The sequence below is a fragment of the Erithacus rubecula genome (genome assembly GCF_903797595.1).
Source record: "Erithacus rubecula genome assembly, chromosome: 14".
NCBI classification, from domain to species: Eukaryota; Metazoa; Chordata; class Aves; order Passeriformes; family Muscicapidae; genus Erithacus; species Erithacus rubecula.
Window position 1 is genome coordinate 17,564,259 of NC_136666.1, and position 141,989 is coordinate 17,706,247.

General features: G+C 41.7%; 5 protein-coding genes and 1 long non-coding RNA gene across 24 annotated transcripts; 4 read left to right on the forward strand and 2 right to left on the reverse strand.

Moving 5' to 3' along the window:
- The first annotated feature begins 13,082 nt into the window (after positions 1-13,082).
- On the forward strand, positions 13,083-31,783 carry TPM1 (tropomyosin 1). Of its 17 annotated transcripts, none has more exons than XM_079318261.1 (10): positions 13,083-13,358; positions 14,270-14,395; positions 20,265-20,398; positions 21,597-21,714; positions 22,169-22,239; positions 22,502-22,577; positions 23,681-23,743; positions 24,003-24,072; positions 25,296-25,374; positions 26,683-26,888. In XM_079318261.1, the coding sequence occupies exons 1-10, from the start codon at positions 13,245-13,247 to the stop codon at positions 26,684-26,686; spliced, it is 855 nt and encodes a 284-aa protein (XP_079174387.1). In that variant the 5' UTR covers positions 13,083-13,244; the 3' UTR covers positions 26,687-26,888. The 17 variants fall into 17 exon arrangements, with proteins under 17 accessions (XP_079174387.1, XP_079174375.1, XP_079174388.1 ...); XM_079318249.1 differs by lacking the exon at positions 22,502-22,577 and adding an exon at positions 23,070-23,145; XM_079318253.1 differs by lacking the exons at positions 22,502-22,577; positions 25,296-25,374; positions 26,683-26,888 and adding exons at positions 13,969-14,094; positions 23,070-23,145; positions 31,027-31,552 and having other exon boundaries at positions 13,224-13,358.
- Positions 31,784-37,872: 6,089 nt separating this feature from the next.
- Positions 37,873-48,704, forward strand: LACTB (lactamase beta). 2 transcript variants are annotated; one of them, XM_079317905.1, is made up of 7 exons: positions 37,873-38,275; positions 38,969-39,030; positions 41,586-41,652; positions 42,939-43,129; positions 43,473-43,812; positions 44,536-44,701; positions 46,740-48,704. In XM_079317905.1, the coding sequence occupies exons 1-7, from the start codon at positions 38,212-38,214 to the stop codon at positions 47,275-47,277; spliced, it is 1,428 nt and encodes a 475-aa protein (XP_079174031.1). In that variant the 5' UTR covers positions 37,873-38,211; the 3' UTR covers positions 47,278-48,704. The 2 variants fall into 2 exon arrangements, with proteins under 2 accessions (XP_079174031.1, XP_079174030.1); XM_079317904.1 differs by lacking the exons at positions 37,873-38,275; positions 38,969-39,030 and adding an exon at positions 40,439-40,773.
- A 785-nt stretch (positions 48,705-49,489) lies between these two features.
- Positions 49,490-55,342, reverse strand: RPL4 (ribosomal protein L4). Its single transcript, XM_079318182.1, has 10 exons — positions 55,218-55,342; positions 53,849-54,020; positions 52,211-52,317; positions 51,755-51,893; positions 51,304-51,428; positions 50,853-50,982; positions 50,298-50,454; positions 50,087-50,170; positions 49,797-49,917; positions 49,490-49,715 (listed from the first exon to the last, which is right to left on the reverse strand). Exons 1-10 carry the CDS (start codon positions 55,218-55,220, stop codon positions 49,569-49,571), a joined length of 1,185 nt encoding a protein of 394 aa, XP_079174308.1. The 5' UTR covers positions 55,221-55,342; the 3' UTR covers positions 49,490-49,568.
- Positions 55,343-55,351: 9 nt separating this feature from the next.
- Positions 55,352-64,882, forward strand: ZWILCH (zwilch kinetochore protein). Of its 2 annotated transcripts, XM_079318181.1 has the most exons (19): positions 55,571-55,661; positions 55,871-55,922; positions 56,334-56,429; positions 56,538-56,656; positions 57,172-57,359; positions 57,828-57,907; positions 58,151-58,306; positions 58,510-58,581; positions 58,879-58,972; positions 59,345-59,400; positions 60,175-60,277; positions 60,693-60,772; positions 60,961-61,117; positions 61,654-61,682; positions 62,020-62,156; positions 62,416-62,511; positions 62,600-62,718; positions 63,169-63,289; positions 63,523-64,882. In XM_079318181.1, exons 1-18 carry the CDS (start codon positions 55,606-55,608, stop codon positions 63,258-63,260), a joined length of 1,782 nt encoding a protein of 593 aa, XP_079174307.1. In that variant the 5' UTR covers positions 55,571-55,605; the 3' UTR covers positions 63,261-63,289; positions 63,523-64,882. The 2 variants fall into 2 exon arrangements, with proteins under 2 accessions (XP_079174306.1, XP_079174307.1); XM_079318180.1 differs by having other exon boundaries at positions 55,352-55,661; positions 63,169-63,534.
- Positions 64,817-70,060, reverse strand: LCTL (lactase like; the record flags this gene model as incomplete). The annotated part of the gene is made up of 9 exons (XM_079318059.1): positions 64,817-65,080; positions 66,136-66,199; positions 66,701-66,900; positions 67,252-67,378; positions 67,683-67,957; positions 68,493-68,654; positions 68,728-68,782; positions 69,446-69,541; positions 69,971-70,060. 9 exons carry the CDS (start codon positions 70,058-70,060, stop codon positions 64,923-64,925), a joined length of 1,227 nt encoding a protein of 408 aa, XP_079174185.1. The 3' UTR covers positions 64,817-64,922.
- Positions 70,061-117,477: 47,417 nt separating this feature from the next.
- LOC306807815 lies at positions 117,478-122,616 on the forward strand. Its single transcript, XR_013775822.1, has 3 exons — positions 117,478-117,602; positions 118,572-118,703; positions 122,393-122,616. It is a non-coding gene; the product is annotated as an uncharacterized lncRNA (long non-coding RNA).
- Positions 122,617-141,989: the final 19,373 nt, after the last annotated feature.

The following is a 141,989-nucleotide window of genomic DNA, read 5'->3' on the forward strand; positions in this document are numbered from 1 at the left end:
TGTTGTTGCCAGCTATGTGTTATGTAGGGCAGAACAATCTTGTGAAGGTGGAATTCAGGCCTCAATTAGAGCCTGTGTGAGTCAGTGGGTGATGTGAAATGTTCTTTACTGTGCACATCCATCAGTGTGGATGGAGGAGCTTGGCACAAGAAGGGGACAGGCTGGAGAGAGTCCTGCAAGCTGCCAGCTGTTCACATTTACCTGTGGGAAATTCTTTAATACTCCTTCTATTTTACATTATTGTGGCTATAGTCAGGCTTAAAATGCCAAAGGCTGATTGTCCAAAATTTCTACCAATAACGTCACAATAACCAAAAAACATAAAAAGCAGAACAAATTGCTGCTCTTCTGGTGCCTCTCACTGTGAGTCTCTGAGTTGTGTCCAAGGTGTAGGTGCCTTTTTCTGAGAATTGAAGGGCCAATTTTAGGATCATCACTGTGTCCAGGATTCCAGCAATATCTGGATGTGCAGGAGTGAATGGCAGAACTAACTAAACACTTGCTAATGCTGCCCATGGACTGTTATGCCCTGCAGGTCTGCACTACACAGTGACAAAGAGCTTCTCCCATCATCTTTTAGCAGTCAGAAATCTTCAGCCACATAGGTTTTATAACTCTTCAAAACCAGACTCAGCAATAGCAAGATGGTCCTCGTGGTTCTTTATCAAGTGGGCACAGAATTAAAGGAATCCTGTGTCTGCAGAGCTCTGTAGAGCCTTTGCTGTCATAGTCATAGTTCTTAATTTCCTGAAGTTGCCTGCTTTCAGCTAAGAATTCTTGTGAAAATATATCAGTTCTGAAGCCATATTTGCAGGCAAAGCATCGTGTGTGTCAAGAAATGTAATTTTTTTTAAATATATGAATGTTGGAATCTGTGACTTCTGCATCAGCTATGACAAAATTCAGGCTGATATATAATTATGTTTGCTTTTCAATCTACAACTTTCTCAGTCTCAGTCTTGATCTCAGAAATCTCCCAGCTCCTAATTACAAATACTCAAGGAGAGGTTCATGTTATTTTGCTGTCAGTAAATAATGACAGGCCAAAGTCATGTTTGTTATCCTCCTGCACCATGAGTCTGACCCACAGTCAAGCAGTTTTCTTTCTCAGTATAAAAAGAAGACACTTCAGTGCCATGTTCCCCCTGCTCACTTAAAGCTGTCAAATTTATCCTACCCTGTCATCTTTCCAATGTGTGACTGCATAGCTTAAAAGTGTCAAAGGTTGTAGCTTTTTTTAAGAGTATCTGTTTTCATCTCTCAAGAGGTTATTAAAAAAACTGATAATAACCTTGAGATTAGATAGAAAGGGAGCACCTGTACAAAAGTAATAGCAAAAATAATAGCAAAACACACCAACATTTGTGTGATCCAGGATAGGGTGGGAGAGGAAGTGAAAAGATGCAAATTCTCCCTCTTCAGTAATTTTTTTCCTATCTTTTTCTAAGTGAGAAATTTCTGTATCTGCAGCCATGGCCCCAAAGGGAAAAAATGGATTAGAGTGAGATATCACATTGCAGAAAATCAGTGTTGCAGTTGTCTCTGTCCACAGACAACCTTGGGCCTGAGTCATGCCAAGCCTGGCTCCTCAGCAGTGGGTTGTATATCCCTGCACATGTCCATGCCAGTCTTTAATGACTTGGCAGTGAAATCCAGGGACTGGATTCTCACACATTACCAAGAAGCTTAAACCCATGTCATTCATGGCTGCAAATACATTTAGGAAATTTTCTCCAGTCAGGAATACTTGAGGAGAATATTTCTCTGGTTTGCTGTTGGTCTTTACAATGATTCTCCTGTTATTGGCTTCAAGCAGTGAACTGAAAGCACACCCTATATTGAATAAAACTTAGATGGAAAATTTTCTTTTGTTCTTACATGGCTTTGCTGTCATCTCCTGAAATTTTATTCATTTCCTTTTGGAAATGTCTACAACAATAAAAGCTTGATATGGTTGCCAGCCATTTGGTTTAAATAAACAGCTGTATTGATTTACAGAGATGCTGGGCCTGATGGAAACTCTTTCTTTGCATTACTGGAGAGTCTGAAAGATCCCTGACACAATGTGCCCTTGGCTAAACTCTCTCTTGTCTGCTACATCCTACTGTGTTCAGTTCCCTTCTACATGTAAAAGAGGACTGGACATTGAGAATGTAACAATTGATGGTGTGGAAACTGGAAGTAGCCAGCTGGATTTTGGCTTGGTTCTTCTCATCCCAAACTCACATGTTTCTCAGCCCCTCTTGGAATCCCAGCATTTCCTTTTAAGCTGCTTTGAATATGATTATTCTTCTCCATCTCTGCTTTTTGTATTTTAGAAAGAAAATCCCTGGAAAATGGCTTTATTGGAGATATTTCCTTTCAGAGACTGCACTAGAACAAAAAATATATTTAGAGTGGAAGGCACTGACTAAAAATTTAATACATTTGTCCTTTAACAATCTATTTTAACACTTGGAGTAGTACAACTAAGACAAAATAGACTGTAAAATCCATTTTAAAAGCTGGCTAAATATCTAAGCTGTGGTTTTTGAGTTAACCTTGTACCACCATGGGAACATGCTACCAAGATGTGTTTGTGGGAATGAGAGAGTCTTCCCAGAGTCTTCCTCTCTGCCAGGGCAGTGTCCTTCCTGTGCATCCTGGGGAACAGCCTGATAATCTCTGAGACCCTGTTATAAATTATTCACCATAATCAGGTAGGTTAATCAATGAGGCAATTTATTAGTTGGTTGATAAAGGACAGGCAGAGCATAAATACATAAAAACAAAGAAAATACTAACAATTTACAACAAAGTGATTTAAACAATTATAATGAAATTAGATTTTTTTGTGTCTCATGTCTATGCTTTACTTTGGATTCAGTATTTTTGATTGTATTGATTATAATGACACGAATCACTGTGTAACAGTAAAAAACCCAAAACAACTTTCACCCCACCCATCTTTGTTTTAAAATGCATGCATTTAAATCAGCACACTGCTCTTGGATATGGAAGAGAGAGAGAATTCTATTCCCAAAGCCTGTTTTTAATCATCAGATGATTGTTGAGTAAACCTCTGAACATTCAGCACTTTGGTAATTTTTTTTTTTTTTTTTTTTTTTTTTTTTGGTCAGAGTGGTTTTTGCAGACATTCCATAAACACAGGAAGCTTTGACTGTGTCTCTAACAGATAGGGAAACAGAAAAGTAACATGCACACAATATAAATGCAAAAACTTGCCATGACAGCTCAAATTATTGTAGTTCAGAGCTCTGATGTTATAGCCAGAGACAGATTTTCACACAGAATATCCCAAATATATAAAGTACAATTCTGACATAACCTTGCTTTTTAATTTTTGATTTTCCTTCCTGAAGTGTGGCACTGTATTCTCTTTGAGTCTCTGGCTTGATTTTATTTCTTTGGAGGGGTAAATGTGGCAGCATAAAGGGCTAAAAAACTGCTGTGAAGAAGTCCCATGATGTTCAGCTTCCTGATCATCTCATAACTGGTTTTAATTTTTACCTGACAAAATATTAGCCTCAATTTTATCTGCTGCAGGAAGTTTTATGGAGTCATTTTTAATTTTGTTTTTCATGTTCCTTACTGTTTCATTTTTCTCCTAAAAGCAATTCCTGATTATCTTTTCCTGCACCGTTTGTTATTTTTATATATTATATATATAATTATATATATTTTATATATTTGTTATAAGGACTGAAGGACCATTATGAATAACTGTTGCAGTTGTCAACATTTCTATGCTGTTTTGAGGGGATTAATATGCAACCACAAAAATTTGTTTCAGGCAGACACTTGGCATTAAAAGATATACTCCAGGATTTTTTTTTTTTTCCTTATGTTTGAATTTAATCCATCAGGCCATTTTTGAGTAGGAAAAAGATTTTGTTTTTGAAAGTTGAGATTCCTGACATAGTTCTGGTTTCAGGGGGAATATTTAGGGAATGAACAAGGGCCACAGGGCTCCTATTTTGCCCCCATTCTCTTCATCAAAACTGTTTAAAAAGATACCTTTAAATTAGAGACAGATCAGGAAAAAGAGAATTAGAACATTTCCTTACTTATAAATTAAGAACCCCTGAATGAAGGATTCTCTCAAAATTTTCTGAGCTGCAAAATGCTCAGTTGGCAGGGAAAATCACTCAGTGACTTGTTCATTTTTCTTTTCATCTTGAGTGTCTAGTTTTGCTTTAAAAATAAGCAATGTGGGTTCTATGTTGAATTCCAGTGCTGAGTAACATAAACTGTGAGGGTTTTTTTGTAAGTTCAAATAAAAAATGTGCCATGAGGTAACAAAGAATTCCCTATTCTGGATCTGAGTTTTGCTTCATACATTGTCTGTGAATTTAAGATTATTATTTGTTACACCACTGTCTGGGGTGTTAAATGGGCTTCTGCAGCCCTAAGATCTGAGAAAAATTTGGTGTGATTCCATATGATTTCTAGTTCCAGTGGTTTTAAGGATACTCCATGTAATTATTTTTAAAGTTTTAGTAAAATTTTCACCCACTTCCCTTGGTCCTGATGCTATGGGCTGCAGAGGTGCCTAGAAATCAGTAGGATATATCCTTATTGACAGCAATATTCTTAGTTGGGTACAGTTCTCACAGTGCTTCACAAATGGCAGTTTTTTCAACCTGTTTTAATTTTTTTCACAGACTCAGAACCAGAGGCACACAGCAGGTAAGTTACATGGCCATGGCAATAATTGGGAATCAGTGATAAACCCTCATTTAGAGGAGGGTTACTTCCTTTTATTTCATTTAATGTTACATGAGCTTTCATAAAACTTCTGTTTTAATTTAAAAAATCATGTAATGCTTTTAGAAATCAAATTAATTGAAATAATTTTGCTTGTCCTTTGCTTATTATATTTAAATTTAAAGGACTTGTTTCAAAGCTGTTATGAAGTTTGGCACTACCATTTATTGAAAAAATTATTTATTTGGGGAGAAGAAACCAAAAACATTGTCCCCCAACTATTTTTTTAGAATTCTTGAGAGCTTAAGGTCTCAAGTAGTTGTTAAACAAAATAAACTTATTTATGCAGGAAATAGTAAAATTTCATGTCATACAAAGTACAAAAAGAATAAAAAGAAACTTAAAGAGTTTATTCTCAACACCAAGCTCCTGGATTAATTTTGAGAATTGATTCACCTCAGGTAGGAGCTGGAAGAATCCCATTATGTGATACATACATGCCCAAAGGATCTGCAAAATGAACTGGGTAATAAGTGATGCTCCCATACAGGGAGCTCTGAATACATCATTGTCTTAAGTATAGGAAATGCAATTATACCCTGGAGTGTTGTAGAAACAGGCACCTGTATCTTGCTTCACATCACAGGCATGTGGCAGTATTTAGAGGGAACAAGAAGGGCTCAGGTCAAGTCCTCTTTTTTTTCAAGGAAAATAACATGTAAAACAATCCTGTTGTGGGCAACAGCTCTGACAAAAACATGGTGTATTGCTTTTCTAATCCAAGTTAAGGTTATACTATCAGCATGTAACCCATCTTCTGACTCAGGATTTATTTCAGCAAACCAACAGATCTTAAAATGTGATTTACCTGTTAAACTCTCAAATTGAAATACATTACACAATGTTTTAAAATTCACACTTTTTTCCTTATCATTCACTTATCATCAGGGTGTATCTGTTACCTATTTGCTGACTGTTACTGGATTTGTTAATCAAAGCAGGAGTAATAAGCAAACACTGCCAGATCTTGCCTTAAAAATCCTTCAGGCTGTTGTGGTAATAGCCAAAACCTAAAAGCTGCACATGGAGAAATTGAGCTGGCAACCTGTCAAGGATCCAAAAACTGCGTGTGTTTTACACTGTTAGTAGTTGTCAGTTTTAACAAGGTCTAACAAGAAGGAATAGCTGTTGGCATATGGAACCCTCCTTCCATTGGTGGTAAAATGAGTCAGAATGTGCCACTCATGAGTCCTGCTCATCTCTGGAGCTTAGATGAATGAGTCCAAAATATCTAAATCTCCCTAACTCCCAGCAGTTGTATGTTTTGAAGTCTTGGCTCTAGAGCTGTGTACTACAGAAGAAAGGTTGTGAACAGCCTTCATTTTCATTAGGATTTATGTTTGATGTGCTGGTGTTACCATTTTCATTAGGATTTATGTTTGATATGCTGGTGTTATCATTTTCATTAGGATTTGTTTGATGTGCTGGTGTTAGAACGTGCAGCCTTTGTGAAATCATCATCTTTCCTCATAAACTGCTGAACTGAAATTGCAATCAGCAAAGTAAAACTTCTGCAAAAAGGCCACTGTGGCTCCAGTTAAGCTCACTGCAGCCTGCACTGGGAAGGTGTGTGGGTGATTCTTTGTGAAATGTTAACTCCCTCCTCGAGCTGCCAAGAGCTGTCTGGCAGAGGGCTCTGGTAACAGTCCAGTTGTTTGTTAAGCTTGTTGTTCCTGTAGACAAATGAATGTTAAAATAGCTCTTAATGAAACTTTAGCTCCTGGCTGGCTCCTAGGCTATTATCCAATTGTGGCAGCTATGCCATTTGAGTGCCAGTTTTCAATTTGAATAACAATTCCTGCAGACCACAGGATGGTTGAGATGGATGTTAAACACTGTGACAGGCAGAGGATTACCACTTCCAGGTTTATTGTTGACATTTGCAATCTGCTGCTTTGCCACCCACTGTCACAGTGCCACTGAGGAGCTGGGAGAGCTGTGACACCAGGCTCTAGACACATTTCAAATTAATGTGTCCCTCAGTAAAGCTGATTGAAAATTTGAAATAAAGAGGCCATAAAGGAGCTGTGAGGTCCAATTATCTGCAATGATCTTAATGCTTGAAACTGGCACCTGGATGCTGAAAAATGCATGCTGTGTACACTGCATCCATTACTATGGGACCTTTGTGATGGATGTGCAGAGAATGTTCTCTCTGCTGCTGCTCAAGGGTTGCAAGCCCATGGCAGTGAGTAGCTCTCCCACACAATGGAAAGCCATTAATTTTGGCATCATGGTATGTGAGATAATTTTCACTAACTCAAAGATAGTATTTCTCTGAAGAAAAATAGTATTCTTCACTGAATTTGTCAGCTTGCTTTTTCAGATACTCCCTTTGCATCTGCTAATTTGGATCTTATGCTGAAACATAAAAAAATTTGTCTTCTGTGGTTTGATGAATTTACAGTCAATTCAGGATTTGTTCCAATAAAATGACCTGGGAATTTAATTTTTCTGTTTCATTGGAGCAGGGAGCAGTATGTAAAAGTAAATTGTACAGATCCACGAGTTCTGCCCAAATAACTTTTCCTAGCAAAAATAATATGAAGATTAATGAGAACATCATGTAATGTCTTTAACAATAAAAAACACGAACTGCCAAATGATTAGTTAAATGTTCCAGAGAAAGAAAAAGGAGCTAATGAGAGAACAGATTAGTATGTATTTGTTATTCCTGTGGATTGGATTTCTTGTGTTTACTACTGCTGAGTCTCATCTGTCATGCTAATAACATATCAAGTTGCAAAGATCTCAGGGATACAAAATGCATGTGCATTTGCTGCCAGGGACAATAGGGAAGAGCAAGATAAAGTTGTGGGACACATGAAGATGTCAGGAGAGGGTTTGTAGCTGGGCTGGACTCTCATTTCCTGAACTGGGACTGAACATTTTCAGAGCTCTTGCTGTGGCAGCAGGTCTCAGCTGTACAAATACAAGGTCTGAAGTGAAGGGGATAAAGTATTTCATGTCTGGGTACATGATGAATGATTGGTTATAAGATAAGGCTGCATGCATCTTTCAACCCTTTCTTTCCTCTCAGAAAAAAGACCTAATTCAGAGAAATAAATCTTCTCTGGGTTTCCATACACAATTTTTTCTTTTATTTTTAAAATGTTTGTTTGTGGGTTTTCTTGTTCCCCAGTTTACTTTTGATGGCAAATAAGACCTTGCATAAGGCACAGTCAGTTTGGTTCTCAGGATCTTCCCACCAGAAAGGTGAATATTCAGATCAAATAAAAAGTTTCTTGTCTTCCAGAAACAATCTCTTTGCCAACTAGGTTTATATAATGAATTTTCACAGCTTAATTAATTATTTTCTTGAGCTACACACACAGTTTGATTGAAACAGAATAATTCTTGAAGGTTAAGTGTAATATTAATTTTTCTGCTATTAGAAAACTTGTTTTTTCCAGAGCCAAAGCCACGCAGTAGAAACTTCCCACAGCCCAACAACTTCTGCTCATTCACTTATTGCAGCAGTTTTTCTTTTTTCTTTCTGTACTGAAGGAGTTGCTGCTGCTGTAGGAACTGCTGTGTACTTGATGCATCATTTCAAGGCATCCCTAAAATATTTGAACTTTTCCCAGCTGCAGCCAAGAGAAGGGAAATAGCTGCCCTGATATTTCTCTACTGTTATATCAAGAATAGAAATATCATCATGTTTCTTGTTTCCTATTTTTCATTCCTGCTCTGTTCTTGCCATACCAATAAAATTAGGAACACAAATCTGTTGGAGGTATGCAGTGGTAACTGCTCTTTGTTCTGCCAAGGAAAAAAACCCCAACAAAACTGCAAAAGTTAAATTTCAGGACACCTTGTAGTCCTGTAAATGTGGCAGCAGATGTTACAATGATAGTGTATTTATCTATATATAGCTCAAAGCACTGGCAAGGGAACTGCCTCACCAGGATGGAACTCTGCCTTTGAAGGTATTGGACTTTTTGGTCAATTGTTTTTCTCAATTGGATGCAGAAAAACTGGGTCTGATATCATTTGGCATAGTGTAAATCAGAGGAGATCACAAAATTTAATGCAGTTGCTTCTTTTTGGATTTTTTAATTTACAGCTCTTTTCAGTTTGGTGTTTGGGTACAGTCAGTTTTAGTATTTCTTTTTTTCCCTCATTGCATATTAATTGCCCTTTTCTGTTTCTTGGCCTCTCCACTGCTCTTCTTTTCTATTGCACAGTACCATACTCTAAATCAAAATGGACTGGGTATTCTTATTCAAGAGTACTTTTAAACATTTCTTTTAAAAAAATTGAAGATTACTTAAGTCAGATTCAAGTAAGTGACTTGAGACATTACTGAGTGGGACATAAATCCAACAATATATAAATACAGGCAAACTGTTTTAAATTATCTATTAATTTTTTTTTTTTTTTTTTTTTTTTTTTGTCTGAAATACTCTGAAGTTATAAAGAAAAAGATGTAAGATATCTTACCAAGAGTGAACTTTGGGTTTTGCCTTTCTGTTACTTGTTTTTTGTAGATTTTTTCAGAGAATGATATTAGCAATTCCCAACTACCAGCTAAATCAAATCTGATTTTTAAAAGAAGCACAATACAAAAATTTGGGAGATGTTTGCTCAGATCTAAAGAATAACAGCAGTGTGCAATTAGAGTGAAAGGAGACTCAAGGAAAAAATAAAAAAAGACCTTCTCAGAGCTATTTTAAGGTCTTAGGTCATGAGTTAGGTCATGAGCTTCTTGGCATTTGGTGTGGTATCTGAGCAGACCCTTGGAGTATAGATGAGGGCAGGTGCAGAAGACTATGCTATAAATACTTTCATACTTAAGGAGTTCACTATTTTCTTAAATGACAAACCAAACAGAAACATTAGTGCTGAAGAGGAAAATAATCAAAATAATTTAAAGCTTATTTTCCCAACAAATCATCCCATAGTTTTTAATCACAGAAGCTAAACTGCTCTCCACCATTCCATAGGAAATGTTACCAAAACCTTTCACAGGGTTACAGCATGTATTGAGCATGAGTGGCATGCTCTGGAGTATTTCTGTACTCATTTGCTGCCTACTGAGCTCTGCAGAGAGTTAGCAATCTGGATTTCTACCTTCTATTTTAGGACCTTCTCTTGCCTTATGGCGGAAGCATAGATGACCAATTTCCCCAGGGAAAATTTGCTACTTTTATGCTTCTTTTAGAAATATTGTCCTTCAGTTTCTGTAGTTCAGAGCACTTGGAGGTCCTCACAGGATAAAATAAACTGACTGTACTAGTAAAACTTGCCTCATTTCATCAGCATTATTTTACTTGTGTCTCTTGGTGAATACAGATGTTTTCAATTTTCTGTTTTTTCATTATATCCTATATTCATGTTGCTCATTCCCTTTATCCAAAAGGAACATTCCTGCTTTACAAGGGCAGCAGAGAGCTTTGAGAAATTGGTTTATATTTCATTAATATTTGCCTTCATGTGAGGGAATGCTCCACTTTTCAAATGGCACATACAGGCCTGTGAGTTCACTGTGAGTGACCTAACTTGAATCCTTAACAGTCTTTTAGAGTCATGTTTTATAGAACTGGCAGAACTGGTTCTTAGGTGTCATTTCCTGTATATTCCTAAAAAAAAACCCCAAAACCAAAACCAAAAACCCCACAACCCAAACAGAAAAGAGACCTAGGAGAAGAAGAAGAAGTAGGTAAAGCAACTCCAAAGGAATGTTTAATTTTTTTCCTAGTGATTATGCCCACCTAACCTTTTCTCTGTCATCAGAATCAACCCCTTATGACCAACCCAATCTATGCTAAAGAGCAGATCCTCCTCAAGGCAACTTTCTATCTTTGTCAAGGGATAGGTGACATGACAGAAACATCATTATATAAACAGGTCCCAGCTTTACTCTGTGCTCTCTTGTCAGGAAGTCTGAAGTGTGGCATCACCTGCTCACAGGAGTTGTGAATTTCAAAACCTTTCCTGGTGCTTTATTTTCTAAAGAGCCCAATTAAATTAACAGAATTCAAAATGAGTTCAGTAGGTACTCCCCAGAAGAAAGTGAAACTACTGCTAGGGAGTCCCTGCACCATTTGTCAATGAGATGAGATTGAGATTGAGATGAGATATGAGCCAAGCCATTATGGTGAAAAACAAGAGGTGACAAGTGACATTGGAGAATTGGTATTATGTCATAATAACACATGTGCTGCCCTCTTTTTTCAATAAGTAAAAATAATTGGTATACAATCTGTCTTCACATATCAATTAAAGAGGGAGAGACTATGCAATGATTTCATTTCTAAGCCTCTCTTTCTTGGCCAGCTGGAACAGAAGTTTCCAAGTAATTGAAATTTTTAATGAAAGGTATAGCAAGCATGTTAACACATGTCTGTACTTTTCATATTCTCTCCAGGAGGAAAAGAAAAATTAAATCACCATCAGTCCATTCAGCCCCATTCTTGCTATAACAAAGCTTATTAACTGGACATTTTCATGTAAGTAGAATTTCAAGATTTTTTTTTTTTTTTTCCTGTGGAGGTGATTCCATTCTTCAGATTTTTTTTTTTTTTTTTTTATTTAGAGTTCCTTTCCTAGTGCCTGTATTTCACACTTTCTCCTGTACCCTGGAGGCTCCCATGTCATGGCTAATATTCTTTTAGAAAACAGGAGCTGCACAGGCATTCTTTAAGAACCTATCAGCACCACTCCCAAATTAGCCAGACAGTTGTTTGTTTAATTTTGCAAGATGTTTTCTTTGCTCAAAGTGAGAAGAGCTACCTCAGTGAATTCCCAGCCATGATACTCTGTGTTTTTCAAAGGCACTTTTTGTGGCAGAGGAATATATTCTCCTAAACTAGGGTCAAAATATACTGATACATTTAACAAAGCAGTCAGGTTGTTGAACAATATGTAACTAGGTATCTTTTAAATATTCACTATACTTAGCTCAGAAAAGCCCTAATCTGTTCCAATTGACTATAGTGTAAAATTAGGATAAGTGCAAAGAGGAAAACTACACTTCAGAGTTGATTGCAACTAAATCTGTAGACTTTTTCAATTCTCTCTTGTGTTTGAAAACATTCTGTTGAAATGCACCGTTTTGCTCGATAATTTTACTGTTACTGTTGTACTACTTTGTTTATTAAACCAATGCTGTGAGAAAGGACTGCAGTGAGAAATCATCTTTTCTTTAAGGCATAAGGAAAGCTTCTATTTTGACAGTGGACTTCTGTTGCCTAGGAGCAGCACACATGAATCCCCATGAGTAATCGTGAGCCTCTGAACTTTGTATAGTTCCTGGGTTAATTCAGATTGTGGCCTTTTGGAGGATCTGGGGATGGTAGCTGTTGGTCTGAACCCTCCCCAGGGAGTTTTGCTGCCTTGTAGAGCTGAAACTTTGTGCTGCAGATTGTTTAAGCTCTCCAGGAGCTGCTTTGCAAATCCAGCCCTTAACATCCCTGGCAGGTACCCTGGGCCTGAAGGTGTAGAACATTCCCTCCTCCTGCAAAGTAACATCAGTCCAACTGATCCAGTGACAGCACCAGGGAGGAATTTTCTGCTACAACTATCGAATGTAGACAAAGAGGCTGCCTAATTTTCTCTTTGTGCAACCCACATCCTGTGGGACTCATGCACATCCCTGTACTTTCTACCCTGCACAAGGCAGCGTGTGTCCTGAGGACAACGTGCTGTGTCTTGCTCACTCTGCTGATGAGACTGAGAGACATGCCAGAAGCGAATTAAACAGATTTCCACTTAATTATATGTAATTTTGTTAATTGTCTATCTGCTGCTGTCCCTCGCTGGCATGACGGAAGGGTGCGAGTGGCCTCTGGAGCTGGGTTCCCTGTCCTCGCCCCCTCCTCCTGTCCCCCTGCCGGGGAATTTCTCCGAGCGGTCATTCCGTGCGCTTAACCCCTTCCTGCCCGTCCGCCGCCTGATGCCATCGCCTCTGCACCTCCTGCTGTACAACAGATTGATTTCCAGGGCTGGGGACGGCTCCAGCACGGCTCTGGTGTCACCCAGAAGCCCTGCCCCGTCTCCTTCGCTCCCCGCTCTCCGGCTTGCTGCTTTGCTATTTTTTTTTTTTTTTCCTCCCAGGAGCAGCAGCGAAATGTCCTGTTCTGCCTATTTGGAAATGGGAACAAATTGCTCCCCCGCCTTACCTCGCTCATCGCATCCCATATATAGTCATATCTGCGGTCAAATGGCAGGCGGCAGCGAATGGGAAGGCTGTGCCTCCCAAAAAAACCCGGGGGGGGGGCAGTGAGAGAGGGAAAGGGGTAGGGACGACAAGAGGAGGGGAGGGGAAAAAGAAAAAAGCCCTTTCCAAAAAAGTATTGGATGTCTTGAGGAATGCAGTCAGCCCCTTGGGAAAGTACATATCAGTGAGGCGCTCCCTGCCCGCCGCTCGCACTCGGCCGGCGCCGCGTCCCGCTCCGCTCCCCGGGGATCCCGCACCCGCACCCGTCCCGCCACTCCCCAGATCCTTTCGGAAGCTGCCCTAGCCCACCGCCACCATGGATGCCATCAAGAAGAAGATGCAGATGCTGAAGCTGGACAAGGAGAACGCCTTGGACAGAGCTGAGCAAGCCGAAGCGGACAAGAAGGCAGCGGAGGAGAGAAGCAAGCAGGTCTGCACCGAGGGCCCGGGCGCAGCCAGCGCCGGGGCGCAAATCTTTCCAGACTATACTTTTGGTTTTTTCCCCTCCTCCCCTCTTCTTCCCCCTCTCACCATGCTTTGTTAAATCCCACCCCCGCGCCCCTGCAGAACTGGTTGAACTTTCCCAAAGGCAGAGCATCAGCCGGCTGGAGGTTCCCGGGATTTCAGGGGGGAGCAGGGCCCTGGGACAGCTGCATGACCTCTGTGCCTTTGTCACAGGGGGACGGAGAGCTTAGGGTGGCTGCCCAGAGCACCTGGTTAGCGCTGGACAGATGTGCAGCCATTTGGCAAAGGACAGTTCAAGCTGTGTTCGCCCACTCCAGCATCTCTCGGATGTGCCCGATTCCAGCTGCCCTCCCGCCCTAATCCGGACGTCTGCCCCACATTTTTGTCCTTCTCCAACCCCCCTCATTTACACCTTGGGCGTTATTCGATTCAGGGAGGGGACACATTGTTTGCACGTTTCTGGAAGATCCTGAAGGAGGAGGGAGAAAGGGAGAGTGATTTATAAATGAATTTCACAGTTTTCTAAGCCAAGGCAGAAACATATTTGTGCGTTATATTTCCTCTTGTGCACCTAGTTAGAGGATGACATTGTGCAATTGGAAAAACAATTGCGTGGGACGGAGGATACAAGGGACCAAGTGCTGGAAGAGCTACACAAGTCTGAGGACAGCCTCCTCTCCGCAGAGGAGAATGCTGCCAAGGTATTGTGCCCTTGCTGCAAGCAAAGAGGATCTAACTGTCTCTCCTTCTTTCTCTCTCTGTCTGCCCTTTTCTGTCTCTTCTGCACTCGCACCTCTCCGTTTGCACGATCACGCTGCCTGCTGCACCTTTTCCTGCCCGCCCTCCCCTCTCCACCACTTTCCACCCACATCACAGCTGGAGGATGAGCTGGTGGCTCTACAAAAGAAGCTGAAGGCCACCGAGGATGAGCTGGACAAATACTCCGAGTCCCTTAAAGATGCACAAGAAAAGTTGGAACTGGCTGACAAAAAGGCCACGGATGTAAGTTACCCCATCCCTTTCACCACAAGCCTGACAGAGAAAACACACACTCCCTCTGCTCAGGACAGCCTGAATCCCACTCAGCAGCACTGCAAAGCTTTGCTGAAGGCAGGGTCCAGGCACCTCCTGGGCAGGGAGGTGGGAACACAGCTCTGCCTCCCTGCATGGGGTTTGCACTCTCTCAGAGGCATCTGACTGGGTTTCTGCTCACTTGACATGTGCTTTTCACGTGTACTTGCCAATCTAGATATGAAAGCAAAGAAATGGTGATTTATCTATTCAGGTGATGGGTAAAATGGCTCAGGCTGGAATAACACTGTCTTGGTAGTGGAACTGAAGCAGAGAGTTAATAGTGAGTAGGTACAGGTGAGGGAGATCCAGAAGAGCAAGGGCTGCTAGTTCTGTTTTCAAGGAAGCTTTTCCTAGGCATGCATGTGTCAGATCTGCTGGTAGATACTGGTTTAGTTCACTGATCTCTGAGATAAAAGGTCCTCTCCTGTTTTTTTGGGTTTTTGTTTTTTTTTTTTTTAAATCCGGAAGATGATACTTGCTAGTTTTGCAAGTTCATAGGACAGGGATCCTGGGAGCAAGCTGAGAGATATATATAGCTCAGCACTTTATATGGTAATAAGTCAAGAGCTTGTGCCTCTCCCAGGCCCTCATCCCACCCACCTGTCTGTCCCAGACATGCATTTAAAGGATCACATGCAAGGAACCATAAGAGTACAGTTAAGGTCCTGGTCTCTATTGCTGCTGTTGGACAATTCAATTCTCCTTGAGTAAATCTCAGGTCTAAATTACAGGAGTGATGAAACTACAGTATTTCCAAAGCAATGACCCTCCTTTTCCTATAGCTCTGCTTTAAAAGTCAGCCTCAAAGCCACAATGAAAAGGACTTGCCACAAAGAAAGAAAGAAAACATAGTATTTCAGGGGGAGGAAGGATACTTCCAGAAACGAAAATGTTACAAACAACAACTTTGCGTGAAAGTTATTATATTTATTTTACTTCTAAAAGGAGTAAAGGATTTAAAAAAAAGTTTAGTTTCAGTATGGCAATTAAGTTACATAGCTTCGAAAGAGAACCCAGGAACTTAACAAAGTGTTGAAAGAACAGGAGAGAGGACCCGTGTGTAATGTGGATCAGATGTCTGCTCTGTGCGTGGCTGCCAGAGGAGAGGCAGCTTCCTAGCAGGACATTTGTGCAGCTTGTTCAAAAGAACCACATATAGATTCAGGGGAGATATTCCTTATATGGAAAAGTATGCAGAGTATTTGGAAATAGCTTGCCTAAGATGAAGGCAGGAGAAATGCTACTAGATGCCTGTTCTGAAACTAAAGATCTTCCTAACTGATCCCAGTGCCACCTTCCCCTGCTGGAAAACAGTGTTTGGAAACTAGATGAGGGCAATTTTATTTGCAGTCTTCCCTCAGGTGGAGGGAGAGTGTCTGGCTTGTTTTCATCGAGGTAAACGCCTTATTTATTTGTATGCATGGAATATGTCTGAAAGTTTAGGGAAGTATTTAATTTTTCGGCAGTGCAGAGTGTATTTTGGGGCATTGCAGTCGACCCAGTATTTTCCTTATTAGTTTGAATAGTTCCAAGCCTTGGGAAAAGGGCAGAGGCAGGGAGGGAGTGTCGGCTCGTTGGGATGGACACGCCTTTCACTGGGACGAGAAAATCTTACCTGTCCGGTATGACTCATCTCCCAAAAACCAGGCACATCATCCCCACCCGAGAGGGGGCAGCTGCGGCCCCCTCTCACCTCCCCGTGCCCCAGGAGCCGCATCTGGCGGGTTGCTCGGTGTTATTTTATGATGTTTGCGGGGGGAAAGGCGGCAATGGACCCGGCTGCGGTCCGGTCCGGTCCGGGAATGGCGGGCTGTGCCGCGAGGCGGCGCTGCTGGCCCGGCACATCCACCGGGCACGGCGGACAAGGAGCGGGCAAGGAGCGGGCAAGGAGCGGGCAAGGAGCGGGCAAGGAGCGGCCCAGCCCCGGTAGAAGCGGCACATCCACCGGGCACGGCGGGCAAGGAGCGGCCACAGCCCCGGCCACGATCTGCCCAGCCCTGGCCACAGCCCCGGCCACGATCGGCCCAGCCCCGCCGGGAGCTGCCCATCGTGGGCCGGACTGACCCATCCCCGGTCGAACCGCACCAGGACCGGCCCATTCACTGCCACGACCGGCCCATGCCGGTTGAGGACCGGCCCCTCCTGAGGCCCATCCCCGCCCTGCTCCGCTGGCCGCCCGGTGCCGCAGCCCCGCCCCGCAGCGCTGAGGCGCGGGGGGAGTTCCGGGGCCGCGGCGGGCGGAGGGAGCGGCGCGGGCTGGGCGAGCAGCGGGCATGGCGGCGATGAGCTCGCTGGAGGCCGTGCGCAGGAAGATCCGCAGCCTGCAGGAGCAGGCGGACGCCGCCGAGGAGCGGGCGGGACGGCTGCAGCGGGAGGTGGACCAGGAGCGGGCGCTGCGGGAGGAGGTAGGGCTGCCCTCGGGCCCGGGGCTCGGGGGCGCGGCTGCCCCGCGCGTTCCCCCGGTTTCCTTGTGTCCCGCACGATGGGTGTTACCTGCGGGCGATCGGTGCCTTCCCGGCTCCGTAACCCGAGCGCTGTGCTGGCCGACAGCAAAACGCCGAGCTTGCATCAGGCTAAACTTAGATATTTGAGATTACTTGCTTTGTAACACGCTGTGAGCAAGGTTTTGTGGGGGTTATTCCGCCCACAAGGCCTAGTTCTGTCTGTGCAGTCAGCATGGCGACTCGGGAAGCGCGTAGGGCTGAACCTGAGCTGGAACCTGGCGCCGTGAGCCTGCAGCGGGCTGCACATCTGCTCTTCACCAAACCTTGAGAGGCCAAAGGAACATCGGCTTGGTTTTAGGCAGAGGCAACATCGAGTGTGAGCAGCATAGGTTTGCATAGATGTCATTATGGGTGGCAATCACAATAAAAAAAAAAAAACCGTGATAGGGCTTTTATTTATCTTATCACTGGCCTTTGGGAGTTCTAGCAGCTGTAGCTTAATGTTTCTTGCTGTAAAAAAGACAGTTTCGGTGTCTTCATTGGTTACAGAAAAACAAGGATCTTGTGTAGTTTATTACAATAGAAAACGTGGTGGTTATTTGATTCCCGTATACTATGGGCCTTTCTGCAGATTTTGGGAAGTGAGTTCAAAGGAAGAGCCTCCTGCTTACTTGCAGGTGAACTCCCTTATGGAGCAAAATATGGCTGCTTGTGCTTGTTTAACTATTGCATTCCTGCAGATCACTTGCATACATGGGTTTTTTTCAGTGAAGAGACGTAGGTTATTTTTAAAAAAACCTTGTACTTGTTTTCTAAGCTTTGTAGGCTAAAGGACACAAATATTCCTACTTTCAGTAATATGTATTATTCTGAATAATATATTAAGGATAATATATTAAGGAATTTCTATAGAAAAGGGGAGGTTTGCTGTTAACTTTTGTGGCAGAAGGAGTAATGCTGGAGGAGTGATTACAGCCTTCTGCTGAAGTCTTCCCTTAAGAGTTCACTACATTGCAATAAGGTTTAGGACCCTCAAGGTTAGTGTTTGTCTCTTCCCTGTGGTTGGTTTATGTGCTTGGTGTGGAATTCTGCAGAGTACATTGAGATGGTATTGAAATTTTTGTGTGGAAGGGGTCGTTGCTGGGGTGAATAAAGGCTGAAAACTGAACTCCCAGGCACATGTAGATATGGTACAGGTGAGGGGTTTTTATTGTTGCAGCTGTATTTCTGCATGCTTGGGGAGGGAGGCTTTGAGAGCTCTGCAGTAAGTGAGCTGAGGTGTGAATCTGCCCCTTCCCCCAGTGCAATGTGTGTGTGTCACCAGCTGGGTTGTGACATGAGGGTTTTTTCTTCCTGTGCAAGGTACAGATATGCAAACAACAAAAACCTACAGCTGTGGCCAAAACGTAGCACAGCCTCCAGCTTTTGATTGTTAAACCAGATTGTTAAAGAACTTCAAGGCTGTGATTAAGAGCCATTCCCTTAAAAGAGAATCTTCTGTTTTGAGTACATACATCTCAAAGGACTGTTGGTCATTACTTTTTTCAAAATACCTGTTTTTTTCCTCCTTCTGGAAAACACAATCTCCCTTATAACAGTGATAATTAACACCCAGTGGTAACTTATCCATGTCATCACTCATTGTGGAAATATGTGGTGTGTAAGTGCCAGAACAGAAAGCAGGTTATGTTTGCATGGTAGCAGTGGGAGTGCCCCAGTGTCAGTGGGGTTTTTTCCTTCCTTGCCATATAAGGAGAGAAGCCCTGCTCTGTAGAAGAATAACTGGGGCCATATAAGGCTGGTTGGTAAATCCTTAGTGAGTTACTGGAGCAGGAAGTGAAAACTTGAACTTTAGTCACCCTGTGCTTTTAAAGCACATTTTATGCACTTATCATGACGAGGAGTCTTGACATGATAATCATTAACTGGTAATGTAACAAATTTCCCTAGGGTAGCTTTTATGACAGGTCATTTTCTTTCCTAAATGTGAAAGTTCAAATTCTTACTGTTTTAAAGCCAGAAGTCCAAAATCATAGGTTTTGAATACTACTGCATGATTACATAGCTACATGTTTTATATTTGGATTAATGTGTATCTCTCTTCTCCTCCTGGATCTATGTGTTCACTATCAATGCATATTAATGCTCAAAGATATAATTGCTTCCCTGTTTATGTGTTAATTTCAGTCATTGTAGCTGGACATCTTTTATGTCAAGGGTTGTTTTACTTGTCTGGCCTATAAGTTATTCTTTCTTGTGTTGTGTACAGCAAAATCTTTGCTGTGGACAACTGTATCCAGCTACCTCTAGTTAGAGGAGATACCAAACTGATACTTTTGGTATCTACTTTTACCAGAGGGTTGGTTCTCCCCTCAACTAGACATCATAGGAAATTCAGATGTGTACTTGCTCACATATAGCAAATATATATTAGGTATGCTAGTTTTCAGTACTAATTTAGTGTTACTCTCTGAAGTAATTAACTTTTTAGAATAGTTACCCTTTTATATATACACATTGTGTTTAATATAGTTTTGAAAGGAAAGATTTCTGCAAGAAGACTGGTTTGGAACTTACTGTGCAACTTAAACAAGTGTAGATTTGAGGCTGTAACATGTAATAGCTTGTAATGATAAGAGGCAGATGAGTTGTGAGTGTTGTACAAAAGGTGAAGTGAACAGGTAATTCAAGAAAGGCAAATTTAGGGGAAGATTGAGGATGGAATATGGGAGGAAAAATATATTTTAAGGGATTGCTGCCTGTATCAGAGCCCTTGCTGGTGCCTTTTTTGTCAACTCTTGCACAGCTTGCCTGTAAACAAAACTTCTGTGTATTTGGGCAATTCTTAAATGTTCTCATATTCTCTCTGTGTCATCTGTCTCATTCCAAATGCTGATCCATGTTTACATGTTTACACTGAACCCTTCTTATGGAACTCAAGGAAATACCAGGACAGTTCTTAAAAATATGGTGAAAGGTCATAAATAAAGGAATTGGGGTAACTAAAGAATTGAGTAATTAGTTTGTGTTGATTCGATTTTAAAAAGGGAAGGTCTGTAATTAATGTCTGCAAATACAATAACTGAAAATATTTGGATAATGATGCATTATTCTTACTAGTACCTGCTGTACAGTCCTTGATGTACTTCATTGAAAACAAGCATTAATCACTTTTTTTTTTTTTTTTTAAATCACTCTGTTAAGCAATGACTTCACAATTCAAGCACGTACATCTCTGTATGAAGTCAGAAATGTCAGAAGTGCTGTTAGATGGCACTAGCAGGTAATGGGGTAACCTTTCACAAGGGAATGTGTGCCTTGTGATGAATTAATTTCTGTTGCTCCTGTGCTAGGCTGAGAGTGAAGTGGCTTCTCTGAACAGACGCATCCAGCTGGTTGAGGAGGAGCTGGATCGTGCTCAGGAGCGCTTGGCCACTGCCCTGCAGAAGCTGGAGGAGGCTGAGAAGGCTGCAGATGAGAGTGAAAGGTGGGTGAAACCACACCTGAGTGATTTGTTACCCTTATGACAAAGATCATAATTGACAGGGTGTGGGTTATGGAAATAAATTAAACCACTCCCAGTGGAACATTATCTGCTCTTCCTTTCTGTGCGTGGACTTCAGTTGCAGCTTGTCTGTAGAAATGTCCAAAATGTCTGGGCTTGGATTCTTTTTCTGTTGTGAAGATGAGATTTAAGTGTGGTAGGTCTTTTGATGCCACATCCTGGGGAAACTGTTTGTCCCCACACATACTTCTCTTATTAGATGACAATTGTGCTAGTGCATGATTCCTGTTTTCCTTGTGGGTAGAAAATCTTACCTGTAGAATAGCAAAGTTCTGGAAGAGGCTTTGGTTCTCCTGTTGGCAAGATTGGTAAGTGAAGGTGAGCAAAGGAAAGGGACTGACAATTCCTGCAGATTTCCAGAAGTCCATAATGTAAGTTAGGAAGTCAAGATTTGTGACTTTGGGAGATATTCTCTCTTCTTCCAATTGTATTTTATACAGTTATAATGTACAATTATATGTGTACAATATTTTTGTGATAGAACCTTTTATTATGGAAGAAACCCACACATTCTGAATGTGTATTTCTATGTTACTAAGGATGCAGTCTGTTGAAAAGAAATGTGCCAGCAACACACAGTGTGTTTTGAAACATTTAAGGTAATTTTGGATCAGACATGTGCAACAAGCAGTTTTTCTTGTTATGGAGGATTTAAATTTTGCTTTTAGAGAGCACAGAGAGATTCTAGGGCTCTGACATGGCAAAACTCAGGGGAGTGTGGCCCATAGACATGGTTCTTGTCAGTCCTGCAAGGGTCACAACATGCTGTTGATGAGTGTAAAAGCAGAGATGTTTTCAGTCTTATTAGGTCTTTAGAAGCAACCCTCTTTACCTTTCTATAAGGTGAATTTTTCCTGCCATTTAAAATGAGAAAGAATTCTACAGGTGAACTACAGTAAAAGCTAAATAAATCACACTTTTTATTCCTTCCTAAGACATGCTTTGTTCCTTAAACTTCTGAAATGTAAGTTCAGGGGACTAAATCTATGGTGTGAAGACTCAGCTGCGTGACGTGCTTCATTCACCTGAATAAACTGAAAGTCATACACCACAAGTAGCAGAGCTGGAGATCAACTGGCAAGCCCTGAATGTTGCATTTCCTGTTTTTCACGTTTTTCAGAGGAATGAAGGTCATTGAAAACAGAGCCCAGAAGGATGAAGAGAAGATGGAAATCCAGGAGATCCAGCTGAAAGAGGCCAAGCACATTGCTGAAGAGGCTGACCGCAAGTATGAAGAGGTCAGTTCTTGAGTGCAGGGCATCTCTTTCTAAAGCCCATTAGGCTGTGCCTGTAATTTTTGGTTTTCTCTTTTACCTTTTAAGTTCAAAAGATCATAAACACCACTCTTCAAAGCTGTGAGAGGAAAATTAGACACTCAGATACCTCAAGGGATGAGATGACAGGAGATTTGTGCTTAGATCTTTCATTAAAATGTTTGAGAGTATTGCCTAAGCTCTTAGGGATGGAAGTATTTTTCAGTTGCCTTTTGGTGAGTGAAAGGAAGGTCTGGAAAAATGTCAGATAACTAAGTCTCAGATGAATAATGAAGATACCACATAATCAAAATTCATGTGTTGACCAAAGAATGAAGAGAGCCCCCTGCTTTGTAGGTTCTAGAAACAGACAACTAACACATCCCTGTGTTACATAATAACATCCCTGTTACAATAACATTGTCCCTTGTCCTTGTAGGTGGCTCGTAAGCTGGTGATCATTGAGAGTGACCTGGAGCGTGCTGAGGAGCGTGCTGAGCTCTCAGAAAGGTAAGTGTGGAGCTGCCCTGGGATGTGTGAGGTGCTGGAGGAGAGCTGTAACTGCATGAAAACCTTGGCAGCACGTTGTGTGTTCAGCTCAAAGCTGTGTTTTGCTCGTTAACTGAAATTGTTGAAATAAATGGTCAGTGCCAAAGTAAATGTGTTCTTGTGTGTGTGTGTGTGTGTGTGTGTGTGTGTTTTGTCACTGCATGCTGTACCTGCACACTGATTTTGTGAATGGCTTTTGTGCATTTCATGTGTTCACTAACAGCCAAGTCCGACAGCTGGAAGAACAGTTAAGAATAATGGATCAAAACTTGAAAGCATTAATGGCTGCAGAGGATAAGGTACTGATACTAATGAACAGTTTTTAGATTTAACTGCAACCCAAGTGTTTCAGCTTTTGTAGCCAGTTAGCTCACTCAGTAGTAACAAGTCCTTGCTATGCTCTTCACTCCCTTGGCATCTTGCTTTGGTGGTTTTCTTTGGTCTCTTTTTTTTTTTGTTTATTCATTGATTTTTGTCTTCAAAACTGATCTCCTGTGCAGCCAAAAGAAGCTGAACTGTCTCACGTGTGAAAGCTATGTAACTGTTTCTGTGTAAGCCAAGAGCTGTAGATAAATTTCTGTCTGGTCATTGTCTTAATGTGCACTTGAACTGGTATTCAACATCACAAAGAGTTGCTTTCAATCTGTGATGGATCAGCTGCTTTTGAGGCTGTTCTTTTGCCCTGTAATTGTTTTCATTATTCTCTATCTTTTCCCCCTATTTTCTCCTATTTCTTTTGCTTGACTGAATCTTCCATCCTCCTCTTTCCTGCCTTCCCTCCAAAATAACAGCAAATGTGCTGAGCTTGAAGAGGAATTGAAAACTGTGACCAACAACCTGAAGTCGCTGGAGGCTCAGGCTGAGAAGGTAGGCTAGAGACTTGGGAGAGAATGTGCCCCTTACACTGTCATCTGGCCAATGGGATTTTCTTTGGATGCTGCTCACTTGGCAGCATTTCTTCAGGGCTGCTGTCAATAGAGGCATTTGGATTTACTACCCAGTTCATATTTGGCTCCTTTTGGAGCACAGCATATCTTGTAGTTCCAAATATATCAGTATTATTTGGCCACATGTTCTGTTGAGTACTCTGACAGGATTAAAGGTTCATTATAGAGTGTCCCTCAAAATGGCATTGTGTACTAACATGAAATTTCTCCAAAAGACATTCCTCTTTAAAACTAGTACTAATTTCTTCTCAGAATTCCCACCATATTGCACTGGAATTTAACTCAAGGGAAGTTTGACTCTTGTAATAAACCACGTTACCACAGGAATTAATTATGTTTTGCCTATAACAATTTCTTGTGTATAGCTAATCTATTTACAAGACTTTTGAATGTGAGGGTTTTTTGGTATATTCAGAATACCCATCTAATACCACTGATCCTCTTTCTAATTACAGTACTCACAGAAAGAAGATAAGTATGAAGAGGAGATTAAAGTTCTGACTGACAAACTGAAGGAGGTAAAATTAGAGCTGTTCTTTGCAATATATCTTCCAATGCACCTTGTAGTATAAACACTACTTTGATGCTGTAAGGACAAATGTACCATTTTGGAAGCAGTTTAATGTTAAATATCTCCACTAGAAATTAGTTTATATTAGCCTTATTATTTGCTTCCACTCAGTCTACTCTTTTCCTCATTTGAGTTATTTCTCCTCTATTCCTAAGAACTATTTGTGCATGTTTCCTAAAGTAAGTCTGTGTTTGTCCTGACTTCAGGCTGAGACCCGTGCTGAGTTTGCTGAGAGGTCAGTAACCAAGCTGGAGAAGAGTATTGATGACCTAGAAGGTATGAGTTGTTTTTCTACTTACTGTGGAAATGCATATCTCTTATTCTTCACTTGTCTGGGGGTTTTTGTTGTTTTTTTTATACCAGATTTTATTGGGCTGACTCGTCACACTTATATAAATGGGTCTGCTTAAAGAATAGACAAAATATTTTCCAAATGAAATGTATTGACAACTTAAATGCTTCAGGTGAACAGTGTTTTGCTCTTGCCTGTTACTTTTTCTCTTATGCTCTTAAGTCTCCTTCCATTTTTTTGCTTTATACTCTTCTACTTAGAAATACAGAAGTGTTACAGGGTAAATGATCAGATGACAAGCTGATGAAGAGTTGCATTATGTTTGCAGTAGTTAGGAATGTAGCTAACCTAATTTATTACTGTGATAAGTGTGATTTGGGACAGGCATTTTGTGGCACAGACCACTTATTGGGTTTGGTAAAGCTAGTAGATTGTATACATAATCAGGACAGCTTATTTAACTTAAAGGTGTTTGTTTGTAAGGTGCAGCAGAGTAGTAGAATGTGCTTCCTGCCTCTGGAGGAAATAATTCAGTAGGACTTTGTAATTTGTAGTTATATGGAGTTTGCTATTTAGATGCATTACACTAAGTGTAGGATTTGAAGAAGCTAAATTGCACAGCTTGGTAAGCTGGATTCTGCATGAAGGTGATGAAATGCCTAAGTAGCTGCTGAAAAATTATGATCCCTGACTCAGGAAGGAAGCAGAGAAGAAAGATAAGTGTTTAGAAGGAATAAAAATTGCTGTATGCTGAGTTTGACATCATGCAAACCAGAGTGGTTTTAAAAAAAAAAAAAAGTGGTAGAAAATGGTAACATCATCCTGGAGCTCTCTTTTTGGATCTTTTCTCCCTAGCTCCTGTGTCCCCTCTTAATTAAAACAAAAAAGCATTAAAACAAAAATCCATGGCAGTGAAACACGGATTATTGCTTCTTTTGTACTCTTCATTTTCTTATTTTTCTGTATATCACAGGTTGTCCCATTGGCAATGCACTTAATGAACATGTTGCATAGAACTGTTCACTCTTTTCTTTCCTTTATTCTTCTCTAATTTTGTTTCATTTTATCTGTCATGACACTTGTTTGTGTGCACTCCTCCCCTTTCCTCTGGCTTCTGGATGATATCCCCACGCCACCACCTTCACCTTCCATCCCACGCTCCTGCTCCATTTCCTTGCCCACCTCTGCCTTCCCTGGGGGAACACAGATGAGCTCTATGCTCAGAAACTGAAGTACAAAGCCATCAGTGAGGAGCTGGACCACGCTCTCAATGACATGACTTCCATGTAAATGTGCTCCCAGCCTGTCCCCTGCTGCTTCCCTGCCCTCCCTGATTGCGCGGTACCGGTGCTGCTCCCTGTGCTCTGGGAGATGCTTTCCTGTAGAGACAATAGGGCTACAAAATACCATGAACCATTGCTTTACCCTGGCAAAGTGTGGGTGAGTGTTGTGCCAAGCCAGGTAAATACTCATGGTGATTTTGTAAGCTTGTGGTTGCTCTTTGATTCAGTGTCTTGTGGTTGTTCTTTGTGTTTATCCTTCCAGTTCAGCTCTGTTCAAATATTATCTACCAAGCCCATCATGTTTTACCAGGGAAAATTGCTGTGGGACATGTTGCATTCAGAGTGTATTCCTTTGCCTACTGTCACAATTTTTGCTCTGGCAAAGTTCCTGCAGAAATTTAAATTTAATTGTATTCTCTATTAATGACAGTAGAAAGTGTTTATCTAAATTTCCCTAACTGCTCTGAAAATTTCAGCTCTTACCACTAAATTACAAGAGTGGAAATGGATTTAATGCACCTTGCCATTTAAACCCATAAAGGCAACAATTGAATTGTAGGTTATCTTCTGCCTATTTTCTGGACAGCAGTTACAATTTTATTTGCATACACTAAAATTTGCTAATACCAAAGGAGAAAAATAAAAAGTCAGCAGCTGTGAGGTGTGACTCTTGCTGCAGTGTTTGACACAAACTGTTCCATGGACTCTGAGCAGAGGTCAGCTGTGCTGTCTCCATTTTCCTTGCCATGCATGTCACTGCAGCTGACATGGGAGAGGGGAAGAGCTGTGCAATGTTTAATCCCAGCATTCCCCTTTGGAAGCCCAGGCATGCTTTCAACAAGGTTTGCTTAGAGCTTGAAACATATTGTGTGTGCACTCATATTTTAAATGGTTTTTTTTTCTTCATGTTCATTACTTTCCTCTTTCTCTCTACCAACTTTTTAGGAAAGGTCTAATGTTGCCTGCTTTGTATGCTTTGATTTTTTTTTTTTTGGTTTTTAAATTCCTTCCCAACATATGGTTTTGCTCAGTAGCTTATGAAGCAAATGGATTTCTTTTTTTCTCCTCTTTATAGAGAGATTACAATATTTTTTCAATTTGGGATATTTCTAAGTGAAAAATAGACTTTAAATTGTTTTCTACTGGTACATGAGGACATGACTATCATTCCAGTCCCAGCATGGTGTGCTGCTTCTCTGGCATGGTCATCTCAGCATGCTGGGCTTTGCTGTGCCATTGCTGCTTTTTTGGAAGTCTTTACTGCACCTTTTTTTCATTTTCTACCTTCTTTCACTTTTTCTTTTCATGCAGATAATTTTCTTTGCTTCAGTTCTCCAAAGACATCTTCATCAGGCTGGATAAACCATCTTTCCAAGCTTTGGATGTTTCATGGGTTCATTGTCCTGTCTTCTAGCTTAGTTGACTCTTCCTCTAGAACCTGTCTCAGAACATGCTCTGTTTGTGCTCTGCTGTACAGAAACTACATCTCTCAATGTAAAATAAATATCCCAGCTGTATCCCTTTTGCTATTCCTTTGCCTTTTAATTATTTGAATGACTATTTAAGTTATTAATAAAATTTGCGCTTTTATGCCATTAGGGATTTCATTTTTTTTAATGAAATTTTTAATATTTTAGCTGAGAACACTTTTGCCTGAATGTTGACAATGCCAAGCCAATGAGTGCAGTGTGTGGGATGGTGTGAAAGTTGACCAGTTATTATCTTGGTTTTTCTCAAACTCTACTGCAGATAAAATGACCAATAGCTGTAATAGGGATTTTTGCAGTTGTTATTGTTAGGACAGAATTTGCAAGGACATTATTTCTTTGGGGTCACTTGGTCGTGGGAGCCTGGCTGTCAGATCAGTTACATCCTTGATGTAGCCAGATTTTTCACTTTAAAGCCTGAAATCTTTTCCCAGCTTTATGCTGAAGATTTCTTATTTTTATTTAAATGTGTTTGTTCATTAACTTATATATATGAGACAGATTTAAAGAGGCAATATCAAAAACTTTAAATTCTTATTTTCATCCAGAAGTAATCCTTGAAACATCTTGCAAAAAGTTTTCCCCCCTTCACACCTCAATTATTCAGCAAAGATGATGCTTGCTAACATTTTGGGGTTTTAACAATGTATTTTTCTTGAGTGGCACGGTAACATTGGAAGTTCATTGGGGAGGTTTCAGTAGCTTTCCATTTGTGCTTATTTCAGACTTGTGAGTTTGAATTGCAGGCCCATGAGAAATGTTTCAAAGCTGGAGAAGGAAAATTCTCATGATTATACTATTAATGAAATGACTCTGCTCCAGAGTGGAACATCATGGGTTTCAGGTTTCAGCTGATTTGTCACTGTCTAATTAAGGATGAGGCATTAAATATTGACATCTTGGGTTTTTTAAATATATTGTTATTTGTAGCTAGGGAGTTTATTGCCTTATTTTAACTTAATTTACATCACAGTGAAAGAAGTTATTTTCCAGTTCACATGAAAGTGAAAACCAGATTGATTTCTGATGATGCTATAACTATATATTGCTAAAGTTCCTAAGTCACCAAAATAAATTCATTATGCCATAGCTGAATTTTAGTTTTTAACTTGTAGAATAATGTAAATGTCTCTTTCTTGTTCAGCTTCAAGATGATTCAACAGTGCAGTCTAAACTAGAATTTCTCCCCTCCTCAAAATTTGTTTTCCAAATAAGGCTTGCAAATAAATACATTCCCTTCCTGGCCTGCTATCCTTGGATAACTTAGGCAAAAAACTGGGATATGCCAATGGCTCATCCTAATGTTGCTGGCTGGGGAGAGAAGCCCAAATACAGGATATATATCAGCAATCACAGATAGTTCAAGTAATAAAGTTCAGTAACTTATCACTCTTCAAGTGACATACAGTAAGTGGCTGTGTGTGAAGGGTTACCAAATAGAGTGGTATAGATAAAAGTTAACCAAATACAATGGGAGGAATATTTGCAAAATGACTGAGGCTGATGACTTCATAATTGCCAGGAGTTAGGGGGAATGTGGTCAACTGTAACTTGTCATCTGAGCCAGAGTAAATTACACTCCAACTTCATAATCTATTGTTTTGGTTCATTGTTTTAGCAGAGTCTTTAATCCAGTCAATTCCCTGCAATACTAGTATTTCTTAAGAAAAGTAAACAAAAAAAAAACAACCCCAAAATCCATTGTGGAAGCCTGTCAATTTTTAACATAGTGATTTTAAATATCAGTATTAAAATCCTGCCTTTTGTGTCAGCCCTACACGATCAGCTCTGCACTGAGGGATGACACATTGCTGCTCAGAGTACATGACATTATCATGATGAGAGGGATAAAATCCATTTATTACTGGCTTTACTGAGCTGGCTGAGAGAGTTTGGGCTGGGAGGAAGCAGGGAGGAGTTGCTCACCACACAAGCATGTCCTGCAGACAGCTCACTGCACAGCTTTGCCTTTGCTGTGTCCAGTGCCTGCAGGGGAAGAGGATTCCTGTGGCAGCTTGTGAAAAAGAATCAGAAACAGCCATTTCCTGTAGGGGAATAATCTGGGATCAAGAGTCAGGAGAGCAGTTAGGCTATTGAAAAGAATATGGGCAATTTGAGAGCACAAAATAGTCAAAAGCCATTGTGGAACATTTTTTTTCAGTCTGCAAAGGAACTCTCACTAAATGTGCTGTCACAACATGGCTGTGGCTGTTGTGTTTCAACATGAATTGTCCTCTCTGTTTGCTGTTTTTGAGCATGGTGATGAAGGTGTTCATCCTTCCTTTTCATTTTCACCAAGTGTGAGTCTGTTTTCTTCTGAAGTAAAACTTGGCAATTTAAAGGTATTAAAATGTGTTGATTCCAGTAACACAAGTATATTTTCCTATCAAAATTAACATTCAGCCCATCACATTTCCTAGGAAAGGAGCATGGGCTGGGTCAAGCCTGGTGGTAGTTGCTTATTTAAATCTCTTCTGCTGTTACTTATGCTTGGGGCAATTTCTTTCTGTCTACTGCCAGATGAAGTTCCACCACACTTTAAATAATTTAAAAAATGGCACTCATAAAACACTGTACAGAAGACTAAAACAAGACTTAGTACTTACAGGAATGTAGCTGCAGTTCTTCCATTTCTATTCCAGTTTGTGTCTCACTGTTCCCCACAGCAGGATTCTTAGCCAGTTCTTGATATGTTACAATAGCTGTTCCCTGGAGTAGCAGTTTAATTACAAAAGTTCTAGAAACAGAGGTAAAATGTTCCTTCCTGTGTTACTGAACTGTCTGTCATGTTACCAGTTTCTTTATTAACTCTTATTTAACTGTTTTCTCTGTCTAATCTGTCTTCATTCTGCCTCTTTTTTCCCTTCTAACCTGCTTGCTGCCTGTACAGACCAACTCTACCAGCAACTTGAGCAAAACAGTCGCCTAACTAATGAACTAAAGCTGGCATTGAATGAGGATTAAACTTATATTGTTAACTTGTTTGAAACACCTCCTTCCAAATTTCCTTTAAGAATGAATCAGTAAATGTAGAAATAAGCAAGAAACTTAGAAATTGATTGATTGATTGATTGATTTTTAGCTGTTGATTTTGTGGTAAATTAAGGAAAGAAATTCTCAGTTTCTCTTGGGAAAATATGAAAATGCTTCCTCTGGATGAGGCTTTTCATTAAGTGTCTCCACACCTGTTTTGGAAGAGCATTAAGCTCTTCTGCTGTACAGTAGCTTCTTTTCACTTAAGTAAAGAGTACAGCATTTCACTAACAATATCCAGAAAGTAACAGCCTGCCTTGCAGAAAGGCACTCAGTTTATCCAACAACATAAATTGGACCTTAGATTTTTACCACAGTGAGTGAAAAAATATTGGCTAGAATTCATATTTCTGTATTTCAAAGCCAACTTAAAGGATACTTACAGCTGTTTTTTTCTAGAGACTTTGATGTGATAATTTTGCCTTACTATGAATTTGGCTTGTATTTAAAAAAAAAAAAAAGGATGGGAGCTCCATCTGACAATACCAAATCAGTTCCAAGGTATGCTTGCATAGTATGTAGTTATATTACTGATCCCAGTAGGATGCACCACAGAACATAATGCTCATTTATTGTATCACTATGTGTGTTAAGTGATTGTCCTATGTGCATGCAACATAAGGCCACTAACTTTGAGTTTGTTTATTTTCTAGAAGAAATAAAGAATAAGAAATTAATTTCTTAAAGGTCACTGAAAACTTTAATAGTTTTCTTTTTTTTTTTTTTTGTTCTTAGTGTTTAATTCTATGGAACTTCTTATTATGTATCTGCAAAGAACTTTTTTTATTTATTGCCTACTTAAAAAACAAAAAAAAACAACAAAAAAAAAATAAAAACCACTTATTATCTCACATACCTATAAGCAAAGAGCTTCCAGAATATAGTGTCTCTGTTGGCAGTGTATTTTCTTAACAAATGCAGCTGTAAACAGTTCTAAACTTGCATTACTTGCTGTTTTATTAATTTGGAATTCTCTCTAGTTGTGTTATCTGGAAACATTGGTATTTTATGAGCATGCACGTTTCTTAACTTCCTAAACCTGTGAGAGAAATGATGATTGCATGCCTTCATGTTCTGAGAATTGATGCCTCCAAAGAACTGCTATTCATGTTTCAATTTTCTAATCCCACAACAGAGAAAGTGGCACATGCCAAAGAAGAAAACCTTAATATGCATCAGATGCTGGATCAAACTTTACTGGAGTTAAACAACATGTGAAAACCTTCTTAGCAGCAACCACGCTCTTTGTTTTATTATTTTTACACCTGCTTGCCGTGAAGCCCCATAAACATTTCTTTATTTTATTTTCACCACAGTCACAAGAACATCTGCTAAATTATCAAGCAGGGGTCAGGGAAACACCAAAATGGGCAAGCCATATGCGGGTTAAGCAACTTTATATTATGGTTTAAATGTGCCATTTCCCAACAAAAAATGTTACCTACACTTTGTAGAGAGTTCAGCAGTTCAGTGTGCTCAGTTTGATGAATCCTGGCTGTGGCAAAAAAGTGTCCCACCTCAAGTGCCAACACAAGAAAAATGATTCTTGTTCAAGAGGGATCAGGTGGAAATGGTGCTATTTCCAACAAAAGGTTTTACTTGAAATCTTTTGTTTGATAACAAACAAGTTAGGAGTTGTCCAGCACAGTAATTTATTTTTATCAGAACTTGACTGATCTGTGAGAATTTGGACTTTCTGTGCCTTCTAATTCAGTAAAACAAAGGTATGTAAGCAATGGAGAAAAGTGAAGGCTTCTGAAGGTTTTAAATTGTATTCTTGCAACTCAATACAGAAGTGTAGGTCAACATTTCACCTTGAGTTTTCATTCGATTGTATTTTTCATGTTGAAATGAAAGATTCAATAAATTCAGGACAAAACATTAATTTGGAAGAGATTGTGTTAAAATGTATTTTATTTGTGGGGGTTTGGGGTAGGGGAGGAATTTTTGAACTGATATTTGCCTCACTTTTTTCACACTTTCTTTGAGCAGTCTTAAAAGTATATCTGTATGTAAACATTGTATAATGATATGAAATAAAATGCACATTTTAGGACATTTTTTAAATTTTGTTCTCCTGTGGTTTGTTTTTCATCACATCCCTGTGTAAACTCTGCCTGTGTGCAGTGTCTCTGGTTGTGTGAAGCCCTGTGAACACACTGGCTCTTGTCTTTCCTGTGTTGTTAGGTCAATGTTTAGAAATGTGGAGGTTTGGACAGATGGAGCTGCTGCTGCTCACAGGAGCCCTTTGAGGCCCATATTCATTTATCTTACCTGATATTATGTGCTAATTTACCTCAATGCAGTATAAACCTTTGAAAATCATGTGTCACATTCATAAGAGATACTTTTGCTCAACTTTTCACTACTGGTTGCTAATTTCTGCATGTGTAGGTGTGTTTATTTGAGGTCTGTCAATGGGCAGCTTTGGGACTTGAGAAATAATTTTTATTCCTTTGTTTTCTGTTGTATATTGCTGAAAGCTGATGCTGTCCACCCCTCTAGCAGCAAGGGGTACAGATAACCTTCCAAACCAAAGAATTTCTATTAGTGCACCCTTAGCAAGCAACTGAAAACAGGTGACTTTATCAGCTGGTAAAGTAATACACAATAATTTCAGGTTAAGAGTCAGAGAGGGAAGATGTACTGGGGTTTTTTTATTGTGTTTCAAAGGGAGGAACTTGGCAACATTACAAGCTTTTGTGTGATTTGTTGGCTGCTGCCAAGTGATCCTAACTGGAAAGGATGAAATCACTGGCTTCATGTTTCTCCTGTGGTTTTTGGGGAGCAAAATACATGTTACAAATCTCCTGCAAGGCTTTATCCTGTACTGGAGACAGATAAAATTCCAACCACATAGTGCAGGGGTAAGTTACTCTAATCTCTTGCTCCTTCCTTAGCACTAGGGAGAAATGTCAGGGGGTTGAGCTCTCAGAGCTCATTCAAGTCCCTGTGCATACGTGGCTCCCAGTGGTGCTGCTGGGGTCAGGAGGGTTTCCTGTGACAAAGTTCTGTGCTGGCAATTGTTTGTAGAGCAGGGCCCAAGGCCACCCAGAGAGCCAGAGGAGTAGAACAGAGCAGCACTTGGCACTGGGCTGCAAGTCTTACCCAGCTGAATGTGCTGCCAGCTCCACTGGGTCGCTGTTATGGACCCTTGGTATGGGCTTGAGTCCTCAACAATGTGTCTGAGTGAGGTCAGGCCCTTTGTTTGCTGCTTAAAATTGCTTTTCAGGAGACCACAAACTGCTTTGTGGTTTTGGGAATCTGAGTTCAGCTCTCACTGTGTGGAAGGGCATGGGAAGGTTGTGGTTTTCCTATCTCTTAGTGGTGTCATGTCACCATTATTAGGGCAAGCTTGTGCTAGGAAGGAGATAAGAATTAATCTGAAAAAAACCTGTTTGCAGAGTAGACTTCCCCGAAGTGCACTGTTGCAGATGAATCCATAAAGCTTTGTAATTGGTAAATAAAAGTTTTCTAGTTTCAAAGGAGTAGTGAACATGATGATGGGTGAATCACACCAAGTGGCCCTTTCCTGACCAGCAACAGACACTTAAATACACATAAGGATGTATTTGCTGGAGCAGGAAAATTGTTTTTACCATATCTCATAAGCAACTACCCCTCATGGGTTCTTTAGATGCAGTGTCTAATCAGACAAAACTCAGTGAAGCTACAAAGCACTGGCTTGTAAAGACAAGAAAGCTGAGCCCTGATTTAACCCCATTCTAGCAAATTTGCAGTTACTTTGCTATTTTAACTAAAAAGTTTGTTTAATCACAGAACTCCATATCATTCAGCATTCCTCAAGATGTTATGTCCTAGTTTGGAGAGTTACTCAACCTTTCTTTTAATGCAAAAATACATTTGGCAGTTTAAAATACATCCTAATTGTGCAGCCATGCTCTTTAATTTTCTGGTTTAGTTTTTGAGCTGACCTCTCTCAGTGAAATGAGTTGTTCTCAGAGCACCAGAACTGGCAAAACCTGCCACCTTCCTGTCTCATGGTTGGCTGTAAACTTGGAATTAATTACTTTCCAGAGATCTGTGCTGTCTCCTGCTCCCTCTTGGCATTTCTCTGATATTGAATAATACACAAGCCATGGTGCAGGGTGTGCTTTCCTTCCATCACAACCCCCAGAGGCATGTTCTATCTTAATGGTTCTTTATGTTCACAAAACTTGCAGAAGTCTGTTTATTAGTTCTGTGTGGTCAATCAGTTCAATCAAGAGTTACTGAATGAGTGAGAGATAAGAAAGAAAAGGTGCTTTGATTAGGAAACAAGGCTATAGAGTATTGCCATTTAACTCTGGATCTGTGTTATTTATGTGTATTAAATGCTGCTCAAAATCTGCATTGTCAAAGATCCCTGTACTGCTAATGTCATAGAAATATCTGTTACACTGGGCTGTCTATGACCACTGTTATGTTTGTTAATGGGAGCAAAAGCAGAAAGTAATTAGCCAACTACATTTTATAATTAGGAAAGGAAATATTCCACGTGACTCAGCATATTGAAAAATAGGGAACTTTTTTCCTCAGATATTCCTCTGGGTGAATTTCTTTTAATAATGGAACAGGAACATCAGTGAAAGATTTAGTGGGAATTGCAGCAAAAAGACCAAAGTGGAGGAAACAAGGATAATGCTTTTTATCTTCATGGAGAAAATTTGAAAATGCACACAGGAATAGCTCTTTTAATAGAGGGAAGCTGTGTCACTTACTGTCTTCAGTTGTGTTGTGTTCTTTCCAAGGCACAGAGAATCTGTACAAGTTTGCATAATCTTCTTGGCTTCAGTTGCAAACCCATCTATTTTTCTGTGAGTCAGCACCTTGCCAATTCATAAGCTGCAGCTGAGAATTGCATAAATGCAGGATTTCCCTCAATGCCAGCATTTTAGTGAGCAGTCTAGTTAGTCCAGATGGAAACAATGGGAAACAGAAGCAGAGAGAGGTCTTGCAGACACATAAAAACTCCTCTCCCTTTGTTATTTCCTCTCATAATGCACCAAAATAAAAGGACATTCCATAGTATTTTGGATTTGAGTATTGTGGACCTTAGGGACACCAAAGCACTGGCTTCTTTCTGTCTGTTTGCTGGTTTGAGGAATAGGTGGATAAAGATTAAACCAGGTTTTTCATTAAAAAATTAGAGCAAAGACACACAAAAACCCTAAGTCCTGCTTCTTGGGATTGCTCCTTTCTTTGATGTAGTTTTCATTTGCTCTGAGACACAAAGAGAAATGTCAGGGAAGAGTCCATGTGGTCTGTCACAGCCAGAGCTCATGGCAAACAGTGTTTCCTTGGCTAAAACCTGCAAAGTGTCACACCTAGTGACAGCTGGCTGTGACACTGAGGAAAATGATGCAGGTCTGGTGTTTCTACAGTTCATTTTGTGATTCTAAAGCTCTGGTAAGTTGTTTTAACTTGAGATGCATTGGTATTGATATTAACATGAAGATCTCTGTGAGTTTCCAGTTTAAAAATAGAGCATTTCTTTGCAGGCCCAACTGATAGCTTATTATGTTTTTCTTGACAAGAATATTAGTTGAAGAAATCACCTGGGAAAATCCTGCAGAATCTTTTCTGGATTATGTTTTATGTGCAGCCAGCAAGGATGAGCCTGCCAGATTTCTTTCTATTTAATCTGAACTGCTGTACTACTTCCTTATTTCTTATTGTACACATGTAGACTGTGAAATAGGATAAAAGGGTGATGTAATTTCTGCAGACCATCCAGAAAAAAAAAAAAATCTGGAACATGAATTAGGTGAGAAAATAGGAAGGGAAACAAGAAGATAGAATTGCACATGGGGGCTGAAGGCCAGTGGGGATGGTGCAGAGAACATGAAGGGGAATGTTTTAAATTCTATGTTCTAAAAAAATGTTCTAAAGGAGAATGAATCCTCCCCTCTAAAGGCTACTGTGTTGTTATGCTTTGTCCTGCTCCTGCAACCTCCACATGACTGTGCAGCCACAGGGGAAGGTGGTTGGCAAACTCTAGGTATCAGGAATTCTTTGTCAACTTTATCTGAGTTTAAAGTATGCAAGAACTTTTTCTGTAAAAATCCTTTCAGTGGTTTTTGCCACACTGGCAGAACCTGGGTAAAATCTCTCTATGCTACGACTTCATTATCAGTTCTCTTAATGAGGAAATGACAACACTTCAAAAAACAAAAATGCAAACCCGCCATTTTTTTTGCTGCTTGTCAGCAGGTAGCAAACATGTAGCACATGTGTGTGATTTTATTACATTCAGATGCTGCTATATCTGAGTGCAAGGCATTTCCAGGAAATTAACAACTGCTGAGAAGGAATGTGGGTATGAGAGACAGCTCAGTGACCCATGGGAGGTGCTCAGTACTGAGACTTGCTGTCATAAACCGGAATGAAACACACACAAGCTTATGTGTCTGTGTGCAGGAGATACAGACATTATTGCCATTTTGAGCTATAAAGTTATTGACTCCTCCCTCTGTGAATGTGCAGGAACACTACAGCTGGCAAAAGGACTGATAGGAGAGGAAGGGTTTGCTCTAGATCCATTAGACTTGTGAATTGCAAGCGATTAACAGTTGGAATTTAATTAAAGAAAAATTACTAAATCCGAGTTTAAATTGAGTGCAGATTTTGTAGGGATTTGTGCCATTTCAGCAAAGTTGTTTTAAGGATCATTTTACCAAACCACCCAGGTGCATGCAGAGCTTTGGCCATGCACACATATGGAGAACATACAACTAAGGGCTGCCTGTTTGACTAAGCCTTAGTCAAACAAACAGTTCCATTAGAGCAAAGTCTCAGCCTTGCAGAATTGAGCTTTAATAGCCATTGCACAATGGAAAGTGCTCTCTTGTGTCAGAGCTGCTGGGTCTTTAGCTGCTGTGATGTTTGGTATGTAGGTTGAAAAATCAATCAGCTGCCCACAGTGAGCAGTGCAATATTTCAGTTTCTAAAGAAAGCTGGTGTTCAGAGGTGCTGAGCAGTTCTTTTTGATCTGAGTAGGACACCTGCTTACTGTATTAAAGGTCTGAGATGGCAGAAATCCCTTATCAAACTACTTTAAACCCAGAAAATCCTAAAATCTCATTTCCCAGTTCCTCTTTTGCCCGTGTCTGCTTTGCCTGTGAATCAATAATGAAGACATTGCTCTCTAATATCAGGGGTGTCACTTATCAGTACAGATATATTTCTCAGACAACATGGGGATTTAGTTTTGATTCTGTTTTATTTTTATGCTTGAGCATTTACAAGAACACAACAGCACACATAAAAAAAAAAGGCTTTTTACTCACTCCTATTGGTTAAATTTGCCAGGCACTAAGTCGAGTAGGAACTTGTTAGCTTTCATTATAGCACTTGGAAAAAATGTCATAATCCACTAAGTAGAGCATAACCTCCTCTCCAGCACCAGCACAACTTGAGCTTGATTCTCCTCTTAGGAATGTGTCCTCATCTTGCTTACCTTCACACTGCAGATTGCTTTTATTGGGGATGAAAAGATGAAAAGAACCAAGCTGAGTGACAGACATTGAGATGAGTGTACAGGTAGTAAAGCTGTTCTACTGAGCAATGTTAATCACTAAGGCATAATTATAAATTTAGTGTGTGATGTACATTGCTCTACCCCAGGAAGTACAAGTAGCATCTAAGGCAAGGAAATGGTCCTGGCTTTGTTCAAGGTAAATGGAATAAATAACAGTATTTCCAATTCAAGCAGTTGATGAGTTATTCCAAGTCACAATAGAGGTGAACTGTCTTACACTTAGAGCATATTAGAGAAGTCATTCATACCAGCCAGTTCTCTTCCCTCAGTAGCAAAGTTTTTAAAATTTTCTTAGTTGTTTCCCACAGCCCTGCTTGCAAAGGTACAAAAGAAATACCTACTTTAATTTTTGCAAATATCCTATTGTGGTATAAATATGTGCCATTGTCATTAATTTGATTTATCCTGTATGGAAAGGAAATAAAGTAAAATCCCTTTTTACTGGTTTGTGTAGCGTATAGTAACTAGACATCTTTAGAGGGGTTCTTTTGAAATATATCTGAGTTTGGGAAGAAAAATACAAAGCAAAGGAATGGAGTTTGTAGTATGCATGGACTCACTCCCACAAGAATATGCAAGCTCAGTGCCAAATGCCTCCACCCAAATACCTGAGCCGTTGCTAATGTGATAAGAGTCCTTTTCCTGTTTTTTACTAGCCTGTGCTGTTTCTCAAGCTATCTGTGCTATGTTCCCGTGAAGAGCAATTTCAGGGGCACAGAACATGTCTGCAAAGCAAAATGAAGGTGCATTTGCAGGATGGGTGGGTGAAAGCACAGGAGCATGGATGGTCAGAGCAGGAAATGTGTGGAAAATGGGCTGGCAACCCTCCTGCACCTACAGCTGGGTGAGTATTTGGCATAAAGTGCAGTTTGTTTGTGGCAGTAGATATCAGTAAAAGTACATGCTGGGGTAATCTAAGCATGATAAACTGCTGATCTCACTGCCTGAGGAGCCACTGCTTGTAATCCTACTCCTTCTCCTGGTCCAGATATCTTACATCCTTAAAGATTTGTTCCTGACTAGTGTTTCTCAGCAAGACCCAAACCAACCCAAAGAAGATTTTAATCCTAAACTCGAGCTGTGAGTCTGCCTTTATTTCTGTGCCTTTGGGGGATTGTGCCTGGATTTATGGCTGGGTCTGACTGTTTTAGCACAGAATGTTATAGGTGCACATTGGTAGGGCAGCTCTGTTATTGCATGCACTGAGATCATGCAGCTCTTACTTGATAAATAATAATACTCTAAGAACCATTAGACTGGCCAAGACCAAACAAAAAAGTGTATGTGAGTGAGGAGACTGTAATAACTGGATTCAGTTGTGGCAACCAGGGGAGCTCCCATAGTGGAGCCACTCCTTTTGCTAGCAACTGATTAAATGGGTGAGGGATTTTACTGCCATCTACTGTACAAATGCTCCAAAAATTCTGTCTCTTGGTTCTCAATTAAGTGAAATTGCTTCTGGAAAGAGAGAGAAAGCAGAGCTTGATTTCTCTCTACATCTAATATTTATCTTTATTTATCTTCTTTTCTAATTCAGAAAGAATTCGGGCCTTTTATTTCCTTCCTGTGCTGAGAGCAGAAACATCAGGTTTGATCAAGGTAATTGTTATCCCTTCACTCTTTGCATTTTCCATCATCATAAATCTTCCAGATAATATTTTAATTGCTCTTTTCCTATTTTTCTTCGTTTTTTTTTTTTTTTCTAGTACAAATATAAATTACAGTTCTTTTTGACAGCTATTGCTCATCTGTTAATTACATTCAACACATTTAAATCCAGAAATCTTTACTTAAGTTAGTCTTTAATTATTGGGATCCAGTTGGAGCAATGGGAATCCATTGGATTAATGGACTATTGCATTGTTTCGCAATAAATCCAAAAAAGAAAATGAAGGAGCTTCCTTACACCACTACTTTCTTCATTTTTAAAAACCCTTTCCTCCACATTTTCCCTACAAGCTTCAATCTGGGTCTGTGGCAGTTACAAATGATATTTAATAATATGAAAGAGCAGAGATTTCATGATTTCATGTCTTTATCAGGGGAATACTAATACTAATCACTTGCTTTCTATCTTTCAAACCTTACCTGTTGTTTGTTAAAAACATTACCCATTTTTTCAATGGAAGGGTTCCATTTAGGGGCACGTCACTGAAGAGTTTGTCAGTGAACTAGAAAAGCAAATGAGATCATCATAGCAAACAATAATGTGATCAAAGTCCAGACCTACAAGCAGGAACAACCATAACAACATCTGTTAAACTAAATCTGTTACAATTGCTAAGACATCCGAATTCACAAAAGCTTTTGCAGAAATGGAGGAGGACTGACGGAACTGAAGTTGTTTTCAAAATTCCCGATTTTTTTTTATTTTTATTTTTTTATGCCACGGGAGTTATGTTCTAGGAAATGTTGATGAAGTCACTGAGTGACATTGGAATGGGCTGACAAGGAAGGTGGAGGGTCAGTGGAGATGTCCAAGGAAAAACTGGATTTGGTATTATTGATAAGGCTTGAGAGGAATGTCACATTTGTCTTTACAAACCAGCTGGTAGATAAGGCTGGAACTGAGAGATAAAAGAAACAATGGGATGGATTCCACTGATTGAGGAATGGAGAAAGATATCTGCCTTTACAAACAAACTGGAGATAGCTGCTAAATGAAATTGGATATTGGAAGATGAAAGAAGCAAAGGGGAGAAACTATGAATTGTATAAGAATTAAGAATTAAAAGAAAGGGTTATATATTAGAGGGGAATCTCAGGTATCAGGTGTTTGGGAAGTCTATGCCTCTCAAGTACCTCAGCCAGTGGGGAAAGAGAGAAGGAAAAGCGGCCGGGAAATCGGGATAAAAGGAGGCTGCGTCCTCCGAAAATTTGAGAGACCCCAGGGCAATGCTCCATGGCCTCTCCCTCTATTCGAATAAAGCAAAAGAACTCCTCTGTCTCATTTTTGGACATAAACCCCTGGCGTGAGGCGGCACAGCTCCCCTGCCCGGCCCGGCCGTGAGGCGCGGCGCTCGATGCGCTCGGGGCTCGGCCGTGAGGCGGTGCCTGTGACCCCGCGCTGCCATGGCCGCCCCGGCCGTGTGGGGCCTGGCGCGGGCCGTGCGGCGGGCGGCGGCTCCGGGGCGGCTCTGCGGGACCCGCAGAGCGGGCGGCGGGGCCGGGCCGCGGCGCTGGGGCTGGGGGCTGGCGCTGGGGCTGGCGCTGGGCGTTCGAGCGGAGCCGGAGGGAGGCGAGGCTGAGAGCGGGCGGGAGGAGAAGCCGCCGCCGCCGCCGCCGCCGCGGGGCTTCGGTGCGGCCGTGGAGAGGAGCAGGGACCTGGTGCGGAGGATCAAGGTGCTGGAGGCTGTGGGTGCTGGGTACAGGGGGCTGTTGAAGCGTACGGGGTGTCTGAGAACAAGGAGGGCGCCTTAAAGGCTGTACGAAGGTGTGGCAAGAGCCACGGGAGGAGCAGCCGAGGGCGCTTTGTTCAGCCTGGAGCAGAGACCTCACTGCGAGCTGCGGCTTTCTCATGAGGGGATGTGGAGGGACAGGCGCTGATCTCTGCGGTCTGTGACTGGGGAATACCAGGAAATTAAACCAGGAGAAGTTTAGGTGGATATTAGGACAAGTTTTTTACTTAGAGCGTGGTCAGGCACTGAGCAGGTCGCGGCTCGCAGAGCTCGGAGCGCTCCCAGGCACAGGTGGGATTCTTGGAGTTCTGGGCAGGGCCAGGAGGTGGCCTCTAGGATCCCTTCCAACTCAGGATATTCTGTGATTCTGTTCAAAAAGTTACTTCGAAAACCCATCTGAAGCTTCTTTGCAGTCTTGCCTGCCAGTGGGTGATGCAGCTTGCCAGTTGCATATTAACTCTGTCGTGTTTTGGTTTTTTTGCTTAATTTAATTGAATTATTAAAGCAAAAAATATTATCTTGTTAGCTATGTTTTTCCCAATATCTGAGTTAAAGTGTCAGCTTTGCAAAAGCAGTTTGTACCAGTCCACCCCAACTGGTACATAACAAAATGCCAACTATAATTTGATAACAATGCACAGGTTTATTTGTAGGGTTTTTATAGCTTTTTCAGTTCAAGGGTTTGGGAGGATATATTTTTTAACTGTAAAGATCCTTCTAAATTTCTTGTCTGTTTTTGTTTTTTTTTTTTTTCAGGATGAAGCAGGAATCCCAGGTATAATAGTTGGAGTTTCTGTAGATGGAAAGGAAGTCTGGTCAGAAGGTTAGTATGTGAGAGCAATATTTATGCATACTGTCAAGAACTGATGAACATTTTAAAAACTATCAATTCAGACCAGCTAATCAAACTGGGATTTCATCTACTTGATGTCCCATCTCCAGACAATGGCCAGAAATGGGTGCTTAGGGAGTATCAAATGACACCTTCCTTGGTAAAATTCCATCAGTTCCAGGAATTAATAATTTGTTAACTTCCTGAATATGCTAGTATATCTCAAAAGTTAGATTGGAGAACCTTTCTTCCATTAATTTTTCAGATTACCCTTTGAATGTACTCTGGGCAATTACAGCTCACATTTGGTGACCTGGCTCTTGTTTATGGGCAAAGTAGGAACAGGTGTAAGTTGCATTCTGTGACCACAGTAATAAATCTGTTTTCTTGCTTGATGGGAATGGTGTGAGGTTTGGAAGGTGTTTTCACTGGGTGGAGCAGTGCATTGACAAGCACCAGTTTTATTGCATCTGTTTTATTTCTTGTACTTTGTCAAGATTTGGGGTTTTTCCCTGAGCTGTTCATTGTTAGGCTACAGCTGTATATTGACAGAGGTGCGTTGCTTGCAGGCCTTTCTTGTACTGAAAATTGCAAATATGTTATTGCTGCATTGCTGCAACATCACTTGCACTTCCTTCAAACTTTGCTCAAACTGAAGACTGGCTTGGCAACTTGATAATATTATTTCCAGTTCTTGCTACCAGACTTGTGGGTTGGTTACATAGGAAAACACTGTTACAGAGCCTGTTAAGCTGTATTTTAATTGAAGTCATGCTGAGTGATGTAGAAACATAGTAACACCTCGGTTTTTGTGAAACCATACAGTTTAGGTAATTGGGATGGATTTGTGAGTGGTTTCCTCTCTCAGTTTTTGTAATGATAAAATAAAACCCTCTACTGCTTCAGCCATTAATTCAGAGCAATAATATGAGTGTTTATGACAGTTATTTTATGGTCTAGATTTTGGTCTGTGTGGGTTTTCTGCACTGAATATCTGACCTCAGGTGTGTAAATTTTGGCTTAATCTTTGATCTCATTTACCATTATGTTTGTTGTAGTCTTAATCCCCAACTTGAGATGCTGTTGCCTGATCCAAATGCTTAACTGCAGCAATATGTGATTAAATGAATTGAAGCAGGGAGCTGGGATCGTCCGATACTTCATATCCCAGTTTAGCTGGAGGAAAAACACTTTAAAGAGCCAGCAAATCTAACTCATTGCTTATAATGAATTCAGCATATCTCTGTGCTTAGCAGGGTGGTTTAATTTTCTGGCAGGTTTGGGCTATGCTGACGTGGAGAACCGTGTGCTGTGCAAGCCAGAGACCATCATGCGCATCGCCAGCATCAGCAAGTGCCTTACAATGATGGCTGTGGCTAAACTGTGGGAAGAGGGGAAGCTGGATTTGGATGCTCCAGTGCAGAAATACGTCCCTGAATTTCCAGAAAAGGTCTATGAGGGTGAAAAGGTATGTCATTGTTTATTAGTAGGAGTTTTTTTAAATTTTTGTTCCTGTTGCTACATAGATATCTGTGTATAGGTGCTTGATTTGGGCCTATTCCTACAAAACACTCCAAGTAATTTAGACAAGTACTGATGTTTCCTCCTAAAAAAAGTGTGTTTGGATCTTTAATTTATATCAGATGTGTAATGTCCTCATACAGATTTTTTTCTGTTAATACTGTGTTTAATATGTGATATTTAAAAAGTCTTGCACCTTTGCCTTTTCTTTGTCATGGTGAATTTTACTTTTTTACTGATTTACTATTGGTCTTTTATTGAAGAGAGCTCACATTATCCTCTCTACCTAGGTCACTATTACCACAAGACTGTTAGTTTCACACTTGAGTGGGATTCGTCACTATGAAAAAGATATCACCAAAGTAAAAGAAGAAAAGGAAAAGGCAAACAGAGCACTTAAGCTAACAAAATCCCATCAGGATAAAGAACAAAAAGAAGGTAAAGGGATTGAAAAAACTGATTGTGTCAAACAGAAGAAAGAACATGATAGTGAGACAAAAAGCCGAAATTCAAAGCCTGGCAGGAACGACAAGGAGTTTGAACAGGAAGAGTATTATTTGAAGGAAAAATTTGAAAGTGTGATTGAATCACTGAAGATATTTAAAAATGATCCTTTGTTCTTTAAACCAGGTGAGTTTTTATTAATGTAGACCAAAATTATGCTCTTTTGGTGAGAGTTTTGTTTCAAATAGTTGTCCATGTAATGACGATAGTAGAGTCCAGTTAAAAGTGTTTGTGTAGAAGTTTTGGCTTGTTCTGCTTCCCTCCCTTTTTTTTTTTCTTCATGTGCCCCATTAAAAGCTCAACAGGGGAATAATTGGTCTGTTCTGCACAAACTATCTGGTCATGTAATATTTATGTATAAGTATTTTCTCCCAGGAGCAGTAAGTAATTCAGTAAATGCTCTGAAACATACCAGTTAGTGGATTTATAAATGCTAAAGCAGGATATAATTCTGGTAACAAATTTGTATCTACAAAGTATTTTGTAGGCAGATACCAACTTGCTGTAGTCATGTTCTGGGCCTTCTAGATATGAATTAAGCAGTAATTTTATGACTTGTGTCAGCTTTCCAAATCCAGACATCCTTGTTAGACCTGATGTGGTAAATCTTGTGGAAAATTTCAGCTCTGACATCTTGGCATGAAATGTGACTGTGCACAGAGATCCCTGGAAGATTTTCATGCTGTTCTCATAGCAGGATCTGGATCCAGTACAGAATTTCATAGGCTTAGGATAAACAATGGTTGATTATTAATTGCTATGTATAGTTTTTATTTGCATATATGATTCCATTTAAGCATCATGCAATTAATGTGGGATTTTTTCCCTTTCTCACTGTGTTTCTTCAAGGTAGTCAGTTCTTGTACTCAACATATGGCTTTACTCTCTTAAGTGCTGTTGTGGAGAGAGCTTCAGGACAAAAATTTACAGATTATATGCTGAAAATGTTTCGTGATTTGGATATGCTCTCAACTGTCCTAGATGACAATGAAGCAATGATATATAACAGAGCAAGGTAAACAGGGGTGGAACTCTCTAATTTTTCCACAACAAATGTTGTCCTTTTTATTTTAATTAAGGCAGCTGAATTAAGAATATGTGATTTTTTCTTTTCCCAGACATTTGAATGAAGTGGTTGATGTTACCTCAACATTGTTCATGTAGCTGGTTCCAATGCCATGGTAGAAGGTTCTGTAATCAGCATGCTAAACTACAGAATAGGAAATGAGTATTTATTGTTCTAAGTGTGAAAATGGGAAGTGAGGGGAGTAAGAGGAGTGACTTCAAAGTTTAGATTTACTTTGGGTACAAGTAAGCACATAAATGCAAATAAAATAAGGAGTTAACTAGGAGATTATGTTGGAATATATAGTTATATTATTTTGCTTAATATTCTAGCATTTAAAGGGTTCCATGGAATTGCAATAGTCTCACAGTAACATAAGGTTTTCATAAATCAAATTTCAGTATGAATCTTGACCAGAATTAAAATTCTATTTAACTCAACCATTTTTTTTTTTAAATTAATTTAACATAGGAAAAAACCAAAAAAACACCCCACACTCCTACAAAAACAAAAGGCACCCACAAAACAGCAAGCTGAGAGAAATTTATGTAACTGGATAATCCATTCTGATATAGTGGATAGGGCTAGGGTTTCTTTTCTTATTTTATTGATTTTCCTGTCTGGGCTCAGAAATTGATTCTTGACTCCCCTGTTAAATTTTGGTGTGGGATAAGAATTCTCTTGAATGACAAAGCAGGTTGTAGTAACAGTCTCATGAAAATGAGACTCAGATTTTTAAAAAGTTTGGCTTCTAAAATGCTCTCAAAGAACAATGAGCATGTTGAAGCTGAGGTTTCTACTAAGGACAAGTGTGCTGGTGTTTGGTTTGCTTGCAAAGGTTCAGAGGCTTTCTGCCTATAGCTGATCTGGATAATAGTGATGTTCTCATAAATTATCAATCTTGTAGTCAAGGTTTATCCTCTTATAAACTGAAATATAGGAGGGAGCAAAGAATTGGGACAGATGCTGTTCTGGGAGTCTTTTTATAGGTACTTACTGTTATGCAAAACTGAGATGGTGATGCCTCAAAATAGAATGTATTATGCTTTGAGGTTTGTTTAATGGTTTGGTTATACTAGATTTATCTCATAGGAAAATGCTAAAAAATCTATGTACTTGATCTTTTACAGGTTTAAGTCAATGTATTTGTAACAGGGTGTTTTTGTGATCAAAAAACTCATTATGGGGACAGCAAGATCCTAAATCACTGTCAGAGTAAATGTGTTATTCATCATTCTTCCTTTGTTTTGACCTCTGACTTTCAGAGTTTTAAGTTACTCTGTGTGATCTAGGTAGGGCTTCTCCTTTTCAAAGCTCTCCAAGTGGTACATGGACCTTATTTGATATAAAGAACATAGGTTGAAATTCTTTGGGCTATATATTTATTTAATAAGTCATTTTCATATGTTGTATGGAATTAATCAAGTCATGACTGGACTGTTCCTTTCAAAAGCATAGTTTGTTCTGCACTTCTGTTGTATTGTTCCTGGTTGGCAGTTTCTAATTTGTTTTATGCAAGACTTTAATGCTCCTTGTTTTGTTGTAGAATATGGCAACCATAATGGGGGGAAATCAGCCATAAATGGAAACTACTGTCTGAGAGCAGTCACCTAAGCATCAGTTGTAGAATTCCTTGTTCTTTAAAACACTTCATATCTAGTACAGGGATTTAAGAAAAAAAATCTGTGTTGGCTGATCTATTTATTTCTGTTATTTGTATATTGTATTAATTCTTAGTATATCCTAAGATTAGGCAGAAGGATTAATACATTTATTGAAGTTAAGCTTCTATGCTAAGAAGTCACCTTAATTTTTGTTTTTCTGTTTGAATTACTTGTTCATTTTTCTGCAATAAATGTATTTCAAAAAAAGTATTTGTTTGTGAGAACAAGCTAATACATGCTCAGTTTGCTCTTTATGGTAGGGTAACTTAAAATCATTGTGCATGGTATATGAGAATAACAAGTTGAATTTTCTTGAATTTCAGATGTTACATTTACAACAAAAAGGGACGGCTGGTAAATGCACCGTATGTGGACAACTCCTACAAGTGGGCTGGCGGTGGCTTTCTGTCATCAGTAGGTGACCTCCTAAAATTTGGAAATGCCTTGTTGTACAGTTATCAAGCTGGACATTTTAAAAACAGGAATGCCAAACTTCTTCCAGGATACCTCAAGGCAGACACAGTTGCAATGATGTGGACTCCAGTGCCAAGAACAGAAGTGTCGTGGGACAGGGACGGTAAATACGCCATGGCTTGGGCTGTGGTGGAGAAAAAGCAGCAGTATGGCTGCTGCAGGCAGCAGAGGCACTATGCATCCCACACTGGGGGTGCTGTGGGGGCCAGCAGTGTGCTCCTCATCCTGCCTGAGGAGCTGGACCCTGGAGCTCTGGCTGCTTGGCCAGTGGCACCCCCCAGGGGAGTGATTGTCACTATTGTGTGTAACATGCAATCGGTTGCGCTCAACAGCACTGCCTTAAAGATTGCAAGGGAGTTCGAGAAAGAAAAACGGGCACAGTGCTGAAGAGCTGGGTGTGAGTGAACTCACTGCACTGGAAACCAGGGAGGAGGGTGGAATTGGACTGGGAGTTCACTGGGAAGAAAAAGCATCAAGTATTCACTTGATTAATGTCTGCTACTGGTGCTAAACTTACATCTTAACTGGAATTCATCTCTCAGGGAAGTTCCTAACTTACAGAAAATGAGAATGTAACAGTCAGTGGTGACTTTCTGTGGTACCTGTGTTAACTATCATCATATTAGCAGGCTATTTTTACCAGCTAGTAAAACACTTGACCAAGATAAAAAAATAGCTTTTTTTTTTCTTTTTTTTCACTAAGAAGTGCAAATTATGTACCTTGAATGTTAAATTTTTGATAAATTTCACATCTTGATTTGTGCACACAAATATGTTGTTACTCTTATAGTTGCAGTCTGCCAAAACTATTCAGCATTACTTTCTAAAGAAAAATTGTGTCACCATTGCTTTTTGTTTTCACATACCCCTTTCCTTATTTGCTTAAAAAAACAACAAAATTCAAACCTTGAACCTGCTTCCAGAATGCAAATTTATCCTAGAAGCAAGCTTTTATCAGAGCTGTGGATTAAGAACTAGAAAAGAATGAATCTAGAGCAATGTAAGTAAAAATCTTTTTGTAATTTAGATGTTCTCTCATGCATTTTTTTTTGGACACAGAGAATGCATGAAATTAGTTTACTGTGCAATAATGGAATTATTTTAGAGTCAAATCCACCCAAATCCCACAGTGTGTCCCATTGTCCCATGCTAACTAGGTAGCCAGAAATGGCACTGTATTCTGCAGAATATTCCCTTGGAAACAGGAATTAGGAACTCAGCTCAATACAACTTAAAGCCCATTCTTGAAGCCAGTTTGCATACTTGAGAGAAAAGTTTCACTTGCTGCCTGTTGTGTGTGGATTTAGACAAAGACTGAGAAGGCACAAGGTGTTGGTTTACTGTTATGCTAAACAAATGTAAATATCTGAAGTATGCATGAAAATGAAAAAGGGTAAAAACTAAGGCATTGCTAATATCATGATATTAATGACAGTCTCACTCCCCACATTAAATATGTTTCACTGATAATTTTAACTTGCACACCATGTTCTTTGTACTTGATCTCCTGCAACTTAAGGCTTTTGAAAAGCCTCTGATGTTACATGTGCAGTACTGGAGATGCTCTGATGTCTACATTTCATCTTCTAGTACCTGGAACAAAATCAGTCCCTGACAGTCTCTGCTTAGGTATGAAATTAATCATGAGTTCTTATCATTTAGGGCAGAGAAGGCAGACATATGAGAGACTAGGACAGTCTGGCCTTAGCACATGTATTCAGGTCACAATTAATATTGCTACTTTGATCTTTGTTCTAAAACCAGTCATTTGATGGGCTGGCATGGATGTGGCAAACTGGTCAATTAAGAGCAGCTGGCATAGACCCCTTTGGCACTGACATTTTCTACTTGTCTTAAAAAGCACATATATTCCATTAGTACACCTGTTTCTGGATCAATCACCTCCTCATACATCTGGTAATTACATGTTTGCTGTTTGAAATAACAGAAATAAAACTTACCTTGCAAACGCAACAAATTGTGGTATCAAGTTTTTGGTTTATTTTATTGACTAGACATGCATGACTTTTCAAAGTCATAGAAAGAATACTATGATTAATTAGAAAATCCCAACAATAATTAGCTCACCAAGACACCTGATACTTTTTAAGATATATGGACTTTTTAAGATACAAGATTTGATATATGGATGGGTTTGCTATACTAGTGCCTAGATACCTTTCTGTCCTGGTTTGAAAAATTCAGGTGTGTGCTAGCGAAGAAATGGAGCCAATAAATCCCTCCCTCTGAATTAGGGTAATTTTGGAATTAAAGGGTTCTCAGGCAAAGATGGGGACAGGAATTACAGTTCTTTACTACTGTGGCTGTGACACCTTTCCCTGCGCTGCAGTTCCCGTCCCTGCCAGCAGCGATCCCACCGCGTGCTGGGGCGCTGGCGGCTGTGTCCCGACAGGGAAGGGTGGAGGATGATCTGCTCACAGACCATTGGTGCTCCAGCTGGCAGGCTGAGGCAGGAGAGCACCCACCGCACCGCAGCCACTCCCCATCGCCGCCCCCGCGGGCTCAGCCGCACCTCCCTCCTCTCCCCGCCCCGAAGTTTCCCTTTGAACGCCGGCTCACACACGCACACCCCACACGGTTTCTCTGTTCCAACAGCGTTTATTAGGGACAGACTGCTGGCACAGCCCCCGCAGGGAGCCGGGGCAGCACCGCCCCGGTTACGCCTCAGCCTTGGCTTTCGCTGCAGGCTTGGCTGCCTTGGCTGTCTTGGCCTTCTTGGCTGCAGGCTCTGCTTTGGGAGCAGCTGGGGCCTTGGCTGCCAGCTTGGCCTGGGCCTTGGCTTTCTTCTCTTCCTTGAGTTTGTGCTGGAACAGAGAGAGAGATCATCAGCCCTTACCTGTATCCGTGTTGGAGGCAGGAGCCCAGCCCGGCCCGGCCCCGCTCACGTTCTGCGCGTGCCGCAGGATGGTGTTGCGCCGCATGGTTTTGGCGTACGGGTTCAACTTGATCATGATTCTCAGGTTCTTCAGTGGGTTCTTCTTCAGGACTCTGCGCTGAATCTTCTTCCTGAAAAGCACAGTCGTGTTTGTATTATCATCTTATTTTTGCTAAATTATCCCTGAAATCTGGACAACTGCAATTCCTTGTGCTTATACCCAGAAATTAAAAAATGCCAGTCTGAAACCCATTTCAAACCTCCCTGCAAAGCTTTTGTTCATTAAATAAAATCACTTACTTTGGAGCACGCAGGGCCTTCTGGATCTCCTGGCTTCTCATGATTCTTCCAATATCTGTATTGGTCATCTTGTGCATTGGCAGGCTGCGAAATCAACGTTTAGTGTGTGAGTGGGTGATAAAACCATGGCTAATTCATCACACCCAGGTATTCAGGAGCAAGTCCCAGTATCCCTTTTCCTGGGAAAGGGGGGGACCGTGGCTGCACTCACTTGTAGTCGCTCTTGAGCGTGGCAGCCTTGCGCCAGGTGCCGTACAGATCGTCCAGCTTGCGGAAGGCGCTCTCTGTCCAGATGCAGAAACGGCCCACGTGGCCCCCGGGAGCCAGGCGCAGCAGGTTCAGCTTGTTCACGTTCAGCAGAGTGATTCCTGCAGGAAACCAGGCAAAGCAATCCCTTCAGTTTGGAATTCAAATGGAGGAAGGTGAGGATAAGCAACAGGCAAGATGCGAAAAGAAGACTGGGGGTGTTTGGTTTTGACACATCTGTATGAAAATCTATTGAATTTTTAAAATGAATAATCATCACCCATTTCCAGTGGCACATTCAGCAGCTTCATTTGTGCCCCAAACACAGTTCAGAGCTGGGAACAGCCGCAACATTTGTCACAAACACCCTAAACATTACCCACAAAGATCATATAAACAACTGCAGCAAGTCAGAACTTCCACACAATCATGTGTTTCAGAAACACGGACCAATGAAGTGGAATCTCATCATTCCAGGCAGTCTCCCAGCAGAAGAGTGAGTGTGTGGCAGGCTCAGTACCTGGGATGTTCCGGAAGGCTCTGATGATGCCGTTGTCCTCGTTGTAGATGATGCAGGGTCCCCTGCGCTGGATGCGGCGCCGATTCCTCATCTTGCCCTTCCCAGCCCTCATGCGCTGGGAGGCGTAAACCTGGCAAAAGGAGAGCCTGAATATCCCCAGAGCCCCCAGCCCAGCTGGGAAAAACAGAGCCTCAATATCCCCAGAGCCCCCAGCCCAGCTGGGAAAAACAGAGCCTGAATATCCCCAGAGCCCCCAGCCCACCAGGCAGACCCAACACCCTGCTGCAGTCAGAACTTCACCATCATCACTGCAGATCTGCAACACGGACCAGGGAGAAGTTCATAATTCTCCAGAGTCAGAATAAACAACTATTTGGAATTCTTACTCTGGCAAAACTGCAGAGTTGAATGACCTGTGTTTTGTCATTCAGATCACACCTTCCCAGCTCACCTTTTTGATGTCATTCCAAGCTTTAAGCTTCTTCAGGAGGAGAACAGCTTCCTTGGTTTTCTTGTAGCCCTCAACCTTGTCCTCAACAACCAGAGGAAGTTCTGGAATCTCCTCAATGCGGTGGCCTAGAGAGGATTTTATAAGACACTCAGTGTTGCTTACTGACCATGACTGGACTCATTCTTCAAGGCTATTGATTTGTATATTCATAAATGATATATGATATGTTAAATTCACAATAGAAATTAATGAAATAGTCAGGAACAGTAACCAGAGCAGTGAAGTTCCAGTGGTGTCTTACAGGCTTTTCTGACAGGACTTTGTGTACCTGAGCGTTGAGTAAATCTCTGCCTCCATGAACAGAAATCAAACCGCACTGCAAGACTCTATTTGTTACCACAAAGTACCCAACACTGGCTCAGACAAACAACTCCAGAGGCAGAATTCTCACCTTTAGACATGACCAGAGCTGGGAGGGCAGAGGCAGCCAGAGCAGAGCAGATGGCGTAACGCTTCTGCATGACGTTCACTCTGCGGTGCCAGCGCCGCCAGGTCTTGGTCGGGGCGAACATGCGGCCGCCACGACACATCTGGGAGCTGCAGTTAAGAACAACTTTGTGGAGCTTTCTTATCCCAAAGTGACTTTTTATTGCTTGCTCAGCATTAATGGGTCGTCAACCACCTGTGCCAGGACTCTGACAGCAGGCAACTGTCCCTGGGCACAGGGTAAGGCGCAAATTACGACATCATGGCAAGACAGAACAGTCACGGTGGTTGGAGAGTGGGAATCACATCAAATCGAGTCTGAGCTGCATTACCTCAAGAAAAAGATTCCATCTCACATTTAGGTATTAGCATCTTTTGTGCTGGCTGAGTTTCTGAAGGCAGCCCTGCCATGGAAGGATACATTGCCAAAGGCACCCTGGCCGGAGCGGTGAGTGCCCCCGCCCCGCACGCGCGGGATCCGAGCGACGGCTCTGCCGGTGCCCCAGGACTCGGCACTGGTCTGGTGACCTGGAGAGAGAGGGGCATGCACAGGGTGACACCACTGCAGAGAGGGACAACACAGGCATGCTCGACTCAGGGCACCAATCAGAACTTCCACACAATCATGTGTTTCAGAAACACGGACCAATGAAGTGGAATCTCATCATTTCGGCAGATCTCCATCAGGAAAACTTAATCCTAGTCTAAAAATGTACACTTTTGTACACTTAAAAATACACTTTTACTTCATTCTCACCTAAGATCTTTAAGACACTTATTGTAACTTGATGCTCAGTCTGGAGGTCTGACTTGGCACTGCTATACCTAACATTTGTTTGTTAAAATGTTATTGCTATATTGCTATAAAATATATTGTTATATTTTAAGCCTTTAAATTTTTCACTAGGTGATATTATACACTTTTCTTCAAACTAGATGCTTGTGATCTATTTTTTAATATGGCTACATTTCAAGACTTTAAATTTTAAATTTTTCACTATGCAGTATTATACACTTATTTAAACTAGATACTTGCCATTTTTTATGCTGCTGTATTTTTATATTGCTATATTGTAAGACTCTTCAGGTGATATTATACCCTTTTACTCAAACTAGATACTTGTGATCTATTTTTCTATACTGCTATATTTTTAGACTAAGTTTTTCACCCTGTGCTATTATATATTATACACTTATTTAAAATAGATACTTACCATTTTTTTATACTGCTGTATTTTTATCTTGCTATATTGTAAGTCTTTAAATTTTTCACCATATGGTATTACACAGTTTTACTCAAACCAAATACTTGTGATCTATTTTTCTATATTTTTAGACTTTAAATTTTTCACCCTGTGGTATTATATATTATACACTTTTATTTAAAATAGATACCATTTTTTAATACTGCTGAATTTTTATATTGCTATACTGTAAGACTTTAGATTTTTCACCACATGGTATTAAACAGTGTTACTCAAACCAAATACTCGTGATCTATTTTTCTATATTTTTAGACTTTAAATTTTTCACCCTGTGGTATTATATATTATACACTTTTATTTAAAATAGATACCATTTTTTAATACTGCTGAATTTTTATATTGCTATACTGTAAGACTTTAGATTTTTCACCACATGGTATTAAACAGTGTTACTCAAACCAAATACTCGTGATCTATTTTTCTATATTTTTAGACTTTAAATTTTTCACCCTGTGCTATATTATACACTTCTATTTAAACTAGAGACACCTCATTTTTTTCTTATATCACGATATTTTTCTATTACCAAATTTTAAGACTTTACATCTTAAATTTTTCACCACGTGATAATATACGCTTATACTCAAAGTAAACACTCATGATCTTAATCGCATCACTTAATTTAGGAACTTTTTTTTTTTTTTTTTTGCAGCGCCTTCAGATCAAGCAGCGATCAGCGCCTGTTAACACAACAAGTTGAGAACACCCAGTTTTAAGGTTCCAACATTTCACAGCTGCCTTCTAACAAACGCTGAGCTCTATTTGCATTTGCACTGCCCGCGGGCGGGCGGTACCTGCCAGCTCGCTGACGGCGTAGGGCTGCCGGTTGTTCTTGCGCAGGTTGGTGTGCACGAAGTTCACCACGTCGGGCCGGATGGGCGCTTTGAACACGGCGGGCAGCGTCACGTTCTTACCCGACGCCTCCCCCTTCTCGGAGTACACGGAGATCAGCGGCCGAGCGCAAGCCTGGGGAGAGCACATGCAGCTTAAGAGCAGCCAGGGCAATGAGTTTGTGCCGTTTGAAATTGGTGAAATACTGCTCAGAACCAAGGAGTCGTCAGCTCGGCAGCGCCAGCACGATGACAGCAGGCAACTGTCGCTGAGCACTGGATAAGACGCAAATTACGTCATCACAGCAATATTTTATCAAAGTTGTGCTCCACACCTGAATTTCCAAAGCATGGGCTCTGTAATAAACCCCTTCAAAATTACTTCTCATCTACTATTAAAAAAACCCCACCTGCGTTAAGCAAGTAATTTGAATTTGGAAATTGCAGTTTAGCAGCGTCAGAGGGAAGTCTGGACCCTCTGAACAATCTTTGGTGCTTTACAACTTGTGCAGTGAAAAATTAAGCTGCACTCAGCACCAGCTGAAAAGATGCCCAAAAATATCCAGAGGATGAACGTTTTAAAAGCAACGTTTAAGCATTACATTGTATTGGTTGTTAATTAATCTTGTAGTAACAGTACAGGCAAAGCATATTCATTCCCCTTCTCATCTGCAGCTTATTTTAGAGGTATTAAAATACTCTAGAAGGCCGAACTGAGCAGCTAATAGCAATGGCAGGGCCATCGCCACATGGACACGGACACGAGCAAGGCTCTGGCCCTTGGTGTTAACCCAGAGACCCCAACACAAACTTCATCAGGGTGAAGGCATCAGAGCACAATCTGAGCTTATCGCCGAGAAAAGTTATTCATCTGCAACCTGGTTCTTGGCCAAGGCCTCTTAAAGGTTGTCTGGCAACAAAAATAAGTTAAAAAAAGAGATATATAAAAGCCGTTCTTCCCACTCTACATGCGGGCAAACGCTCCCGCTGGGCCTGCTTTGCTTTAGATAAATACATAAGGAAACTACAAAGCGCTGCCAGATGGGATAAAAACCTATCGCATCCCTTTCTATCCCCATGGAAAGGAGCACACCACGCCGAGCTCCCGCCCGCGGCGCCCCCGGCCCGGGCCGGCCTCTCACGGGCTCCACGCGGCCGCCGAGCGCTGACGGGCCCAAAATGGCGACCGCGCGCCCCACGCCGCCAGCGCGGCCCCCGAGCTGCCCGCGGTTCGGCCCTGCCCGCTGGGCCCGGCTTCCCCAGCCCGGCTCCGCTGCCCGCCCCGCTCGCCCCGGCCGCCGCTGCCCCGGGCCCGGCCCGGCGCTCCCCTCACCATGGCGGCGGAGCAGCTCGTGCGGCCGCCGCCTGCGCCGCGCCCCGACCGGAAAAGGAAGGACTCGTCACCCTCCCGTCGCTACGTGGTTGTGCCTCCGCCTCCTGACCGCCGCTTCTGCCGCGCCCGGCGGTCAGCACCCAACTCCAGCCCAACTTCGGGACCGAGCTCCAGTCCCGATCCCAGTCTCCATCCAAAGCTCTTCGGTCTCGTCGCGTCCATCCCGAGCTCTCCGGGTGCCTCTGTCCCGCTCAGTTCCCCTCCAAGCGGGGGACTCTGTTCTGGCGGAGGGATCTGGCGTGCCGCGGGACCCGCCCCTCACGGGACTCGCCCCTCACGGGACTCGCGTAGCGCCGGCGGGCGGGAGGTTCGATTGTGGCGGGCGGCGATGGCGGCGGAGCGGCGGCGCCGGGCGGGCGGCGGCCTGGGCGAGCTTCTCCTCCGGTGAGGGTCGGGGCTGTTCCCGGGGCTGCCGGTGTCGCTGCCTGGGGGTCTCCCTTGCTCTGCTGAGGGAGGTCTGGCCCCGCTTGTGGGGAGGCTGGTGAGGCTCCGGTTGTAGCCTTGGAGTGTTTAATGTATGTGGGTAATGTTGCTGTTTAATGAGGAATGCTGAGGGGAAAGGTCGTGTATCTCAACGCTTTCTTTTCTTTCAGGATACGTGAAGAAGGAAAGAATACTATCCCTGAACATCCCTATCTCTACGAGGTAAATCATAGTCTGATTTGGGTTGGGAGGGAACTTGGCAGGGACACCTTCCCCTGTCCAACCCGGCCTTGGGCACTGCCAGGGATCCACAGGCACCTGTGCCAGGGACTGCCAATCCTCACAATCTAATTTCCAATCTAAACCAACTTTGTCAGTGTGAAGCCATTCCACCTTATCCTGTCACTCCATCCTCTTTAATGCTCTCTCTGCATCTTCCCTGTAGGCTCCCTTCAGGTACTATAGCTGCAAGTGGCTCACAAATGGATACAACAGAATTGGAAAACAGTCTATGGAATTATTTAATTTTGCTATTTCTGGTATTAAAAAGAATGCTGAAATGCAGCATCTCTTTGTAATGTATTAAAAAGTTTTGATTTTTTTTTTCTTTTTTTTTTTTTTTTTTTTTTGCAGACTGACATAGAGATTTCATTGGTTGGTAGCAGTTGTAAAAGTCCTGTTGAAAAGTTTTGGAATGGAAGCAGTGCAATGTATATTTTGCAGAAAGCTGTAAGTGTGCATGGTAGATGTTAAGTGTAACCCAGACTTTTGAATTCCCATCAGATTTTTTTTTATGCACCTTGCAGTTTTTAACTTAGATGCACATTTCTCTTAAAGACACACAATAAAGAAAGTGACTCCATGGAGGAATCAAGAACAGATGATGATGTTTATGCATCTGAGGTTTTGCCAAAGGAGAGTCCTGGAGCCCTAGCTCTTTCTGTTGGAAGAGCAAAGTGAGTGGGAAAGCTCTCCCTCCCCTTTTGAGGGAGTTTTCTTTCATAATTTTGTCTATTTCTCTAATATTCTGAACCTGTATTTTCAATCCCCTGAATAAAATTATTCATTAGTTTACAGGGAGTTGTGACTGTTTTCCATCCTGCAAAAGGGCCTCCCTACTTTTAATGCCTGAAAGTGTTTAAAAAAGTAGCTAAAATCCAGGTATTGGAAAAACACCTGTGAGCTGTTGGGTTAATGGGATTCACTGGCTGTAGCTGAGCAAAAAAAAATGCTCATTAAGACTACAGTATTTATATTATTTGGTAAAGCTAAAAAAAGCCCAAAGAATCTGATTTGCATCTTTGTTGTTATTAAAATACCAAAGATGGTACCAAATGTGGTTTACCTAACCAATGTATTCATTTAATTAGCTTAAAATGCAATATTCGATTATAAATTTAGAATATTCAGTCTACATTAATATATTATGTTATTTGCTGGCATCTGACTTTCTCCCTGTTCCTGTTTCCAGGCAGTTGATTTCCTTGTACACCATGGTGCAAAACCCAAACATGGGGATGAGTGACCTGGTTGTTCTTCCTCCCCTCTGGGCCAGGTGTGATGGTTGTGACCCTCAGCACACCTGCTGGATTGGAGCTGAGCCTCTCAAGGCTGGGAACAAAGTCACAGGGCTCAATATTTACACAGTTTCATGTGATGGTAAGGTGATCATGGTGCACAGAAAATTGAATGAGAAAGGCTAAAAAAATGTGGGAATGCTGATGTCACAATGCTGTCTTTGTTTTTGGTGTGATGCTGGCTTGGAAATGCTCTGTATTCCTGGTTTTAATGAACAAGAAGGGGTTAAAATAAGAGAAAAGCTGTTTTTAACCAATGATGTGTGGGGGAAATGGCTTTTAAATTTATTTGATGCACAGGTGCAACAACAGGAAATTTAAACTGCTGTCATTCAGCATCTTACACAACCTCTGTCTCATTCTAAACATTTATTTATGTTCATACCAGCTTTTATAATCAGTAGCAGAAATGCAAGGAGAAATCCAGCTTTCTAAAGGACAGCATGAATTGTGCTTTCCCAAAATGTAGTATTGGGGAATGAATTTGAAGTGCCACATTTCCATTGTGTCAAATGGGGTTTTTTGATTCTCACTTTTTTTCCTTTCCTAGGTCCTACAGCTGATAAAACTCGTTTTGCAAACCTGGAAGAGCTCAAAATGGAACATAAAATAAGACATCATTCATCTGTTGTAGGTTTTTAGGCCCTATCATGGCTTCAGTTGAAGTTGAAAAACTTTATTTTGGATTTATGATGCTGGTTTGGGGAAGCTTTTTAGATCCTCTATGGAAACTCACCTTAGTCTGATTTCAGGTCATGTTTATAATGCATTTGTCTGGTATTAACTCTTTTAAACATGTTTGTGAAATGCTTTTAAAATTACTTAGTTTGTGTGATTTTTGTTGTTTTTATTTTTGAAATGTGTTCATTTTAGGTGACAACAAAAGGATTTGCTCAGTATGAGCTGATTACAGCTGCTGCAATAGAGGACACCATTGCAGAATCTGGGAGCAACATCTGTGTGGATATCACATGGAATGGTGTGGAAAAGATTCTGGAGACTCCCCCACTGATCTCTGCTGCCACCCTGGTAAGTCAGGATGGGCAAAGCAAATAAACCCCAGCACTTGGCACAATTCACATCATGAGTAGTATAAAAGATGGGAGATAAAAGCAATATAATATGTTCATAAGCTGAATTATAAGTTGTGCTGACATGTTTCTCACTGATGAAAGTTTTAGGACACTTGATTTCTAAAGTTTGAAACTGAGATAAACTTGTGGAACTTTCAGAATATTGCCCTGGAGTCAGGGGACCCCAGAAGTCCTGTGTTCCAGCTGTACAGAGAGCTGCAGTTCCTCTTGGTGAGTGCAGGGGAGAAATTCCAATTTCACTTTGGCATGGAATGGGGATTTTTTTTTATGCTAATAATTTGCTTAATTGAAAACTTCATTAGGTGTGTCAAAGATAACTTCAAGGGTTTATTTTAGCTGCAATTTTGGATTCAGTTGTAGAAATCATCCAGAAAATTCTGAAAATTTGGAACTCCTAATTAGCTGTGCAGAGATTTGTGATTCTTGGTGAAGTTATCTGTGAAAGATGACACATGCAGGACTCCCAGGAAGATCTGATTTCTCTTGTGATTTTCCTGCTGCCTTTAGGCTTTGGCTGAAGGTGTGAGGATGGGTGTGACTGAGTGGCCTGAGCCATCAGAGTCTGAATCAGCTCTTAAACTGGTCCAGGAATTCCTGACTGGTAAATGCTGCTTGTTCCATGGGGAGGGAGGGGTGTGGCACTTCACAGGAGTAACAGGGAATTCCACAAACAACTTCTAAAGCAAATGTGGAAATGTTCATTTCTGTGCTGTAACCACTGCACAGAATAGTTAAATTAGTTCATACATATATCAGTTTTCTTTGTCCTAATACAATGGATCAAAGTTATAATAATAAAAAACAATTTTAAAGTATTTTCAGATTATATCCTTACCCAATAAAACCATTTTAAAATGAATCAGTTCTGTTATTCAGGGTATTTGTTAGTTATGATGTGCCTGGGGATTAATGATTGATTTGATGACACTTTTCATCATGGTAGAATTTATTTTTTTATCTTTAAATCTACTAGATTTAAAGAAGAAGCTGGATGGAGATTATATATTTGGAAACAGGAATGAAACAGAGGTGTGTGCAATTTCCTAACAGCTGCTTTTCCATTCTGCTTCCCTTTTAACTACAGTTATTTCAAATTTTGGCTAAATTTTGTATATTGTTTATCTGTGTAAATAATGATGTAAAGGAACTTGAATCTCTTGCTTCCTATCTCTTATTCCAGGACTTCTGACCTTTCTGCCATTGCATTCTAGCATTAATGTGCTTTTTTGCCTAATTTAATGATCAGCTGAATATGTGTCCTCTTTATCTAGAGATTTATGATATTGTAAAGCAATGGGCAAATTCAAATTATAAAAAATGTATTTAGTTACATTAAGATGTTTTTTTCTCTGTCAATCTACAAGGAAAGGTGTAGGTCTAATTTCAATTAAGAGAGAATCAGAATTTTGTGGGTAATTAAGAATATATTGATCTCTGTATCAACAGAACTCTTCTGTATCAGGATTAGAGGGAAGTAATTCTCTGCTCTGAGAATTTATGTGTCTGGGTTTTGGCCTCCCAGGACACTCCTGGGTACACAGATAACACCTGGCTGGGATCTGAAATCTCTGACAATGGCTTTTGTTTCTGGTCCAAGGATAGCAGTTATCCAGTGTGGTAATTCTGCAAAGAATCAGACTCACTTTTAAATTAAAATGTATTTCCCAATTACTGTGTGGTAGTTTTCCTGGAAAAGGGTGAAAATCAGTGATGCAGCCAGTTTTGATCTCTGGAGAAATTCAAATGTGGAAGGTTTTTGATTCTTAGGCACCATTTTTCATTAAAACAAATACATTCTTCCAGAAAATCAAATGTGACACAGCTGCTGTGGACAGTTGCATAAAATCAATCTTTGGTGAGAGAGGAGACCTGGATTTTACTGAGCAACTATGGTGCAAAATGAAAAGTAAGTGTACTGTGCCCCATCTCTTTTCCTTTCATTTTCTTCTCTATCTGCTAGACAGTATTCCCTTTTCAGGGAAATTCCTGTCCATTTCTGAGTTTTAAGGACTCCTCAACTCTTCAGAAAGTTGGTGTCAGCAGTCTCTTCCTAAAAGAGCTCATTTTAGGGATGTGGGCTGATGTATTTTCTTAAAATCTTCCAATGGCAGACCAGCATCTAACAGGAGATAATTTAATTTTATTTGAGTTATTTTTTTAAAGTCCTCATATGACAGAGTGCCAAAAAGCTGTGATTTCAGCCCTCATTCTTTAATTGAGGGGTTTTGTTCATGCAAGGGTGTGTTGGCCTGTTGTTATTGACTTAACAGCCAGAGAAAAAGCCTGGATTGATAATTAAAATATTGTGTTTTTCTTTGCAGGTGTCAGTTCCTATCAGGAGTTAATAGACTGTTTCACACTGGTCATAAAATCCCTGGAACATGGTGAGATACAGCCATGGGTATGTATTTGTATTTCACAATAGATGTTAAAATTTGGGATAGCTTCAAGTAAAACACAGTTCTTGTCCCTTCCTACCCCTCATTTGTGGTGTTTTAAAATTATGTGTTTCCCTGGTATTGAACTTCTAAACAATGCTGATGATGTTTCATGCACAGTTCCATCACACAAAGTCTTGTTTATTTTTAGATTCATCAAGGGAGTAGCAGTTTCTTAAGTCAATTGATCCAACAGTCCTACCATGGAAAGATGGAGGATGTTTCCCTCAGTGACATCACTCCCATTCAGATGCTCCTGGAGATTGGCTTGGAGAAGATGAAGAAGGATTATGTCAGTTTTTTCATAGGTGAGCCTGATACTTGGTAACAAAATTAGGAATTCAAGAGGAAAGGTGCTCCATGCAGGAAATAATGAACTTTTTGGGTGACCTCCATCTCTCTTCCTTCCCATCTGCTAATGTGCAGTTTTCAGCTTCCTTAATAATGGAACTTTTAATCTTTTAAATTTCAAAATTTTAAAAACTTATTTATTTCAAAATAAGCATAGCTCTGTGTTTTACCACTGTTGTTACCCCTTCATTTCCTTTTGGCATCTGCCATCCTGTTCTCATTCTTTATTTATTTACTTTTTTATTTTCACTACTTTTGTAAACTTCTATGTCCTGAGGGGAGTGGTTGTCTCCAAGTACATGGTGCAACCTTGGTGGTAAATTAAACCATTCCTTGACCTCCACTTTAGAGGAGTTTTCTTATTTGGAATGAGTAATCATGTCAATAAATAACATCACATTGCTGACTTTATACTTTAGTAGAATTTCCTGTTGTATTTCCTCTCATACCAGACATTAAATGTTAAATTTTTTTCCTACTGTTCCTTTTACAGGCCAGGAACTTGCAACAGTAACCTACTTGGTGAGATGTTTTATTTTTATTTTATAAAGCTTAGCTGATGGTGGGATGCAAATCATATAAGCTGAGAAACTGAACTGCAGATCATAAGGCTGGAACAGCACACTGCAGAAATGCCTTTGTTTTGTTTCCTTATTCCCAGATAATTCCTTTGATGTCTGATCTGGGTCACTGTCAAGGCAGTGAACCTTTGTCACACTTTGGGGCTTTATTCTGGGCCACTCTAAAAAACCTTGGCTTCTCCAAAGAAGCAGGAAGATGATTTTATTTACTGAGGGTGTGTTGTGTGTCTGTAGCAATGGAGTGCTCAGGTGAGAGCAGAAGCTCTTTGCTCTTCCAGGATTACTTCATTTCCACCTCAGTGGATCTGCAGGAGCAAGTCCACCGTGTTCAAAAGCTTCACCATATGCTGGAAATAATGGTCAGCTGTACAGGCTTCCTGCAGTTCAGACATGAGAACCTCTTCCCTTTGACACAGTAATTATTTCATTTTTACTTCTGCTCTTTAAATAACAATCACAAATAGAGTTTGTTGGACGGTTTTAATGAAACACATTAGTGTTGGAGATACAGACTGCAGAAGCAGAAGTTGGATCTTCCTGCCAAGTTTTGCTTTGGGACTAAAACTGAAGATAAGGGAAGTAATAAAATGTGAGAGTATAGTTAATTTTGCACAAGGTTTATGCTCTGTTGTACAAGCATTTCTTTAAAGAAAGTAACCTGATATCTCTTGTAGGATTTGCATGAAGTATTACAAGGAGAACCCTCTGAATGAGAAGCATGTGTTTCAGCTGCCCATCACACCAGCTCTGGTGAAGGAATTCTATCAAAAGTAAGAGAAACTTCAGTGTTTGCAGCATAAAATTCAGATGTGACTGAATCCCTGACTCGATTTTGATGTTTTTTGATTATTCTCTCAGTGATAACCCTGAAGTCTGGAAGGTGGAGATAAGTAGTGGGCATGGACAGAAGGAGGTTAAAACAACCTGGCAAGTCAGTACCAATGCTCCAGTTGAACATGGATTAGCAAACAATTCAGGTGGGGAATGTTGGTGGGAAATGAAATAATCCAAGCACAAACTTCAAACAAATTCAGTTTTTATCCTGAGTTCAGTGGGTCTGAGCTTTACTTTTCAGCAAAAGCAAAATGATATTTTGCCTTCTACTAAAAGAGTGAGGTGATATTTATAGAATTAAGGATATTCAGAAAGTGGTGACTTTTTGCCTTCTCACCTTGGCTGAGTTATGTTTTTAGAGTTAAAATGACAGGATAGTTCCAAATATGAGATAATTGATACCCAAAAAATCTTGCACCTTATTTCTAAAATGTTTGCCATTTAATCTGAGAAGAGTTTAGAAGAGAAATATCCCTGTTGTTATGAAGACTTGGTGAATCTTTCCTATGATTATTGATTTTTGTCATGAAGTACTTCAGTAAAACAGTTCTGGAAGCTGCTCCAAATCCCAACTTTTCTCTTTGTCCTTGCAGGTTTCTTTTCTGACTCCACAGTAAATGGAAGCAGTGAAGAAAAGCTGTATTTTATTACCCTGACTCAGTGCAGTCAGGTGCAGTTCACTTAATTGATGTTACTGAGCAGACAGGACTGGAAGCTACAAAAAGGGGAAAATTGAGTGTTTTCTGTCCCAGCAGAACTTTTAGAAACACACACTTTAGGCTTCAAACTGTTCATTTTCACTGATTTATTTACTTTATTACACTTAAGTGGGACCTTTCCAACCACAATTCACCTGTAGCACCACATTTGTTAAAAATGCAATGCAATTATGACTGTTCAGTGTAAATATTTTGTAAATATGGTGGATATTTTTCATGTATTAAAAGGCATTCAACAAAGTTGTGCACTTTGGGGTCTCATACTTTATTTTTTGATCATTAAAAATGCAATCAGACACTGTTCAAAGTGTGAATTATCTTAACCAACAAACCAAACATGTTTTTCTGGGATCAAGTGATGCTTCATCATCCTGAAGGATTTGGAAAACTCTTCATCCAGGGCCTTGGGATCTTCAGCTACTTTGGGTTTCTTTGTCCCTGTATTTATATTTTGGAGTATTCTTGGAAATACTTCTCTCTCCTCTTCAAATTATTTTATTCCTTCAATGTGAAGTGAGTTATTTTAACAGTGTTGTCTTGTATGTTTTGCATAATTTTTTTGAAAAAACAAAAGCAATATAATTGGCTGGACATAATCATTCAAATATTTTGGCAGTTGCATGTGTTATGTTGGTTCATCAATGAGGTAGCATTTTGGTGGTCTAATTTAAACAATTCCATAGTTTTGTACATGCTGGCTAAACAATCTGAGACAAATATTTTTGCATGAAAAACTTAATTATGGATATGTAAGAATAAGGAAAACCCCCCCATATCCATGCTTCTAGAAACTATAAATTATAATTAGATGATTATTATACATTTTTGTAGCTTCTGGTTTGAAGCACAGGAAGTTGTATTCCAAGTACAGCCAGCTGAATTGTGGAACCAAGTTCTTATAGTATTTGTTTCTACCTGCAGTAGAAGGGAATTTAAGGTGGAAAATTAATTTTGGAAGTGCTTGGATTACTTAAAATCCACGTTTTTGTGTGTAATATATTATAAAGTTGTATAAGGTGAGTCTAATTCCTGAAAAAAAAAACCTACAGAGATGTGATTTAAATCTGATTCAGAAGTTGTCATGTTGAATTACTTCAAACAGCTCTTCTCCACACCTGAATAACAAGGTATATATTATCCTAACTTTTAGACATGAATAAGTTCATATTTAAGCAGTGCTCTTGGAATATTTAAATCCTTTTATGCTTTAAAATCATGTATCTGTCTTTCTTCAAAGAGCAATTCCATGGTAATCAAAATCCTATTGATGAACAGACTGAAATCTGAATTTGCAAGCAGTTTTTAACACTTGAAATTTGTACTGGCAAAATTTGAATCACTTTACTCTTAAGTATTTTTCTGGTGAACAAAATGTGTAATAGTTTCCAGAATAATAATGATTGTAAAATCTATTACTTAGAATCAGTGGAAAGAGAATGTATTTTGGTAAAAACAAAAAGATGTTTTGGGAATTGAATTGAAACACTATAGAAGCTCTAGGTGGATTGGTAAATAATATTTCATTACAGGGGTATAAAAAAGAGGCATCTGTGGTAAATTTAACCACTCAAATGGAACAGTTGCAGCTTAGTCCTTTTGGCAAATGAAGATGTGTGCAAATATCAATTTTAGCTGTGGTTTCGAAGGTAGAAAATGAGGAGGACAATACTGATGAGAATGCAGAGTGTGAAAACTGTAGGAAGAACAATCTCTGTCACCATTTCCATGTGAGTAATCAGGGAATCTAAAATTTGAGAAATGAGGAATATGTAAGAGATGCAATCCTCTGGAGTACAGTAATACTTACCTTAGAGTTAACATAAAGATTTTTTTGGACATATAAATGTTGACATTGGCTTAAAGAGCAAAGCAAGCAAACAGAAATTCCCAAGTCTGCCAAAGCTGGAGCAAATCCATGATAGTTTTCCTTCTCTTTTTCTTTTTAAGTTAAATTTCTGAAGACATGCCAGTGCTCAAAGGGCTGCAGAAATTGTCCTTGCTATGAATTAGCTGCAGTGCATTAACAATATTTTACTGGTCCTTTGATTTTTTTTTATTCCCCTCACACCAAGGTGAAAGAAAATTGTCAAAGAGAAATCTTTGGCCTTTTTATGATTGTTCTGTATCTGTTTGAAAAATTAAATGGGTTTTATTTTGTAGAGCTTTATTGCATAGAGAAGCCTGGAAGAGTTCAGTAAATCCAGTTCATCCACACTGAACATGGAGGCTGAGCAGGATTAATTTAGGCTGACTGCTGGGATGTTTCCTACCATGTGGAATTTAGCTCATCCTCTTGTAAGAATCTAGAGTGGTTATTTGATCTTTCTTTTAAAATTCCTTCTTCAGGAATTCTGAAAGGTTCTGAATTGCACCAAGAAGTTTTTCAGGTGTTCTGGATTGGTTGTGTTGGAGGTCTTTGTTACCAGGAGCATCAGAGCCCAAATTTAATCTTAGACCAGTCCTTAGCCCTTTTATTTATTATTTTAGTTCCACTTATTGTAAAATCCAAACATTTAGACATTTTCTGTGTGGTTGTCTTGATTTGTCTGGGTTTGGTTTGTGTTTGAAAAAGCATTCAGGAGTTTTATTTTAATGAGAATGCTGTTATCCCCAACCTCAAATTGAAGTAGTAACTCTTCCAGTTGCTGTATTTCAGTAACATCCACACCTGATCCCTTCAGCTACAGTGGTTTTAGTTGGAGACAGTAAACAAAGACATTTTTCTTTAGAGGCTTGCAGTGCTTTTGGGGAGAATACAGCTTTTAGCAGTACTCAGAGAGCATTTAAATGTGTGAACTTCTCAGAACCTGCTTTTCTAGAAGAAAACAGAGCCATCATTACCTGCAGCAAGGTGTTGGTGTGTGGCAGAGCAGGTGTCCATGGCCTTTCTGTGCCAGTTTTCCACCTGGGAAAGGGTGAGAGCTCTGTGAGACTGCAGCATCTCCTCACTCCCACAGCTCCCTCCCTGCCCCTCCACCCTGAAACTACTTTATTCTACCAACACATCGTTTTCTGGAAGTTTTTTTGTAGGTTTTATTTATTTCTCCAAGTTAATTGTTTAATAATATTTTTTTAACAGCACATAATACATTCCAGGATTTTTCCAGTAGGGTGGAGTTTTCTGCCTAGAAATCTGACAGCACTGCTAAATAACTTCTGATGGAGAATTTTTGATTGCATCAAAAGTCCAGTTGGGACTTTGTGGAATGCTTTAGGAACAGTAATTAAAGCTGTTCCCACTTTCAGTGTCTAAATATCTCTGTATTAAACAGATCCCTAATTTACAAAACCAAAGTGTCCCTTCTCTACCATATTCATACAAGTTGTTTCCTAAAATTCAATGTGATATTTGCACTTAAAGAAAAAAAAAAAAAAAAAAAAAATCAAAATTAGCAGCTGGCATCACCTCTCTTGGATTTGGGAATCCATTTGCACTGATAATCTTTTTATAGTAGTCAACAGATGCCTTTGGGTACCGTGGTTTGTTCTTGTTTTTGAAGTCAATGTGGTAAAGCCCAAATCTTTCAGAAAATCCTTTGTTCCATTCAAATTTATCCAGCAGTGACCAGGCAGTGTAACCTTTGACATTTACACCATCATTCAGAGCTGGAAACAGAACACAAATCACTGGTAAAGGTGGGTTTTGTCCTTAAAATATGATTCTGTAAATGTTTTGTTTTATGGCAGGAAGAGATGGGGAGGAGCACAGAAAAATGAAGTACAAATTAATTTAAATTCTTTGAAATTGTTGTTTTTAGCTTAAAGATACTAGAGCTTTATGGGCATAGCAATTTCTTCTTTCTGAAAGTGAAATTTTGGTGAAAATTTGAGAGTGTCTTGCTGTCCATTTTGACTTGTGAAGAGTTATTTCTCTGTGATAGAAATGCCAAAGTAAAAAACAAGCAGAAGGTGAAATCACTCCCAAAATCAAATCCTACAGAGGTGTTTTTAAGTGACCTTTGAGTATCTCATTGATGTATCCCTTCAGGTACTGGATCCTCCACTCATCACACAGCTGGGGACACTGCAGTGATTCAGACACTCCATTCTCTGTCACATAAATCAGGGGGTTCCCATACTGGGTCTGCAAACAGAAATGTTTCAATTGGCTCCCATAAAATAATTTTATTTTGACAGAATATACGAATTAGCAAAGTGTGTTAAAAGCAAATTTCTACATTTACTTACCTAAGTAAGAAAAACATGAAGTAGAAATTTAATTTAACTATGGGGTTTATTTTTAAATGACTGAATTCTGTCGCTGTCTGAGCTTGAATTAAGGGGTTTTTCAGAAAGAAAATTCCCACAATGACAAGACTGGAACTGTTGCAAATCTAAATCAGGCATTTTGTTTGCTTCCTTTAGAATTAAATACCTGTTCTACTCACCTTAATGAAGTTGAGTAACCTTCTGAAGCCCCAGGGGACAGAGTAGAGCCACTTGGGGCCTGGAGCTGGCCAGCTGGGGTCCACCAGCTCAGCCAGGTCATGGTCAGTGTGGTAACTGGACACTTGGAGGAAGGGAAAGTTCTTCTGCAGGACATAACGAGTGGTGAAATGTCCAATTCCCAGGAAATCTGAGGTGCCTTTGATGTAGGTTTTCTCTTGCACTGAGAAGCTTGGTAATCTGGATGTCCCCAGGCCCTGCTGGGCACTCTTCCTACCTAGCAAAATAATTACAGGAAACAATTCTGAGAAGCATGGAAATTGGTTTTCTTTATTTTATCAACAATAAATCATAGAATCATAAAATCCTGGGTGGTTTGGGTTGGAAGGGAATTTGATCATCCCATTCCACCCCCTGGCTGCTGTGTCCAACCTGGCCTTGGGCACTTCAGGGATCCAGGAGCAGCCACAGCTTCTCTGGAAACTGTGCTGGGGCCAAATATGGTTTTCCTGAATTTAGTGTTCATGTCAAGGACACCTGAACTTAAATGGTTTTTTAAGATGAGCTAATCTTTTATCCTTTTGATTTGAAGAATTGAATTTAGAGAATTAATGCATGAAGAAACAGCAATTTAAAATGTCCTGGTGTGTCCCCAAACTGCTTCAGCAGCTGTGTCCACCCTGGGGCCTTTGGGTGCTTTGCTGTGTCTCACCTGTGCCCTCACTTGACTGAAGCACACATTGGCCAGGAGTTAGTCCCTTGTGAAGTGCTGGAAGTGTAGATCTATTCATGTCACAGTTACTGGGACTTACCTACATAATTCTTCATAACTTCTGGGTAGTCCCCTCTGTAAATGGGGTTTGCAAACCATCCCAGGTGGAACTGGATGTACCTTTCAGCAGCATCTCTGTCTGTTTGGCTGTGTGGATCAACAGGTTCCCCCCAGCCACTCGTTAGGGAAATTCCAACCATCCCTTAAAACAAAGGGACAATTCTTTAAGCCCTTGATAGAAACATCAGCACAACCACAGAATGAATCCTGGTTACCTCTCTGCTCCCTGCGCCAGGTGTTGTTGTAGGAGTGCCAAACCTTGGCATGAGTCTGTAAAAATGATGTAAAAATAGAATAAATCATGTGCACATTTGTAGTGCACACCACAATATTTTCATCTCTTATGCTGTGGAAAGCTGGTGAGCACTTTTTGCACTGAGGTCTGTTTGAAAATCTCACAGAATTTCTTTTGTGTTTATTACAGAAACTTCCATTCCACCTAAGTCATCACAAAAGCCTTTCTGCAAGATTCCTTCCCTAAATTCCAGGACATCCACATGGAGCTGACAAACAGCCCTCAGGACAGGGTTCTGTCCCATGGCTCTGCTCTTTGGATATCTTTCACAAATTTATTCAGGCAGATGAAAATTAATTTTTACTGGAGACTTCCTGAAGTCACTTGCAACATTCAAGTTCATTTCAACAGGCCAGGATGTTACTGCTTGTTTCTAAACTAACCTGGATGTTTTCTTTATCAACCAGATAGAAACAAACCATAAGTGACATTTATAATAGAAGGAAAATTCAAATTGTTGCAAATGTTAAATCAAGCTCTGAACATTGGTAGTGCCTTGGATTACGCACTGGAGCTTTAAAGCCAGATGATAATTTCACCATCCTACTGTGAAACTACACTTCTGTTTAAAGAGCGAAATCTGATAAAAATCCTTAATTACCCCACAACTTCAAGCACAATTACAGGAGGATTTTTACTTTAATGATGTGATGAGCAGCCCTGTAGGCGCCGCAGCCGCCGAGCTTCAGTCCCGGTGCGTGTTCTCCTGTTTCATAGCCCTTCTCAGCCACTGCCTGCAAAAACACACACACAGTGTCCTTGTGGGCTCCAGAGCCAGGGCAAGTGCTCCATCCCCTGCACCTTGTGCTCTCCTGCCCCTCTCCAAACCCTTTTCCCTCCCCTGGCTCCTGCCTGGTTGCAGCTGGTTGGGAGCTGAGGAGCAGCTTTCAAATTTTTTTTTTAAATTTGCCTTCAAATAGCAGCTGCCTTCCCTTTGCTGGTGTCTCTCCAGCTGAGGAGTTTTCAACATTTTCCTGGAATTTCGTGGCTTAAAACTGCGCTTGTGCACAATCTGCCTGCTGAGATTTTTGGCCATAAAGATGAATGGTTTAAATGTTTCCTCTTCCTTCTCTTGATTTTTTTTTTCCCCATCTACTCTCCTCCAGTGTCACTTCCAGAGGATTTTGGGAACAGAGTGTGGAAGGGAAGCATTGATGACTTACCCAAGGGTTGCTGAATGTAATCCAGTGTTTCACACGATCACCAAACTTCTCAAAACACAGATTTGCATAATCATTAAAATAATTAATCATGCTTATGTTCTGCCAGCCACCATACTTTTCTTGGAGAACCTTTGGAAATAAGAATCTCAAGAGTCACTGATTGTTCTTGAAGGTCATCTGTTGCTTAAAAAGACTTTTATTTCTATTTCATTCAATTTCTACTTCTAGCTCAGAGGTTTTTTTCAAGACTTTAATGCTTATAAAATGCAAATTAATAGGAAATATTCACAAATTCTTAAAATCCTGCAGGCTTCTCGTGGTTCTTAACCTTAGGAAATAATTTCTATCAGAAGGCTTTATTTGAGGTGTTTCACTCATTTAAATATTGTCTGACCTGTGGCAGATCCCAGTGGTAGAGGCTCACAATAGGGGTGATGTTGTTTTCCAGAAGACTGTTAATTGTGTCATTGTAGAACTGTATTCCCTTCTCATTCAGCTGCTCAGCTGATGAAAAGGACAGACAAGGAATTACCTGCATTGGTTCCCAAATAACTGGAAGAACAGAAATCTAGAAATACTAACTAAGGAATTTTACATTACAGTGTTGGGAATTCTGTAATGGTTAAATGCAGCCAAACACAAATTTGATTAACAGGAATGTTGAATAACTGTGGGTTAATCAGGAGTATAATTCCTTACAGATAAGAATATTGGGAAGAATTGTGGTGAAATTGTGGTGCTTACCTTTGATGCCTGTGGGCATAATCCTTGGCCATGAGATAGACAAGAGGTAGTGATTCACCTTCAGCTCCTTCAGTAACTGAATGTCATCCTGTGAGAAGAAAAAACAATTAACACATCCTGAGGCCAAGCAGAATAACTTCAATTTCTCATCTGTCTTTAATAATTCTGCACGCAGAAAATCTATGGAAGATTTGCACAAAAGATTTTATTTTCTGATCTTTGAGGTGATGGCTCATTCTAGTTGAAACCTTCCTCTTTAACCACTTTTTTTTTTTTTTGACAAAAAAAAGGACTCGTGTAATATTTTGTGCAACTGTGGAGACTCAATGTTTGCATTCAACTGAGCTGAGGTTTTGCAACACAATTATATTTATGTCAGAATTTGTATTAGAAAATAATAGAAGCCTGTAAATCTTGACCTCAAACATTTCAGCTCAGGCTCAAAAGCAATTACTTGGACTTTCCTTTACAGTCTTATACTGGAATGAGAAAAACCCCTAAATCCCATATAAATATATGTTCTTTTGCTAAGAAATTGCACTTCTTTAGAGTTAAATGGAATTAGAAATTGGTGGTATTTGTGCCAATGCAAAGAGAATCCTGATAATGAAAGCAGAGTGCTCTGATAGAAAGAGGACCAGGTAATTGGACAAATGCAAATAAGTTTTAGAAAGTATTTCTAAACACAAATCCAAATTGTCTCTGCCTCAATCTCTCCTGGTGCCACAGCCTTGTGAGTCTAATTCCCAGCTTCTCTGAGAAACTTTTAAGGTGTTTTTCCAGACTTCTGCTGGTTTGAGAGCTCAAATGAAACCTCTTCAGGAGAGTAAGACAATTAGTTTCTTTTCTCTTAGTTCTTGCTGAAATCTCTGGTTCTCCCTTGGACTTCATGTATACAGAGAAATCTCATGGAATATAACTTTTATTAATTTAGTTGCAATTCCAGTTATATAACCCTGGCTTCTCACAGCCATTGGGATTCCTCTTGCTGTGTATCTGTCTTTCCTCCAGCACAGTAATTTGACAATTGGGTTTGATGGTTTTAGGCTTGGTAATATGTGAACAGATCTGCATTGATTATTTGTTTGTTCTCCTTTCAAAAAATGGGGAACATCCAGACTGAATTTTAATGCCTCTTAAACATACATAGTAAACCTCATACATCCACACACACAAAAAAAGTTGATTTTATTTAAAGCTCAAATGTGCTTATTGTATTTCTAATTAAGCACTTGGACCTCCTACACCATCTATAGTATATTTTCACACAAATATCCTGAAAAGCTGAGATGTATTTGGGAAACACTTGGGATTATTGGTTCTATAAGATTATAAGGAAAGAAGATTTTACTGTACTGATTTAAAATATCAGCCCTTGGATTCCTAAGTTCAATAAACCTTTAGAGCAGCTAAAGCTGGTCCTTCAAAACGGGAAACCAGGATCAAAGAATGGCCTCAGAACATTTGCAGAGTAATTAATTCCTCTTGACCAATACCTTGACTTTGTAATAACCATCACAGGCAGAATCTCCTGTCTCATTCCTGACCACCTTCCCTTTCCTGTGGGTGAAAACATCCCAGATGCTTGGTCCTTTCCCATCCTTGTCCCAGGCCCCCTCAGTCTGGTAGGCAGAGCTTCCAACACCCCACAGGAAACCTGAAGGGAAAAACAGGGCAGTTACTGAAACATTTTCCTGCTGAAAATTTGGTGCTGAATGTTCATGGGAGAAAGGAGCTGAGAGTCAAAGTAAGCACTGCTGGAGAGGCTGAGGTTTTCTACACTCAAAATGTGTCTGTGCCTGAATAGCTCTGAAAATGGGTGATAAACTGAAGGTGTTCTGTTCTGATTCACTGAGAAAGGAATCTAATGCTTTCATTTATTAAACCTGTAAAATCTGTATTTTACAGTGATAAGGTATTGATAGCATGGTAGAAATGTCTTACTGAAAAAAAACCAAATTAGATTTCCACATCATTTATCCCTGCTGGTGTCCATGGTAACTTTAGCAATTACAAGTTTAGATGTTATGTAAAACATACAGAAATATTCTGGATTATTTTCCTATTTTTACACAAAATACCATATCATAAATGGTATCATAAGAATTTAAGCATGAAAACCAATCAGTTGTTTTATCATTCTAGCTTTGATTTTGCTTGGATGAAACGTGTTTAAATATGTGTTGAAGAAAGGATAATGCTCATAAATCCATGCTGAAGAGTGGATTGGATAACACTGCTCAGCTTGAAACAAACCCAGCGCAGTTATTTCACCAATTTCTTAAATTAGCTGCATAACAAAGAGTATTTTAGTTTATTCCATTCATTGTAGGTAAATTATAAAAAAATAAGAGTTCCCAGGTGTGATTTGCTACACTCCAATTTAATCAGGGAGCTGTTGACGTGTGAGCCTTCCCACTGTATTTCCTGAAGTGGATCCCAAAGTGTTCCTGCATTCTGTTCCTGCCAATTCCTGCAAGGACAAGGAAACCCTCTGGGTCATTTCCTTGTGCAGACCCAGGGGCAGAGCTGGAACATCCCACCCAAACCATCGGGGTGGGAGGTACCAGCCGGGAAGGTGCCGTAGTAGAAGGAGCCCGGGTTGTTCTTGGTCCAGGGGAAATCCTCAGCCACGCTCAGTCCCAGCACTGCCACCAGCACAGCCCAGCCCCTCAGGATGTGCCTCCTCATCCCCAGAAGTGCTCCCTGCCAGGGAAAAAACAGCTCTGTCAGGGCTTCCTTTATTTTATTTTATTTTATTTTATTTTATTTTATTTTATTTTATTTTATTTTATTTTATTTTATTTTATTTTATTTTATTTTATTTTTTAATTTTATTATTTTATTTTATTTTATTTTATTTTATTTTATTTTATTTATTTTTTAATTTCATTATTTTATTTTATTTTATTTTATTTATTTTATTTTATTATTTTATTTTATTTTATTTTATTTTATTTTATTTTATTTTATTTTATTTTATTTTATTTTATTTTATTTTATTTTATTTTAATTGTATTTTATTTTTAAATTTAATTTTATTATTTTATTTTATTTTATTTTATTTTATTTTATTTTATTTTATTTTAATTATTTTATTTTATTTTATTTTGACCTTGTCAGTTCAAAAGGCAAAAGCTGATTTTTTTTCTGCTGGATGTAATTGATGCTGAGTAGAAAGAGCAGGTTGGAGAAAAAGAGGGAAGACTAAAAATTAGAATTATTAGAAACCACATGTTTTCTATAATGTTACTTTATCCTAAAGGTCTCTTTGTTGGTACTTATTTTGTTCTGAATTTCAAACTGTCCCACAAATATTATCCCTCTAAATATGACAAGGAAAGTGATTATTCTGCTAGCACCTTCCCACCTGTCATGGCAATAAAACCTGTGGAAGTTGAAAAGGAAAAGTAATACTTGCAATTATTGCAGTTTTAATTAGTTGCAGCTTTTACCCAGTCCTAGCATCAATTTAAAACTGTGGCATCAAGTTAAACTATTAGACAGACACATTTTAGCTGAGTTAAATAAAGTTTCAAAAGAGCTTTTTAGAAAAACAATTTTCCCCAAATTGATTCAGTCCCCAAAGGATGTTTTACATTCCTGAGCATCTGTTGGTGAATCTGAAGATGGGGGTGGACCATGAGGAAAAGCAGAACAAATATTTAAAATAATCATGTTTTGCATTGGAGTACCTGAGCTGCTTTGCAGGTTGGCTCCTCACCAAAATGAACTCCCCAATTTGGAAAAAAACCAAAAGGCAAAGGATTGACCCCCTTTTCAGAATATGTAAAAATAGTACAATCTCAAAGACTTCTTGTTCTTCTGTTTATTAATTATCATCCCATATCTCCTAATTAACACAGGACCTGCACAGCTGGGAAAATGTAATTTTCAGCATTAAAGACTTCAGTCCTGGATTAAAAATATCTCCACCTTGGCTTTCCAAATGGGAGCATTGAGATCACAGGGTTAAAAAAAACTTGTAGCAGACTACAAACATTTTAAATCAGGTCTAAATACTCTAGAATTGCTTTTATTTTGAATATAAAAGGTTGCAAATACATGTGAGTTTAACTTAGAGATTTCCAGTAGTTCTCTGGATTAGTCAGTAAATTTAAATTTAGCACTGCCCTTCATCTTCTTGTTAGCACTGACCAACAGTCCCAGGAAAAGGAGCCAGGAGAGCAGGAAATGTTCCATGGGGGTCTGTCACCTTTGGCTTGATTATTCTTAGAATTAAAAATTATTTCAGCCCCTCAAGAACTGCTCAAACACAATAAAACACTTTAGGATTTTACAGCATGCTCTATTGAATAAAACAATCTCATGCACAGCTTGTTGAGGAATATTCAATCAAACATTTTCAAATTCATATATATGCATTTTTGAACTTTTCATTGCCCTGGTTTTCCGGCATGTCCCTCTACAAACAGGTTTTCAAACAGTGCAAAAAGCTTTAATAAGTTCAGACTGTGAGACTGTAAAACCCTTTTCACCCCCTTGTCTGGCAGCTGTGATCCCTGATTGTAGCTGGAATTATTTTAATTTCCCCCATTCCTGCCTTACCTGGTGTTCTTCACAACAGATGTGTCCTATCTGGGAGATTCCTCTGAACTGCCACAAATCTACCAGGGCATTCAGAATAAATTTACTTTCCCAGAATAATTGCATGGAATTAATCCAGGCTATCACTAAACCTCGGGAGAAACATCTAGTTGCAAACAGCATTTTGTTCACTTAGAGTCAAAACAAAAAAGAACAATCCTTTTGTATCCACAGTCAATGCTGCAGGACAAGCTTTAGCTTAACCACAGGACTCTGCTAGCAATGAGGATTTTCCTTTGTAAGCAAAATTAGCTTTGCACTCATCTATACATTCATACAGGACTGGCTCTTGAACAGGGTGTTTTTCATCAGGAATTGCAGTGATGGACCAAGGATGGGTTCAAATTGAAAAGGGAAATTTAGGTGAGATATGTGGAAGAAATTGTTGCCTGTGAGGGTGGGGAGCCCTGGCACAGGGTGCCCAGAGCAGCAGTGGCTGCCCCTGGATCCCTGAAAATGTCCAGGCTGGACAGGGTTTGGAGCAGCCTGGGACAGTGGGAAATGTCCCTGCCATGGCAGGGGTGGACTCAGGTAATCTTTAATGTCCCTTCCAACTCAAAACATTCTGGGATTCTGAATTCTGTGATTTTCTCTTGGTGCAAATGTCTGTCCTGGAGTGTGTTTGCCAGGGAGAACTCAGTGACAGATTTGGTGAGGCCAAGGGTTTTGTTTTTACATGGCATCATTTAAAATCAGATCATTAAAATGCAAGCTTGAAAAATCACCTGCTTTTTTCTTTTCTTTCTAAAGGAATTCCTTATAGTGATATCTTTGTGGAAAGAGCAACTCACCCAGCCTGGATGGGTCACTCCTGCCTGGACCCTGCTATCCTGTGCTTCTGCAGCTGTACAGTTTGTAAACAAACTCCTATTTATTCTTTTGGCTGCTCAGCTTTGTCTTTTTTAGCTTGCTTTTTAAATTTTTTTTCCCTGTGCTGATGCCCTCCTGTGGCCAATTTCATAACTGAGAATGTTGCCTGGTAGCATAAAATAAATATCAACATTGCAGTTCTTACAGAGCCTCTCAGAAGAGAGATCTTACAGAAATCCCAGAAGTGGAAAGAGCACTGAAATGAGAGCAGGAATATCACTAGGAGCTCCTTGTTCATCCCTGCAGGTGTCTCTGTACACTCAGGGACAGAGGGATGGTCCTTGAAAATCCTGCAATTCTGGGCACATGAAGGGCACTGCTGTTCACACAGCTCCTGCTGCAGGGAACTTGGGTGCTGAAGACACGTTTTTATAATTTCTTTTGGCACTTGGCACATTTTATCTCCTGCAGAACCAGGCAGGGCAAAGAACCAGAGTCACCACAGTGCTGAACGATGTTGTGACGATTAAGGGTGGGCATTACTCATTCCTTGTTAAATGATAATTACACCTAAAAACACCCCCAGAAGAAAGGCTTTGGTGTGCCAGGAGAGGCTGGGAGTGTTCAGGGAGCTGGCAGGGGGAGCAGACTGTCAGATCAGCCCTGTGTCCACGTGAGAAGCTGCGTGGATCTCACCAGGGAGCTTGGACCAGGCCAGGACTGAGCTCAGACTCAGCTCTGGCTGCCTGGTGCCAGATTCTAAGCCAGGCTGATGCTTTAGGGCATCACTGAAGTCACTTGGTGAATTGTCACTGACTCAGTGGTCAGGAGGAGCCAGCCCTTGGTGTGCATGAAAACACAATTCCTTCCAAGTGCATTGAACCCAGGAACATGACACTGTTCCATGCTAAGCTGTGCTTGCATAGGTTTTCTCATCTTAAACATAATCTTTTCCTGTGATGTTGTTTCCCAGTTTCCTGCATAAAACCCCAAATTAAAAAAAAAAAAATTAAAAAAATAAATTAAAATATCATATTTACATTGTGTCAGATTGGTCATTTTTTCCTCTTGGAAAAGTTTTATTAGCAGCAGTTTTTAAAGCGTGCCAGAAACACATCAAGGCTATAAAATCTTTTATTGTGTTTTATTGGTAAAAAGCATGTTTTATAAAAAATCTACTCATTGCAGTCCATCCAAAATTGCCCAATGAAGTAAAATGCAATAAAATAACCTGGAAAGCAGCTTCTGCAGTGGGCTCACTCCATGAGAGTGAAGTCAGGGACTGACTCTGTGAGTTTTTTATGTGCTGTTCACTTGTCTGGAGTGGATCTTCACCCATAAATGCTGGAGATATTTATGGCTTCTCGTGCTGCAGGATTCTGTGTGAGCACATCACAAAACCATTGTGCTTATCCTCCCACTTTGTTTTCTATCTGTGCCTCTTATCTCCAGCTAGACACCAGGGATGGAGCCACCCCTAACAGCAAACACCCTCAACCTGCTATTTATTGGATTTTTGCTTTTAGCCCTTTTGTTTTGATGGAAAAGGAGAAGCTGATTTTCCTAATTCCCTGGCAGCTGTTCAGACAGTGAGACCACATCACCCTCACACAATTCTGACCTATCTCCTCAGCTTCCTGATTCTTCATTCTTCCAAGCTACACTCCCTTTCCAACCTTGAATAGGCCTTTTCTGTCTCAGAGAGAAAAATCCTTTCTTATTATACAGCCACCAGAAAACCACGTAATTTTTCCAGTGTGTGGTCTGCTGCAACTACACTGAGATATTGGAGTTTTTTTTCCAAATCAAAACAAAACCCTCTTACAATTGTTCTTGGAACAAGAACACTTGTATAACTGTGCTTGTATTTTTCTGCGTTACAAAATGACTTTCCTTGCATTACATTTGCTGCTTTTGGAAACTTTTTGTCCAAAGCTCAACTGGGTTTATGACCTGGTTTTGCTTTTCAGAGAAGAACATTGGAATTGTGGAAGAACATTGGAAGGAAGAGAAATGAGGATGCTTTTCTGTGGGGAACACTAGTCTGGTATCCTGGGAAATCTGTGGGCAGCTTCTGGGAGAGTCTCCACTGCAAAAACACCTCCAGAGTCTTGGAAATCTTATGTTTGAACTGGGATTCCTGAGAAAAGATGGAGATGTGACTGAAGTTTACACTAAATTTCCTTAGCAGCTCCTGCACTATGATGAAAGACACTGCTCTCATATTTTATGCTCATTGAGCTCACTGAGTAGCTGCTATCACTAACCACTGGTTTTATTTGGTTCATTATTTCAAATCAATTAAACTGTTTGAGAACCTGCCACCTCTGTTTTGCATAAAAAGATTGTAAAGTTTGGCAAGGACAGGATAAATCTGCAGAATCTATTCTGGTTGTACTAAAAGCTCCAATTTTAAAGGTGTGAGTTTCCAATGAGCTCCTAAATTGGATATTTTAAAGGTTTCATGGTGTGTGCAGAGAGGTGCAAACACTTCTTCCTTTTGTGGAACTCCCAGATGGTCCAAACTGCTGAGACTTTGCACTGATACAGTCAAAGGTGCATATTTTGGATTTGCCCAGGCTCAGTGGTTGGTTAAAAATCCCAGCCATGATATATATAATAAATGACAGATGTTATAGATATTCCCGGGTGCAATGAGGGAGGTCACAGAAATTTGCTTCTAAAAATCAATTTTAATTTCTCTTTTCCTGCTGACAGCTTCATGCCAAGGGTGGGCTTCCATCTGATGGGAGCACTGCAAGCTGCTGCAGGCTACCAGTGATTGGAATTTACTTGGATTAGTCTAATTGCTGCCTCTGCCATCATCTGGTTGCAATCACGAGGAGGAAGCTTCTGAAGCTTGGGAATGAGAGAAAATGAAGTGTCCTGACAACCACAAAACAGCAAGAAAGCTTTTGGAGGTTTTCCCATCACTGTTGGTGAGTAGGAACAAAAAAAAAAAAACAGTTATATTTTCTTTCCATGTCCATCTTTACCCTGCACACATGACATGAATACATCCAGCACCAAAGAATAGTAATTAGTGAAGGTCCCCAAGCACTGTTGGTTGATAGTGAGTAAGAGTTCATGAATTGTTTTGGAAGGGGTTGAATTAGTTCATTATTGAATTAGTTGAATTAGATCATTACTGAAAACATACAATTGTTCTTTCTATGGATATTCAGCTTAGATTATGAAACACCCACATTCAGGGCTTTAAACTCAGCTTTAAAACACATTTTATCTGTGGTTTTGCCCCAGAAGGGCCTTTTCTCATGCACCAGACAGGCACAAATTGTCAGAGAGTGGACAGATAAAACACTTTAATAACTAAAGACATTCAGACTCATTTTGCTTCTGCCCAGGGCTGGAGTTTTGGGCTGGAGAGGAGAATTTGGAGCCCTGCAGGGCACAGAGATGTGGGGACAGCCTGGGCAGTGCCAGCCTGGTGCTCTGGTTTCCTCAGCCCTTCAGCAGGTTTGGAAAGTGAAAATTCTGCACAGGGCACCAGGGAGCTGGAAACTCTGATTTCTGGCTGAACTCTCAGGGATCTGTGTCTGACTGGCCAGGACAGCAAAGGGAGCAGAAGGTTCTGTGCAGCCTCAGGGCTGCCAGGGACAGGAGGGTTTTGCTCACAGCCTGAGAAAACTCATTTATAAACTGCCAGGCTCCTTATTTCCTAAATAAAATTTAAAATTTGCATGGAGGAAACTGAATATGAACTGGGATAATCTAAATTCTTTCACATCTCTTACAGTGACAGTTGTTTGGTGCCATGGCCTGATTTTCTTGTAGTTTATCAAATCAAACAAACAAAAACAGTGAAAAGAAAAAAATAATTTAAAAATCTTTTACTTTTGCTTTTTCAGGGATAAATTCAGGCACAAGGCCTCATTAATGCTCCTTAGCAGCTTCAGCTCAAGTCCTAAATCAAGTGATGCCACTGGAGATTTAATATGTTCTTAAAATGAAATATCTGCCCCAGTGCTTTGCTCCACCACAGCTTCCTGATTGTTCTGGGGACTGAGCTGAAGGTAAATCAGTTAAAATTAGCAAATTACAGCCTGACTTAGTGAGTTCTGAGAGCCTCTGTCACTTTGCCATGGGAAGGGTTAAATACAGGCTAAACACAATAGTAATAGCAGTATTTTTAATAGAAATATTTAAGTATTTATGATGCTGCTAAGTGGTACTTGAGATTATATTTATGAACTTTCTTTTTTCTACAACAAATCAAGAAAGAATTTTAGTCCCAGTCATCTCTGAAATACTTCAATTTGATATGATCCAAACTGATTTAGCATGTTTTTAAAAACCTAAGCTACATTCTTTAGGATAAATCTTCCCATTATGCCAAAAATACAAATTCCAAAACATATTTGTAATAAAAATAATAATAACAATGCTCCAGACATGCCAGATTTCCAGTCTAGTGGATATAAACTGTTGGCATTGTGCATTTTTCTTTCAGCTGCTCTCTGAAGACATCAGTGAGGAACAGGGGGAGATAAGAACACAGACCAGCAGAAGGAAAAAAGATCCTAAGGGCTGTCAGAACAGTGAGTAAATGTTTTAAAAATGTTTCTAACAAGCATTTTTCTCTGAGCCTGTGCTGTAAAACAAGCAGCATGACAGGGGATCATGGATTGATTTCCCTGGCAGGATGTGCAGGTGGGACTCCAGGCTTGTAGAAACTTGAAAATTGTATTTATCAAATGCTTTCATACTTGTGCAAGAACCTGAAGCAATATTTTTTTTTTTCTACAATGTCTCAGAAGAAAAGTTACTTGATTTGTAACCCAGATCCACATTAAAAGGATAAATGTGAATTGTCTGTGAGAGGAATGATTGTGTGGTGCCTGAACTGAAGTCTGTTAAACCTTTGCTGATGGTTGATTAACTGCTGAAAAAGAACATTAGCTCTGTTGTGTGCTGCACATTCAAAGACATTTCAGGTTTTTTGCAATCAGATATGACAACTTTTTTGTGTTCAGGTGTTTTACATAACCACATGCCTGTACAGAGGCCTGCAGACAGAGCTAGGAACAATTCTCTCCCCTTTTAAATTGCAAATTTCAGTGTGACTCCTCCAGAATCAAGTGAGCCAGGAATAATTTCACTCCAGTTTTACTTTACTATGTTACTTTGCTTTAGATTAGGCCTTGCTTGTTTGCCCCATGATCTTAGAAGGTGCTTTAAACCACAGAGAAGAAAGTTTGCAATTGCTGAGAGGAAACAGATTTCTGCTGTTCTTTCCCAAAGCAGAACTCAGGGCACTGCATGTTTTGGAGCTCTGTCCCAGAGAAATGAGTTTTTGTTACCATTGGTTTGCTAAAACCCAAGAATATATTACACACTGTATTACATTCAGATGATCTCATCCTAAGCAAAACAAGCTTGTGGGACCTCTGATTCTGATTAAGAATTTGGGCTCAAGGGACTGTGCTACCATCCTACCTCACTGGCAGGGGTTTTGTCATGAGACATTTGTTATGTTTTTGAAGCAAATGTTTCTGTGATAAGTGTTACATTAAAACCCACATGGATGTGAATAACTGTGTTTTCAGTGAAGAGTTTAAATGGCATGCTATAAATAAAGCCAAGACCACACATTGACTCAAAAAGGTAAAAAAAAAACCAAAACCAACCAGAAATACTGAACAGCTCTGTTCATGCTGCCCACTAAGTGGGGTGAGGCCATGAGGAAAAATAGCTTTTGCTTGTATCACACAGGAGATGGGAATTAGGAGTGCACATGGCAGCCTGAACTGGTGTTTCCAGCCCTTGAACACTTGACTTTTCTACCTTAACTTAGGTGGATGGAGAGTTCTTACTAGTTTCATCACATGCAACTCAATTCCCCTTGAAAGCATTGGTGATTTCAAATTTATTCTGCTCATCCATTTCATTTACTCAGTCTCAACTGCTTGGTTTTTAAACTGGGCTAGGAATGCCAAATTCTCCCTTAAAAGGATGATTTGCCTGGTTGTGAAGTGAAACTTTCAGCTGCCATCTTCACTTCTCTCTGCTCATACCCCTCCAGGCAGGAGACAGAGCTCAGGGAGGCTCCTGCAAGGAATGGGTGTCCCAAGGAAAGCTGATCATCCTCAGAGGAGATTGTGCTGCAGGGAATCAGCACTCAGACATTTCCACTGGCTTTTCCTGCAAGGAATGGGTGTCCCAAAGAAAGCTGAGCATCCTCCAAAGGGATTGTGCTGCAGGGAATCAGCACTCAGACATTTCCACTGGTTTTTCCAGCACATCCAGCAGTGAGGGGCTCTGCAGCCAGCACACACTGACTCTTTATGACTCCCCCACTGGGAACACATCTCTGTGACTGAAAGTGCTGGGTCCAAAACACAAACAGGCTCTTTCTGTGGTCAGAAAGACCTTCCAAGCCTGGGCAGTGACTGTGTCCTTCAGCCAGAGCTTGTGTGGGGAGCAAAGCTGAAATTCAGCCCTGTGACCCTGGCCTGAGCTCTCTGACTGCTGGGCATCTCTTTGTGCATCTCTCTTTTTCTCTCAGCTGAAATCCCTCCTGGCATTGCTGAGAGGCTGAAAAATTCCTTGCTCTGTTGTATTCCATTTCCCAGTGTGGATTATTGTGGGGATAGTGCTGTGAGGGCTGGAGATGAAAAATGACCTTTGATTAGGGAGTATTTTAGCTCTTAAGTGATTCTCTAGCATCATTCATTCTTTTAACACCACCTGAAGGAATTCCAGCACTCTGGTCCCTACTTTACACATGGGAATTAGATGCACTGGGCAGGGTAAAAACTGGTTTTGTGCTTTCTTAGTGTAGCAGAAGTGGAGCAGAGAAATACATTGATGTTCTTGAGACAGAATGTTTTACCTTTCCTCAATTGGTCTTTTTTTGGCATAAACTAATTTTCCTCAATCTTCCCTCATCTCCTTAATAATGTCTTTCCATGTAGAAATATTATTTGGGACCAGAGATTGTGCTTTTTGAAGTGGTTTCCATCTTGCTGTCCTCCTAAGAGAACTTTAACCTTTATTGAATGATCATGTTCACCTACACAAAATTACAAATCCATAAAAAACCAAGTCCCCTTGTATTTGTATACACTGCAGTAAAATGCACCTTTAAGGAGAAAACATTGCTTCAGTGTGACTGTTTGAATTTATTGGCTATTACAAGCCTTACAGTGTATGGCTCACATTTTAGAACTCTTGATTTCAAGCTTAATGTGGTCAGGAAATATAAAAATACATTTATTTATGTCATCTACTAAAAATCTCAACCTATGTTACTGCAAGCTGAGCCCAATCAGTGTTTATGTTGGAGATGAATGATTGGTTTGTAGCTGCCTGTGTTTCTAGCCAGGCTCAATGGAATGATTCTGTGTGTATTTCTTTTTTGTAAACTTCTTTTTATTTACTGCATGTGGCAGCAATTTCCTTCCTCCCAGAAGCCACTGCCCTGTTCTCAAGGGCAGTGCAGCTGCCTGATAATAATAATAATAATAATAATAATAATAATAATAATAATAATAATAATAATAATAATAATAATAATAATAATAATAATAATAATAATAAGTTATTATTATTATTATTATTATTATTATTATTATTATTATTATTATTATTATTATTATTATTATTATTATTATTATTATTATTATTATCAGGCTGTGCACTTGGAGTACTAGGATTTACTGAATTGTTCAAGGTTGTCAAAATCCAGGCAAATATTTCATTATTACTGATACCTGTTCACTGTTGCAAGCTTGGATTTGCTTTGCCAAGTCTTTGCAGCTGATATTTGCACAAGTTTTTCTTGTTATTAAGCTGCAGGAATGTATCTGAACAGAATTTCTTATCTGACATTTGATACCTGGATATCTGTGTCAGGCTGCAGCAGCTTCCCTGTGGTACCTTCTTTGAATATGTGAATATGAATATGATGCAAATAATTTCCTTTCAAATGTGAAGGTTCCCTGATTGAAAACATCATATCCAAGGACCTGGGGCTGTTCTACTCCCTCTGAACAGAACATCTTTGTTGTCTTAGACTTAAGTGGTTGTAGGATCAAACTCTAAGTTTCAAATATGTTGAAAGTAAAATTTCTTTTCCCTCTGAAAGTGAGGGTGAATAACCAACTCAATAAAAAAGGTCTAAAGAATAGAGAGCATAAAAAGCCTTGAGGATCCAGGGTAAAAATTCAGGGAAAGAAAAAAAAACATTAAAATCTTGCTTGAGAGTCCAGAAGTTTGTCAGAAAATCAGAAGCTGAGGTTGGTGGAAAGGATTGTGGGATTTCCTTGGATAAAAGCAGGAGAAGAATTGAGGAAAAGCTAAATCACTGGGCATGGAACTTCCATATCATACTCCAAAATGAGGTTTGGATCACTCATCCACCTTCCCAGCTACTGGGGAATTCACACCTTGGGGATATTCACCCAGGGAGGAAATGATGCTTTAAGTATCTTTGAGTTTCCATGTCTTCTCTACATTGTGTCTCCCTTCACACATAAAGGCTCTTAAAACAACATTAATGTGTATTACAGAACTGAAAATAAGTGTAGGGTTCTTTCACAAGGCTATTTTTTAAATTCATATTAGGACTAATTTTGTTTAAAAAGTCATACTTGCATCTATCATTATCAGAGCTCTGCTCATCCTGCAGGTATTTGTTGTACCCATTTTTTATTGAAAGATACTCTAAAATTATGGGAGAGCATTCATCATTCCAATATATATATATTTAATTAAGATGTTCTCATCACCCAGCAAACAATCTCAGTGCTCTAGTGGGACAATAAAGATGTGTAGGGCTCCCAGCCCTTGCAATCTGGTTTGAAGAGTTGGGTGATTTTAAGGAGCTGCTTTGTTTGCTCTAGGAATTCATCCATCCCAGTTGTTTTAACAGTGTGTGTCAGGATTAGCAGCCAAGTCCTGAATATTCTCAGCTCCTCAGGCCAACCCCTAAATGCATATTGTGATGAAAAAAAAAAAAAAAAAATAGAAGAGGAAAAGAACCCAAAACCCAGCAGTTTGAGAAAGCCTTTTTATGAGTGTGCTTGGAAAAAAATCAGCCAGAAATGTCCATCAAGCAATTCCATGTAGGAAAATGGGACAGTTCTGTGAAACAAGGCTTGAGCCCCAGCAGCAATGGAGAGTCTGTTGTTCTTCAGAGGCTGTCTCTGGATATCCCCTTTAGGGATATTCTAGAAGGATTTCTGTGCAGATTTGCCATAAAGTAGCTGAAGTCTCCTGGGCTCCTCTGCCTTGTCCTGCCACAGACATCTCATCTAACAGCCCTGCTTTGGGAAAGGAGCCATGAGGGGGGGGAAAAAAAAAAGAACAGGCTCCTTTTGTAGCTAATAACTTCCTTTAATTGGTAATTAAGCTGCCTGCTACTTATAAATGTCAATAAAGGTCAAAATATTTAGAAGCAGAATCATTTTAGTGGCTTCCCATTTCTCATTGCATAAGCTGCCTGCTCGGACCACACACAGGCACATTTGAAGATGGTTTGGATTTCAGAGCCTTCCCACCAAATTCTTCTCTCAAGCAGCCCAGAAGGGACAGAGCAGCTTTAGTCAATAGGAGGGAGGATGTGAACAGAGTCTTCTGGGTGAGCATTCCTGAAATTTTGGAATTGCACCGCAGGCTCTGGGCTGGGGCTGGCCAGATGGTGCTCTCGTTTATTCCTGCATGCAGGGAAAGGGGCTGCAGCCCATCCATGTGCAAAAACACTCAAGGAAAAGCTGCCTGCTAACAAATTAAACACCAACTGCAGCTTGGAAATGAGAATTAGTGTAAATCCTGTTGTTTCTGTTGAGCAGAGAAAAATACTCAGGGTTTTCTGGCAGAGTTAACGTGTACCAACACTTCTCCTCCCTGCATGGATCTGCTGATTTTGTGAGAGCTCTTCCCACTGAAATTAATCAGTTTACAAGGGGGCAAGTGAGGGGACATTTGGCTTTGAAGAGTGCAGAGAATGTATTCCCAGAGGCATCTTTGATCTTTTTATGGTGTTTTGTTTCTGAAGTGTGTGTGTGTGTGTCCTGCAGGGACTTGGCATTTTGGAAATCAGAGCCATGGGGACTAGACTTTGATATTGCACTGAATATAGCTGCAATATTAGAATATGAACATGGCCTCCCTTTTAAGGCTTTCCCAAAGGATCCTCAAGAAACTCAGAGCCTAATTTACAATTCCATGAGCTCCCCATGTAGCACAATGTGGGGTTTTATGGGAGGACAATGCAGTGGTGCTTTGTTGAATCTGGAGGTGGAGATGAGCTGACCAGGATGTCAAGTGGAGCTGGGAATGGGAAATCTTTTCTTGCCAGACTAAACTGGGGATATTGGTGAAAGTGCCACATGCCCCCAGCTCAAGTTTACTCTTGGCTGCATCAGTCTGGGTAAGTGTAAGACCTGAAAACATCCTGGAAGGGGCAATGTCCTCTTGGCACATCCATCCTGCCTGGGAAGTTCCCACTGGAGCCCCAGCTCAGCCAGGCCCAGCTCTCACTGGAGACCAAAATTCCATGGACTCCTGGGTGTAAATTATCATTCCAGCCACGTGGAATCTCCAGTTTTTCCTGGGGCAGATTTGCTCACTGGCTGCACGATGTGATCCCTGTTATTGGGTACCTGATAAAATATTGCTGCTTTTACAAATAAAGGTACTTTATTTGTACCTTTATCAAGGCACTCTTGCTGATGTGACTCCTGCTGCCTTATTTGCTCCCTGTGTCAGCCCCAGATGTTTTCTGCAAAGATTTGGAGGAAGTGGCTGTGAAGAGCAGCTTTATAGATCCAAGTGGCAGCTTTCAAAAGCCAAAAATGCTCTCTAAAGTCAGGAGATTTTGTCAAAGACCATAAGCTCAAAGCAGATAAGTATGCTTTCAAAATTAATTGTTTCCTGGGTGGTTTTGAGTCATTGGAATATTTGTATCTATTTTCCTCCAAACTTTTATTCTGTAATTATGATGGAGAGAAGTTTCTTATTAAAAACTTTGAAAACAGAGCACTCTGAAAAATCACTTTTATGATTTCAGAAGTTGCTGGTTTGCTAATAATACAATTTTCCCAGAAGAGCAATAGAACTGTTTGACAATCATGCCAGAAAAAGAATGTATATTTTGATATTAAAGAGACAAACATGAATTAAGTAGCATTTTGAGACTTTTGAGGTGAAGTTTGTATTGCTTCATCTTTCATAAATCCTCTCATCATTTGGCTGGGCTAATGTCCATATGTCCATCTTAAGAGCCAAAAATGGACAAATGGAGATAAACACTTAAGGAATTTAAACTTTCATTTTCATCTCATAGTTTCTGTAACATGATTAAGGTTTGTCCTGATCCTTCTGCTAAAACTCTTCCCCAGTATCAGCACAGCCCTGCACCAGGCAGGATTTGTGTCTGTGCCTCCCTGTCTGCCCTGATCCATCCCTATCCCATGGAATTTGCAAATTATTGGAGGAGGAACAGAGGGATGGGAAGGGTGACTTATTTCTTACATCTTGGTTCTGTGCATCTTCAGTGGGACTGAAGGAAAATTCAAAAAAAGGGAAAGAAAATGAGTGAAAGATTAAAAACCAAAATATATTAAAAAACAGAAAATGAAAGAAAATAGTCCCAAAGTTTAATTCCAGTGGGTGATTATTATGCTGAAACAAATCTATATATTCTCCTGGGATATGGGTAAGAGGCAGTGAAGGAGTGGGAAGAAGAGTTGTGCTTTTCCTTCCCCCAAACCCATCTCCTCATTTCCCTGCACGTTTTCATGTACCTTGAGCAGTGTGGAAATGCTTGTGATCACTCCTTAGGAATTTTCCCTGTGCTCCTTTCTCTCCTCATTCACACAAACAGTAAATCCTGCTGTCAGCCCTGCACCCCTGTGCTCACTGTGCTGAGCACTGACAGCTCCAGCCACCAACAAATGGTGCTGCACATTTTCCTTATGGTTTCCCAGCACCGAGTGTATGATTTAAATCCTTCAGCCTCCAAAGTGCTCCACTGGGTGTCCTTTAATATTGCATTATATTACTCATGATGCATAGTCGATTCCACTGCTTCCATTTACTTTAGCAATGATAAATGCCACGAACTGCACGAGAAGTTTATAAATTTTAAGTGCTTTGTAGGCAACTGTTACCCAGAGAAATTTTCAAACTGTTTGTTACTTTGGGTCATGGAAAAATTGCTTTCAGAAGCTTGGTTAATGAGTTTCAAAACAGGGTAAAATACATGAATTCTTTATGGCTGAGAAGCATATTAGTGTCAGGATTTTCCCTTCTGTAGGAATCGTCAGTTCTGCACAGTTAATATTTAAAAACAGTTACAAAAACACAGCAGAAAAACTCAAGGAACTTGCAACTTAGTTTTTCTTGCTGTAATGGCTTCCTAAGAACGGTGTTCAGGCTGGAGCATCGTGGCCCAGATGATTCCTGTATGGAAAGCTGAGGCAGCTGGTGTAACCCATGCCCTGGCCAGTGTGGTTAACACGAGTCCATGTCACCCCTCTCCTCGTGTTTGGAGTATCCAAACTTGTGTTTGGAGTGTGGATGAGCTGGAGTTTGTGCCTTGTGGTCTGGCAGTGCTGCCTGCCCCTTCCCCGGGGTGATTTGGGCAGTCTGTGTATTCCTGGTCCCTCTGGCCGTTTGCTGGCCACGCTGCAGGATGGAGATTGGTTTTCTGGCCAGCTGCCTCTGCTGCTGGAGCGGTAAACAACAGCCAGCAAAGCAGGAGGACAAAGGAAATTGGGAAGGAGTTGAGGAGCATTTACAGGATACGGTTCTGCCCATTTCCCACAACCAGCGAGGCAGAGCACTCAGTGAGAGGAGGATGGGATGATGGCTTTGCTGCACAGAAGTGCTGAACCTTCGGGCATGGAACACACCCAGAAATGTTCATTATTATTTAACCCTCGCAGGAGGGGCCGCTGTGTCCTGCCTGACTGTGAGAGCTCATGGTCCCCAAAACTATCCTGAGGAAATCAGGTCTGCCCAAGCCCCAGCAAGGCTTGACAGAGGGGATCACGCCTTTAAAGCTCCAGGGTCAGATGGGATATTGGGAAAGAATTCCTGGCTGTGAGGGCCCTGGCATAGGGTGCCAAAGCAGCTGTGGCTGCCCCTGGATCCCTGGAAATGTCCAAGGTCAGGTTGGACAGGGCTTGGAGCGATTTGGATAGAGAAATGTCCGTGCCCGTGCGGTGGAACGAGATGGTCTCTAATTCCCTTCCAACCCAAACCATTCCGCAATTCCGGCTCGGAGGAGCGGGCGGTGCGAGGAGCCGGCAGCGACCGCACGATGGCAGCGTGGGATCGGCACTGCGGCCGGGGAGCCGGGAGAGAGCCCCCAGGGACCCCCGGGATGGGGATCCGGGAACACCCCGAGGGATCGGAACACCGGGGTGGGGATCCGGGAGAGTCCCGAGGGGATCGGGACCCCCGGGATGGGGATCCGGGAACACCCCGAGAGACCGGGAACCCCGGGATGGGGATCCGGGAACATCCCATAAGGACCGGGAACCCCCGGGATGGGGATCCGGGAACATCCCGAGAGACCGGGAACCCCGGGATGGGGATCCGGGAACATCCCGAGGGACCGGGAACACCCGGGATGGGGATTCGGGAATCTCCAGGGTCGGGGACACCCAGCCCCACGCCGGGACTGCCGGGGGAACCGGGACCATCCCGGGGCGGCCGGAGGGAGAGCAGCAGCCGCAGCTCAACACAAAACGCCACTGTGCGAGATAATCTTTAGCCTTGTGTTCTCCCGCTGCAAGCAGCCGCTGCAGCAGGTCAGGGTTATTTTAAATTAGACTTTGACATTTTGCTTTCCTGTGTTTTGTGGTTTCCCTTCCCCCGCAGCCCAGCCTTTGTGGGGGTGGTGGAAGCCCGAGCGGTAAAATGGGAGCTCGCAGGAATATCGCAGTTTGCAGAGGCTCCTTTACTGCACAGCATCCATTGGGAGCTCCGAAAAACTCCTCAGTAAAGAGCCCAGCCTTCGAAGCCGTGATTGTGACAGCACGTGGGTGACAGGCACCGGGGGGGGATTTGAAAACCTCTACAAAAATAAGGCAGAACTGCTCATATCAGATCCATCTGCTCGAGCTGCACAAACCCATCCAGCCGGGCTTTCCTCTGTTCCTTACAAACCCTGCTTACATTATATACATTGTCCCTATTGTGCATTGTAGGGGATGCGCTCTCTCAAATGCCAGCGTCTTCTGGCTTTCATTTGTTCCCAGACCTCCCACCAAGTGGCTGCTGATTGAAAACCTTTTTACTCTCCTGCCAGGTTTAGCAAAAAAGGGCTTGGTGTACTCAGGGCCTTTGATCTATCTGGGATGAACATTTTCATTGAAAGAGGTGGATGAGTCACTCTGTACTTGACACAGAGCTATCTTGGAATACCTCTGGATTTGCCTTTTCAAGCTCTTTTGTATTTTTTTTTTTTTCCTGCATGTGGCTATAAATATTTTTTCTCTGCGAGAAGCATGAAGCTCTTTTTTGGAAATGAAAGAGCCCTATTCCAAATAGGAAAAACACACTTAGCTAAGGTTTGTGCAGTGCATATTTAGTGGTAGAAGGTGCTGTGTTGGCCCTGCCTTGCTTTTCAATACAATATCCTGCAGTGTGAAATGAATGGCTGTATTTAGAGGTATCTGGAAGTGATGACTGATGTTTGGAGAAGTTACAAGGCTTTTCCTTTTCCACATGAACTCTCCAACCTGGCATTTCCACAGCAGTGAAATACTTCTGGGGCTGAGATCATCTGATTATTATTTCCTGTGTCATGTGCAGAATTTATTATTTTGTTGAATATTACAAATTATATTCTTAAGTTGCCTGAGTCTGGGGTTCTTCTGCAAAGTTCACTGGCATAACTGGACTGGCAAAAATATCTTTTTCTCCTTGGTTGTTATTTTGCTGTGATTAGTGAAGGAAAGTCACAAATGACAGAGGAGGAAAGGAGAGTGAAATTCCCTAAAAAATGCTATGGACATATTCTGGAAATATTAAAACACATATTTTTGTACTAATAACTGCTAAAAGCCAGAAATTTGGTCTTTCTATTTGCTTCTGTGCCCAACTATTTTTCCTTCTCTTCTTTGAGAAAGGTGAACACCTTTTTGCTAATGCAAAAACTGAAACAGAACAGACTAAAATCTTAAATTGCCCAGAGAAGCTGGGCTCAATTCTGTAAAACCTGACTCAAATGCCACATATGTCTTTTGAGCTGCCTTGTGTGTTGCTCATAGCAAGGTCTTTTAGGGCTCTTTTGCTTACAAATAGAGTGGGAGAATAAATAATTGTGGAAAGAAATAAATATTGGCATCTGGATTCTTGCAATTTGTGTATTTTTAACACCATCCATATTTCTTCCTCCCTTGTTTTGGAATATTGCATGGTATGTGGGTCTTCATTAAGGGATATTTTGTCCTTTGGCTTTTTCTACACATGATTACACAGTAGCCATCCGTTCCCAACATCTGTGTTTATGAAAACCTTTCCAATAAATCTGTGCAGAAGGGAACTGTCCACGTTTCCTCTGAGCCCTGCAAAAGATGCTGTTTTACTTTGTGATGAGCTGGTTAAAGATTACCCAGCTGAGATATTTAGTTTTTAGGTGAATCTTCAACACAACTGCAGAAGTGGATTAGAAATGGGGTTTGGATTCCAGTCACATGAGAGTGGATGGCTGCAGTTGTGGTGGTGGAACAAAAGCCACCAAACTGTCCCCATGCTTGGCAGGGACCTTGAGAAAATCAGCAGGCACACACAGGGGCAGGTGGGACTCAAACAGGTGATGCCAATGTGGGCAGAGTGGTTTTCACTCAATAGGTGCCAAATGAAAACAGGTACAGAGCTGATGAGCTTTTGTCACAGGGCAGAAGTAGATTGGAAAGCTTTGTGTGGGTGATAAATTTTGGGCAGCTCAGCCTGTGCTGGATGTCTCTAAGGCTCAGGAATTAGCAAGACAGCCTGGATAAGTGTGGATTTTGAAAAGCTTCACCACTCAGCTTTTGATCAGTCAGGTAACACTGCCTTTAACTCTCAGGGTGCTCGTGCTCTATGGTCTGTGGCACATTTATTGCAGACTAAATTCTCAACTATCATCAGAAATATTTGTCTGCTCTGCAAAACTTGCAGAAACAGAGGCTGGTGCCCTCCAAACTTCTAGATTCAGGACTTGCTGAATCTTGAGTTTTTCTTTGAATAACTTTTGTTAACATTGGCAACCAGGCTTGGGTTAATTTATCTGGGACTGAGTGTGTTGAACAGGTGTGAGGATGGGGTGTCTGAGGTGTGTTTTTTTATTTCTTTCTGTGTCTGTGCTCAGTGTCTTGGCCAGACTCAAGGATGGTGCAGAGGGACTGGGTTTGGAGTTGAGCAACTGAACCTGAAGAGTTACACAAAGATTTATGAATCAGGGACTGGTCACTGTTGGACTAAGCCCAGTCAGATGCTATTAGAGCATAAATCCTGACTCTTTGGGGCTGGGAGCACCTTCAGTTTTTCTGGGTCATACTCACCAAAACACAAAATCTGAATTACAGACCTGCTCATGTTCTGTGTGTTGTCCACACAGCCATTACATGGCACTGTGAAACCACAGCTCTGCCCCTGTGTAACCTTAAAACATCTTTAAGAAATTCTTATTGATACTCACTCTCTGTCTTTGGACAAGGGATTTGCTCTCTGGCAGCCCCTTGCCCATCAATAAAACTGCAGTATTTTGTTTCTAATCCCAGGGAGAGCCAGTTTTCATGAAATTAAGGAAATGTCTTGCTTTTCTCTGATGTGAAAAATCAGACTTTGGAGGGCTGTATATCATCATCCTCAAATTCCTAGAGCTCCCCTTTTCCTGAATTGAAAGTTTCCTGAGTATTAAGAAACAAACATTTTGCTCAGTTTCTCCTCCAAAGTCTCAGGAATTCAGTGGGAAAAAGGCTCAGCCCTGCTTTGTGGTGGTGTCGTTATCTGTCAGCTCTCTTTAAACTCCTTTGAGGGATTTTTATAACATTGTTTTTCCTTTCTTCTCATTTGTGTTTTACATACAAGTCCTGGTATTTTGGTTTTGCCCACAAACAACATGAAGCCTTAATTTTTCCTGCCTACTGCAAACCAGACTTTTCCCCAGCATCAATTATCCCGAAGGGAACTGCGCATGTGAAACCACACCAAAAAGTTTGGAAGCCCAGAAATTTGGAGTTATTGGAGTTTCTTGTAAAAGCCCCTGCTCCTCAGTGTGTGTTGTCTTTGGGCCACCTTGTTTTTCACCCTGGCTGATGACTCTGCTGCCCATTTTACCATCTTCTTCCTCATGGTGGTTGCTCTGGCAAACAGGAGATTTTTGGTTGTTGCTGAGGAGAAAAGAGTTCTCCACAGCTTTGTAGAATTTCTCATCTTTATTTATGCTGTGGAAACCCAACCTAGAACTGAGATTGTGACAAATTGCTTGTGTGCAATTCTCCCTTCCAGTGGTCAGTGCACTAAGTTTGGTTTCTAGGAAGAAATGTTTTCAGGACTGGACTTTGTTTTTGAAGGGATGAAAGTGTTTGTGTGCTCTGTGTGGGCAGATTTAGGGACCCTATGCAAGGTGTTCCTTGACCATCTCAGTGTGCAGCCCAGAATTTTCACCTGAAGTGCCACTGGTTTCAGTTTATCTGAAATGGGATGGGTACAACCCACCTCTGCCAGGGTCAGGAGCTGCCTCAGGTGATGGGATCTGCAAGGATGGGGTAACACTTGACAGGACAAACTTCCCCTGGCTTCCCCAGCTCCCTCACAGCAACAATAAATGGCATTTAGATCTCTCTGTTCTGCACCACAACCATAATTTCCATTTTATTTCTCATTGTTTGTTTCTGACTAAGCTGCAGGGAGCAGGGAAAATACAGTCAGGAAGAAGTTCAGTCCACAGTGCTCTGATATTTGCATTTTCTCCCCCAAAGTGTTTGCTACTGGGAGTCACTGGAGACAGGATGCTGTTCTATATGGACTTCTGATCTGATGCAGGTTGATTGTTTTCCTGCTTTTAAATACTTTAGGCCTGGATTTTGGCCAGATCTCCTGGGGCCTATATGAAGATAACAAATCAAAATACCTTCCCCAAGGAGCAAACAATTTAAGCACAAGACAAGAAAGACACAGGAACAGAAACAGTCTGGGGAGTATTAAGAACAAGTTTAAAATTTCCAGCTATTAATGAGAAAAGGTCTTTCATTTTTCATCCAGCTCTGGGGAGGACATCTGAAGAGTTTGGATTTCAGTTTCATGGTCTGGGAAGCCGTGCTGGCAGCATTGTTGTTTATCTCTCCTGAGAAACAGCATGTTTCAAGTTGATTCTCTATCGAATAAAGGTTTAAGAAAAATATTTTGTTTGCTGCTTTCTCAGCTGTGCACAGCATTTGTCTTCATCCTTTGCTGGTATAATATTATAATAGTTTCTTGTAAGTGCTGAAGCCTGTACTGCTGACAGCTGCTGAGAAATGATGCTGTCATGAATCATGCTTGCAAACACAGCTCTGTGATGTGACCAGTTCTCAGCCCCCATAATTAACAGCCAATTACTTCCTCTCCGAGAAGCCAAAACTCCAACAGATGAAAGAAATAGTGTTGTGGGAGCAGATGTGTTGTATCAGTTCCTGTGTCCTTTGCAAACACACAAACACTGGCTTGCATTGGAGTGCAGCAATCCCTAAAACCACGCCTGGGTTTGGCCATCTGGGCTCAGAGTGCAGGAGGAGAGTGAAAGGGAGGAGGAGAGGAGGAAAAGTCCATCCCAGCTGGGCTGCAACAACAGCAGGTCACCTTTGGAATTTTCTGCCTGGTCCCTGCAGGGCACAGCCCGTATTTATTAATTTTTTTTTAAATTTATTTATTAATGCCAGAGCATGGGGAGGAGAGAGCTGCACAGAGCTGGGATGGTGCCAGGCCCTGGCTGCAGCTTTTGTTTAGCCACAACACCCAAAGCTGAGCCTTTTCCAGCTGGAGTTTGTGTGGCACAAACCCACGAGGTTTAGGAGACAGAGCTGGGCAATGGGAGCCAGGAGCTCCCAAGCAGAGCCTGCAGGCAGTAATTTACTGACTTTCTCTCCTTTTTATAGACTGTTTTACCAGAATTTAATTTTTCTTGGTTCACTTGATTTCCTGGGAGCAGATTTGAGCTTCTAAGATGCTCCAAAACTCTTTGCTTTCTCTTTCTTCCATCATTTTCTATGTGCAGCACTTGAATGAGCAACTAAATTGTCCAGTGATGATTCTGCATCCTGAAAGGACTGGCTGGGAATTTATAAGTAGAAAGTGTTAAATCAGGATTTCAACAGGAGCCTTTGCTCTGGATGTTTCATTGTCAATCCTTCACTGAGTCCTTGGTTTTTTCAACATAATGTCTGTCAATAATCATTAATATCATGAAATGTATGCAGAGATAATAAGGACCTAAAATTAACTAAAGGGTTTTCTTTTATTTGCCTTGTGTAAAGGTGGTGGTGTCACCAATCCTCATAAATACATGATGGGATTTTAATTAAAACTTTATAATGATCCCCAAACAGTAAGAATGAAAGTGAGTGTAGTAAATCTGTGTGTGCCATGAAATGAGCATTCTTAAATATTTTGCAGTATTTTTTAGTTCTGGATCTCCTCAAAACTGCTACTGACTGTCTGGCTTTGGAGAAAGTTACTTTCCTGCCTCTGCTGCTGCTATAAAATGTGTTTAGAACATTTACAGGGAGGCTGGAGGAGTTAGTATTTCTGTAATTCTCTAAACATTTGAAAACGTAAAATATTTGCAGATGCGGTGCCATATGTAACTCCATAACAAATTTTTCTTCTTTGTATACTAAATTTCTGGATAGCAGGAGTGTCTTGGCTGGCTGCTTCTCAGCTGTGAGACTTTTAAAGATGCTTTTTGGGGAATGAGTCATGCAGTGCTCCCAGGCCAGGCTTTACCACCTCCCACCCCGGTTTGTTGTTGCTGTGACATCAAGAGCAGTGCAGCTCCTGTCTTTGAGCATCCTGTGTTCAGCTGGCTCTGTGATTCAGCTCTGGGATCAGCCCCTCTTCAGAATGGATCAAGGAACAGGCTCTCTTGCCTTGTAGCCTTCTGTAATTTCTACCAAGGCTTTCCTCTGCAGTTGCAAAATCTGCATGTGTGAAAGAATTTCTCACTACCAAATCCTGTCAGCCTTACCAAGGCAGAGTTTCAGAATGTGTTATTTGGATTATGAGAGTCTCCTTCTCTACACCACCCCTCCTCCATGGGATTCAAAAAGTTTTATGGAGTTTAATGCAGCCTCTCCCCCTCTGGAGCTGCGTAATGTTAATGAAATAACTCACAGCTCATCAGTGTTACCTGGCTGGATTTATGGAGCACATGGCATTCAAATTCAGGCTTTCTGGTCAGCAGAAATCCCCCACATTCAATGACCAAACAGAATGCTTTTCTAAGAGAGCAATGCTTTGGATGAACGTGAGAGCCTGAGAAAAACCCCAAAATTGTTTTTTTCTGGTTAATGTGCCTGTAAGGAACATAATCACCTCAACTCCAGCAGGACCCATGGCCAGGCTTGTGCTCCTGGGCCACCTCCAAGTTCCATCCCAAACCACTTCCTCTCTGTTTAATGTTTTGCTAGCACACTTCCTTCCCATTTATCTTCATCTCCCTGCCACTGGCAGCCCAGGAGAGAGAGAGCAGCTCATGCTGCTGATGGAGACAGGGATGTGCTGGGTGGCAGAGCTGTCTCTGACCTGGAGCATGGGGAAAAGTGATCCAGACTGGCCATTCCTCCCATTGCCAGTGTGCCTGCTGCAGGGCAGGAGGGACTGCAGCCCTTGGGGTCCCTGTCAGCCTCCCAGCTGTGTTGATCCCACAGGAGGACAAACCTGGAAATGTATTTCTGATTTTGGAGATGGCTCTGAGTTTGGTTTCTGTTGAGTCTCAGTTTATAGGAAGAGCTTTGTCAGTCTTTGGTGAGGACTGGACTTCTAAAATCCATTTCTAGGAATGTTGTACCTGCAGAAATCCCAGAGATTGCCCTGGGGGCTTCACTCACAGCACTGATGGTAAGAGGGGCTCATAATGCAGAATTGCTGCTTTAAACTTGCTACATCCCATCTCTCTTAAAATCATTGCAGTCAGTTTATTTTAGGACAAGCTGTCCAATGACATCCTGGTCATTAAAAAAAAAAAACAAAACAACAAAACCACAGGAAATTCTGCATGTGAGTCATGCCTTTGTCTTAGTGTTTTTCAAGGATTTTTGGAATTTATTAAAAAAAGAAAAAAAAATAGAAATCCTTGATGTTGACAGAAACAACCTCAAAGTCCCAGTATTGAGAAGTCCCTTAACAAGGAAAGAATGTCTGTAAACTCCATTATTTACTTGATACTGAGTCTTTCTGATTAACCCAAACCCCACAACTCTCCCAGATCCCACAACTTCCAGGCTCATCCTTGGGTTTTGGGGACACAGCCAGTGTCCTGGCTATTTCTCTCCCACCTGGCAAAGCTGAGTTTCATGCTTTGATGGTAGGAAAGATCTGCTCTGTGGGACACTGTGGAAATCCCAGATATTCCTGAATATCAGATGCTTTAGGAACATGCAGGGATTAATCCTGTGCTCCCATCTGGGGTTTACAGACTCCTGATAAATGCAGGGATGTAGCTGCCAGCTTGCTGCATTCCAAGGGCTGAAGCAAACTGCTGTGGAGCAGTCTGGAAAATGGGAGCACATTGCAGAGGCTTGAGCACTCAAACCATCCCCTGTCGCAGGTCTTTTAATAATTTAAGACTGAGAATTATTCTCAATCACATGGGAAAAGCTTGTACCAAAATAGTATTGAAATTTACTGTAGTGAGCCGTACAATTTCCATTGTCCTTCTCAAATCTTTCATGAGCAAGCCACAGGAATTATGCAGAGGGATGGAGATGAAACCATACATCCTATGGTTGTCCTGAAGTCCTTTAATAGGAATTTTTAGAGCAGTCCTTGTTCTTAGAAGGGGCATCATATGTTTTTGTGTGAGATTAGGCTGCTAACTATTCATCCCCAAGTGATGGAATAAATTTCAAATGAAGGTAAAGCTGCATTCAAACAGGTTTTCACCAATGCAGAAACACTTTCACCAACCCCACCCACCCTGAAAAACCGTGTCAGGCTCTGACATTGCAGCACTGCGGTAAGAATAACAAAAAGCCTGAAGGGAAGATAGCAAAACGAGCAGCTGGTGGTGGGGTAAGGGAGCTCCTTCCTCCTTGGCAGAGCAGCCTCAGGTGGAGGTGGCTGCCCGTGTGTCCATGGCCAAGGTACCAGCAGATGGTGCTCAACGACACGGAATGTTCTCTCAGCTTTGGGGCTGCTGGCTGTTCTGCAGCCAGGATTTAATGGGACCAAGGAGAAAGGCAGAGCTGGGACAGGACAGCCCCAGGCAGTGCCCAGCACAGCGACAGCAGATGGGTGTTGAGGGATCCCCTTCTCCTGGTGGTGGCTGGGCTGGGGACTGCACCAGAGCCTTTCCCTGTGCCCCTGACACCTCTGGCACACCCGGGCTCCTTCAGCTCTGCATCACTCCTGCCACTTCATTCCTGCTCAAATCACCAGGAGCCTGCTCAATGTCCAGCAGCAGAATCCGTGTGCTCGGGGATTCTTGCTGTTGGGTTTGTTTTTCCTTTCAACCCCTACTGTACACTTGGAAAAGGGATCCTGTGCCCCGAGTCAAGTGAATTAATGTTTTGTGAAAGGAGGGTGTAATCATTTATTAGCATTGTGCTGGACAAAGTTCTTTGTCTTTGGAGATTTGGCCGAGTGCCCAGACTCAGGCAGCCTCTGACTTTTGCTTTAGTCTCGAGATAAACTCTCAATGAAACAAGGCTGGAGCTGCCCCAGCTGACACAGATCCAGGCAGCAAACCCTGTCAGGAGGAAGGGCTCGGAGCAGTGCCAAGCCCAGCAGAGATGGCAGAACCTGTTACAGATGTTTGGGGTGGTGTGGGATGTGGGCTGAGGGATCTGGCCAGCCTTTACTCCACTGAAGCTCATCTGCTCATCCCTGTGACCAGATCTGATTAGAAGCTTCAATTTTCTCTCATTTATCTTTTTTTTTTTTCTTTTTCTTTTCCTATGGAGTATTGAATTTACCCAAATATCAAAACTTCCCTGGCTCATTTTCAGCACTCGCCTGGATTCTGTTTCCCCTGGACTCTCACTCCACGCCTGACTCAGGTTTTGTTTGAAACACAAGGGCAGAGCCTTGAGCCTGAGCGCCGTTAATTCACTCTGAATGTCACTTTGAGCCTTTCCCAGCGTAATCTCTGCAAAGGTTAATCATAAAGTGAAGGAATGTGCTCTGGCTCCTGACACAATGCCTGACAAATATTTTCAGCGGGCCACCGCTAAAGAAACACAGGTGTGGTCTGGCTCTTAATGTCTCTGCGAGAGTGTTGTATCTTTGGAGAAACAAAGATAAATTGAGAGCTTAACCCATTGGCTTCTTGGCATTAAAAAAAAAAATTAAACTTCCACTCGTTCTGGTTTTGCTCATCCATAATTCCCCAGGGGAGATTGTGTTTCAGAGGGATGAAATACACTTGATGTCTTTATGAAAAATGCAAACAATGTGTTATTTCTAATGACGCCGGAGGTTTTCTGTGCTGTTGGATTCATCAGGGTGCTCAGAAGCCCAGTATTTACACAGTGAGCTTTCAACTGTTTTGGACTTGGAAACAAACAGTTTCAGGAGTTTAAATAATCTAACTGAAATATATTGATGGTGTCTGGGATGATTCCTTATTTTTTAAATTAAGTTCTATCTATCATTCAGCGTTTTTGTTTCAAAATAAATTGAAGAAAAAGGAGTCATTCTAAAATTGTTTTGGTTTTGCTTCAGTATCAAAGGGGACACACAAATCTGCTTTTAGTAATTGGGGACATCTTGGTTTTTCTTTTAAGTGCCACCCTGTTTTTTCTTAATATAACTTCTCATTTCCTTCTTTAGTCTTAGAACCTAGAATTAATAGATTTTGTTTTGTTGTGTTTGTTTCCTGAGATAGGATTGTATAGAGGGAAGTGGGATGTTTTATGGAAACATAGGAAATCTTTCCAGCTCCTGTCCTGGTCATGAGCACAGCTTTTACTGGATTATGTAATGTTTACTGTGCCTTGCATCCTCAGAGTAGCTGCATGTCAGGATTTGGTGTTCTGCTGTGGGGAGGAATTGCACTGAACCCTGGTGCTTGCAGGAGTCCTTGGAGAGATGAAAGCAAGCCCAGTGCAAGGTATGAAGAGGTCTTACACAGCAGCTGCTTTCCTTGTGCAAGCAATTTTTGGTTTATCCTTTTTATTATCACTTGAGGCTGCTCTCAACCCAAGCAGGTTCCCACCCTCTCCCTGAAGCCTCCACCTGCAGAGGGACAGGAGGCAGCAGGGACTCACTCCTTCCTCCCACCAGAGTCCCCTTGCTGTGGCTCTGAGGGACAAGACTTCAAAACCCTTTTCTCTTCCTTGTGTTTTACCTCTGGGGAGATTGCTGTTTGCATTTATAAATTAAAATACTGCTTAAAACCCCTCTGTTGAATTTTGGTCCCTCCACTGCATTTCTTAGGTGACACTCTGCAGAAGGTCATGGTCTTCTAAACCTTTGAGAATAACACTTTTATCAAAGGCTTAACTTTTGTCAGCTCTTTGGTTTTTATCCTTTCTGTGCCTCTGTGAGGTGATCCTGTTACTCCCTTATCACAGGTGTGAAAGAAAACCTAAAAAAAGAGAGAGAATTGCCCCCTGTTCCATAGAAAGTCTGTGGCAGGGCAAGAAATGAAATTCAGCTAAAACCCTGAGTTAGAGCCTGATCTCTCATCCTCCCCCCCCTGGCTGTGTGGGGAGTCCCTGCTCATGGAACTCTCACACCAAACCCACCCAGGAATGCAGATTTTAATGCCATCCTTTAGGCCATGCAGGCATTCCTTCCCCCAGACACGCAGTCTGGGCTTGACATGAAAAACTGATTAAAGAAGCTGAAAAAACAGAACAGCACTTTCCAGCTTCCTCAAGTATCAGTTCCATTTTCCAGTCTCTGAAATCTGGTCAAATTAGAATTTTGCCTTTTTGGAAGTCTGAGGGGGGAAAATTTACAGATAGATACTCATTCAAGGCGTGCTGCAAAGTGACCATTATGATATTTCATTCCAAAGTGACCATTATGATATTTCATTTCAAAGTGACCATTATGATATTTCATTTGTCAGCATGTGCTGTGCTCACTTGTTCTGCATCCCTTGGACAGGCTGCTTTATAATCAATATTAATTATGGACCACTAGATAGTAGCTAATCTGAAAGAAAGAATAGGTTTCATTTATCAGCTGGCTGATGGTTACTTTCTTCTGAGTGTGGGGTTTGGTTTAGTTTTGGTTCCATTTCTTTCCCTCCCTTTTGAGACATGTTTATCACAATATTGTGTTTTGCTTTATCTAGTTGGTTTTTTTTTTTAAGTATCACCTTGTTTTGCATTAATCTAACAAGGAATTCAGAATATCCAGCATCCTCCTAACTGAGATTCTGTAAGATCCATCAGCACAATTCAGCCCCAGCTCCAATGCCTTGAGAGAACTCACCCCTGGGTAACATTTTCATTCCTTCTGGCAACTGTCCAGTGAACAACAGAGGAACCTGACAAAAGTGGCTTTGAAATGTGTGTTTATTGCATTGTCATGATGCCAGAACGAGCCATTTGTCTGGAATTTGTAAAACTGCTCCTCATACTCCTGTCTGAGATTCTGGAGAGTGATCTGGGCTGGCTGGGGCTGACAGCTGATTTCTGACAGGGTTGGATGTGTGACCTGCTCCTTCTTCCCTGTGAGTGTCAGCTGAGAGAGACCTGGATTTTAGAAGATTTATTAGCAAGTGTGGTGGTAATCAGCAGATTTGGGTATAAATTTGTTATTGTAAAATTAGGGAGGAATAGCAATCAGATTAATTACAGAATCATTAAGGTTGGAAAAGACCTTTGAGGTCACCCAGCACCATCAAACCAAGTCCTCAAGTGCCACATCCACCACTTCCCTGGGCAGTTTGTCCCAGTGCTTTACAGCAGCTGGTGATGTGAAAGTGCTCAGGAACTCAATGAGAAGGTTGGGAAGTTCCTCAGAAGATCTCCCAGTCCCTTGCCATGATCACCTACACCAACATCACTCTTGACAGCTGTTTGTCATTCTCAAACCTCCCCAGCTGGATCAAACCAAAATTTCATCCAGGGTTCCGAGGTCTCCATCAGCTTCTTGGTAGCCAGCAGAATTTTATTTTATTTTTTTTCTATTTTAGCCCTGAGACTCCGGGACAAAACCCATGAGAAGCCTAACCAGTGCTTCTGCCAATGGGTTAGAGAGAAAAAATATGGAACAATAAGCAATTTTCATCTTGCTTCTGGTCAGTGCCTCAAATCCAGCACGTGCCCAGCAGCTTGTGCAGTTGGAAGTTGTCTCTGTGCAGCTGGGAGTGCTGATATTTAGAATTTTTCTACCATGAGTTGTTCCTGGATTTGCAAAGAACAAAGTGTTACTTGATCTGGCCAGAGTGTCACTGCTACCCCATGTTGCTGCAGCTCTGGTTGCATCTTATCCCTGCCCTTCTGCTCTTCCAGCTGTGGATTTTGGGCCTCCTTTTTGGTGATTCCAATATCTATTAATCAACATTCTTGGGTCTTCCTTCATCACCATAACTCACTCAAGCCCGAGCAAGAAGAAAACTGTCAACTCTCCCTGTAAACTGAGCCACCAGCGCAGTGAATAGTGCTGGAATTTTATTTATTAAGCAAAGACTCTTGGATTTCTGGCTTTTGCTTTGGAATGGCAGCAGGGAAACTCTACCCTGCCCTGCATGTCCCTGGGGAGCAGAGCCTGGATAGAGCAGGGGCAGGGGTCAATCTCATGGTAGAGGTGGCCCAACCACAGCTGCTCTTTGGCAGCTTTGAAAGGAAGGAGAGTCTTCATGGAGCTTAGCACTGAGTCCTCCATGCCAGGGAAGGAACATCTGCTGAAGGAATCATAAGGGAGAGACAATCCCTGTTGCTCTCCCCTTTATTGCATAGTGCAGCTTGAAATCCTAAAGAAAAACCTTAAAAAAAAATAATTTCAGTCTCAGGTGAAGTTATGGCAGAAACTCATTTCAGTCTGAAGTGAAGGTGTGGCAGAAATTAATATTTGGGGGTTTTATTTTAGGCAGTGAACTGTAAATACTTTGAAAATCATAACAGTCAGGATTGCACCCTGAGCACAGTTTGGGAGTGCTGTGGTTTGGGTGTTTTACATGAAATATCCTGAGCTGAAAGGGACTCCCAAGGATTGTCAGATCCTTGGTCCTGCACAGACACTCCAGGAATAATTTCCTTGCTTGTTTTACCCTCCATGTCCATGAGAACCAGGGTTGTCCCTGAGAGACCAGCACTGCCATTATCATATAGATTTCTTTGAAAATTGGGGGGAAATGAAACAATGCAGCAAACAGTGTGAACACTGAGAAATGCTTATCTTTCCATTCTCAGTGCTTTAGGAAATATCCTTGGGGAAGCTGTGGGAGGGAGACTCTAAATTCTCCAGACATTTAGATTAAGGGATTTAAGAATTTAGGGAAGTCTGAAATTTTTGTAAAAAAAATTTGAATGGGCATCACATGCTTCCCATAATCAAGCATAATTGCAAGTTACTCACTAGGATATATCAAAAAAGCCTTTAAAACGAATCTTTGTTATCATTCTGTGTTCCATTTTCTCATATCTTATGGTGCTTAGTTGAAAACACACACAATTGGGAGCAGAAGTGACTTCCCTTTTCAAAAAGGCTGTTGTAAAAATAAAAGTTTTGTGCTTCCACTTGTAGGAGCACAGAAATAAGTACAATTGAAACATAAAAGCAATAAACAAACATTCACAGCTTGGACTTCTCTTTTATTTCTGTTAAAAAAAGTTTAAAACAAACTAGGCAACACTCCAGGAAATGGTTCTTGGTGTTTTAAATATATTGTTTTAAATTTAGGTGATCCCTCACTTTATTAAGCGGGTGGGGGATTCAGAAACATTGTTGTAGGTTACCTGTTTATAAACTCTGCCTCCAGAAATAACTGAGGGGCACAATTCACATCAGCACTATCAGAAAGCAGATCATCCAAATCAAAGCTTAAAGCTGAAATTCTTGTTTACCATTTTAGCTTCACCTCATTTACTGTTTCTATTCAGATGAAGATGTAAATAAGATACAAAAAAGAAATTGTTGTAGGCCGGATGTGAACTGAGATGCACAAACCTTTTGTGTCCTGTTTTTGACCTTTGCTTGTGCCTGTTTTTGCAGGCACAGTCACTCAAACCTCCCTAGTTGAGTTGTGCACAGTTTTTCCCTGACTCTTGAAGGTTGTTGGATATCAGAGAGCTGTGGCTGCCCCATCCCTGGAAGGGTCCAGGGCCAGGCTGGAGGGGCTTGGAGCACCCTGGGATGGTGGAAGATGTCCCTGGCCATGGCAGGGGAGCAGTGACATGGTCTGTAAGGTCCCTGCCAGCCCAAAGCAGTCTGGAACTCTGCAGTATGATCATGACGGCTGAAGCTGAGCCACCTTCTCAGGATGGTGCTCTGGGCTCATCTGTGGTCCCTGGCTCAGCTCCTGTTGGCTTGTGGACTTGGTTGGCTTGGGTTTATAAAGCTGAGTTGCCAATGTTGCCCATCCTCCTGAGCTGGGAGCATTCCCTTGCCTTCTCCTGCCTGTTTGTATCCATCCCTTTTCCTGTTCCAAACACAGCCTTTGGAGACAGAGCTGTCATTTTGGAAAGCACGGCCTCAGTGCCTGGTTCATGACCAGCAGTGCTGTGCACCATCAAGCTGAGTCCCAAACCTCCCAGGTTTGAATATGTTGGAGAATCTGGGTCTGGGAGAACCCAAGGAGTGAGACATGATAGTCACTGAGGGAGTCAGTAACATAAAAGTAGAGACAGCTCTTGAGTTTCCACACGTTCTTTGCACACCCGGTTGGGGTTGTCCATTCCTCTGCAGACTTTGCTGGATATTTGCATTCTTTGCATGTTAAAACTCTGGCTTTTTCCTTGAATTCTTCCATTAGCAAAGCATTTTACATTCCTCTGCCATCTGCAGTTTAATATATATTATATATAAATCTGGATTTATGGGAAATGTCTTTACTTATTTTTCAGCTTCTTTTGGGACATTTATTGGAGAAGATGCATTTGGCCTGGGAGGTAAGGCTGGGATGCAGGACAACTGGGGTTTGCTTTCAGGAGAGGAGATCTCTCTGGAGAAGCAGGATTGTCTCCACTGAAGATTTACTGTCTGGCACAGCCCAGCTCAAGCCTCCAAACCCTCCAAAATGGAGCCACGGTGAGACTCTAAGACACAGGGCCACAATTTTCTCCCTTTTTGGGAGAATTTTTGATCTGGGCCAGCACTTCATTTTGGGGTTTGGCTCGACAGTGGAAGTGGAGCTGCTCTCTAATTTCTGAATGTTAGATGTGAGCTGGTTATTGAATGTTTGCTGTGTGGACTTGTTGCTGTAGTTTAATAGGAGGCTGCCAGGGAAAACAAGCAGCAAGGAGACAAAGTTCCTGGGTCAGCCACCCAAATTCCTGGTGCTCTTTGGGACAATGGCAGGACTGGTGTCTTGGAGGAGTCTGGCTCAGCCTCAGACTGTATTTGCTGTGGGTGAGCAGGAATTCAAAGAACAAAGCAAGCCTGGCCAGATTATAAAGGACTCCCTTTCTCCAGAAATTTGGCACTGTGTGAGAGCCAGGTTAATACAGGTGTCATTTTGAATGTTTTGAAGAAATCAATACTGCTGGAACTCTTTAGCCTGTCTCAAAGAATGCAAGGTAAATGCAATTATTTATTGGCTGTGGAATGCTGCTGGATTTTTGGGTTTACAAATTAATTCCCCCTTGTTCCAAACTGCCTGCACGACTGAGACACTTGACATAAGCTGATGTGAGAGAGGAATCACCTTGTTCATATCCAGCCCACCTCCAGGTATCATTTTCCCTCACAGAACACCACCATCTAAAGTGTGAGTTAAAAATAGGTGCTGCAGAGCCTGTTCCAGCCAAGGAACCTTCAGGGAGCCCAGAGGATCTGAGTGCCATGGGAAAGGGAAAGACATTGATGTGTGGTTTTCCTAAAGGCTGCCCAACCAAGCCCAAGGCTTGGTCCAGTGCCCTTTGGCAGCTGCTGAGGTGGGAGCATGATTTACCCCCTTGCAGTGATACTAAAGCTGTAACCTATATCTACAAATTAAAGTCAAGGATTTATGAAGTTTGGAATATTTTACCCAAGCCTCTGAACTGCCAAGTGGAACTATTCTGGGCAGTAACCCAAAACATAGTTTACTGAAATTCCACTGCTTTAATGATGACTTTTTTTTTTTTCCCCCTATAGAAAACAATATGAAACATTCTGCCATCCAAACATAATTACATTCTGCATCTGGAATTTGTTGATGTTTCCTTTTGCTGCTCATACACATTCAATTCAATGAAATGGTTGGTGAATGCTGTCGTATCCTAAATCGTGTTTGCTGTCGTGGTTACAGCTCATGCATTACAAAAGAGAACTGTTGGATGGTGAATTCCAGTGGCTACTGTGTGGAAGGAGCCCTGTTCTGTCCTTTTTCTCAGAGGATCTGAAGAAGTAGGTCAGTCAGGCTGCAACATGTCTTGGGAATGAAGGTGAAACCAGTTGGGTGCACATCACTTGACGTGGTCTGTGCCCTGTGTGCCAGCCAAGGCTCCTGCAGCTCTCCCTCAGCAGGGATGCTGGAATCAGAGTGGAAAAGGCACCTGGATCTGCACTTGACAGAGGCAGGAGTGAGAATCTCTTACAAAATGTTTGGTGGTTGCTGTGGCTACCAGGAGAGCAGGGAGATGCCACAGCCCCCAGCTTGCCAGTGCCTTGAGGAGAGCCCTGCTGGATTTGGGGAGGTGTGTGCTTTATTTCTTTGTTGTTAGCCACATCTCCAGAGCATCTCCAGGAGAAGTGTCCCATGCTGAGGATGGTACAAAGCAGGAAATGGGAGATCTTTAGACAGCCAGAGTTATAACAAACCTGATGAGTGAATCTCTCTTGTGTTTAGACAGGAAAAAGAAATGGGAGAGCAAAACTGATTTGATGGAATTCCATGGATACTGCTGGCATGGATTTCAGCCAGCCTAAGCTTCCTCCAGCTCTAAAGGGCTCTTCAGCCCTTTAGCTACAGTGGAAATCAGGCTGGCCTTGGGTAGGACTGTGTGTGAAGGGCATTTTCCCTGGAATGCCTTAATCCAACGTGGCCCTCAGCTGAACACAACAGGTTCATCAGAGTCAGAAAACCCAGGCTGCTTCCTGCCTTCTGCTCCTGCTCTTCAGTGGATTCAGGGCTTTCCACGTGTGTCTGTGTCTTTCAGCATTTTACAATGAAGCTCCCTTTCAGCCAGGGCTTTTCTCAAGTAATTTGGCCAAGTTCAGCTCCGTGCTCCTGGCCTGTGAGCTCTGTTCTGTGCACTGCTCAGCCCTGTCTGTCAGCAGCAGCCACTTTAACCCGGGCTGAGCACCCAGCCTCTGAAAGCCCCCGGGCTACATTTGCTAAAACAAGATGGTGACAGGTGAGGGAGGCACATTGCAATGCCTGGAATGAAACCCAGGGGAGTAAATGTGCCTTAAACTTCCTCTGTGCTGTTATAAAACCGACAGTCTGCTCCATAATTACCTGCTCAGTGTATGCTGGAGTGCTGCCCTTCACTTCCAGACACTGAAATTTAATCAGAGGGGCCTGTCCAGGAGCAACCTCTTCAAGGAAGCACAGCGGGACTCACAGAAGCAATTCCAGAAAATATTTCAGGAGGGCAGTGCAGTGATGTTATCACCAGCCTGTTATCCCAGCAAACTGCTCCTGTTCTGGCACCCCTGCACTGGGTGAGGGTCAGCACACTTCCTTCTCCCATTTGATCCACTGGTATCAAACAGGGCATCTGTAATCTTGTAAATGAGTCTGATGAGGCTTGAGAGAAGGGCAGAGCAGCCTAATGGACACAGCAACCTCCTGACCTGCACCAGCAATACCCACAGCAAACCATCAGCCCAGTGTAAGCACACCTATCTCTGCACTTTTATTCCCTCTGAGAATACTCCCACATCATCTTTTTGGTGACACTCTTGAAGCTCACAAGCATTAATCAAATGCCAGGGTGTCACCCTGGCTGAAAAAAAGGGGAAATAGGAGAACATGAAGCACAAATCCAAGCTAAGAACTGAGAAAATTCAGTCCCTGTAGTCACGGGTCACTACAGCCTCTCATCTTCTCTGTGAGTTTATAAACAACCATTTTAAACCACAGTAACATTTTTTTGTGTGGTTTCTCCCATCCTGTTGGAAGGCTGTGCCAGAATCTTTCTGCACCTTTTTCTCATTTCTAGCAGAAATTTATTAAGGGCTGGCTTGTAGCCACTGCTTGTTGTGCAAATGTTTTCCTTCAGATTGGATGAGTTCTTCCTGCTGATTGCCCTTCTGATTTATCTGCAGAGAGCCCTGGGTGCCTCCTCTCAGCCTCACTTTTGGTGCATCCTAAAGGTGCATCTCTGCAGTGCCTGAGGGAGTGGTGCAGACAATTCCAAGCTACTGGTTCCAGGTGATGGGAATGTGCTTTGCAGCCAGGTCCAAAAATCTGTCCGTGCTTCATAGCTTGGCTTTGTGTCCAGGGAAATTCCAGGTGTGTTCCCATTCAGCTCAGACACAGCAGCTGCAGTGAAGATGAAAATGTTGGGGTTGTATCTTGAATGTGCTGCTGTCTCATCACCTTGGATTTGTCAGGGTGTCTCAGAGCTTTGAAGCAGATCCTCCCCAGCCCCCCCTGCCTTCCCTGTGTGTGATCACCTGGAAAGGTTCATCCAGCCCCCAGACTCCAGCAAACCACCAACAGCCTGGTGGGATGTACAGCATGCAAGTTATTACAGTGCAATCACATCTCTTCCCATCCTGAAATTTGCTAAGCAGGCAGGAAGTTTGCAGGACTAATTCCCAGCTCAGTGTGGTGCTTGCCAGGCAGGCTCAGCTCAGAGATCTGTGGGACAGAGCAGCAGTCACCTCGTCTGTCACTGAGAGATTTTCCCTGGGTCCTTTACAAGCACTTGACACAGGGAACACTCTGCTCACAGCCCAATTGCATGGTAATGCAGGTTAATAGGAGTTCATGTGGCTGAGGCTTGAAACACTTAGCTCTCCTTTTCTGCCTGCCTGACAGCTTTATTGCTGTGAATACACCGAGGAGCCACTTCAATAAGCTGAGCACTATCAAAAGATTTTTCTTTATGGTCTTAAGAGGGCTTATCTGTAATTCCTGGCTGCACAGTCTTTGAAAACTATAATGTTACAGACAGTGATGTTTTTTTTTTCCTTTTCTTTCCTTCGTCTTTTTTTTTAACATGTGGTTTGTTTTGAAATAAAGCCCTTCAGGGTCGTTGTTAACTCTTTTTCTCCCTCAGGTCTTTCAAGGAAACTGCAGATTTGACACAGTTGCTTTGTTTTATCAGTGTGTGGCAATTTCATTGAATTACTCAATTTGAAAAATTGCCTCAACAGTGCAGAGAGTTGAAATATTTCATAGTGAACTGAAGAAGTTTTGCTGTCATTCCCTCCACTGAGCACAGTTCCTGCCTGGCCAGGTCTGCATTATCTGAAATTGCTCAGTCACCTTCTATTGTTACTGTAGTGATGTGCTTGTTGTAACTGAGCATTTGCAACCACACTTTGCATCAGGAAATACTTTATTTTAATTTCTGATCCGACCTGCTCCCATCATGCTCCCCTCTGGAGCTGGAAATGAGTGGCACACATGGGACAGGAGGGAGCATCCATGTCAGGGGTGGGATTCTGCCATGGAAAACACTGCCTGGCAGCCAAGGAATGATCCCTGCCCAAAGACCTTCCCTTCCCTCAATCCTCCACTTAGGAAAGGCACAAAGGGAGCTGAACTGCTGGACTTGAGCATATCCCTCCCATGGGACATGGTGATGTGCCCACACACCCCAGCACTCCAAGGGAACACATCCCCAGCTGCTGTTTTGAGACACTCACAGGGATTCCTGATGCAGCATCCAGCTGGAAACAATGATTCAGGCTGAGTGTGAGCAGGGAAACACCTTCCCTGGAGCAGGGAATTCCCAGTGGCCAAGAGGAGCTGCAGGAAGCCTGGCACACCAGACCTGCTGCCTTTGATCCAGCAAGGGCCACACCTGAGAGTTGTTTGTCTGACACTTTTGCCTTTCTCTGCAAAGCTTGAAACCTGGTTTTGAAAATGGTGCTTCATCATGGGTTCCAAAGGAGATTCCTTTGAAAGCACACGAATCACAACATCACTTTGCTATGCTTTTACCACTCCAATTTCATCCCTAGGTAAAAAACAAGGATTGCATGTCATGTGTAACTGCAAAAATATCTTAGTAGAATGGGAAAAACCATTGAATTGAATGCTGACATAACTGGGATGTATGAAGCAGCCAAAGCTGTAAATGTATTTACAGGTAACCAAACTTCTTCAACAGACACTGGAGATGTTTGATGATCACTGTGGGCTCTGTGGTTCTGGGCTGGAGAAAGGTGACTTGGAAGTTCTGTGTTCTCACCACCTGAGCATTTTAAAATTCTTCAAGGTATCCAAGCTGAGCACTTGGGAACTGAAACGTTTGATATAGAGCAGTTTGTGTAAAAATGTAGGGTTTGGTTTTACAAAATGGCAGTGCTGGTGTCAGAGTGGCTGCTCCAAAGCAAGAGATGAGCAGGAGAAAGGGAAGGCTGCAAACCTGGCTGTACATTTTTCTGCTTCATCTCTTTTGAAGGAATATTTCAGATTATTGTTAGTGGAGAAGATGCATTTCTGCTTTACACAAAGTCCAGCTCTGAGGAGAGCCAGGGGTTGTGGGGGAATTTGTTCTGACTTTCTGTTCACACACAATTAAACCTCACCAAGGCAGCAGCTCCCACTGGGAACTCTCTGTTGAGAGGGAGATGAGGGGCAGCACAGACTGTTCTGCTCCTGCTTTGTTTCTGGACACCAGGGAAGTGCAGCATGACCTTAATTACATGAAGTGGGCAGTTTTGACATCTTTTTCAAATTACAGAACTGAATCTCTCAAATCCTTGGTGTATTCATCCCTTTTTAGATCTGGTGAACTGAGGAGCTCTTCACAGAGAGATGCTCCTTCCACATCCTGGGTCTGCATGGGGCTCAGCCATGTTCCAAATCCATTGCAGACTTGGAATACACTTCAAAATAACACTCTGAATTTTTATTTTCTTCCCTTTCCAAAAGCAGAGCCATCAGTGCTTACTGAGAACAGGGCTGTAGCCAAATAAATATGGTCTTTCTATACAGTGAGCAAGCCACACTCTTGAGATATGATGTTCCCAGAAATGGTAGCAGGCTTTTCAAAATTGAAAACCTCTGGACATTTTCTTTTTATTTATGCTCCTCTGTTAAAAAATGCCTCGTTTGATTGCTTTTAAATGTTGTGTTTCTGGAATGAAAATAGAATACTGGCATTTAATTCTGTATGTGTTATTATTTCAGCTCAGGAGAAGGCAGGGAGATGTTTTTTTTTAATGACTGGATTGTTTTAAGATCATTTTAAAGCCAAATGTTTAAATACTGACTGTTTTAACTTACTTCCAATACTCTGCAGTAATTGGTAGAAAGCCTGAATCTTTTTTTCTGTGACTTCTTAAAAAGTTCCTAGTTGATTGAAAAGTTTTTTGTCAAAGTCTTGGCTAACTTGTTTTACAAGACCCTGGTGAAAATCTCTTGCAATCTGGGGTTTCTGTGATTTGTGGTGCTGCCTTTTAGCTGGACAGACTTTTCTGATAGTGAAAAATAAACCTGTAGGCAATTTACTTGCCATGAAGCCATGCAGAAGTAGGGTTTGGGTATATTTTGGTCTTGGTGTCTGATACAAAGGTTGGGAAAGAAGGGAATAGATGTCAAGCACTAGAATAGAATGCTCTGAAAAGTGTCTTAGGTCTGAATATGTCTCTGAATTTTGGTAAAATGTTAATCTCCACCTGATATGGAGCAGGTTCTGTCCATGCTTTGCATGTGAACAATTGTTGGTTAGCCAGGACCTTTATCTGGCACCCAAATTTTTGTTCTTCTGTGGATCTGGACTTCTCTGAAAGGATCTTTAAACTATCCCAAAGGCCAGGTCTAACAGTTTTTTCAATTTACCTTTTTCAAAATGTACTGAGAAGTAAAATTTTATTCTCTATCAAGTGAAATGTCATTATTACTCTGTGTTGCATTCTGCCTTTGCATATCTGCAAATACTCCTGAGGTGGAGATTTTTTTCTGGGATGAGATTTGCATGGTCAGTTGCAGGAAAAACAAAGGTGTTTGCATTCCTATTCCACTTTCAGATCTTCAACTTGTCCTAAAAATTAAAGGGTGTTTTGGTTTGGATTTTAGTAAGTGTTTTTATAGTTACCTGAAAAGCCTGAAATGAAGAATGAGTTGCAAACATCCATCCAATTTTTTATGTGCTCTGGAAAGAGTTAAAAACCTTTGAAAATACTTTGTGCAAAGCTTTTAATTGGCATTTAAAATGTTTATTGCTACTTTAGTCATAATTGGTGTCTAAATTTGTCAGCTCATATGGCATAGCTGCAGATTCTGAGATCAGAAATACTTTCTGTTTTCTATCCAGCTGGTTTCCTGCAAAAGGCTGAATTATTCTAGCTTTTATGGGTCATTGTTAAACATGGCAGGAAGGGTCATTGTTAAAAATGTTTTCAGAACTTTGATAACCAGTTTATCAACTGATTCACATGTTTAATCAGTTAATAGGTTTTCCTTTTCAGTGCATGGGAATTTCTTTGTTTATCTTAACTGAGTAACTGTTTCTACAGTGGAAAGAACTGTAGTTGACTGATAATCTTCTCAAATATGTGGAGTTTGCTCTTGTGGCACAACTTGCATGAACAGATCCTGCACTGTTACTCCCAAGTCTGTGTTTATAGGGAAAGGTCCATCAGAACAAGGGTTTGATGTGCTTGGAAGCCCCAGATGCTCTGGTGCTCTGGGGATACAGGGCATGGAGCAAAAGTCATCAGGTGTTTTATAAGGTTTTTGAAGGTGGTTGTTGATTAAAAAAAGAGGGACAGATGCTTTTGAGAAGTGCCAAACATCTGAGGCTCCTCCAATACCTCGTCAAGATGATTTTTTTGCAACATATTTTATCAAAATTGTCAAAGGGCACATGTTTAGCATGAAATATCTCCAAGAATCACTATCCTGTGGCTCTCTGAGCACCTGTCTGGGGGCTGCACCAGCTTTCTGCTGAAAAACCTTTTTGCTAATCTCTGATCTGAGCCTGCCAAGGGGCAGTTTTTGATGTTGCCCCTTATTCCAGCATCTGTCTCAAACAAGAAGTTTGGCTCTGTCATCACTATAATTTCTCTCCAAGTGAGGGAGCTGTATCTATCATTTCTCAGATAACCTGTTGTTAAATCACCATCTCTTCATCAGGCCCAAGAGGCCAAGGCCACACTCAGATGAAGCCCTCACTTGCTGAGAGCACTCTTGGCTCATGTTCAGCTTGAAGAAGGATTTTTTCTGCCATCCCCATTGTAATAAGGCCAGTCTGCTCCTATGTTTATAAACAAACTCTAGGCCAGGCAGAACTGTAAACTTTATTTTGCTTTTTTCAGAAAATAAATGCAATAATGTTTGCTTTCTACGTAAAGCGTGACTTGGCATGGAAAAATACACAGCAATAAAGTTGGAAAATTTAAGTTTACATAACATTTATCTGCCTTGAAATTGCAGATATTTGGAGAACCCTGTAACCCTCAGGAGGGTTTGCAGGAGAACAGTGTTTGCAGGACAACAGGGAGTTGACATTTGTGAGAAAGACAGAACAAGCTGCTGATTCTATCTGAGATTTTTTTATTCATTCCTGTTGCTACATGAAGGAAATGTGTTGAGGTGAACACAAGCCCCAGTGAAACCCAAGTTACAGTGGAAACCCAGTCATGGGGGTTTTGTTGGGATGGCCCAGGCTGAGGAAGGCACTGCCCACCTTGTGGCCCACACCTCAACTCTAAAAGCAGCAGAGTGGAGAAATTCTTAGGTTAGACATAAGATAGTAGTTTTTATACTGGGGGTGGTAAAACCCTGGCCCAGGTTGCCCAGAGGGGTGTGGATGCCCCTTCCCTGGAAGTGTCCAGGACCTTGTTGGATGGGAATTAGTGGAAGGTGCCCCTGCTCATGGCCTTTAGAAGGTGCCAACTCAAACTCAAACTATTCCATAATTCTATAAAATTAACTCTATTCTGTCCTGTTGAGAGAGTGCTGGAGAGCCTTGGCTGGGAAACACAACTGGGCCTGGATATGTCCCAGGAAAAAGGTCTCTCCTGGACCCTGCCAGTCCAGGGCTGGGTGAAACCATCCAAAGTGACTGCTCTGTCACTTGTGAGAGAGAATGAGCAGGGAGGAGGCTGCAGGGGTTTGTTCTTTCCTGTGGCCACCAAAAAGCAGGAGGTGATGGGAGGGAAGCAATGGAATCTTGTAGATGTGGGTGAGAAGAAAGCAGAAGGTTGGGTGAAGGCAGTTGTAAAACTGGTGTTGATCCAGCCACTGTTTCGTATGGAGCATTAATTCAGTGTTTTATTTGATGAAGCAAAACTTCCTGAACATTGAGCAGGATATTTAACTGTGGATATTGAAAACCAGTGATACCAATCCTGCTTATGCTGTTTGAGTTAGAGAAACCTGCTAGAAAAAATATTATATCAAAAAAGATGCTTATTTTAAAAACACTGCTGCAAAACGTAGGGAAGATAAATGAAGTGTTACATTTGAAACCTTTTTTAAATTTATTGTCATTTTTCTGTTCTCTTCTACTAAAAAACTCCTCTGTGGTGGAGAGCCAGACGCAAATACGACCGTCCAATTTGTTGCTGGAGCTTTCTGAAATTTAAACCCAATTCATTAGGTACAACGTAGGTGTAGAGCGTGGGCAGTCATTAGGATTTCAACAGCAAATAATGCAGCCCATGAAACATCAGACTTATTTCCTTCTCATGTAAAACACAGTAATGCGTTTCGCCCTGGCTAAATGTGCTCTTGAGCTTTTATGTCAGAGTGAATCATGATCTAACGCTCACCAGATTAAATCTAAACGTTGCAGTATTTCCTTTCTAATTCTGTCTCTTCCCACTAGGATAATATTATTTGTCTCGTCAGTTATGTGCAAGTGTGAATGAGGAGATGTAGTTTTCACATGTGTGCAAACACCCATGGAAGCAGGGCCCGAGGGGAGCAGAGCCCAATGGATAATTAGGTAAAACACATCATAAGATCCATGTCCAAGGGGCCAGCATGGCCCTAGAGACTTTTATTAGTGTGACTGGCTGGTTCAGAAGGGAAGGCAGTGCTGGTTCAGAAGGGAAGGCAGTGCTGGTTGATAAGGGAAGGCAGTGCTGTTGATAAGGGAAGGCACTGCTGGTTGATAAGGGAAGGCAGTGTTGGTTCAGAAGGCAGTGCTGTTGATAAGGGAAGGCAGTGCTGGTTCAGAAGGGAAGGCAGTGCTGGTTGATAAGGGAAGGCAGTGCTGTTGATAAGGGAAGGCAGTGCTGGTTCAGAAGGGAAGGCAGTGCTGGTTCAGAAGGGAAGGCAGTGCTGGTTGATAAGGGAAGGCAGTGCTGTTGATAAGGGAAGGCAGTGCTGGTTCAGAAGGGAAGGCAGTGCTGTTGATAAGGGAAGGCAGTGCTGGTTCAGAAGGGAAGGCAGTGCTGTTGATAAGGGAAGGCAGTGCTGTTGATGAGGGAAGGCAGTGCTGTTGATAAGAAGGGAAGGCAGTGCTGTTGATAAGGGAAGGCAGTGCTGTTGATAAGAAGGGAAGGCAGTGCTGGTTCAGAAGGGAAGGCAGTGCTGTTGATAAGGGAAGGCAGTGCTGTTGATAAGGGAAGGCAGTGCTGGTTCAGAAGGGAAGGCAGTGCTGTTGATAAGGGAAGGCAGTGCTGTTGATAAGGAAAAGCTCTGGCTGCCTCTCCAGGAGCAGCCCCGGGCCCGGCGCAGCCGAGCGCGGCCTGAGCGGCCCCGACAGCGCCGTCACCGCGGCCGCCTCGTCAGGCCCCGCGGGCCTGCAGACCCCAGCAATTAGCAGCCCCTCTCCAGCCAGCCATCACTAACACTCCAGATCAAACCTGACATCTTCCCCCTGCTCCCAACCCCAGTTAATTGAAGCGGTTTTGCTGCGGGGCCGTGGCTCTGCTGAAAAGGCAGAGGGCTTTGCTTGGGTAATCAGCTTAAATACCGGCCCGTTTCCTGCCCTCGCTGCTCCAAACTTCCCATTTGGGAGACGTAAATACTGGTTTTATTTAAAAATCTTTTTTATCTCCAATTTCCTCCAGTTTTGCTGATGGGCCCCGTACATGACTCCATTTCAAAGGGCAGGATGGTGCAGCCAGTAAAGTGGATGCAGACAGGAACTTTTAAGTTCAATGTTGGTTGACTTTATTGGATTGAGGGGTTTCACATGGAAATTGAGGGGTTTCACATCTTCTCTGACAGTCACAAACTGGTGATAATTAGGAAGAAATCCACAGTTTTGTTTATTTTTACACTTTTTAAACACTCCTGCCTAAACAAGCATTTTGCATCTGCTGCAGTAGCAATGATTTTTTTTGAAGTTAAAAAGAGATTACAGCTCATTGTGTACATTTTTATAAATATATTCACTTGAAGACGTCTGGGTCAGCTGTAAGATAAGCTGTGAAATGCTAATATTATGTAAAGACAAAACTTGTTAAAGAAGCATCTGTAATTCAGTATAATACATAGTTTAGTTTCTGCCAGGGTTGGATTCTTCACTTCTCATTACTCAAGGGAATTGCATTGGAATGGGTGAGTGTTGTGGAGTCAGGGTCTTTGCTCAGGTGGAAGGCTTGAGCATGTTTAATTTTAGAAGGGTGCACTGTGGAAAAATTCCTTTGCTTTAAATCATGTGTGCACTCCATTTTATTCTTGTATTCAACATGAATTTTTTGTCCATCAGACATAAACTGATGGGGAAATTCTGTTTTCCAGGAGAAGAATCTAGGATCAGTTTGGGATCACTGCTTTTGAGTGTACTTGTTTCTTTTAAAGGGCCAATATTTCTCTAACTTAACATTATCTCGTTTTCTTTACAGGCAGCAGCAGTTGGCCTAGAGGACAAAGTGCCCTGCAGCCACAATTCCATCCTGAGCTGATCCAGAGCCTTGGGAACCAGGCACATGGTGACCTCCAGAGATGGCAGCCAGCAGCAAAGCCACAGCACCTGCAGTGGCACAACAAAAACCAGAGAATCAAATCCATCCCATCCTTTTAGGGATCTGCTCAAACTGTCCCATGTTGTGACACCAGGGGCTGTGAATTGACACTGCACAGGAATCAGAAAATCATTCATGGATCCACACAGATCTCTGGAGGCAGGTACATGTCACCTCTTAGGGGAGGTTCATCCTCTCTTTAAAGCCAAGTCAGGACCCACGTGGCTGTTGTGGGATTTGCATGGACTGTCAGGAACTGTGTCAGGAACACAGTGTGTGGTTGGCAATCTGTGTTCAGGATCCAAATGAGATCTCCTGAGGAGTGTTCAAAAGCTCCTCCAATGTCAAGGAGAAGTGATTTTTCCTTTCCAAGAAAGAAAATCAAGCTTTTCATGTCACCTTTTTATTTCAAAAGGAAGAGGCTGGCTGGTGTTGATGTTAATCATATTATTTGTCTGGAAATAGCTTTGGGTTCCACATCCAGAGTTTCCCATCCAACAACTGGACCCAGCTCAGCTCTTGCAAGGTCAGTAAAATAAATTGACAGACATGCAAGACCTGCATAAGAACTTCCAAACTCCAGCTTAGGAAGCTGATAACAGTCAAGCTTTCCTAAGCATGACCATGTTAACAGTAATGGTTGAAAGGTGGTTTTTTTCTGAGGGGAAGGTGTCATGTTCTTCATCCCATGGCAGCAAAGCCAGGATCCCCTTCCATCTATCCCAACCAAAATTAGATAATATCTTTTCCTGACTGGTTTTAGGGGAAAAGCATGCTCTGTTCCCAGGTGTTTGAGAATTGAAGAATTACCCTTTTCTAATGTATTTTATTGATGTCAGTTTATACATTTATTACCTTTTTTTAATGTAAGCCCTGTGTGTTGCTATTTCTCCAGTGCCAGTTTTCTAGCACTGCTTAATGATGAATCATGAACATTAACTTTATATATGTGTAATGCTTTATATATATATATACACATGTATATTTATATAAAAATCTGGGTGGTGGCAGGGAGAGACGAATTCTGTCTGCTCCATCTTTTGTTTGGATCTAGTTGCCATAGAAACACTAGGATCAATTTTGACAGACTAAAATACTACAAATTACACTGTCGGGTGACCTCATTCCACAGGGCTGGCACGTTGGATTGCAGCATTGCTGAAAGGAAAAGCGTGAACGCTGCAGGAATTTCTGCTCCATGGAAAAATGTTATTTTTGGATTCTTCAGGAAGGCGTGCACATAAAACCAGCGGTTCCCTGGTGAGTGACTGGTCCCTGAGACCAGCACAACTTTCATCTTAATTTTTGGTTGTGGTAGGTGATGTCATATTTGGCCACACGTTTCCTTAAGCTGCAAACTGGCATCTCGCTGAGAAAAACCTTCATGTTTTCCTGTTAAACACTGAGGCAACTGATTTCTTACAGGAAGACTGACAGAATGAGTCTTTTTTCTTCCTTTTTTTGGTGTCATCTGCTACCTGTGTGACTTGGTATTGATGCAGATGACATTGGTTTTGTGGTTTTTTACCTTCCTGATCAATTAAGGGGCGTTGAATTATGCCTTGTGCCTCAAAACTGGTTCATGCTGGAAACAAATGCCCCTTTAATTCCTAAGCAGTGTGTTTTGGGATGGATTTTTCAGTTGCAATAGGAGGTTCCTGCTGCATGGGGACAGCTGTGACATCTCAGGTTGCTCTGGATTTTCCTTCCATCCTGTTTCCGTGCTGATATGGACCTTGCAGTTTGACTCAGGGAAATGTCTCGTGCAACTTAATTTGCTGTGCAGTAAAAGACACATTTAGTACTGGGTTTTATTTAGACCCATTTATATGTTGGTATTATTTGTACACAGGCAGACAATGTGTGTGAGTTGGCAAACAGTTCAGCCATTCTGGTTTTCTTCTAGTCAAGAATATTACTCTTGCTCTATCTAATCTAGAGTTGTAAATTGCAGCAGAGGTACAAATCCAAAACAAACATTCTGAAGAATTTGAATGGAGTAGAGCCCCAATTTCCATTGCAGTTCTCTCTCTGTTGTCCAATTTGTTAAACACAAGTGGTCCCATGTGCGAGTAGCATGACTGCCAGAAGCACTCTGCAGCCATCTGCTTTTCTGGTGAGTCTTTGATTATTTCTCTGTCCAGTTTTCTATCCAAAATTAGAACTGGCAACTCAATTGGTTGATTCATATTGTATTTTTTTATCATTTAACATTTCCAGCTTATGGCTAGGAAATGTCAGCAAGGTCATAAAAAGCACGAGATGAACTTTCCTTCTCAAGACCAATTTACTATGGTAGAACTTTTTTGCCACGTTGTTTCAGCCCTTCAATAGCAGCAAGAGAATTGAATAGGAAAAGTTTTATTGTTTCTGGTAACACCAAAGTGGGAGGAAAAGACAAAACAGGCTGGACTAAGCTGATGAGCTGTCTTGGGCACTGACAGGCACTGACAGAGGCATTCACAGCAGAGCTGAACTTAAAGCCAGCACTGCACATAAACTCAAACTAGGGGACTAGAAGGAACCACTGGATCTTTTAGATTAGATGTGTTTTATTTGGGCTGAACTGGGGGGTTTAACACATTGGAAGTGAAGGGGAAGTTGTCTCTGAAGCACCCCAGAGCACTCCTGAGTCCTGGTTCATGTTGTGGGCAGCGCCCTTCTGTGTTTGGGCAGCTTCAAGGCTGACAGAAACTGGAAGGTTTTAGATGCTTAAAGCAGGAATTCTGCTGGAAACACTGTGAGACAAGCAGAGGGTGAGTGAGAACTCTGGGTCATTGCCCTTGTATTTACTGCATAAACTCCCTGGTGCATGAGAGGATGCTTTTGGATCAGAGCTGCTGGGTGTGTCCAGGGTGGGAGCCAGAGGAGCAGAAATGGATGAGCTCTGTAGAACAGACTTGGCCACTGAGATTGCATGAGAAGGAGTAACTTAATATTCATTTGTTTGAGTTTTTTCCCTTTTGAAATAAATTGCATCAGTATTTTGGTCTGATCCAGCTGCATCTTGGGAAGTGCAACAGGTTTGCAGGACAATGGTTGAAATCCCACGTGTCACATGCAGAGGTTTGGTATTTCCAGCACCACCTCAAACTGCAGAAGGGATGGATGAGGAAGGGAAGGGCTCTTGGATTCAGGTTCATCTTGTGAAATGTGAAATATTCTGATGTTATTGATGGGGAGGGTGGCTGGTCCCCAACACAACCTCAGTCCATACATTCATCCTTGACATTTTCCTTACTGTCTAGGTAACGTTAAAATGTTTATTTCATACCTAAAAATCTCTGGAAACCGAATTCCTTTTTCCTTTCCAGGATTGTGCTCGGACTGGATGGGAGACATTGGTTTTTGTGGCAGAAATTCAGGAGTTCACCAGACTCTGGTGGTTTCAGGGCTGCTGTTGAGGGTGGGCAGCTCTGGCTGGGCTGCAGCTCTCCATGCTCAGGCCACAGTGCTCAGGGCAGTCAGAGTGACAGGAAAGGCAGCCACTGTCCAGAGACACAAAGACTCAACACATTCAAAATATCTTTGTTTTAAGTTATAATGAGGAGGGGAATAAATTAGCAAGTGGGGATGTGATTGGAGCCAGCCAGGCTGGGCATTGTTAATATCTGAATTAGGCTGTTGAAAAATGTTGTAAATACACCAGAAGATCCTGAAAGTTCAGCTCTCCCCAGTTTAAGTTTGTGGTGACAGGATTGGACCCTCTATTATTTTTTTATTTGGTGTTAAAAAGTAATTTTCCATATTTCCAAAGCCATCATTGAATCTTTTCAGAGCATGTTGTGAAATCATTGTGTGCATTACTCAAACTACCTGTTCATATGTGCAGTAGGGTAACAAAATATTTGGGCTTTTCCCTTTTGTTTGGCTTCTGCCAAAAAAAAAAAAAAAAAGCAAACTAAAACTCTTTCCTCCTCTCCCCATTTTGATTTTTTTCAGGTAAAATGATGGCAGACATGCTCAGCTCTGTTCCATACAACATACTGCTTACTGGAATAACCAATTTAGTTCTCTGCCCTTTTACTGTAAACTTGGGTTTGCTTTTTATGTATTTGTGATTTCCTTTAAACCATTTATAAACATGGTTGGAAATACCATTTCATGACTCTATTAATAATCAGAGCTCTTTATACGGGATTTTTAAGAACCTTTCTGTCTAGTAGGAACAAACTATGATAAACAAAGACCTCCAAACTCTTCCTGCTGTACAAATATTCACTGCATTGTTTTGGTATTCCTTAGAGCATTCTGCCTTTGGTCAAAATGTTGTAGTCAGGGATTTAACTGGTAATTGTTATTTTCAGGAAGATTTTTTTGTATTGTTGTTTAAGAGTACAAAAAGAAGTCGTTTTTGCAACAGCATTCATGTTGCATGAAAAAAACCTTGAAATCTCTTTGGACAATTGTGAGAGTTGGGATTTTGGTGCCAGATGCAGAAGGCTGCAGGAAGGTTTTTCCTGGACTTGGTGACCTCCAGAGGTCCCTTTACACCTAAATTATTTCATGGTCCTGGAAGGTTCCCTGTGCTGCTCTGGCACTTGGGCTCCTGTCTGAGCAGATTCATCTCACTGCACCTGCAGAAATCGAGGAAGAAAACCTGAGGATTTGTGCAGTTAGCAGTGAAGGGCTGGTAAAAGTTTAAAACTGGTGGAAAGGAGCAGCAGGATTGGGTGATGGAAAAAAAAAATAGAGAAGGTTGTGGGACAGACCTTTCAGCAGCAGCAGCTGCCAGACCAGCTCAGCTCTGCCCTGTGCTGACCCAAAATGGGTTTGGTTGTGTCAAACCTCACCTGTCCCTGTGCAGGGTGTATGGAAATGACCCTTGAGCTGTGATGCTGAGAACAGAATATATTCTGAATTCTGGCTGTGCCCTGTGAGGGGTTCAGGTGTGTTAACCTTGTATCTTATACTTCACCTGTGCACAACTCTGAGCATTTCCTTGGACAAAAGGATGGAAACAGTGCTGAACATCTGAGTGCTTGGTGACAACACTGCAGAAAAGGGTGGTGTCACCCAAGAAATTATCTCCCAGAGCAGCAGCAATGAACATTTTCTTAGTGAATTCTTTCCTCTAAATGTAAAATTCAGACAGCAGCTTCTCAGCTCTGATAACCTTTTCATGAACTGTCCTGGCTCTTCTACTTTCACCTGTTAAAATAAATGACATTTATTAAAAAACCAGTCACAATAACACCAAACCTGTATTTTTTTTAGGGCATAAATCTACCACTTCAATTGCAGGAACCTGTCAGTGAATTTCTGACACCAAGTTATGTTATTTAATGAGTGCTATTAGGTAGTTCTGTCACTTAATAGGATTGAGGGTTGGAAATGCCATGTAATATCACTTCACTGGAGAAAAAATCAACAAACAGCCCTCACTGAAAACCTCGCGTTGCCTTTGAAGTCAGTCAGAGCTGCTGTCACTTCAGAGGGAACCCGCAGGGCTGTTTTCACTCCCATTTTAGGGGAGGCAACAGTTATTCTTGGCAATTTACAGTAGGGGCACTCAGAAAAATCTCCCACCATCTGACTGGGAGTGAGCAAACAGAATAGTTATGGCACAAAGGGACCTTTGCAGGTTGCTGTCCATAATGATCATCTCCTTCAAGGAAATGGGAGCCTGGGCTGTGCCCAGGAGAAGTGCTAATGGCCATTATTGTCATGGCTTGTCATTTGCACTCAGGTGCCACCTAAAATCCCGGGGTGAGGTCTGGGCTGCCTTATGGCCCGTGGAATTATCGGGAGCTGGTTTTATCTAGACAGCTTGGTGGCCGTGGAGTCACCTGTGTCCCCTGTGTCCCCCTGGTCACCCTCTGGATGAGCTCAGGCTGCATCTTTATGGGAAGCAGGTATACCAGAAAGTGATAACAGGCAGGAGAAAGCAAGAAGGAGGCTTGGCAGCTGAAATTCTGTTTCGGGTATTTGCACATCAGGGCAGCTTAAATCTGTCAGATTTTTATCTCCTGCTGTTTTCCCCGGTAAGGAAAAAAGGCTTTTTTCTCCAGAGAGGATTCCCCACCTCACTGGGAGAGCAGACACCAGCTACAGGTACTGCTGAGGAGAGCAGAGGGAGGAAATGTTCTTCTCTTAGAGCCTGGGGATGAGCTCTGTTGGTGGCACTCTTTTCATCCAGAAAGTCAAATTCTGCCTTTGATGCTGGTGTGCAAAGTGTAGCAAAGAAACTAAAATTCTTCTGCAGCAGCTGAGCAACTGAAGTGGGTTAAAACCAGAAAGATTAGATTCCCTGGGAAAGTTTAATGGAAAAAGGTATTTTGCCTTTCCTATTAGTTTCATTTTGAAGTCCCTGTGAGGGTTCTGGGGTTAAACACACTGTCAGTACCTTTGTGAGGAGTCCCACATGTCTTCAGATCTTTCCTTAACTGGGCTTCCTGTATTTGCAGGTTGTGAGCTGGTGGCTGGTGTAGAATTCCTTAAATTCTGAATTTCTCAAGGCTACAGCCCTGTGTTCACATACACAGGTTGCAATCTGTGTGCAATAGCAAATAAAATCCCAAATAATTCAGAATAAGGGGAGCTACAATTATATCCAAACTAGTTGTACTGGTTTGCTTCTGTAAATCTACCGGACTAGGGGGTGAAATGAGAAATTCTGGATAAATGGTGAAATATGGGTAATAAAATAGTAATTAAAGACATCAAAACTTTTAAAAGCCATGGCTGTGGAGGGCCCAGCCCGTGTGAGCCCATGGAAGGACCCTGTGCATGTACCTGGAGACAAGGAACATTCCAGCAGTGAAATACAACTTCCCTGACATCCCTGACACAAGTCTCTCTCACCTCAGGGCACTCAGGATTCCATCACAAATCCCACTGAGCCCATTCCAGCCTCCACAGGCTCCGTGCAGTGGAGGTGAAAAAGTCCTGTACAATGGATTCAGTGTTTCCAAAGGGATCTGGAAGCTGGGAAGTTGATGTTCCTTGGTCCTAAGCTGTACTTCAGGGCTTGAGATACACTCAACTTCTTCCTGTAACAAATCAGATTTGTCATGACTTGAAAAAGTGCTGATAGAGACCTAGGGAGAAGTTAAATCCTCTACAAAACTTCATGAAATAGTACCAGTGGCAATGTTTAAAAGGTGAATTAGGCTGCAATATCCTTATTTCTTGCCTTATTTCAACCATTTTCCTGAGTGTGGCAGGTTTTGGCAATAAAGTTGGATCTAGGGATTGAGGGTCTTTCAAAAACAGGGCTTTTACAATTCATTTTAGATGCCTCAGTTTAGATCTTCAGTTATTCAAATTTCTCTAGGGCTGTTAATTAGTAGGTGTCCAGTTCAAAGTGTTTCAAGTGGGATTGAGGAGAAAATGAGTTTGGCAAAAAATGGATTTGTCAGGAGTATGAAGTTTGTGCTCTATTGCAGCTGAAGACAGGCTGCTTAAAACTTGTCCTGTGGATCAAAATTATGTGTGGAGAGAGAGAAGTGAAATCCCAGGGTTTGAATCCTCAGCATAAAGAAGGTTTAAGTGCAGATCTTTTTTTGGACCTTGACACTGGGATCTAAACAGAAAGTGCCCAGCTAAGCTCAGTGAAGTCCTGATGGGCTAGGTCATTTTTGGAATAATCCAAACAACTTGGGCCAGTTCCTTCTGTTCAGGAAGCTGCCCAGGTCTCTGGTTTAAACCAGACCCCTTTTTTGGGGATTTTCTGTGTAAAGAATTGCCGTGTGCAACCTCAGTATGAAATCATTGCACAAATAGCTCCACTGTAGAGATATCCAGATTAAGCATACATCCATTCCCTCTGATTAATTTATTTTTGCATTCATGGACCCCTGAAATCTTGAGGGCAAAGAGTTTCCCACTGGGAGATGTTTATGCAAAGAGTGAGATGGGAAATGAGTGAAGGGTGATGTTTGTGTTGCCTCAGGAGCAGCTGCTCAGCTGGACTGACAGAGTTAACACTCATCACATCACCCAAGAGCCAGTACAAGCCTTCTGCCTCCTTAGACAGTGGCCATTAATATTTTGACACATATTTTGGTTCTTTCATCTCAGAAAGCAATTACTGTGTCCAGTAAATCAAAACCACAATCGTGCAAGGCCTCACCCTGCCGGGGCCACCTGGCTACAACCACATTTAATGTGATTCTAATTATGAAACATGTGTTGATAAGGAGCTGAGATTTCAGTGTCCTCTGTGAAATGTCATCTTTGCACATCAGAGACTGCACACGTGTCCAGTGTGGGAATCACCTCCTGCTGGGAGAGGCAGGGGGAGCCATCCAGCAGCCAGTGGCAGCATCTCTGAACTGGGTCTGAGTGCTGCCAGGGCTTTGTCCCCTGCTTCATCCTGAAAAACCATCCATGGGCTTTAAATGGGCCTTCTAAAGTGCAGCATGAGATGATGTAGCACAGTGAACCAGTGGGAATCTGGGAGAAAGGAATACAGGAGTATTCTGTAGAACACCAACATCATCTTCTTTTGAATCCCCAAATTTCTTCAAAATGTGAATCTGTTTCTCCTTTGGAATATTCTCTTTCTTAAAAAGATGTATTGCTTTGGAAAGATGCCAAGAGTGCAGTTTGTGCTGGTATGTCCAGAAGATATTCCCAGAAGCAAGTGAGGCTGCTGTAAGGTGTCACTTCATCCTGAAATAATTATCTGCTGTTGGCCCAACAGAAATCCCATCCCACTCTTTTCATCTTCCAGATGTTTGTTGCTGCTGCTTCCATTGCTCCAGCAGCAGGCTTCAGGGCAATGACCTGGACCAGAAGACTGATGCAGCTAAGAACTAGCCAGACTATAAATAAATAAAGAAATAAGTCCCCAGGTTGGCTTTAGGCCAGGCTGAAGCCTGTGCAACTTGCAGCAGCACCTTTAAAATTTGCCCACGAAGATCCAGGTGGGAGCCATGCTAAGGAATGGATCACTGGAAATTTGACTTCTTTCCCAAAGGAGCTGCTGACTGCACTGGTCCCTTGGCCAAGGTTCCTCCCTGTATTAGCATTTTTCCATGGGCTCAGGCAGGGAGAGACAGGTTCCTTCCCCTTCTCCTGGGTGTGCATGAGAGCAGCCTTCAGGAAGAGCTCCAGACACCACAGGCTGCACAGGAGCAGCTCTCCTGAAGGCTCTGGCTGCTGTCCCAGCTCTCAGGAGTCTCAGTTCTTGGGATGTCCCTGAGCAGAGCTTGGGAGTGATTTATGCCTCATGTGTAGGGAAACAGCACTTGTGTAAATGGGTTTTCCTAGATAACCAGGAAATTTTGGAGTCTTTTAGGACTCCTGGGTGAAAGACTTGAGATATTTATTTATTTTTCCATTTGAAGTAACAGGGCAATGCACCTCCTACTTGTATCCTAAAAAGGAAGGGTTTATGTTTTGGAAGACTTTTTTAAATATATTCTGTATAAAAGAAACACAAAGGAGAATTTGATCCTCCATCTCCTCCTAGACATCCCTGGTCATCAGTACATCCATATTAATGAGCTAGTTTGGATTTTAGAAAATACATGGCTGATTTTTTCAGTTGTATTACAAGAGGAAGGTTCTGGCTGCTCCAAATCCAGTGCTGCTTCCAGCTGCTGACATGGGGTAGGGATGGCTGGTGGTGAGACCCTGAGCAGAGCAGAGCTTTTCCTAAGCCCAGAGCCATTAGGCTGAGCCTGCTGGGTCCCTTCCAGCCAGCCTGTGTGATATTTCCTCTGCAGTTTCAATTGGATTAGATACTCATCTTCTCTTCCTGTTCCAAACTGTTGTTTAGTGCTGATGTGTCCTCTTAACCCACTGCCAAGTTCCAGCACAGTGGTGCTGAAGCCAGTCCTAGTCTGTGCTGGGGTTTTTAAAGCTTTGGGAGAAGTTTAACCCTTTGTCTCCATTGAAATCAAGGGGATGTTTGTATCTCTTAATGGCTTTGGGGATTCCAACACTGCAGCCCCTGACAGACCAAGTTTGAGCCCAAGGCAGACCCTCTTCCCTCTGCAAGGTGCAGAGAGATTATTTAGAATCTCTTTGGGAATGTCTGCAGTGATAAGGGTTAATTTTTTCCCTGGCGATTCAATTGGCAAAAATGTTTCATAAATGGCTATTGTTTTCCAAAAGGAGCAGATTCCTTGGGCTGTTGGGTTTTTAAATCCTTGGAGATACAATATATACATACACCACACTTGGTTATCCACATAGACTTCGTTTATTTGTGTTTGCCTGCTTAGTGCAAACTCATTACTCTCCAGGAAAGTCCTTTGTTGACACAAAAAGGCACTGGGGAAATATAATTTTTTTTTTTTTTTTTTTACAATAAAGTCTTGTATTCATATAAAATGTTTCTCATTGGTAAAACAAAATAAAGAACCCAGAAGCACTGGCATGCAGAAGTTCACAGTTTTTAATACAGTACATGTGTCATAGCACAGTGTGGCCATCTAATGAAGGGCTTAATACATTTTAAAACTCTAATAACAGGACAGTTCAATGACTTTGAAAAACCTTAAAAACTCATTGTCTGGGATTGTGAGATGAATAACTAATAAGCTGAAATGTATTTATCTTTAGAACAATATGTTTTGTTCCTCTAAGGGCAAGCCTTTGATCCATTGAAAGGGCTCCGCTCATTTCTAAGGCAGAGAGTCAAACTAGAATTCAAACTTTAAACTTGGTAAAGGAACTGTAAGTACAAAGCATTTTGCAATAAAAAAAAAAAAGGCTGAAAATGCAGCAACCTGCTGCATCATTTGGGAAATGTACCCCTAAAAGAGAGTTTAGATGCTGGGAGCAAACACAAACACTTTTCAGTGTGTATTGTAGATCCCAGAGTAGTTTGAGCTGGACGAGACCTTAAAGCTCCTCTCATCCCACCCCTGGCACTGTCCAGGTTCCAGCCTGGCCTTGGGCACTCCCAGGGGTGGGGAGGTCACAGTGAGGTGTCCCAGCTCAGCTGGGGGTGTTGAGGGGGATGTGAGGAGGATGTGCTGCCCAAGGTCACAGCCCTGGCCCTGGCTGGCTTGGGGGGATCCATGTGCAGCATAGTGCACACACTGTTCACTGTTCTCCATCTGCTACTGGCTGCTAAATTTACAGAGAAGAAACACCCTGCGTGCCAGAATTACATAAATTCCACTGGTTTCCTATAGACTAAACCTCACATTCAGGAGGTGTGATTACCTCATGCTCACCTCTGCACCTGGGGAGCCAGCAGAGAGGCAGAGCCAGCAGAGCTGCTGCTCCTGGCTGCTTCAGGGTGTGCAGGGCAGAGTTCAGGGCAGGGGCACCTCGGTGCTCACAGTCTGCTTGGGGTTTGTGCAGGTCAGGCTGCCCAGCACTGCCCAGAGCCACCTCTGCCTGCACAAAGGGCCAGGGCTGTGCTGGCAAAGGGGACAGCCCCTGCTGTGTCCCCTGTCCCCAGCACACACCTCGTGCTCCAGCAGTGGGACTTTGTTTTGTGCTGCCCTGGGGGTGCCCAAGCTCTGTCACCTGCCTGTGCAGAGTCAGGAGCTTTTCTGCAGGTGCTCAGAGACAATCCCAAGCAGATCAGCTTTGTTAGTCACAAGAAGGGCCTTTAAGCTGGGTTTTCACAGTATTTTATTTTTTTTTTTGTTTGTGTTGAAATTGGTTGATTTTAAATCAGGATAATATTTCAAGAAAAACAAGAATGCATTTGCCTTTCATTAAGTAAAACTTAATTTCTCCTCTTTACTAAGCAATGAAAGGCAAAGTCATGACTATTTTCCCTATGGAACAGAAAGCTGAGCTGTGATAAGGACAACTCTTCATTTTTATCTGCTCTGGTTTTGCCAGGTATTTTGAGCTGGGTGATATGAGTCTGTGAGACTTGCTGGATTTAGAGGAAGTGCTGCAGGGTCTTTACTAAAAGCAGGAAAACATCCTGAGTGTCTCCCCAGAGCCCAAAATCCAGGTGTTTTTCTGTGTCTCCAGAGCCTTGCAGTGGTGACTGGAGGATGCAGAGTCCCTTCACTCTCCCCACACCTGTTCTCTGATGCTCTGTGTGTTTGGGAGCTGGTTTTCCAAGGAAAAGTTGTTTTGTTTGTGTATCTACAGACAGATAAAGCTGAAGCTGTAGGAATTAACACTCCCTTGTTCTGTGATACAGAGAATCTGCCCTGGCAAGGGAGATGCTGTGAATATTTTGGCTTTGACAAGATCTCACATCTTGTTAAACATGCCAGAATCCACACAGGACTGAGGCATCACTGTGTCTCCACCACAGGCTGTGTCACAAACCAAACTCCACCCAGCTTTCCCTAATTCCTGTGTTCCCAAATTGCTGCCTTCACTTTCACCCATCTGCCTTCTTGATTGGTGCTCCTCAAGTTTTGGGGCATCCTCCTTCTCTCTGTTCTTTTCCACTGTTCCTCAAGTCCTGCCTACCCTGGCAAGCCAGAATATTTTTACATAATTGACTTAATTAGCCCAATCAAAGTAGTGATTGTGCAATGAACTGAATATTCAAGCTTTCTTCTAGAAGAATGAAGCTGTGCATGTTCACTTGGGTTACAGCTTTCCTTTAGTCCCTTGCCAAGCACTTGACTTGGTTTGTATCATGACTTGATAAAGAAATGACATCATTAATACAATAATAACAAATCATTTCTGTGTAAATCATGGGACCTTCTACCTGGATCATTTTAATGATTGCCCTCCAGCTCACTTCTTTTTTTTTTTTTTTTTTCAAACACCATCTTTGCATCCAGTAATAATTATTTGTTCATTTAATATGGATTATCTTGGACTTGATGAAGGAAGCAAATAGGGCAGAATCCTTCAGAAGCTATAAAATCCAAAGAAATCAGGTGTTGTGTTGCCTTTATTCAGGTTCTTGCAGCTTTGATTAAAGTTTTAATTCTGGGGTTTTTCCCTGAGTTTTTGAGATTTGGAATCCAAACTATTCCTTTATCATTGTTACCATTCTGCAATACCCAGATTATTTTGTGCTTTCTATAGGAAAGCAACGTTTCTCACAATTCAAGTTGTCTCTTCAATAAAATATGAGATTTGTGGTGTGATCTGAAGTCAGGTGAAATTTGTCTTGGTCAAGAACATCTTTCCTGTCAGCTGGGACTGGAACTGAATCTTCCATCCTCTTTTTCTGCCTCTGCCTCTAAGTCACTGTCTGGATCTTGTAATTTAATTAACTTTTTAACATTTGCCTGCAAAACAGGAATGATTATTTTATCCTCACAAAGGAGTGTTAAGAAACTTAATTAAACTCTGCCTTTAAAGTACATCCCTTCATACACTACAAAAGATCAGTGAGCTAACATATATCACATGCATTACATATAAATAGCTTTATTCCAAGAGCATTAAGGGAATGTGTACTTTGGAAAAGGCTTTGTGTGCATCTCCACTCGTGGCAGGATTTTATGTCAACTCACTTCTTTGAGTCAGAAAATTAAATGTAGTAATTAATTTTTTTTGTTCCTGAAAGACAAAGCTCCACAATTAGCAATGTGCAGGTGCTAATTAACTTTGTTCAGTGACAATCTGAGCTACCTGGTCATGGCTGATATTTTAGGGATGGGCAGTGAGGAGCTAAATTTTCTTTTTTTAAAAAAAAGATGATTTAGTCCTGCAGGAATGCAGTCATCTGAAAAGTACCTCTGATAGATGGGGAAAAAATGCTTCATTCTTCCATAACCAGGTCTCTGCAATGGTTCCCTATGATCCACATAACACATGTCAAAAACTGAGTTGACGTGGCCCAAGACTTGGCAGGTTTCAGTGCCAAAGCCATGCAGAGCTCTGAGGAGCTGGCAAGGTGCTGGGGCTGAGGCAGCCCACACTTAGGTGATAATTTATGGCTACCTGTAACCTCCTCGAAATAGAAACCATTCATATTCTCTCCAGGGAAGGCAGGAGTGACCAGACAACGTGAGTTCAGCCAAACCAAGGCTTCATATAAGTTTACAGAAGACAAACGCTCTCTGGTACTGACATTAACAATGCTGTGGGCTCTCTGAAAGGGTTCGCCTGTAGGTTTTATTTATTTTAGTATTGTTTGCTTGTGTAATTTCAGAAACTGGCAGTTTATAAGAGTTGAAGTCGAGTTTTAACTCTTGGACTTTGATTCTGTTTATTTAAAGCATGAAAAGGCCTCAAGAGGAGCCCAAGCCAGTGCAGGGCCATGCACTGGGGTTTGTGCTCTCCCAAGGGGTGACTTGCTGATAATTCCAAGTGTGTGTGATGCTGACATCCTCAGTCCCTGATGCTGCAGAATTCAGTCTCCCCATTCCATTTCTGATTCCCATAGCTGGTGGTGTAAAGGATTGGGATGTTTTCCCTGCCCAGAGTCACACACTGGGATTAGCAGATCCAGGCTGGGAATCTGAGTTTGGATCTGCCTTTTCCTCCATCCTGATTTATGTGCTGACATCGAGGATTACACATAAAATTCTCTTAATTCTCTGGGTGCTGATGTTAATTGTGGTCTGAGCTATTTTCTGCTCTGCTGTTGGTTTCAATGTGCTGTTTATCTTTGCACATCTGCATATTTGTACATTATTATTATTTATGGAAGTTCTTCCTTATCCTCCTGAAGAGGGTGAAATACTGGAAGGGGACAGGGACTGTTTATTCCTTATAAAAAAATAAAGCAATACAGCTTTTAGGTATCCCTGAAACTCAGACCATTACTTCCACTGTGTTTAACCAGTAAGGAAAACTTTATTGTTTTACAGTTCTTTGTGGTTTATTAACTTCTCTTTCGTGGACCAGCAGGTTCAAGTCTTCTCTCCCTCTTTTTCCTGTTTTTTTTTCTTTTTTTTCTTTTTTTTTTTAAAAGTTTTCTTTTTTTTGTAACTGTGAAGCAATTCCACCTGGAGACGTGAAAACTTCACAGGCTGTAAAGCTTATATCCTGCAAATCTCCCTATTCAATATTAAAACATCTAAAGGAGGGGAGGCACCATTGAAACATTTTGAGTTATGTTTAGAAATGAACACAGGGATTGGATTTATTCAACAAAATAGCCTTTGTGGTTTTAGGAACAGCCCAGTGAAAGAATCTGGTTGCAATGGAAGTATGGAAAATATCTTTTACCAGGTAGTGGGATGAAAGGACTTTTTTAAAACTGGGTAGAGTTAAAGCCAAATGGAAAAGATCTTAAAAGCAGAAGGGATAGTGGCCAGAACTGCCACTGCCTTGTGTAAATCCTGGAAGTCCTCTCCCACTGATGACCTTTGAAAAGATGCTTTTCCTTGCAGAGGGGAAACATCTGTTTCTCATGTAAGTTAATACTTAACCTAAGATACACAGTAGAAATATCTTATCAAAAATAGGATGGAGGCACAGACTGCAGGGATTGCTTTATCCATGTGGAATCAAGGTGACGCTTTCACTTCAAGGAGGAGAACATGGATTTTAGTTCCAAATTTGGATTTTAGGTCCAAAACTATCTTGTAATAAGCATGAGATGGTTTGTGTGTATATTCATGCCTGTATATGTAATTAGTAATGCTTCTCACAGGTTATGGTTTTGGAAACACTGACCTTGGTGATGTTACTCTTATCCTCAGATTTATTTAATATGCTTGGGAGGGTCTCTGGGTTACACTGAGTTTCACACTTGTTTCTTGCTAACTTGCACGAAAATATTTCAATCCCACTCCAAACCCTCCTGCACTCCACCTGCCACCACAGCCTGCAGTGCTCCTGGGCTTCTGCTTGGAGATAAAGAGGGAATGCAAAATGACACTGAAGGGATCTAGAGTGTCCTAATCCCTACAGCAGGCTGATAGAGGTGCTTGTGGAGCAAGGAAACCAAAGTCTGCAGTCACAGGACTGGAAAAGAGCATGTGAGTGCACAGTTGTGTTATTGAAGTCTCACCATGTCTCTGCTGAAGTGTAGGCTGCAGCATGTGGAGTTTTGTGGATCTTTATGCCTTAAAGGAAAACCTTAGAACTTGTTTTCTCCCGTGTTGCCATAACACTTTGTATCTTAGCAATAAAATTTGGGTAAATTTAGTGTTATCACAAGAAATTTGTGCTCCAGAGATTTACTGTTCCACTCCCACAGTGCCTTTAAACCCCATGTCAGGAGCAGGACAGCAATTCCTGGCCTGTGTTAGGACCAATTTACCTCATTTCCTCTGCTTCAGCAAAGTGAGATTGAAGAGGTTAGAAAAATAACAAACATAAAACGAGGAGGAAAGCGATTTGCCAGTCTGTGTGAGTGACTGTGCCCAAGTCACCCTGCAGGACAAGCCCAGAGGTGCTGAGGGGAAATCATCCTGCTGGAACCCGGCTTGTCCCTGTTGTCACATCTCATCTGGGTGTCTTTAACATAGAATAAAATATTGCTGTGTTAAGGACCAAAAAGCCAAGTGGAAAATGCACTCATCTGCGTCCCTCACTTGTGCCAAAGAATTTTTCATTCCCACCTCAGCGCTAATTTGAAATGTGTTAAATAAAAATCTCCAGGAGAGTATCCAGAATAGATAGGCATGTTTGGGTCAGCCTACAACTTAGCATTGCCTTGGGCCTCATCTCTAATTACTAAAGAAATAGTGAGTTAGTGAGTTAAAATACCCAGCGACTGTGATCTAAATAATTTCCACTCTGGATACTGGCCTGAAATAAAAAGGGCTTTTCATTAGCGTGGCACAGATTTAGTGTCGTGGGACGCAGTTTGTGCTTGCAGGAAGTGCGGTCAATGGGCCATTAAGTTCTGAAACAGGAGGCAAGGCATCCTCTAATGCTGCTGACAATAAATATTAGGGGATGGCTCAATATGGATCCGTGGCAGCCACGCCAAAATCACTCCAGTGAACTCAGATTTGCGATGCCGTGAGTGCGCGCGCCGAGGAACGGAGGCATCGTTTGCAGCTCCCTAGGGAAATCTTCCCTTTCAGCCCTGCAAGATGAGAAACCCACTGGGAACTCTAAGGCAGGGCACAGATTGAATGGCAATTACTTGTGTTGTGGGATTTGCTTTTTTTCCCCCCCCGTGGAAAATAAAAATGTTCCAATTAGAAAACGGTCGCTGGATTTTGGCGGTTTCCCGTTGAAAAAGAAGTAAACAAACAAAGTTTCAAAGGAAGATTTGCACCTCCTTGGGGTGCAGGAAAGGCTCCAAAGCTGGGGAGAGCAGCACAGGGATCCCTGGAAGAGGGAGGGATGGGAAGAGTTTCTGGTTTTGACTCCACAAGTGAGCAGCCTGTGCTTATCTGTGAGCTCAGGGCTGCAGCCTCATCCCACCTGTGTGTCCAGGGGAGAGAGCTGCTCATTTTATCAGCTTGGTGTTTTCAGGATATTTATTCTTCCTCTTTATCCTCCACATGGGCAAGGCTGTCCTTGCAGCAAGCTGTGGAAACTCCAGTCTGGAGATGGAATGATTCATTTCTCACATGGTTTTCACCAGTTTTTCACCTGAGTGCTTCACAAAGATGAGTGGCTTTTTCCAATCTTTCTTCCAATCAAGAAAAATTAGTTTTTACCATCATTTAGAGGTAGTTCAGGATTGTTTCATAGAATAAATACATGTGAAAATAAACCAAGCCAGTAAAGGTGCCTAGTCTGAAACAGCTAGAATCCAAATTTTTGGAATTTGTGTCATCAGACTCTTTAATGCAGTGTTTAACTTTATATTCCTCTCCAGAACAATTAGGGTTTAAATGACTGTGAGCAATTCAGCTAGAAACAGACACTTGCTTGGAAGATCACAACACAAATGTTAAAAGTAATCAAAGAATAATTAGTAGGAAATAGTATTTTACAAGCCAAGCAATGCTAGTAGCAGGCTCTGGGGATGGCTACAAGTGAATGCAACAATTTCTCTGACTTGGAGGAGCTAAAAGCACTTTTGATGGGCAGTTCATCCAGCCTGCACTTTGCAGAATTCCCAGCTTGTGTCCAAGGCTGGATCCTCACTGAGCCCATCCCTCTCACACATGGCCAGAGTGGCAGTGCTGGATCTGCTCTGGGGTGTCCAGATGTTCCCCCAGCTCTGCTGCCCCTCACTCTGTGGGCAGCTTGAGATAAAAACATCTGTATAGCCAGAGCCACTATGGGGCATGGGGGTGAATGTATGGGCATGACAATAAAAAAGAAAGCTACAGCTCCATCACTGCAGGATTTTTTCTACTGGCTGTTTAACTCTCAAAGAATGCAAAAGTGTGGCTTTTAAATGACATTAAAGTCTGGGTTTTCTCAGGCCTGGCTTGGCCTGGCAGCTGTTCCTGCTGCCCAGGGGAGGGATGTGCTCACATCTGGGAGAGGTGGCTGGATACTGAAACTCAGGGGTTGCTCAAAACTCTCTGAAATGGGTGAAATTCTCAGACAAACTGAAGTACCATGGGCAAAGGGAGTCCTGGACCCAGGATGAGCTTAGCTGTGGTCCAGTGGGCTCACAGATCCCTTGGGAACAGCCCAGCTTGGCTCCAGCTCAGACTGTGCATCCCTCCAGCCTGAGAGTTCCTCCAGCATTCCAGAAGAGCAGATGAAGGCAGTAAACAGCTTTTATCTGTACCTGGCTCTGCAATGCCATGGCCTGGGACAGACTGGCCCACCTGCTCTGGGGGTGTTTGCTGCTCCAGTCCCTGCCTCAGGCTTTTGGGGCTCAGAGCTGCTCCCTCTCCAGGGCTGCACAGGGGCTCGAGGCCAAAGGGCTGGGAGAACAAAAGTTACCTTAGAAATCAAGTTCTGCAGTATTGAAAGAATTCTTTTATGGGGCTGGAGAAGCACCATGGCTGCTATTTCTAGCCAAGAACTCAAGCTGAAGGCAGAGGGGGAGAGTCCCTGCCATGCCAACCAGTGCCAGTGAGGGGAATGAGGACACAACAAAGCCCCACCTGCCTCCCAACCATTGAAATGTGCCCAGCTAAGTGACAAAAAGCAGCTGCTGGAGTTGTTCACCTCTTTGGTGGCTGTCCTTGCTGTCACAGCTGCACCCAGCCTGCAGCAGGGGTGGTTCCCAGCACCCTGCCTTCTTCAGAGTGTGTCAAGGTGGATTTTTATGTGTGTGAGATCCTCAGATTGTGCCACACTGCTGAAAACATTTGGAAATGGAGCTGTAATGCATGAGCTGTGCAGCTGCAGCTGTTCTAACAAAGTCTCCTGGACTTTGCCCATATTGAAAAGTTTTTATTCAGGAAAACAGTGATGCTAATGGGAATTAAAAATCTGAAGGCAGGAGAATTTGTCTAAGTAAGGGCTAAGCTGGAGAAAAGAGCCAAAATTTGCAAGGAAACATTTTGCTTGGCTCCAGCAGCATGTAATGGCATCAGGTGGGGATGTGGCACCTGGAATACTGTTCTAGAGAAAAATACAGGACAGAGGCTCTCCCAGCCAGGCCTGCAGAATTCCTGGGGTACTGGAAGGCTCAGCACAGCTGAGCTGTGAGAGAGCTGCTGCACAATCCCAGATCTGAGTTCTGGAAGTGGATTCACCTCCAGAACTTTCCCATACTCAGGAGTCAATCCAAGGATTTTGGTTTGGTACTGGCTTAAAAAATGAGGTGAATGTTTTTAAGGCAGTTATGGTACTGAAAAACAAGAGAAGGACAAAAATTTCTCTTGAAAAATAAAGATTGTTGGCTGTTCACAGCTTCTCATGAGCACCAGGGCCACTTTTATCTGCCTGGCAGGAGGGTGGGCACTGCCTGATGTCCTTGTTCCCAGAGCTGGAGAAAGGCTAAAACCTCTTCTGCATGTCCCCCCTGGCCATACCTGGCACAGGTCCTGGGAAAAGAAGAACTCAGGGAACATCCTTGGCAGAACTGGTCAAGGGAAAAACTTACAGTGGCTGTGAGAGCTGCCTGGGGGCTGCCTGCTGATCCTTTGGTTTTGGAATAACAAATTCACCTTCAAAATTTAAAAACTGAGAGCGTGTTTCAACCCAGGGTGTTTCAGTGCTTGTATGGAAAACAATTTTCTGCTCACTGTATTGATATGTTTGGAGCTCTGTGCAAAGAGTTAAGTTATTGTATATTTTAGTTTTTTAATTGACTCCATATCTGCTGGCAGCAGAATAGACATTGATCTGTTTTTTTCCTTCACTTTATTTAGGAAAATACAGCACAGAGTGTTTACTCTGCCTCCATACAGCATTGCTTTGTAGGGTGAAAGTGAGGGCGAGACCACAGTGAAGAATTCCCTCATTGTCAATTTTAAAGGCTTCATAATAAATGGTAGGCTTTTTTGGATGGGAATCAGAAATGTTTTCATGACAGTGTTTTGCTTAACTTTTTGTATTCAGATGGGATTTTCTAAACTCTTTTGAATTTGCTGGTTTGATCATTTAAACATCTCCTTCTGGCCACCAACTACTTGATCAAATTACTGCAGTGACACTGTACCTGACAGCTGCTCAACAGGGATTTGAAAAGCCCAAAGTTGTGAGTGGAAATTAAAATTTAGTTGTAAGAGGCATCATTTCCCTGGAGATGGCATCCAGCCTGCCTTTCAGGGCAGAGGATGAGGAGCTGGACCTGTAATTCAGCATGGTGAGAGGCAGAGCTGTCTCCACACTGGGTTTTGACTGAGAAAGGACTGGATGAAGGAAGTGTAAAGAATGGATGCCCAGTATTGATCCAGTCCATATATTCCAGCTGAACTATCTCCTGAATTTGATTTGCATTAGGCCAGGACAAAAGCATTAATTAGTGTCACTTGGCTGCTCATGACTTTCCATTCCAACCCAATTTGTGTGGCTGTGGAGCTGTGTCCTTCCAGGGCCCTTAGCAAGAGCTCTCTGGCTCCTGTGCAGGACTGATGGTTTGTGCTGCATCACTGGGATTATACTGAAATGTTCAATATTCCCCTGGCTTGAGGCAATGTTGGTTTACTGATCCCTTCACAGTGGTTGTGCAGTCCTTTCAAGGGTTACTCTTGCTTTCCTCTGAAAACTCTCCAGGCCCTTTGTTTGTTTTTCCTCTGCTTTTTTTTTTTTTTTTTTTAATTTTTTTTTTTTCTGGAGTGCTTTGTTGCTGGAGGTCTCCATGCCTGTTGCAGCCTCCCCTTTGAGTGCTGCATTCAGACAATTTGTGCAGTTTTGCTCTGGAAATGTTCCTTGGCACGGGTCTGGCTCCTCACAGCCCCACTGCTCAGAGCTTGCCCGCTGGAGAGCATCCTGAGCAGGGAAAAGCTGGGAGGGAAGGAGCCCTCTGGAAGGAGCCTGCATTTTCCCCAAGTGTAACAGCACAAAGCAAAGTGTGATCCTTGTGATGGATGAGCAGCTGAGCTATTGATGCCTTTTTCCATGCAGTCAGCCCTGAGTTCATGCATCTCCTGGAATGACCAACGCTTGTAATGCCTGTTTCTTTCACTTCTTTTTTTAAACAGCAAAACGTCCTTTGAAAAAAGAAACTTGTAACCCTTAATGCAATGCAAGCCACCCACGGAGCCTCTCCAGCCATCCCAGGATTGCTGGGGTCCCTGTGTTTATTTTCCCCAGGATCACTCACAGTCCCAGGACTATTTTGCTTGCGCTGCTGAAAGATGTCCTGGAGATCTGTTTTATCATCTTAGCACCACAAACTGCTTTCATTCTCCCAGGCCTCTTGCAGAACAGCACGTGAGTGGCAGGACGTGTCCTGCATAGGGGAATTTTTATGAGGCAGAACTGCACTTGGGAGGTTTCATTTACTCCCAGTGGTAGTGAGTGAGTAACTCTGCGGTGGACTGAGCTCATCACCCATTTATTGATTTAATCATTGGAATACACGTTGGTTTTTTCACATTGGTGAAGAAAATTTTGTTGCTTCTCCATTTTCCTGGTGGTGTAAAAATTCTGCTTCACTGTTGCATTGTGTGAACTGTGTGAGCTGGTGCAGGAAAATAACTTCATAACAAACATACGTAACATCTTCGTAATAAACATTAAAAAAAAATTATCTTTGTAACAAACAAGTTCCACTTCAAGGAACTGCCCTATCAGTGTGTTTGTTGTCAACCTGCTGACCATCATCTCCAAATTCTCATGGTTTTGAGGCAGAAGAATCCCATGGGGTTATCCAGTTACTTCAGAGCATTAGTTAGAGCTTTAATACTGTAAATGTTAATACTCTATTCTCTCTCCCCCCCCTTCCTGATGGCTGTAGACTTGGAGTTTCCTTCCCAAAAAGCTTTGAGGAAGGAGGGTGGTCAGTAATGATGCAAGTCCCCCATGTTTGTGTTGTTCAGCTGGGATTCTTTGCTTTGTATCTTTTCCTCACCCCATGAGATCTGTTTTTCTCCTCTCAGTGTCTGAGAGTGTTTTCCCTTCCCTGGCATAGAAATAATATACTGAAACATGCTTCAGTACAGGAAATCCTATATCCAGTGTGGGGAGGAAAGGCCTTAATCAGTACAAATTCCATTGTGTTTATATCAATCCTGACCCTCAGTGTCATTGGGACAAAGCTTTTAGTCTGGGCCCCAGGCACTGGCTGGTGCTGCTGGTTCACAGCTACATCCCTTCCAGCCCACAAGGCCCATATTTGCCAGATTTCTGCTCCTGAAGTTATTTTTTATGGAGATTGCCTGGCTTTTCCATGGGAGGGGCTGAGATAAGGGGCAAGCACACAGGGAGCTCCTCTTAATTGCAAGCTTTTCCCTTCTTTGGAGGATAGGTTAATCCCCCAGCATTTCCTGAGTATGAAGGGCTTTCATAAGAGAAAAGAGGATAATTCAAGAGAATTTGTGATCTGTTTCACAATCCTTATCCCTATTTTCTAGGCCAAGCTGGCTGCATCATGACCATGGTCTAGAGGGAAGGAGCCCAGTGAGATCCTGGTTCTCTCTGAGCTCTCAAAGGTCTCTGGTGTGAGTGTTTAAATCAGCAGGAACCTTTCCAAGCAGCCTGGCCCTTAGTGGAGGCTTTAAACAGAGGATTGACTCTCCATAAAGAGCCCTGCACAAACAAACATTCCAGCATCACCCTTCCTTCAGCTTCCAATATGTTTTTTATCAGGCCTTGAATTAAACCACTATCCAATCATTTGAAGGCATGATTTTCAGGAGTCATCCAAAACATAATTAATGGCAATGCAATGCATTCCCTGGGAGGGGAAGGAGGGAGTCTCCCTGCTGTGCCTTAAAGAGGCAGCTGAATGGGGCTGTCCCATGGGTGACCAGCCTGGGAGGGGGATCCCTGGATCCCTTGTCTGCCCCTCTGGCTCTCTGAGAGGTGGGAAAGGTGACCAAGGGCCACACTGAGGCACAGGATGAGTGCTGGCTGCACCCTGTCTGCAGCCTGGAGCAGCTCCCTGAGGGGTCTGTGGGCAGTGAGCAGACACCTCTGCCTTATTTTCCCTTCCTTTCTCCCTCCAGCTCTTTCTTCAAAGCAGCAGCTCCCCAGGGCTCCTTCCTGGCTGGCTGCTGCCCCTCCATCCCTGTCCTTCCCTGTCCCTGACCCCACTGTGGCTCTGGCTGAATTATTTTCTCCAAGCTCCATATCTTTCTAATTTTTTTTCTTTTTCTTTTTTTTTTTTTTTTTTTTTTGAGAAAAAGCTGTGGTGGTCTCATTGGGATTGTCCCATGGCTCACCCCAGGAGCTGCCAGCAGCTTTTCTCTGGGATCAGCCACATTCCTTTTTCTGCACATTCAAGGCATTCCCACATGTGGCATCTGAGGACACTCTTTAATATTTTCATCTTGTGGGTAACAAAGGAAAATAAGTCATTTTAGCAGCCCTCTTCTGAGTGTTTAATTAAAGCTGTGCATTTATGACAGGAAATGGGAGCCAATATTCCACCTCTGAAGTGTTTATACAATTGATAGATCACTTTTTCTTACCTCATCCCCTGTTTGTGTACAAGATACTCTGTCAGAACATTCCCAACACAATGCAGCACTTCGTTATACAATAGACATTTAAATAGCAAACGATTTTTTTTAATAGCCAGGGGTGTCTGCTGTAATACTTGGCCTGGGAAATGGGCTGGCCAGAATCTTTAGATGCAGATGGCATCAGTTCAGGTACTAGTATTATTGTGATTTTTTGCCAAATAACCAAATTAACATTGAGTAGTTTGGCTTGATGCTGAAAAATTCTCTTTTGGAAGTGAATTTTTTTTTGCCTTCCAAGTCCTGGCACATGTTGCAAGGACCTTAACACTGGAAGAAATAGATTTGGATGCTCTTCAAAGAACTCTGGTGTGGTTCTGCCGTTTTTAACTTTTTACCTTGCTGTTCTTTCTCCCCACCTCTTCCCAGGGGAACTGGAGGTAAATGATTGATACTCTGTCTCTCCTGCTCAGTTTCTTTTTTTAAATCTCTTTTGGCTAGACTTCTCCAATGTAGAAATATTTACCAAAAGGAAAATCGCAAGGGCGGGGGAATGGAGAGAAAAAAAAAAAAAAGGAGTTGAGAAATAAAATATAAACATTCAGCAGTCCAGGATGGTGACTTTGTTGGGGAAAGAGGCTGAATTGTTTGTAGAACCTAATGAGATTTAGGATTAGGTTTCCTGTATCAGTGGGGTAGCCACTGGGGAAAAGTAAATTCCCTGCACTGAAAACACTTTGCAGGAGAGGCATTTATCTTGTGGTGTTTGCAGATGTACCTGAGGGGTCCCTGCCTAGAGAGGTGCCTGTCTCCAAAACATTCCAGTCTGCAAAGAGAGAAAAAGGCAGGGAATGGACATAGGAGCATGG

Excerpts from the sequence above, each read along its gene's own strand:
- TPM1 (XM_079318253.1), top strand. The coding sequence starts at position 13,245 with ATGGATGCCATCAAGAAGAAGATGCAGATGCTGAAGCTGGACAAGGAG. Across the intron at positions 13,359-13,968 it reads CGGAGGAGAGAAGCAAGCAG|TTAGAGGATGACATTGTGCA; the intron begins GTCTGCACCGAG and ends TTGTGCACCTAG. Across the intron at positions 21,715-22,168 it reads CTGACCGCAAGTATGAAGAG|GTGGCTCGTAAGCTGGTGAT; the intron begins GTCAGTTCTTGA and ends TTGTCCTTGTAG.
- LACTB (XM_079317904.1), top strand. The coding sequence starts at position 40,504 with ATGGCCGCCCCGGCCGTGTGGGGCCTGGCGCGGGCCGTGCGGCGGGCG. Across the intron at positions 43,813-44,535 it reads TCCTTTGTTCTTTAAACCAG|GTAGTCAGTTCTTGTACTCA; the intron begins GTGAGTTTTTAT and ends TGTTTCTTCAAG. Across the intron at positions 44,702-46,739 it reads ATGATATATAACAGAGCAAG|ATGTTACATTTACAACAAAA; the intron begins GTAAACAGGGGT and ends CTTGAATTTCAG.
- RPL4 (XM_079318182.1), bottom strand. Across the intron at positions 51,429-51,754 it reads AGCTCTGGTCATGTCTAAAG|GCCACCGCATTGAGGAGATT; the intron begins GTGAGAATTCTG and ends AATCCTCTCTAG. Across the intron at positions 49,716-49,796 it reads TCCTGCGGCACGCGCAGAAC|CACAAACTCAAGGAAGAGAA; the intron begins GTGAGCGGGGCC and ends TCTCTGTTCCAG.
- ZWILCH (XM_079318180.1), top strand. The coding sequence starts at position 55,606 with ATGGCGGCGGAGCGGCGGCGCCGGGCGGGCGGCGGCCTGGGCGAGCTT. Across the intron at positions 62,512-62,599 it reads GTGAAGGAATTCTATCAAAA|TGATAACCCTGAAGTCTGGA; the intron begins GTAAGAGAAACT and ends TTATTCTCTCAG. Across the intron at positions 62,719-63,168 it reads TGGATTAGCAAACAATTCAG|GTTTCTTTTCTGACTCCACA; the intron begins GTGGGGAATGTT and ends TTGTCCTTGCAG.